The 134,528-nt window shown below is 41.1% G+C and overlaps 2 protein-coding genes and 3 non-coding genes across 9 annotated transcripts; 3 read left to right on the top strand and 2 right to left on the bottom strand.

Annotated features, from left to right (window-relative positions):
• The first annotated feature begins 12,955 nt into the window (after nt 1–12,955).
• On the top strand, nt 12,956–33,347 carry DIMT1 (DIM1 rRNA methyltransferase and ribosome maturation factor). 2 transcript variants are annotated; one of them, XM_049768808.1, is made up of 12 exons: nt 12,956–13,151; nt 14,560–14,633; nt 18,477–18,563; nt 22,879–22,940; nt 23,021–23,114; nt 23,225–23,274; nt 24,591–24,714; nt 25,067–25,159; nt 27,510–27,574; nt 29,651–29,714; nt 30,479–30,585; nt 32,916–33,347. In XM_049768808.1, exons 1-12 carry the CDS (start codon nt 13,067–13,069, stop codon nt 32,956–32,958), a joined length of 948 nt encoding a protein of 315 aa, XP_049624765.1. In that variant the 5' UTR covers nt 12,956–13,066; the 3' UTR covers nt 32,959–33,347. The 2 variants fall into 2 exon arrangements, with proteins under 2 accessions (XP_049624765.1, XP_049624766.1); XM_049768809.1 differs by lacking the exons at nt 12,956–13,151; nt 14,560–14,633 and adding an exon at nt 22,562–22,661 and having other exon boundaries at nt 18,503–18,563.
• On the top strand, nt 21,317–21,478 carry LOC126002808 (U1 spliceosomal RNA). Its single transcript, XR_007493437.1, has one exon. It is a non-coding gene; the product is annotated as a U1 spliceosomal RNA (small nuclear RNA).
• Nucleotides 33,348–35,165: 1,818 nt separating the features above from the next.
• On the bottom strand, nt 35,166–129,133 carry KIF2A (kinesin family member 2A). Of its 4 annotated transcripts, none has more exons than XM_049768757.1 (21): nt 129,039–129,133; nt 85,235–85,329; nt 84,574–84,693; nt 82,158–82,212; nt 79,214–79,336; nt 78,575–78,675; nt 73,215–73,310; nt 71,336–71,390; nt 70,621–70,783; nt 68,994–69,084; nt 68,799–68,862; nt 67,784–67,875; nt 66,011–66,153; nt 65,079–65,283; nt 63,914–64,024; nt 62,898–62,965; nt 58,788–58,901; nt 57,909–58,059; nt 47,568–47,669; nt 39,101–39,236; nt 35,166–37,194 (listed from the first exon to the last, which is right to left on the bottom strand). In XM_049768757.1, exons 1-21 carry the CDS (start codon nt 129,100–129,102, stop codon nt 37,109–37,111), a joined length of 2,235 nt encoding a protein of 744 aa, XP_049624714.1. In that variant the 5' UTR covers nt 129,103–129,133; the 3' UTR covers nt 35,166–37,108. The 4 variants fall into 4 exon arrangements, with proteins under 4 accessions (XP_049624714.1, XP_049624715.1, XP_049624716.1 ...); XM_049768758.1 differs by having other exon boundaries at nt 79,271–79,336; XM_049768759.1 differs by lacking the exon at nt 58,788–58,901.
• LOC126003187 (U6 spliceosomal RNA) lies at nt 91,097–91,203 on the bottom strand. Its single transcript, XR_007493722.1, has one exon. It is a non-coding gene; the product is annotated as a U6 spliceosomal RNA (small nuclear RNA).
• Nucleotides 91,687–91,794, top strand: LOC126003164 (U6 spliceosomal RNA). Its single transcript, XR_007493700.1, has one exon. It is a non-coding gene; the product is annotated as a U6 spliceosomal RNA (small nuclear RNA).
• Nucleotides 129,134–134,528: the final 5,395 nt, after the last annotated feature.

Raw genomic sequence — 134,528 nt, 5'->3', positions numbered from 1 at the left:
AAATAAATAAATAAATAATTTAAAAAGAATTAAAAAAGAGAGAAACTTGAGCTAGAGCTAGTACAGCATTTGCCTTGCATGCAGCCAATCAGGTTTGATTCTTGTCACCTCCTATGGTCTCCTGAGCCTTGCCAGGAGTGATCACTGAGTGCAGATTCAGCAGTAAGCCCTAAGCACCACTAGGTGAGACCTAAAAACAAAACAAAAAGAGAGAAAACTTATACAACATAAAAAAGCTGAAGATTAGATGGCAGAGCTATAGCAAAGTGGGTAGAACATTTGCCTTGCATGCAGCTAACTCAGGTCAGATCCCTGGAATCCCATATTGTTCCCAGTGCACCTCCAGGAATGGCCCCTGAGCACAGAGCTACAAGTAACTCCTGAGCACTGCCGGATTTGGCCCAAAAGAAAAAAGAAGTTGGGCCAGAAAGATAGCATGGAAGTAGGGCATTTGCCTTGCATGCAGAAGGACAGTAGTTCAAATTCCAGTATCCCATATGGTCTCCCAAGCCTGCCAGGAGCGATTTCTGAGTGTAGAGCCAGGAGTAACCCCTGAGCACTGCCAGGAGTGACCCAAAAACCAAAAAAAAAAAAAAAAAAAAGAGTGAAACTATTACTGGTACAGTTGATCAGGGGTCAACACATGCCTGATGAAAACTTACTGGAGAAGAATTAGTACAAAATAGCAGAGTCCAGAAAGCAGAACTGGAGTTTTAGAAAGAAATGATGCATATGCAATATTAAACACATATAAAAGGTTCTTAATTGAAAGTAGCCCCAATTGTTTTCCTTTACAGCTGAAGTTGAATTCCAAATACTCTAAAAGCTGATATCATAGAATACTTCATCTATGTTGTCATTTACATAAATTTTCAGGCTTGACATTCAGGTCACTAGTCTACTTTGAATTTGCTTGCACATGAGATTAGAGTAGTCCAGTTTTCCCCAAATCACTATTGAAGAGATTTTCTTTTCTCCACTGCATGATTAAAAATCTTTTGTCATAAATTAGATGTCAATAAAGGTTTGGATTTTACTGTGTATTCAAGTTGAATCCACTGATCCATGTATATATAGAGATATATATACATACACATATATATGCATATTTCAATTACTATCACAAGGTAATAAAGTTTGATGTTAGATAACATGATATCTCCATTTTCTTTTTTCTGTTTGTGTGTGTGTTTGTACATACACCTGGCAATACTTAGCTGCTGTTTCTGGGGGTGTTCAGGAACCATGCAGTGCCATGACAAATGTAATGTCTCTCAGAGCATGCCCTCAGTCCACTGAGCCATCTCCCCAGACCATGTTCTTTTTTTATTCCTAGAAACTAATTAACTATTTGAGGTATTTTAGGATTCCTTAGTAACATTTTTCTACTTTCTTATAAAATATCATGAGGGTGGGGGGTTGAAGATATAATAGGCATGGTGTTTGCCTGCCTATTACAGTATTCATCCTGGGCACCATATATGATCCCCGAGATATGTTCCAAAATAAACAAAAAAACATTAGAGAGATAAAACAGGAGATAAGTCACCTACTTTGCATGGGGTCAATCTGGGTTTGAACCCCAGCATGGATAATGCATCGGGTAAGGTACTTGCCCCACCTGAGTTCAATCCCCACCATTCCATATGGTCTCCTAAACACTCAAGAGTAATTCCTGAGTTCAGAGCCAGGCAAAGTGGCTCAAACCCTGCCCCCCAAAAATAAACCTCAACACCAATCTCAGTACCACACTTGGTTCCCAAGCAGCACCAGGGGTAATCTGAAGAACAAAGCCAGGAGTAAGGTCTGAGACTTAAGCTGGGTGTGGCCCCAAAACAAACATTTTGTATTTGGCATTCACTGGAAAAGTGTAAAAACATAAATGTCATAGAAAAGACAAGTTTCCCCGTACTGGCCACCAAAAAAAAAAAAAAAAAAAGACAAGTTTAAATTTTGAGTTTTGGAGCCGGAGAGATAGCATGGAGGTAAAGGCGTTCGCCTTACATGCAGAAGGACAGAGGTTCAAAACGCGGCATCCCTATGGTCCCCCAAGCCTGCCAGGAGCGATTTCTGAGCATAGAGCCAGGAGTAACCCCTGAGCGTTGCCGGGTATGACCCAAAACAAATAAACAAACAAAAATTTTGAGTTTTGACGTTGAGAGATTACACAGGTGTCAGGAGCTTGCCTTATTGACCCTGGTTTTTGCCCAGCATCCAGATGGTCTCCCAAGAAAAGCCAGGACCCCTGAGCACAGAATCAAGAGTAAACTCCAAAACTCCCAAAATAAATTCTAGGTTTCTCTAACTGATTAATCTATGCAATCAACACAAAAAGATTGGTATATACAAAGTTCAGAGAAGAAAAGCAACTCAGCAAAGGTAAAATAAATACATTTCTGAATATGAGTTTAAGCTACCTCTAGAGAACCACAACATGTTTGATCTGAAAAAGAAGCTAAGGAGGTAGATTCTGGGGGGAAATCACAAAAACAGAATAGTTGAAGTTATCATATATGAGACCATTCAAGAGAAGGAAAGAAAGAAAAGAAACGCAAAGTGAATCAAATCTTCAAAATGGGCCCGGAGAGATAGCACAGCGGTGTTTTCCTTGCAAGCAGCCGATCCAGGACCTAAGGTGGTTGGTTCGAATCCCGGTGTCCCATATGGTCCCCTGTGCTTGCCAGGAGCTATTTCTGAGCAGACAGCCAGGAGTAACTCCTGAGCACCGCCGGGTGTGGGCCAAAAACAAAAACAAAAACAAAAACAAAATATCTTCAAAATGGTCAAAGAGAGAAAGATAAATCAAGAAAAGACTGTTATCACTGTTGCTATGAAAGAGAATACAGCATCCCAAAAGCATGAGAATTAAAAGGAAGAACAATTAGTAAAAACATGGTACAACTTAAGTGATGTCATTCACGAAGAATATAAAGAAATGTAATAAGGAAATAACAAAAGCCCAAAGACAACAGAACCTAAGAACTGACCTACTGAAGTGAGTTTACTATGGGAGAGAAGGTATGGAGGATACATAGAAGTAACCCTGAGCACTGCTGGGTATGACAGAAAAAGCACAATAACAAGGTAGAGAAAATGAATATAGCATATTCTCATAGGAACAAATAGAAGGGATAGCTCCATGGCCTAAGTGTCTGTACTGGCAAGATCCATATCCCAGAGCCAAGCATGAGTGAAGCATGAGGGCTGTGGCCATTTTATATGGAACCTCTGACATCCCAATAAAGTATGCAATCACTGAACACAACATTCAAATGAGTGTGTGTGCACTACAACTAAAAGTATGCAAGCACTATGGCCAAGTATATGACACCTGGTGAGCACCTAAAGTGTGCAAGCAGCTTCAGCAATCACTATAACCAAGGCACAGCACAGCAAGGACACAGACCAAATTCGGATAAATACCATGACCAGGTACATGTGTGACCCCTGGCCATCACAAAAAAACGGCAAATACAGGAAGGGGAAGGGAAAGGGAAATCAAGGAAATAATAAGAGGGGCCTGAGAGATAATATGGAGGTAGGGCATTTGCCTTGCATGCAGAAGGACAGTGGGTCAAATCCCGGCATCCCATATAGTCCCCTGAGCCTGCCAGCAGCGATTTCTAAGTGTAGAGTCAGGAGTAACCCCTGAGCGCTGCCAGGTGTGACCCAAAACAAAAAAATAATAATAGGGGCCGGAGCTGTGGCGCAGCAGTAGGGCGTTTGCCTTGCATGTGGCTAACCTAGAACAGACCAAAGTTTGATCCCCCGACATCCCAAGCCAGGAGCGATTTCTGAGCACATAGCCAGGAGTAACCTCTGAGTGTCACCGGGTGTGGCCCAAAAAAAAGAATGTGTCTTAAACATGTCTACCTCTAGATATATCTACATCTCTGTGATATGTATGACACAGAGAGAGTGCAGCTGTAGGGCATACACTTTTTGTTTTAGGTTTTTGTTTTCTGGTTTGTTTTGGTTTTTGGTTTTTGGTTTTTGGTTTTCAGTCACACCCAGCAGTGCTCAGTGTTACTCCTGGCTCTGCATTCAGAAATTGCTCCAGGCAGGCTTGAGGGACCATATAGGATGCTGGGATTCGAACCACCACCACTCGTCCTGCGCTGGCTACGTGCAAGGCAAACACCCTACCATTGTGCTATCTCTCAGGCACTGTTTTGTTATATTATGGGGTGCCCACACCCAGTGAAGCTCAGGGGTTACTCCTGCCTATGTGTTCAGAAATCGCTCCTAGCTTGGGGGACCATATGGGACGCCGGGGATCAAACCGTGGTCCGTTTTAGGCTAGCAGTGCAAGGCAAATGCCTTACTGCTTATGCCACTGCTCCAGCTCCCGTTTTGTTATTTTTTAAGGGCTACTGTTTTATGTGTTGCATTTGTGAGGTCTTGAAATTTTTCTTTAGTAAATTCTTTCAAACCTTTATTTTTTAATTAAATTAATATCTTTATTTAAGCACCGTGATAACAAACATGTTTGTTGTAATAGGGTTTCAGTCATAAAAAGAACACCTTCACCAGTGCAACCTTCCCACCACCAATGCCACCCATCTCCTTCCTCCCCACACCCACTGCCTACCTTTGAGACAGGCATTCTATTTCTCTCACTCACTACCTGTTATGAAAGTTGTTAATGTATTTATTTCCCTAACTATACTCACCAATCTGTGGTAAACTTCATATCATGGGCTGGTCCTTCCAGCCCTCATCTCTATTGTTTCTGGGTATTATTGAACACTGATGTTCAATCCCCAGCACCAATATGGTCCCTGAGCACCACAAGGAGTGATTCTTCAGTGCAGAGCCAAGAGAAATCCCTGAGCATCTCTGGGTTTTTTCAAATAAATAAATAAATAAAATGACACTTGGTCTAGAACAGGTACAGCAGTTAAGGCATTTATCCTGTATAAAGCTAACCCATGAAAATCCCTGGTACTTATAAGGTCCAACGAGAACTACCAGGCATAATTCGTGAACACAGAGCCAGGAGTAAGCCCTGATCACAGCAGGGTCTGGCAAATAAATAAATATAAAAATAAAACAAATGATACTATAATTTTCACTCTAACCTCATACTTAAACTTGAACCAACCAAAGTAGAACATCTCGAGCTTTAATTCATTTTATTTGTAGAATTTGGTTCAGTTTATCCTAGTTAAGGCTGAGTCTTTACTTCTAACAAACTCAAATAAAATCATGTACCACATTTGGAAAAGCAAGGTACAGAACGTTAACACAGTTCAAGTGCAACATAACTTGTAATTGTAGGTTCATATGTGATCTGCCTAATACTGGGAAAATCAAGCACTCCAAAATCACATCTGAGAGGAAAAGAAGAAATAATATTGCCATCAAGAACACTGACATAGAAGATAAGAATTGGGGCCGGAGAGATAGCACAGCGGTGTTTGCCTTGCAAGCTGCCGATCCAAGACCTAAGGTGGTTGGTTCAAATCCCGGCATCCCATATGGTCCCCCGTGACTGCCAGGAGCTATTTCTGAGAAGACAGCCAGGAGTGACTCCTGAGCACAGCAGGTGTGGCCCAAAAAAAAAAAAAAAAAAGAATTATGAGCACATAAAGATATAGTCATACACACAAGGATTTAAGTAAAAAATAAAAACAGGGTCAGAAGAGTTAAAATCTATCTAATTAGTGCTAGAATGATATTATAGGGGGTAAGAAATTTGCCTGCACATAGCTGACCAATGTTTGATTCCCAGCAACTCATGTGGAACTTCACAACCTGTCATGAGATACATGAGTACAGAGCTAGGACTAAGTCCTGAGCATCACTGGGTATGGCCCCAAAATAAAGAACAACAAAATCCATCTAATTAAGAACCAGGATGGAGCCGGCGTGGTGGCGCTAGAGGTAAGGTGTCTGCCTTGCCAGTGCTGGCCTAGGACGGACCGCGGTTCAATCCTCCGGCATCCCATATGGTCCCCCAAGCCAGGAGCGACTCCTGAGCGCATAGCCAGGAGTAACCCCTGAGCGTCACCAGGTATGGCCCAAAAACCAAAAGAAAAAAAAAGAACCAGAATGTAGTTAGTGGTAGAGCATTGTGATATTCAGGGTTCAATTCCTGGCATTACATACTACCATAGGGCAATGAGCCAGAAGTACCCATGAAGCACTACCCAGTGTGGTCCAAAAACCAAAGTAAATACATTTAAAATGCCATCTAGAAGCCAGAGATAGTACAGTGGGTAAGGCAAAGCTTGACTTGAGGAAGCTGACTCATTTATCCGAAGACCACAATATGGTGTCCTAAACCCTGCCAGGAAAGATCCATAACTACCTACCGCTGGGTGTGGTTCAAGAAAACAAAACAAAGTTTCATCTAATCAAACATACTACCTTTCCCAAAATACTTTTACTTCTGTACAAACTCATTTATCTCTAGAACTATTTTCAGTATACTTTAATAGTCACACATACACAGGGTTATGCGATTTCTGGTTTACTCTTTCAAACAACTACATTCACAATAATAGAATCTAAAGATTTAGGTTGGGGTGGTGAGGCATAGCCAGTGTTGTTCAGGGCTTATTCCTGGCCCTGTATTATGGACCACTCCTGGCAATGCTAAAGGACCATATGGGGTGCTTGGGATTGAACCCAGGTCAGCTGTGTGCAAGACAAACACCCTACTTTCTGTATGATCTCTCAGCCCCTAGAATTAAAGATTTTTTTATTAACTGCCAAATATCTTAACACGAGCCAGAGAGATAGCACGGTGGTTAAGGCGCTTCCCTTGCACATGCAAAACTGGGTCAATCCCTGGCACCCAGTCTGGTGGGTCCAGACTGGGTCCCCTGAGCAAGGACAAGAAATAATTTCTGAGTACAGAGCCAGGAGCAATCCCCATGTAAGGCTGAGTGTGGCCCCAAAATGAATGAAAAAAAATTATCTGCAGATATTTGCTTTTCTCTCCAATTTCATTATCACCATTACATTCATTTAGTGGTAGAAATGATCTTTTGCTTTAGTAAATGTGACAGACATTTCAGCTGTCCTTGTATTATGACATAAGATATAATACAGCATCAAAAACCATTCCTATAATTAATCTGTTTCTACTATTTGTTCTGCAGGTTCACAAAGCAGGTTATTACACTCCTCTCATTTTTTAATTTCACAAGAATTTCTTTCAGTGATGAAAATGTAAGAAAGGCATGAAAGAATGGAGGTCTTTCTTATATTGCAGTCATTCTATTATTTCTTTGGGGGTTGTTTTTTGTTTTCTTTTGGGGCCACACCCCGTGGTACTGGGGGCTTATTCTTTGCTCTTCAGTCAAGGATCATTCCTGGTGGGTTCAGGGGACCACATAGTGTACAAAGATCGAACCCAGGTATAACTCGTACAAGGCAAGAACCCAATCAGCTGTATTATCATTACGGTCCCTATTGCAGTGATTTTGCCCATAACCAAAAGCCTCTAGTTTTAAATAAAATAAAAATGGAGGTGTAGTCCCTATCCAAGGGGAAACAATAATAAAAGGTGAGGAGCGTGGGGAAATGTATGGCTGTAGATTGCTCCTCCTTACTCCCTTCTTAGGAATAATCAAATCTCCAGAGCTACCATCTCACTACCAACTGAATTCATTTCCACAGAGGTGGGAGGGAGTATGTCAACTGGCATCTCCGCACCGGTGAGAGGCTAGCAATTTAGTGAAGCGGCTTTATGGTAACAGAATGCTTCCCTCATTCACAACCATGTCACACAAACATAAAAATGGCATGCGATGCACTTCGAAACGGTTTTTGCTGAATCACAGATATCCCCCCATATTGCAGAGGACGCTGGGCGGGCATGTGCATTAGGCGGCCATACCTCATTCCAGAAGCTCGTCCCTGAAAATAATATATTAACTTCCCTCACTTTTTTCATTCAAGGCGAGACCAGGGTCTGTTTTAAGATTTTGCAGCACCGCTATTAGAAGGAGAGTTGTGTAGGCAATAGAAGCATAGAATGCTTTCTTTACACAAGATGATCACGTTCTCTTAAAATCTGCACCACCTATCCCCAAGGGCAAATGCACCACGCGGGTCCGCAACGGCAGCCACAATGGGCACCTGAGGCTCTTTCTCTATATGCTCATCTAAATGCACCTTAGTCGGGCTTCCATGCCGAGTCCTCCGCGAGCATGCTTCCCGCTCCGGCGGTGACTCGGCCACGTCCCAAATCCTCAGTTAAGATGAAACCAAAAGCCCAGCCTGCAGGCCTCCCCGGCCACGCTGCTGCTATTCCCCAGCCGCGGCAGCCCCACGTTCCTTTCACGCCTCTCGGGTCTCCGCAGCACTCCCCACTCGCTGCCACCCTTCCACTAGCGCGCGCCTCGAAGCTTTCCGGTCGGGGGGAGCTCACCGCTTGGTTCGTCCGGAACGGCTCCGACTCTCTCGCTTCCACTCCCCAACACGAAACGGCGTCCGTTAGCCCCGCGCCCCACGTTTTTCCAGCACGCCACCGCCTACTGCAGCCGAGCTCAGTTCCTAGGAACGCGCCATGTTCAGCGTCGCGCGAGAAACGACGCGCGCCGACGCGCTCGTATGACGTCAGGGCGAGGGGCGTGGAAAAGGCTCAGGAAGAAGGTGATAGGAGGACGCCGGGAGGGTGGGCGGAGCTTCCTCTTCGAAACTGAAGGCGCTGTTACTGACTGGGCTCTCTGCGCCTGCGCAGGATGAAGAGCCGGGCGGCCCGGTCTTGGCGCGCTCTGTCGCCATGGAAACCGCTGGTCCTCTGGGTTCTAATCCCAGGAAGATCATTGCTTCCTAGGTTGACGTTTAAATGGTTTAACATGAAATATCGTAGTCTAGGAGCGGTGGCTCAAGCGGTACGGCGTTTACTTTGCACGCGTTAGCCTAGGACCGACCGAGGTTCTATCCCCCCGGCGTCCCATATGGTCCCCCAAGCCAAGAGTCATTTCTGACTGCAGAGCCAGAAGTAACCCTTGAGCGTCAAAGGGTGTGGCCAAAAGAAAAACCAAAAATAAATAAATAAATAAACTTAAAAAAATATATATATACACACATCGTATTCTAGGACCCGCAGCCGACCTGGATTCCATCCTCCTCATACCCTAGGGCCCAGGAACTCGATTCCTAAATGCTGAACTTGTAACTCACCACCAGATGTGGCCCAAAACACAAATATATATATATATATATATATATATATATATATATATATTGTTTTCTAGATTTAACTGCTACACTTCACTAATTCATCTTAGCATAGTTATTTAATTCGTGAGCACTGCCTAGTTTGGCCCCATAAAGCAAACTATGTATATATGCATGCATACATACATACATACATATAGCTATATATATAGAAATGCTGTATACAAGACAAAAACATACTACTAACTAATCCTTTTTTATTATTATTTTGGGGGCCACACCCAGTGACGCTCAGGGGTTACTCCTGGCTATGAGCTCAGAAATCACTCCTGCTTGGGGAGCCCATATGGGACACCCAGGAATCGAAACGTGGTTCCGTCCTGGGACAGCCGTGTACAAGGCAAATGCCCTACCCCTGTGCCATCGCTCCAGCCCCAACTACTGGATAATCTTTGATTACTTCATTCTATTGCTAGTGTTTAAGAACTGAAAAGAGAGATCAGAAAGTCAACTAACCAAATGTAAAATTAATAAGCATTGACTTTAAGGCTCAGGGTTAGCTCAGTTACAGAAAGCAACAACAGCAAAAAGGAAAAGAATAGAGAACATGTGGGTTAGAAAAATAGTACAATTGTAAATAGGACACTTGCCTTCCAAGCAACTGATTCAGGTTTGATCCTTAGCATTCCATATATACCCCAAGAACAGCCAAGAGTAACTTCTCAATGTAGAGCCAGAAGAAAACCTTGAGCACTATTGGATGTGACCCCGATGCCAAAAAAACAACCAAATAAATATTTATAGATATCTGATTCATGGGCAAGATATTTGCTACAGACAATCATTTTCTTTAATTTTTTTGCCCAATGCTCCCCCACCTATGGTGGTCAGAACTTACAACCTCCTTTGCACTCAGGAATTACTCCTGCCAATGGAGCACTGCCATATGTCAGAGTGTGAGCACCACCACCTTACATGAGCTTTCAGGTCAGCAGAAGGATTGGCAGAGGAAAGGGAACAGAAGAAACAGATCATTTCTCCAAAGGAAGTCATATTATAGGGCATTGGCAGTAAAATCAAAATAGCACTTTTGAAAGACAAAGATATAGGATATCTGGCTTCCTATTCCTTCTGATGCAAGAGGCGTGAGGTTAATATCTAGACAACACCAGTTTAGTCTTAAGCAAGTTGACTGCACTCAGGTCTCAGGTCTGTTATTTATCTTTATTTTAAGAGCAACTTTCTTGGGGGCCGGGTGGTGGCGCTGGAGGTAAGGTCCCTGCCTTGCCTGCGCTAGCCTAGGACGGACCACGGTTCGATCCCCTGGCGTCCCATATGGTCCCCCAAGAAGCCAGGAGCAACTTCTGAGCGCATAGCCAGGAGTAACCCCTGAGCGTCACAGGGTGTGGCCCAAAAACCAAAAAAAAAAAAAAAAAAAAAAAAAGAGCAACTTTCTTTTTTGGGGGGTGTAGCTTTTAGGGGGCAGAGGTTTTTTTTTTTTTGTTTTGTTTTGTTTTTTTTGTCACATCCAGTGTTTGGATGCAAAACTGTGTCATGCAGGAATTGAACCAGGGGTCCGATGCAAGCAAGGCAATAAATCTTAGCCCTATCGTACCTCTCTGTCCCAAAGATGCGGTGCAGGAAATCAAAGACAGACCTCCTCATGCTGAGCATGTTGTCATTTAAATTTATGTGACTTAAAATATATAGTCTTGGGGTCAGAGAAATAGCACAGCGGTAAGACATTTGCCTTACATGAAGAAGGATGGTGGTTCAAATCCCGGCATCCCATATGGTCCTCCAAGCCTGTCGGGGCCGGGGGGGGGGGGGTGTGTGGACGATTTCTGAGCATGGAGCCAGGAATAACCCCTGAGCGCTGCCAGGTGTGACCCAAAAAAATAATATAGTATTTGGGTAGGAAAGGCATGTCTCTTCCTTGCACATAGCTAACCCACATGTGATTCTGCAAGCACCATCAGAAATGACCCCTGTACACAGAGCCAGGAATAAGACCTAAGCACCTCCAGGTTTGGACAAAAACCTAATTCCTGCTCCTTAATATAAAGGTGAATGAGTGTTTGAGAGAGGGAAATATGTCATACTAAATGCAGAGATTAAGAGCAATCTATGTCTGCATGTCTTTACTTGCACATCTGCATATCATTTGCCTTGCACAAAACACACAGATTTGTGAAGTGTCAGGGTTCCTACCCCTACAAAGTGTAGAGCCAGGAGTAAGCCCTGAACACTGCCGGATGTGGCCCCAAAACAAACAACAATATATTAAAATGTATTTTAGTTATATATATGTGTGTATGTATGTTTTTGGGTCACACCCAGCAGTGCTCAGGGCTTACTCTTGGCTCTGCGCTCAGAAATCGCTACTGACAGGCTCAGGGGACATATGGGATGCTGGAAATCGAACCAGAGTCCACCCGGGGTTGGACACCTGCAAGGCAAACGCCCTACCACTGTATTATCGCACTGGCCCCTTCAGTTATATTTTAAATAGTATATAGAGATTTTTATGACTTAATTCAAAGGTTCCTGCCATCCTGCTCTTAAAGAGGATGTCTATGCAGTTAATGTGAATAACATTTTTGCTATATCCTAAATCAGTGTTTCCCCTGTCCATTTTGGACTGTGCCCTTCCCCTTTCACCTTGTTTCCTTTTAGTACCCTGACTCCAGTCTACCAGAGGGCGTCTCCACTTTCCTGCCATAGGGCTCCGTTGGCCTATTTTCACCTGCGGACCCAAGTAATATCCTGGAGCCCACAAGGGATCCTGTGGCCTTGGACGGGAACAGACACATTTGTCAAAGGTCAACTTGGCTCCAGCTCTCCTTGCTCATCAGGTAGAATCATCCACATCCCTGTCGCAGGCATACAAGCAGACAAGTCACTCTCTAGGTTTCTGAGTCAAAATCTGTTAGAAAAGAGGAGTGAGACACACGACAACGTCTGTGGACTTCAGAAATGCCAGAACCAAAGCCTGATAAAGCATTCACACTTCTGGCGGCATTAGAAGTCTCAGCCTAGGGGCCGGGCGGTGGCGCTAAAGGTAAGGTGCCTGCCTTGCCTGCGCTAGCCTTGGACGGTTCGATCCCCCGGTGTCCCATATGGTCCCCCAAGCCAGGAGCAACTTCTGAGCACATAGCCAGGAGTAACCCCTGAGCCTTACCGGGTGTGGCCCAAAAAAAAAAAAAAAAAAAAAAAAAAAAGAAGTCTCAGCCTCCCCCAGTCTAGAGACTGGAACTGCAAACCCCACTGGACCCGCTCGGGAGGGAGAGACAGTAGCTCTGATGAGTTGGTTGTGTGTGTGTGTGTGTGTGTGTGTGTGTGTGTGTGTGTGTGTGTTTGGGCCACACCCGGTGTATACATACATACATATATAAATTCATATATCTATATATAGTAATGCTATATACAAGACAATAACATACTACTGGATAATCTTTTTTTAATTTTTATTTTTAGGCCACACCCGATGGCACTCAGGGGTTACTCCTGGCCATGCGCTTAGAAATCGCTCCTGGCTTTTTGGGCGACCTTATGGGACGCCGGGGATCGAACCCAGGTCCGTCCTGGGCGGCCGCGTGCAAGGCAAACGCCCTAGCGCTGTTCTATCGCTCTGGCCCGCTGCCGAAGTGTTGATGAGACCTGCGAGCCTTTCATCCCTGCGCGGGACCGGTCGGCGGATGCAGTCCCGGCGGCTCTGCGACTCAAGACTACAATCCCCAGCAGGCCCCGCGGTGAGGCGGGCGCGCGGAACCCGGATGCGCCGACGTCGGCCCCGCCCCTGCCGGACAGAGTTTGGGAGCGCTGGACGGGGACCGCTGTGTGCTGCTCTGCACGTGGTGCGCCTGCCCGGCTCTTTGGCTTCTCCCTGCTCAGTTCGGTCCGATCTGCGGGGCCGCAGCCTGCGGAGATGCCGAAGACCAAGGCAGGGGCGAGCGTCCGACGTCACGAGCGACAGGAACAGCGCCGGGAGCTGCAGAGCAAGAGCGGCGGAGGTGGGTTCGGCGCAGGGCCCGGGACACCCGGAACACCCAGGCCCCAAGTTACTTTTGTTTCGGGGAGGGCCACCCCGGTGATGCTCGGGGCTTGCGGGGGTGCGGGGAATCGAATTCGGGTCGGCCTCAGGTATGCAGGTAAGTTGCTCAGTTGCTCTACCTGCTGTGCTCTTTGCACTCCAGCCTCCAGATCACCGAGTTCTGCTGGGAAAGCGACCCTGGAAGGACGGGGCTCCCTCCCGGCAGGCTGCCAATTGAGCTGCAAAGGAACTCCCGCAGCGCTGACCGACCCAGATGCGCTGTCACCCTCGTGAAGTTCCCGAACTCTGTTCAGAATAATCCAATACAAAAATCCCTTCCTCACACCGATATTCATTGCCGCGCTGTTTACAACAGCCAGGCTCTGAAAACAACCAAGATGCCCTTCAACAGACGAGTGGCTAAAGACACTGTGGTACATAGACACAATGGAATATTATGCAGCTGTCAGGAGAGATAAGTCATGAATGTCCATGGAATCTGTTATGCTCAGTGAAAGAAGTCAGAGGGAGAGAGGAAAGAGAGAAAGATGCAGAATGGTCTCACTCATCTATGGTTGTTGTTGTTGTTGTTGTTGTTGTCCTTGTTTTGGTTTTTGGGCCACACCCGGCGATGCTCAGGGGTTACTCCTGGCTGTCTGCTCAGAAATAGCTCCTGGCAGGCACGGGGGACCATATGGGACACCGGGATTCGAACCAACCACCCTAGGTCCTGGATCAGCTGCTTACAAGGCAAACGCCACTGTGCAGATATATCTCTCCGGGCCCATCATCTATGAGTTTTAAGAAAAGTAGAAGACATTCTTGAAATAATTCCCAGAGGCAAGAGAGAGGGGGACTGGAAGGTCCAGCTCAATTCATGAAGCTCACCACGAAGAGTGATGAGTGCTGTTAGAGAAATAACTACATTGAGAGCTATCATAACAATGCGAATGAACTGGGGAAGTAGAAAGCCTACTAGAGTTCAGGCATGGGTGGGGTGGGGAGGAGGGAGAATTGGGACATTGGTGATGGGAATGTTGCACTGGTGAAGGGAGGTGTTCTTTACATGACTGAAACCCAAACACAATCATGTTTGTAATCAAGGTGTTTAAATAAAGATATTGATTAAAAAAAAAAGAATAATGTTCTCAGGGACAGGAGCAGGTGGCACAGTCCTTGCACGTGCTAACCTAGGACGGACTGCGGTTCTATCCCCGGCATCCTATAGGGTACCCCTAGCCAGGAGTAACCCCTGAGAGTCACTGGTTGTGGCCCAACAACCAAAACAGAAAAAAATAATAATGTTCTCAGCCATTCTGCATTCTACACCCCTCTCCAATTGCCTCTTTTCTTGGGGGAATTAAGATTTGTTTCCTGTTTTCTTCTAGGACTTATGTTCAACACCGGGCTTGGGCAGCACATTTTGAAAAATCCTCTCATTGTTAACAGCATCATCGATAAGGTGGGTGTGGAAGAGGAGAGGGAGATTATTGATTTATTCTTATTTTTGGGGGGAATCACACCCAGAGGCGCTCAGGGGTTACTCCTGACTTTGCGTTCAGAAGTCACTCCTGGCAGGCACGAGGGACGTTATGGGATGCCAGTATTCAAACCACTGTCTGTTCGAATGAGCTGCGTGCAAGGCAAACACCTTACCGCTATACTATCTCTCTGGCCCATTTATTTATTTATGTATTTATGTATTTATTTATTTATTTATTTATTGGTTTTTGGGTCACACCCTGCAGCGCTCAAGGGCTAGTCCTGGCTCTATGCTCAGAAATCGCCACCGGCAGGCTCGGGGGAACATATGGGATGCCGGGATTCGAACCACCATCCTCTGCATGCAAGACAAAAACCTTATCTACATGCTATCTCTCTGGCCCGTGATTTATTTTTTATTTCATTATTTTGTTTTTTTGGGGGGACCACATACAGTGGTGCTCAGATCACTCCTAGAGGACTGGAGGGGGACCATATGGGATGCTGTGGATCAAACCTGGGGTAGCTGGTGCAAATAAGCATCCTACCTGCTGTACTATCTCTCTGGTCACTCCTGGGGCCGGAGAGATAGCATGGAGGTAAGGCGTTTGCCTTGCATTTAGAAGGACGGTGGTTCGAATCCCGGCATCCCATATGGTCCCCCGAGCATGCCAGGAGCGATTTCTGAGTGTAGAGCCAGGAGGAACCCCAGAGCACTGCCCGGTGTGACACAAAAACAAAAACAAACAAAAAAAAGAATTCAGGGATTTCTCATGTTTCTGCTAGGATATGTCCCAATACCCTAGTAAATTCATAAAACCACCAAACAGTATGGAACTATATACTGCTGTACTGCTCTATAAACACTTGTTCGGGGAGGATGGTATACCCACTATACTCAGGCTGATCCCCTGGATCTTACTCAGGGTGCTAGAATCAAACTTGGTTCTCCCGCATGCAAGGCAAGTGCCCTACTTGCTATACTGTCTTTCCAACACTAAATTGATTTTTTTTTCCCCTTCTTTAACTTTTTGGTGGGGTGGGTGCCATACCTGTTGGAGCACAGGGACTGTCCTCTGGAATAGCTCCTGGCAGTATTCAAGGACCATGTGGTACTGGTTCCCTTGGGCCTTTTGTATGTTGTGCACTAGACCTTGGAGCAAAGCTATCTCCCTGGCCCTGGTATAGGTTTGTTTCAAGAATTGGGTGCTGGAAGGAGATGAAATTTTATGCATGCTACTCCCTCAGTAATGATATTGCAAATGACAGTATATAAAAGGGGGGAAAAAGGGAGAGAAAGAGAAGAAATATATCTGCTTCAGAGGCAGGCAGAGGGTGAGGGCAGGCCTGGAGAGGAAGGGCTAGAGGGAGACTAGGGACATTGGTAGAGGAACCTGTGCATGGTGAAGGTTGTTGTGCATTGTGTAACTGAAACTCAGTCATGTACAACAATGTAACTATCTCACAGTGATTCTATTAAAGAATTTACTTATGGGGCCAGAGAGATGGCGCTAGAGGTAAGGTGTCTGCCTTGCAAGCACTAGCCAAGGAAGGACTGCGGTCCGCCGGCGTCCCATATGGTCCCCCCAAGCCAGGGGCAATTTCTGAGCGTTTAATCAGCAGTAACTCCTGAGCATCAAACGGGTGTGGCCCAAAAAAACCAAAAAAAAAAAAAAAAGTTACTTATAAAAAATAATAATATAGGGGCTGGAGAGATAGCATAATGGTAAGGCACTTGCCTTGAACGCTGCCAACCCAGGACGAAACTGGTTTCCATTTTCGGCATCCCATGTGGTCCCTGAGAGCCAGCCAGGAGTGATTTCTTAGCACAGAGCCAGGAGTAATCCCTGAGCACCACCGGGTGTGGTCCCCAAAACAAAAACAAAAAATAAAATAAACAATTGTGATTTATAGACTTTGTTTTTCAAGCATATAATGAAAACTATGGAGAAGAATACTGCAATTACATGTGTACAAATTTATTGTCATTTGATCTTCCCTCAGAATTTAGGCACTGTGATTTCTGGGTAATCTGTCCCTGGATTAGTATATATATGTTGACAAATTAGCAGCTTTACAACACATTCTTTGGTACAACATGTTTTGAAATCCAGACACGTTTATCATAGACAGTTCTTTGCAGTTTTAACTAACAGGCTTGGTAAGAAAGTGCTGTTGGAATCATTTTCACAGTAGGAAACATTTGTAACTCGAGAAATATCTTGTTCTGATTTTTAAAGTTTTCTGTTTTTTTACTATTGGCCTCAATTTATATGAGAAATTGCATTTAATATTAAATAATTTTGTTAAACACATGTGTAAGATAACACCCAGCAATTAATCCAAAACAAAGGTGTTTCCCCATCTTCTTTCTTTAAAACCTCTCCCTGTGATATATACAAGCTCATCTGGATAGGTACCGTATTTGCAGGCGTATAAGACGACTGAGCGTATAAGACGACCCCCTAATTTTGCAGTTAAAACATGGGTTTAGGGGCCGGGCGGTGGCGCTGGAGGTAAGGTGCCTGCCTTACCTGCGCTAGCCTTGGACGGACTGCGGTTCGATCCCCCGGCGCCCCATATGGTCCCCCAAGGCAGGAGCGACTTCAGAGTGCATAGCCAGGAGTAACCTCTGAGCGTCAACCGGTGTGGCCCAAAAACCAAAACAAACAAACAAACAAACAAAAAACATAGGTTTAGGCCTATATTCGCTGTATCAGACAGAATGTTCCTGTGCTGCAACTGTATGTACCACACTGAGCCAATCACAACAAGCAAAGGTTCAAAGGTTATACTGTAATAGACTTCCTCTCTGACTCTGGCCAATCTGAGCAGGCTTTTGACAGTAGATTCAGTTCCAGAACATTGTCTAATTTGCATGCATAAAAAGCCTGCTTGGATTGGCTGAATTAGAGAGGTGGTCCGAGCAGCCTTGCAGTGATTGGTGCAGGATCGAATTGGAAAATTTGTTTTGTGGCAATATTCAGACAATTTTTGTTTAGCAGCATATTGAAACATTTTTCGGGGTATACTCGGCATATAAGACGACCCCCTATTTTCCGTTGACTTTTTTTTGTTTCAAAAGTCGTCTTATAAAAATACAAAAAGTCGTCCTATACGCCGGAAAATACGGTACTTTTGTCTCTCTCAACTTTCCACCACCTGGTGAATTAGCTTTGGTTAAATAAAGAAAGAGTGAATTTTGCTTGGTGCTCCCTCAAAGATACCACCAACCACATACGGACTCCCTGATTCTTTCCTAATGGCTTGGTTTATTAATCCTTCGCCTCTTCCCTGCTTCTTTAGACCCATCTGCATCAGGGTTAGAATTATGGTGTGTGAAGTGATCTGACAATATGTGGGTTTTATTTTACACACATAGATATTAGCAATGTCTTAAAAATTGGGGTCAGAAAGGATTTTTTTTGGTTTTTGGGCCACAAAAACCAGGGGTTACTCCCTGGCTGTCGGCTCAGAAATAGCTCCTGGCATATGGGACACCAGGATTCGAACCAACTACCTCTGGTCCTGGATCGGCTGCTTGCAAGGCAAACGCCGCTGTGCTATCTCTCCGGGCTCCAGAAAAGGATTTTTGGGGGGAAGTTAATTTTATTTAGGAAATAGGAAAATGAGAAGTGAGAGGGAGCTTTAGGAATCCATAAAGTAGAAGAAAGGAATTACATACTACAAGTTGGAATGCAGTTAATTTCACAGTGGAATGCCAGAATAGCTCTTTTAATTGCATTTATGAGCATAGATATTCAGATATAAATGTTATGTTCAGATCTGCTGGAAAAGCTAACATGGTTTTGCTTGTTTGTAGGCTGCCTTAAGACCAACTGATGTGGTCCTAGAAGTTGGACCTGGAACTGGCAATATGACTGTAAAGTTACTCGAAAAGGCAAAAAAGGTAAAAGGGATTGAATTTTTTTTGAGGGGGGGCGTCACACTCGGCAGCGCTCAGGGTTACTCCTGGCTCTATGCTCAGAAATTACTCCTGGCAGGGTCAGGGGACCTTATGGGATGCTGGGATTTGAACCACCATCCTTCTGCATGAAAGGCAAACTCCTTACCTCCATGCTATCTCTCCAACCCGGGATTGAGTTTTTGTACCAGAAATGAGTATAAAAGGTGCTTGAGGTGCTTTTCAAATGTAAAGCTACTTTGGTAAGTGTTATTTAACAATAACTCTTTATGTATATATTTTTAATCTTTGGATGTCCTAAGGATCGCACCCAGGTTGGCTTCATGCAAGGAAAGCACCCTACCCTCTGTATTATCTCCAGTCCAACTCCCATGTTTTGCTAGAAGCTTTATCTTTGAAAACTTGGGATGAATCAGTGAGGAGAACATAAACCAAATTAGATTTTCAGTATAGATTTTTGTTCTTTTTTCTTTGTCTTTGTACCACATTTGACAGTGCTTGGAGACTAGTTCAAGCACTGTGCTAGGGGGCTGCTCTTTTTAAGGGGTTGCTCTTTGTGAGAAGCCACACTTGGCAGTGCTCAGTATAACTGGCTCTGCACCAAGGAATACTCCTGGGTGGCTCAGAGGACTATATGAGATGCATTGGAGTCAGCCTCATGCAAGGCAAATGCCCTACTCCCAGCACTCCAGCCCCTCAAGGATTCCTTCCTTCCTTCCTTCCTTCCTTCCTTCCTTCCTTCCTTCCTTCCTTCCTTCCTTCCTTCCTTCCTTCCTTCCTTCCTTCCTTCCTTCCTTCCTTCCTTCCTTCCTTCCTTCCTTCCTTCCTTCCTTCCTTCCTTCCTTCCTCCCTCCCTCCCTCCCCTCCCCTCCCTCCCTCCCTCCCTCCCTCCCTCCCTCCCTCCCTCCCTCCCTCCCTCCCTCCCTCCCTCCCTTCTTTCTTTCTTTCTTTCTTTCTTTCTTTCTTTCTTTCTTTCTTTCTTTCTTTCTCTTTCTTTCTTTCTTTCTTTCTTTCTTTCTTTCTTTCTTTCTTTCTTTCTTTCTTTCTTTCTTTCTTTCTTTCTTTCTCTCTTTCTTTCTCTCTTTCTTCCTTCCCTCCTCCCTCCCACCCTCCCTCCCCTCCTTCCTCCCTCCCTCCCCTCCTTCCTCCCTCCCTTCCTCACTTCCTTTCTTCCTTCTTCCTTCCTGCCTCATGCAAGGCAAATGCCCTACCCCCAGCACTCCCTCCCTCCTTCCCTTCCTTCCTTCCTTCCTTCCTTCCTTCCTTCCTTCCTTCCTTCCTTCCTTCCTTCCTTCCTTCCTTCCTTCCTTCCTTCCTTCCTTCCTTCCTTCCTTCCTGTCTGCCTGCCTGCCTTCCCTCCCTCCCTCCCTCCCTCCCTCCCTCCTTTCTTTCTTTCTTTCTTTCTTTCTTTCTTTCTTTCTTTCTTTCTTTCTTTCTTTCTTTCTTTCTTTCTTTCTTTCTTTCTTTCTTTCTTTCTTTCTTTCTTTCTTTCTTTCTTTCTCTCTTTCTTTCTCTTTCTCTCTTTCTTCCTTCCCTCCTCCCTCCCACCCTCCCTCCCTCCCCTCCTTCCTACCTCCCTCCCCTCCTTCCTCCCTCCCTTCCTCCCTTCCTTTCTTCCTTCTTCCTTCCTGCCTCATGCAAGGCAAATGCCCTACCCCCAGCACTCCCTCCCTCCTTCCCTTCCTTCCTTCCTTCCTTCCTTCCTTCCTTCCTTCCTTCCTTCCTTCCTTCCTTCCTTCCTTCCTGCCTGCCTGCCTGCCTGCCTTCCTTCCTTCCTTCCTTCCTTCCTTCCTTCCTTCCTTCCTTCCTTCCTTCCTTCCTTCCTTCCTTCCTTCCTTCTTTCCTTCCTGCCTCATGCAAGGCAAATGCCCTACCCCCAGCACACACTCCTTCCTTCCTTCCTTCCTTCCTTCCTTCCTTCCTTCCTTCCTTCCTTCCTTCCTTCCTTCCTTCCTTCCTTCCTTTCTTCTTTCTTTCTCTCTCTTTCTTTCTCTCTTTCTTTTCTTTCCTCCCTCCCTCCCTCCCTCCTCCCTCCCTCCCTCCCTCCCTCCCTCCCTCCCTCCCTCCCCTCCCTCCCTCCCTCCCTCCCTCCCTCCCTTCCTTCCTTCCTTCCTTCCTTCCATTATTTTGGGCCCACACCCATTGCTCAGGGGTTACTCCTAGTTCTGCACTCAGGAATTACTCCTGGTTGTGCTCAGGTTACCATATGGAATGACATGGATCTAACTTGGCTCTGTCACGTGCAATGCAAAATACTTCACCCTCTGTACTATCTTTTTGGTACCTCAAGGGTTGCTCTTACTGGTTTTTGGGAAGCAAAGCAATGTAGAGGGTCCAGCCTGAGCCTTCTGCATGCATAGTTTATGCTCAACTTGTTGAGCTACCCCTATGACTTAGGAAAAAGGTGTTTTCTGTGCTTCTGAGAACTTTTGCTACTGTGTATTTTTTTCATCATCTCAGTTGGAGCCAGCTAAGTATGATGAAAAAGAAAATATATATATATTTTTTTTTGGTTTTTTTTTTTTTGGGCCACACCCTGTGAGGCTCAGGGGTTACTCCTGGCTATGCACTCAGAAGTTGCTCCTGCCTTCTTGGGGGACCATATGGGACGCCGGGGGATCGAACCTCGGTCCGTCCTAGGCTAGTGCAGGCAAGGCAGGCACCTTACCTCCAGCGCCACCACCCGGCCCCAAAAGAAAATATTTAAGCTTATAATCAACCTTAAAAAAACAGAGACTATGCTTATCTGGCAGGGGAGATACCATGATCACAAAGGTGGTTTCCCTAGGGTGAGGCTCACCCATTGCACTCCGGGTGCTGACCCTTGTGATTTCCCCAAAGGTGGGAAACTCGACTGCATAATTTGTGGTAGTGGAGGACTGCGTTCGTGCTCTCCCCTGAAAAAACAAAAACAAAAAACAAAGACTTTGGGGACTGGAGAGATTACAGTAGGTAAGGCGCTTGCTTTATACAAAGCCAACCTGGATTTGATCTCCTGCATCCTAGCAGTTTTCCCAGATGATCCTCTGACTCTAGCAGGAGTGACCCCCTAATGCAGAGCGAGGAATAAGGCCTCAGCACTATTGGGTGTGGCCAAAAAACAAAATAAGTTAATAAATATTAAAAACTTTTGTTTTGGGGCCGGAGAGATAGCATGGAGGTAAGGCATTTACCTTTCATGCAGAAGGTCATCAGATCGAATCCCGGCGTCCCATATGGTCCCTCGTGCCTGCCAGGAGCAATTTCTGAGCATGGAGCCAGGAAAAACCCCTGAGCACTGCCAGGTGTGACCCAAAAACAAGTTTTTGTTTTTGGGTCACATCCAGTGGTATTCAGGGGTTACTTCTGGCTCTCTGCTCAAAAATCACTCCTGGCTGGCTTGGGGGACCACATGGGATGCCGGAAATCTAACCACATTCTGTCCTGGATCAGCTGTGTACAAGGCAAACATCCTATTGCTGTGCTTTCTGGCCCAAGATAGCTTTATTTTCATTTTTGAACTTTGGACCATACTTTGCAGTGTTCAAGGACCATTCCTGACTGTGTGCACGGGAGTGAACCCTAGTGGTCTTTAAGAAGTTTAATAGGTACCTGAAATTCAATCTATTTTTGGCAGGAGGCAGACCAAGTACCGTACATCTGTACTATTTCTAGGCTCCCCAAACTTTTTTTTTTTTTTTTTTTTTTTTTTTGTTTTTTTGGGTCACACCCGGCTGCGCTCAGGGGTTACTCCTGGCTGTCTGCTCAGAAATAGCTCCTGGCAGGCACGGGGGACCATATGGGACACCGGGATTCGAACCAACCACCTTTGGTCCTGGATCGGCTGCTTGCAAGGCAAACACCTCTGTGCTATCTCTCCGGGCCCATCCCCAAACTTTTATTTCTGTATTTTCAAACATTTTGTTGTTTGAATTTGCTTTAGTTGTTTCTTAGGCACTGTATTTACAGTACTGTTTCTGTTTTTATTTTGGGGCCACACCCAGTGATGTTGAAGGATTACTTCTGTCTGCACTCAGGAATTACTCCTGTCAGTTGCTCAGGCGACCATATAGGATGCCAGGGATCAAACCCCATTAGTTGCGGGTAAGGCAAATGCTCTACCTGCTATAATATATTCTCCAGCCCCATTTACAGTACTGCTAATAATGATGCTTCTGGCATACAGTGTTCTGGCACCCAATGTCATCATTCTTCCATCTTTGTTTCTAGATCCCTTCTATCATTTTCTTTCCCATTAGTAAACTTACTTCTGTATACCAGTTTTCAATCGTAATAGTATTTTTTTTTTTAATTTATTTAGGTAATTGCCTGTGAACTTGACCCAAGGCTTGTAGCTGAACTTCACAAAAGAGTTCAGGGCACGTGAGTATATAAAATAGAATTAAAGCTCATTTTAATCTTATGAAGCATCATTTTTTTAATTATCCTTTTTTTTAAATCAGACCTCAGGCCAGCAAACTTCAAGTAATGGTGGGTGATGTATTGAAAGCAGATTTGCCATTCTTTGATGCTTGTGTAGCAAACTTGCCTTATCAGGTATGGTTTCAGATTACTGGGTGTTACATTGAGCCATTATATTTATACACATATATACCTTATACATATTTGGTATGTTTCCCACAAATAACTACTTTATTCTCTTACAGATCTCTTCTCCTTTTATCTTCAAACTCTTACTACACCGACCATTTTTCAGGTATGTGAAAAAAAGATCAAAATTACTGCCCAATTGTAGAAAGAGGATAGATCATGAAAGCATAGCGCCAAAGAAGAAAGTCAATTAAAGTGAAAGACTATTGGGAATTGGCTTAGTAGAAAGTATTGATTGATGTAGAGGTCTTCCTCTTTTTTTATTTTTTTTTATTTTCAGCTGACAGTTCCTTGGTGAAAACATGGACTGAATATTGCCTCTGAGGCTGGCCTTTCACTACTTTTTAATCCTCATCATTAATCTAGATTAGACTTTTTATTCTATTTCCAGATAACACCTGTGACTTCCTAATTGTTCTCTAGTACATCTATATCATTGTTTTTCATTAGGCAAGTCAAAAGCCATGTAGTGATTATACTTTTTTTTTTTTTGGTTTTTGGGTCAAACCCGGCTACGCTCAGGATATTCCTGGCTCTGTGCTCAGAAATCACTCCTGGCTGGCTCAGGGGACCATATGGGATGCTAGGATTCGAACCATTGTCTGCCCTGGATCGGCTGCTTGCAAGGCAAATGACCTATCGCTGGGCTATCTTGCTGGCCCCTATAAAACAAATTATATATATATATTTTTTGTTTGTTTTTGTTTTGTTTTATTTGTGTCCTGTGCTGCACTAGTGGTAACTAGAGCTTACTCCTGGGTCAGAAATCACTCCTAGCAGGGTTAGATGACCATATATGGTGCCAGGGATCAAACTGGAGTCAGTCATGTGCAAGACAAGAAACTTATGTCTGGCGCCGGTGAGGTGGCGCTAGAGGTAAGGTGTCTGTCTTGCAAGTGATAGCCAAGGAAGGACCATGGTTTGATCCCCCAGCATCCCATATGGTCCCCTCAAGCCAGGGGCTATTTCTGAGCATCAAATGGGTATGGCCCGAAAAAACAAAACAAAACAAAAAGAACCTTATGCCCTGTTCTATATCTTCAGCTACAATCATCAATGTTTAAAACAATATAACAGCAGGGGCCAGAGTGATAGCACAGCGGGAAGGGCATTTGCCTTGCAAGCGGCCAACACGGGTCAATCCCCATATGGTCCCTCGAACCTGCCAAGGTGGAAAATGCAGCAGCTCACCGAATCAGATAACCTGTATAACCAGAGTATAAGCTGAGTTCGGGTTTTTCCGGCATAAATTTTGTGCTTATACTCTAGTATGTGTGGTATATTATTCTTAGTGTGTCAAAGTCTAGAGAGCTTAAAAGTCAGGTTTTGAGATATAGTATAGTTACTTCTTTCCCACCAAAGAAAATAAATACACTTATGGTTGGGAGTGAATATTTTCTTTCTTCTCATTGTTTTTTTCAGATGTGCTATACTTATGTTTCAAAGAGAATTTGCTCTCCGACTGGTTGCAAAACCTGGAGACAAGTTATATTGCAGACTCTCAATTAATACACAGCTGTTAGCTCGTGTAGACCATCTAATGAAAGTAAGTGATCATTATTGAAATAATGTAGCTTGCCTCATCTTTGAATATCTAGCTTGCCTTGCAAGAGGATAAAGTAGTAATACAATAATATAACATAATAATAGAGGATAGGGGCCGGAGATATAGCACGGAGGTAAGGCGTTTGCCTCTCATGCAGAAGGTCAGTGGTTCGAATCCTGGCATCCCATATGGTCCCCTGAGCCTGCCAGGAGCGATTTCTGAGTGTAGAGCCAGGAGTAACCCCTGAGCACTGCCGGGTGTGACCCAAAAACCAAAAAAAAAAAAAAAAAAATAGAGGATAATATTTATTAAAGTTGCTTATGACAGTCTGTTTAATCTTTGTGATAAACAGGTTGGAAAGAATAACTTCAGACCTCCCCCGAAGGTGGAATCCAGTGTTATAAGACTAGAACCTAAGAATCCACCACCACCCATCAATTTTCAGGTGAGATAAAAATATGAAGCATTTAGGGCCTGGAGAGATAGCACAGCGGCGTTTGCCTTGCAAGCAGCCGATCCAGGACCAAAGGTGGTTGGTTCGAATCCCGGTGTCCCATATGGCCCCCCCGTGCCTGCCAGGAGCTATTTCTGAGCAGACAGCCAGGAGTAGCCCCTGAGCACCGCCGGGTGTGGCCCAAAAAAACCAACAAAACAAAACAAAACAAAAATATGAAGCATTTAAATAAAGGTAAGGGACCAGTTTGTTAAGCCTACTTCAGGGCTGCTTCCCTGTCTGATAAAGAAAATTTGGGACATTAACACAGTAGAAGTAGAAGGTATTTCTCTATTTATTTTCCCCTTAGCTTACAAAAAATAATAAAAAATAAATATTGGTGGGAGGAAGCATCCTAGAATTTGTATGTCTGAACAACAGTATTGATAACTATATGGCCCAGGCAGCAGAAAATGAACCTGAATGTCCAAACAAAACAGTGTTAATTATGATACATCCCTGTAATGAAATAGAGGGGATAATTGGACACAAGACAGTTGTAAAGACCAAAAAAGCACAAGAAAAATATTCACAAAAGCCTAACAGATTAGATTATCACTGCATTTTGCTTTAACTATAGTTATGAAAAATATGTATCTATTTGGTTAAAACTTGGGAAATGATTCAGTACAGTGTGTACATACTTGCCTTGCATGTGTCCGACCTGAGTTCAATCTCTGGTATTCTACATTTTCCCTGAAACTGCCAAGACTTATTCCTGAATACAGCCACAAGTATGCCCTAAGTATATCAAGTGTGGCCCCAAATCCTAAGTGCACTGTACTGTTTTGTTTTTGGCACACCAGGCTGTGCTTAGGGATTGCTTCGTGTCTGCACTCAGGAATTATTGCTGCCAGTGGTGTTGAGGGAACTTTCTAGGGTGCAGGGATCAAAGCAGGGCTGGCTACGTGCAAGGCAAATGCCCTATGCATTGCCATTTTTTTTTTTTTTGGAGGGGGGTCTTACTCGGCAGCGCTCAGGGGTTACTTCTGGCTCTACTCTCAGAAATCGCTCCTGACAGGCTCGGGAGGGACCATATGGGATGCTGGGATTTGAACCACCGTCCTTCTGCATGCAAGGCAAACACCTTATTTCCATGCGATCTCTCCAGCCCCCCATTGCCATTCTTTGTTCAGCTATGGAACAATCATTTTTTCTGAATTTTAAAAATGAGGCTAAACTAACTATTCAAAAATAACTCATGGAGAGAGCTTAAAGGGACAGATTTCATAACTTGCATTTTAGAGGCCCTGAGTTCCATTCATGGAACTGCAAAGTGCTCTGAGCACCTTATGCTACTCTGGTGGTCCCTGAGCACTGAACTATGAGGCCCACACATCAAGCTGAATATTATTGAGAGCACTCCCTGAGATCCAAGCACTACTTGAGGTAGTTAGTGCTCAAGTGTAGACAGTGAGATGTGCAAAATGTGTGTTATCTGAATCAGGATGTAGGCCATGCATTCACTCTAGAAGGTTCCTTCCAGGTTTATATATTAAAAGACAATAATTCCTGGGCCGGAGAGATAGCATGGAGGTAAGGCGTTTGCCTTTCATGCAGGAGGTCATCAGTTCGAATACCGGCATCCCATATGGTCCCCCGTGCCTTCCAGGAGCAATTTCTGAGCCTGGAGCCAGGAATAACCTGAGCACTGCCGGATGTGACCCAAAAAAAAAAAAAAAAAAGACAATAATTCCTAGTGGACCTGGGCAAGAAGTTTTTTTATTTATTTGTTGTTGTTGTTGTTTTTTTGGGGGGAGGGTCCATACCCAGCAGTTACTCCTGGCTCTACACTCAGGACTTACTTCTGGTGGTTTACATGGGATCATATGGATGTCAAGGATCAAACACATGTTCACCACTTGCAAGGCAAGAACCCTACCCTCAATTTTTTTTTTGTTTGTTTGTTTTTGTTTTTGGGACACATCCGGTAGTGCTCAGGGGTTACTCCTGACTCTGTGATTAGAAATCCGTCCTGGCAGGCTCTCAGGGGACCATATGGGATTTGAATCACTGACCTTCTGCATGGAAGGCAAATACCTTACCGCCATGGTATCTCTGGCCCCATCCTACCCACTATTATTATACTATTGATTTGACTCCTGAAGTTGGTATATTTTCGTTTTGGGGCCACACCCGGTGGTGCTCGGGGGTTACAACTGGCTCTGTGCTGAGGAATACTGGTAAGCTCAGGGGACCGTAAGGGATACCAAGGCTCAAGTACAACGCAAACACCCTGCCCACTGTGCTGTTGCTCTAGCTCCAGAAGTTGGTCTTTTGTAAGAAAAGATTTCTCTTTTAGGAATGGGATGGCCTTGTTAGGATCACCTTTGTTCGGAAGAACAAGACCCTGTCTGCAGCGTTTAAGTAAGTGTCTTGCTGATTTATAATGTGTAAAGGAATTTGTGATATAGTATATTGAGGACTGTGCTAATTGTGAGTTTTCTTTTTCTGAATTCAGAATCTAAAGCCTCGGATTATTTGCATCTAGATACATTTTAAAAGCTTTTAAACTAATTTTGGCCTTCAAGGTGACAGAAGAAGAAAGTTCCCATTTTTGCAGGGTGGGGGTTCAATTTTTGAGCAAAATAGAGGATCAGCTCTTTCTTTGGAGAAATGGTATAATGATGAATCTCACACTCACAAAAGATTTATGTCATAATCATTTTCATTTGGGACCTAAGAATTATGTCTCAATCAAGTGCAGGAAGATTTAAAAGCAAAAATTAAAAGAAATTTTGGAGGTGATTTTTGAGGGGAGTTTAAAATTTTAAGAATATAAGAATGTGGGCCCGGAGAGATAGCACAGCGGCATTTGCCTCGCAAGCAGCCGATCCAGGACCAAAGGTGGTTGGTTCAAATCCCGGTGTCCCATATGGTCCCCTGTGCCTGCCAGGAGCTATTTCTGAGCGGATAGCCAGGAGTACCCCTGAGCAAAGCCAGGTGTGGCCCAAAAACAAAAATAAAAACAAAACAAGAATATAAGAATGTTTTGGGCCAGAGTGTTGGCACAGCGGTAGGGCATTTGCCTTGCATGAGGCTGACATGGGACGGACTGCAGTTTGATCCCTTGGTGTCCCATATGGTCCCCCAAGCCAGGAGCAATTTCTGAGTGCAGAGCCAGGAGTAACCCACCTTTGTGCCCCCCCCCCCCCCAAAATCTAAGAATGTTTCATTAGACCTTTTTTTTTTTTTTTTTTTTGGTTTTTGGGCCACACCCGGCGGTGCTCAGGGGTTACTCCTGGCTGTCTGCTCAGAAATAGCTCCTGGCAGGTACGAGGGACCATGTGGGACACCGGGATTCGAACCAACCACCTTTGGTCCTGGATCGGCTGCTTGCAAGGCAAACGCCACTGTGCTATCTCTCCGGGCCCTCATTAGACCTTTTTTGTTGTTTTGGGGGGTCACTCCCAGCAAGTGCTCTGGGGTTACTCCTGGTTCTGCACTTTTTTTTTTGGCTCTGCACTCTTAATTGCTCCTGTAAGGTTTGGGGATCAAACCTGAGTTGGCCACATGCAAGGCTAATACCCTACCCTACTCTGCTATCGCTAGGCCCTTATTAGATCTTTTTTATTTTGGCTTTTGGTTCATACCCATCAGTGCTCAGGGGTTACTCCAAGTTCTGCACTCAGAAATCGCTCTGGCAGACTCAGGGCTGAGAAGCGAACCCAGGTCTGTCCTGCATTGGCCACATGCAAGGCAACGGCCTACTGCTGGGCTATTTCTCCGGTCCCCCTTATTAGACATTTTACAATTTTTCATTTTGTTTTTGTTTGGGGGCCACACCCAGCAATGCTCAGGATTCACTCCCCAGCAATGCACAGGGGAACAGGTAGTACTGAGGAACAAACCCACATACAAAATATGGGCTCTGGCCCTTTGAACTATCTTTTGGGCTCTACCCCCCTTTTTTGGGGGGGGTATAGGACATGTATTGATGCTCAGGGTTACTTTTGGGAAGCCAGGCATGCTGGAAATTGAACCTGGCCTATACACAGAGCATACACTCAGCCCATTGCGCTCTCTCTCTCTCTCTCTCTCTCTCTCTCTCTTCAGCCCAAGACCTTTACTTTGAAAACATCTGATTTTTCATTATTTCATACATTTAGAATTGGACACTTATTCCTTAATTTTGCAACAAGGAAGATGGATTTAATCCTTTGTATGGTGGGTTCCTCTGTGGTGCTGACCTTTTAGGGCCAGTTTTGGCAATACTTAGCCCCAGGGTTGGAGCTGTTTGTTTCTATGCTGATGGCCAGCAAGCATCATTGGTGGTGCTAGTGGGAGGGGCTAACACATTAGCTCAGGAACTATTCTTAGGGTCTATGCATGCTAGTGTACACTCAAGTACACCTTATCTATCTCCCCAGTCCTCAATTTTTTGAGTAGATCATTTATATTCTGATACTGGAATACTATTGATAGCACTTATTTATCCTATAGGTCAAATGCAGTACAACAGCTATTGGAAAAAAACTACAGAATTCACTGTTCGATCCAGAATACTGTAAGTAGAAATTTTTTTCCTGTAATTTCAGTGCTTTTGTTTTAAAACAGCATTTTGTTCTCTTTTGTCTAATATTTGATCTTTATTGCATACATAAGTCCTTTCAAGACTGCAATTATAGCTAACATAAATAGCAGTCAGATCAATGCTGTTGTATATTCTGTGGACCAGCTCTGAGCAACTGACTTCTTTACTCTGTCCTCTTTACTGATAGTTTTCAGCAGAGAAATGATTTTATTAGAAGCATTTGGAGGGAGGAGGGCAAAGCAGGTAGGGCGCTTACCTTGCACATATTTGACCTGGGTTTAATCTTAGGTACTGCATATGATCCACTAGGAATGCAGTATCAGGCATCAAACTGCGTCAGGTTGGCAGCATGCAAAGAAAGTTTTCTTTGTTTTTTTTTTGGTTTTTGGGCCACACCCTGTGACGCTCAGGGGTTACTCCTGGCTATGCGCTCAGAAGTGCTCCTGGCTTCTTGGGGGACCATATGGGACGCCGGGGGATCGAACCGCGGTCCGTCCTAGGCTAGCGCAGGCAAGGCAGGCACCTTACCTCCAGCGCCACCGCCCGGCCCCAAAGAAAGTTTTCTTAACCACTCTGTATCTTTAGCCCCTATTGATTCTGGGTCTTTAGGCATAAATGGGCTTTTAAGTGGTCATAAACAGATTAAAGGTGACTGTTAAGGCTTACTGAACAAAAAAGAAGAGTCAAGGTGACTTCATTATAGATGTTTTCATTTATTCTGAATCTTATATTGATAGATAATACCAGAAGATTTCAGCATAGCAGATAAAATACAGCAAATCCTAACCAGCACAGGTTTCAGTGACAAGCGGGCCCGGTCCATGGACATAGATGACTTCATTAGGTAATTACATTTTCCTTTCCTAAGTGTTTACATTTCTTAACTGTGACACCTTCGGATCAGAAACTTAAAGGCTTTTAAGCGGTTTAAGGTGCTACCAGGAGTTATTGCATAGCACTTCCATGGCGTGGAATAGTATTTGGCGTAGAAGATGGAGGCTAGTTAGCTGCATTGGAATGAACATTTTAGGGACAACGGAGAACAGTCTTGAGCCAAGAAATAGCCTTCATGTTTATGTATGTTGTGAGTGTATATTCTTCCATCAGCCCCTTCCTCTTGTCCCCATTCTTTTGAGCTTTGGGGCACACCTGGCAATACTAAAGTCTACTCTTGGCTCAGTGTTCAGAGTACCATGTGAGGTGCTAGGGATTGAACCTCAGCTTTTGCATGTCAAGCATGCACTCCAATTCTCTGAGCCATTTCCTGGCTCTTGTTAGTTTTAACAGTGTAGTGTCCTTTCAAAGATCTGATACCTATTAGGGTGAGAGGCAATATGAGTTGTAATTCTTTTAAAAAAATTATGATTAGCATAATTAAGCATGAAAAATAATTTCACATCTTTTCTGATTATAATAGATACTTGCTTTTTAGATTGAGCTAAGTATTATATATTAAAAGAATCCTAATTTTCTGGGTAATGTAGACCAAAACTTATTTTCATTAAGCAAGTCTTTCGAAAGCAGAGCTAGACTGTTAACACTAGTAATTATTTCTCTTCCTTAATCACACACTTTCATTTTCTGACTAAAACAGATCATTCGTTTTTAAAATTTGTTTTAAAATGTTAAAATTTGTTTTAAAATGTTAAAGTCCTAGAGCTGAGTAAAACCTGAGGATAATTCAAAGTCACTGTGATTTGACTTAGAACAGGAAACATATTTATATAACTAAGATAGTTTATACTTTTTATATAGGCTGGACAATAGCACTGTTGAATTTTTTAGATGTCGATCCTAGGAATTGGCCAGGGGTGCAGGGTCCAGAAGCCCCCCAGGGGGGCCCGGCCAGCAGGAATTAGCTGGGAAGGCTTCTCAGACGACCGCACTTCTATTTTGCTGAGTAGAAGCACAACCACACTGTAAGAAATTTAAGAGAGGTTAATAATAAATGGCCTAAGACAATATTTCACTGTTCAAAGGCCCTTTATTGAGGTACAATTCCTTCTTTTATAGTGAAGGAGAAGGGGGCAGTACAAAGGTGCTGTCAATCATACTTTTGGCGCGAAGGCCCATAAGGAAGTGGGCAGTGGGCTAGGGGCTGGATGACCTTCAAGCTATGCTGAACGTGCTGTTTCAATGGAAACTTCTAGTGTCCTTCTAGCTGCATTCCTAATTGCTTGACTATCAGGAAATGGTGCAATATGTGCTTGCCTAAGTGATCTTGAACAGACAATATAGCATATACTTATTGATAACAGCCTAAATTACTCCGGAATGTGGTCTTAAGGAATGGGGCCTAGTTTCTGATAACTGTACCAGGCAGTTTTTACTCTCCTCCGGGCTAAGAGCTAAATTATGTCCTGCAGCTGTACATTCTTTTCTCTTAGCTCAAAAATTTACAGCAAGACTGCATATTGCTTTTAGGTGAAAAGCTGGGCTATGGCAGAAAGAACAGCAAAATGTCCTCAAACAAGTCAGTTCCCAACACAGGGGTATATGCGGCTCAACAATAAATGAACACCTTACATACATGAGACCTCGGTTCGATCCCAGGCATTGCAAAAAAAAAAAAAAAAAAAAAAAGGGTACCTAGTTTCTTGTCACTTTCACTCACCTTTGCCTGTCTTCCTTTGAACCTTCCTGAAACTGATTTCAGATTTAAATGGAAGTATTTTGCATTTCTTTACTTCATTCTTATCAAATGTTAAGGTTTCTAGGCATATGCAGTTTGCTAAGGAGGATTTGGTGGTAAACACGTTATCTAGAGTAAAGAAGCAATGTCAGTTTTTAACAAAGAACAGTAGTTCTGAGAGTTAAGATACTCCATTTATCTCTCTTCTTTAATTCCAAGTTGTTTGTAGGTGTGTAGTTCATCTACCTTTGAAATGGAAATGTCAGTAAGCTTAGGACTGGGAAATGAAGTTCTAAAGTTATACATACTGTAACAAAAAGAGGTGCCAAAATGAAGCCCATTTATATGTCCATCAAGAATACAAAATTGTGTGGTTTTTAAGAAATCTCTAACTTACCTTTAAAATAAAGCTTCAATGGCTAATATTAAGAGCAGGTATGCTTTATGAGCTTGCTATTGTTTGTTTCAAAATTCAGTTTATGAACTATGCCATTAGTGGGCTAAAAAAATCAGCTTAAGAGTTATCCCATTTCTCATTTCAGACTGCTACACGGATTTAATGCAGAAGGTATCCATTTTTCTTAAGTATCTGGAAACAATCAAGTTCAAGAAACTGGAATTATCTATGTTGGGGACCACACCTAGGGTGCTCAACGAACATAATGGTTCAAGGGATCAAACCCAAACCTGGATACAAAGCATGAGTTCTAACTCTTGAGTCTGGAATTCTGTATTTTTAGTAATGTGAGTAAAATAGCCTGTTGCTTCTCTAAGAAACTATGTGCTTAACTATTCTTGATTAAATACTATTGATCTGAAATTGTAAGGAAGTAATTCTAAATGCCCAATTCTTTTTCATTTAATTTTTGTAACACAGTACAGGGTCATCTATACACAACAATCTTCAATGTTCAAGAGCCACAGACATGCACAAGTTATGTATTTTATCAATATAAATCTAATTATATAAAGATGTTCCTTTCTATTTTCTGTATCATATATATAATATATATTATTGAAATGACCTCTTTGGGCTTTCAGCTTAGGCCTTGCCCCTTCAAATAGTAAGGTTAAAATATACTTAGTGAAATATTCCCCAGACTATTTGTTACTTGTCTGTACAGTAAATATTTCTTAAATCATTTATTGTTTACCCTTTACAATTTCTCTTAGTACGTGTTCCTTTAGCGATCCTGTAGGATCATTGTGATTTTGAGCTTACTATTGCCACCTATGTATTATATGAGGCCTACTCTTTATGGCTGTACTCTGTACATACTCTGTATGTATGATTGGTAATGTATAAAATAAAGATGCCCAACTACAATGATATGATTATGAGTGTACTTTTTCTTTGGGAGATAATCATTGGTTTAACAAAACTTCAGCGTTTGGAAATAAGTTAGACTCTTCTCTCTTCAACATTAAAACAATAAACCCAACCAGACATTTCCCTTTCTTTCGACTCCTAATACTCATGACTTCTGAATAAAATTGTCACTATCCTTTGATAGTACTAATGCTTATATTCATGTTTTTAAATATGAGGCCAGAAAATTAAGTTGATATTCGATAGATGTCATAAATTAGTTGTTGCTTTTAAATTATTAATGTTAAATTGTTTTTTGGTACATACATCTAGTAGTGCTCAGGGGCCATTTATTCCCAGCTGTCTCAGCAGAGACCCCTATTAGTCAGTGCTTAGGAGATTGTGTGATGCTGAAGAGTTGAAGTTGGGAGAGTGCCTCACTTCCAGTATTATACTATCCAGCCCCAATTCTAAGTGTTAATGTCCTCTTATTACTAAAGAAGTTAATATTGTCAATAACTGGCTTTCTTATACTGAATTCTAGTTTTTGGGCCATGCCTATTCCTGGCTGTGGGAATGGGAGGAGGTAGTCATGTAGCCTGGGGATTGAGCCCACTGAGATTATCTCTCTGGCCCCACTGTATCTTATTAATGAATGTTTCTGAGTTATTTTAATATAGTATACTGAAATTGAAATCTTTCAAGCAATATATTAAAATATCCCTATATAATTAAAATAATGCATTCTTACTAAATCTTGAACGTCAACTCCAGATCCAAAAAATAGCTGAACTGAATGATTTTAATCACTTATTTGTGTATGCAACACCTGGTAAAACAAGATTTGGGGTGTGTGTGTGATTTTTTAATTTTTTTCTTTTTTTGGTTTTTGGGCCACACCTGGCAGTGCTAAGGGGTTACTCCTGGCTCTCTGCTCAGAAATAGCTCCTGGCAGGCACAGGGGACCATATGGGACACCGGGATTTGAACCAACCACCTTTGGTCCTGGATTGGCTACTTGCAAGGCAAACGCCGCTGTGCTATCTCTGCGGGCCCGATTTTTTTAATTTCTTAAGAGTTGTTTTGTGACTTAATTTCTGGTGTGTGTCTGTGTGTGAGTGTGATTCTTAATTTCTTTTTTTTTTTTTTTTGGTTTTTGGGCCACACCCTGTGACGCTCAGGGGTTACTCCTGGCTATGCGCTCAGAAGTTGCTCCTGGCTTCTTGGGGGACCATATGGGACGCCGGGGGATCGAACCGCGGTCCGTCCTAGGCTAGCGCAGGCAAGGCAGGCACCTTACCTCCAGCGCCACTGCCCGGCCCCTGATTCTTAATTTCTTAAGAGTTTTGTGACTTTTTTCCTCTTAGGAAAGATTTATTAATACTCGTTCCCCTCTAAGCCAATGAACTGTTGATTTTAATCCTTCTGTCCCTTCCATTTTCTCTATCTTTGGAAAATGAAGAACTAGAATGTAATACCAAGATCTTTCCTGGTACGTATCTTTAATGTGTCTTAATTATCACAAATGAAGCCATTGTGGTATAAGGCAGCATATTTGGATAGGAGACATTTTAGAAATATGCTCAAATTTAAACAATAAATTAAAAGTAACCTTTTGTGCTTTAAAATTAGCAAGTTTACACATCTCTTTATTGCCGTTTTGCAGGGTCAATCTCAAGACCACCTTTTTAAAATAGCCTTTGTAAGATCAGTAACAGTCCTCCAGTCCTCCTCTTTTTGAAATAAAATGTAAATAGAACCAATCTTTATAGTTGTAAGAAAACCTGAGTCCCTTCCAAAACAAAGGTGATTGTAGTGAAGTAATTTATCTCTTAAAACATTCCATAGATTTTATTTATTAATAAGCACACTGTGAAAATCTACATTTCTAGTTTTCAAGTTTACAGAAGCTTTTCACCACAGTGCTAGGACTTCCCACAAATACCCTCTGAGTTCTATGAACAGTGAGTGAAGTAGGGAATCTGGCTCATGTGACTATTCATAGCTTCCTTCTGGCTCAGATGATGAGCTAAAATTTCCCCGCAATTAAAACAAGATATATCCTTGAGAGACTTCTGTTGTTAATCTACTCCTGGATTCTATCCTGGGAATTGCAGGAAAAACTCCTAGAGAGATACATAAATCTTTTAGCAAAATATTTACATTAAAACTGGCCAGTTTTCTTTCTTGGAATAGCAACGTGTAAAATAAGTGCCACTATTTATAAAATAGCATACCCATACCAATTTATGCGAAAAATCGCTCATTTTCACCAAATAATGGTGAAATATACAATTGGTAATGAATGGAGCTTGGGTTAGATCTACCTCATGGCAAATTAGTCAACTCACAGCTTATTTCCTTTTTAAGGGTGTTACATATTGCCTACAACTGGCTTAAACTAACAGTTCTATTATGGACTACTTTCATTATACATTGTTCATGCATCAGAAGCCAATTTCCTTTCACAGTAGATTTAAAAGGTACATTTTTGGGTGCTAATGAACACTTCCAACTTAAATAATGGTATTGGTAAGGATCAAATTGCACTATTAGTCTTGTTAATACCACACTGGAACACACACTGCATTATATATGTATTATCCTAAGATAAAACTCTTCTCAGAATTTCATTACTTTTTATTATACACCAACTAGTTCATATTTTAGTTCTTTACAAATAAAATGCTAAGAAAATTAAAAACCCACATTGTATGGTTTTTAAATCATAATTCCAGGTTTCTTTACATATAAGATGGAATGGTCCAGCAGCTATGTCCACTGTCACAGACTTTAGTTCCATTCAATGATATGGCACATCCTGCAAAATTAACTATAACACACAAAAAATGTTTCAAACACAGTATAAATGTACACACAATAAAGGTAATTTACAGAAACAATTAAGGAATGTAATTTATCCTGACTGTGCTTCAGAAAGGGTCAACATCCTTAGTCAAGGCATAAAGCACAGCTGTCTAGAAATGGGCAAGGTATGTACAATCACTGATGAGGTATGCATGCACGCAAAGGATTTAAAACTGCTCAGTCTCACTACGAAAATCGAACCATGTTAAAAGGAAATGCCTTTTTATTTTGTTTGCCCTTACTATTCACCTCTGGATCAGTTCCACACTCTTACTTCAATATATAGAAAATAAAATTGGCAACGATTTCCAAAAGTAAATCACTTATTTGGGTAAATGAAATAAAATACATCAGTATCCCCAAATCTTGGTGTGCCTCCTGCACTAGATGTATTTTGTAGACAAAGGAGTGTTTCACAACATTGAAATGTCATTCAGGTGAAGGGACAAGACTTTTCCATGACACTTAAAATTTCAAACTTTCAAATGGCCCTTAGAGCTGACCCATGGTACATGAACAACTGTGGGGTCTGGGGATCTTTTGACAGCAAATGCCAACTTAAAGGGCACGGGGTCTCTTCGGGTTGATCTGCTTGCTAGCTTGCTCTTCTTCTTGTAGAGCTGCGCGGAAAGACTTCACTTTATCTTGAGGGAACAAAAACGGAGAAAGTATTGCAAGACAAGCAACTTTATGAGTGCCATTAGCTCTTTTCATAAAATTATTCTGTTCTCTTTGACAAATTTCAATTCTAACCTGTTCGTAATCATTTGGAGTGTACAGACTAAATTAAACACATATACATACATAGTACAGTGACATAAGAACCACTGAATCTTACTAAATTGTAAATGAGACATTTCTCAGTATTCAGAAAGTAATCTGCTTCCAGTTCCAATTTTACTTTTTTAAGCTCTTAAAATTTGAAACATATTTAAATTACCAACAAAATGTGGAGTCAGAGAAATGAAGCCAGTAGACACTTTCCCTGCATATGCCCAACTAGGTTAGATCCATGATTCCCAAGCCCTGCCAGAACTGATTCCTGAGCCAAGAGCAGCAACATACACTGAGCATTGTTAGATGTAAAGAGGATTAGTCTGCCTTTAAGATGGGATGCCAGGATTTGAACCAATGACCTTTTGCATGAAAGGTAAACACCTTACTTCCATGCCATCTCTCCGGCAAAAGGAGCATATTCTTAACATGGGTTGAGTTTTGTCATGTAGGAAATATTTGGTGTTTACAAAATTTTGTTTGGTTTTTGTGTCACACTAGCACACTATGTTCAGAATACTCCTGCTTTTGCATTCAGGGATCACTTGTGCTATGGATTGAAGACAGTATGTTGTGCCAGGGAACAAATCAGAGTTGGATTCATGCAAGGCAAGCAACTAACACTGTACTATCATTTTTTGTTTTGTTTTTATTTTTTATTTTTATTTATTTTTTTTGGTTTTTGGGCCACACCCGGCTTTGCTCAGAGGTTAATCCTAGCTGTCTGCTCAGAAATAGCTCCTGGCAAGCACGGGGGACCATATGGGACACCGGGATTCGAACCAACCACCTTTGGTCCTGGATCGGCTGCTTGCAAGGCAAACGCCACAGTGCTATCTCTCCGGGCCCTTGTTTTTATTTTTGTTTTTGGGCCACACCTGGAGGTGCTCAGGGGTTACTCCTGGCTATCTGCTCAGAAGTAGCTCTTGGCAGGCATGGGGGACCATATGGGATGCTGGGATTCGAACCAACCACCTTAGGTCTTGGATCGGTTGCTTGCAAGGCAAACACCGCTGTGCTATCTCTCCAGCCCCAACACTGCACTATCTTTCCGGCCCCTACAGAATTCCTCTTTCACAACTGAGATGTCAGCTAGCTAAAAGAGACCAAGATGTTTTGGGGGGGTTGGTGGTTTACAGCTGGCAGCACTCGGGTTACTCCTGGCTCTACACTAAGAAATTGCTTGTGGCAGGCTCAGGGGACCAGATGGGATGCCGGGATTCGAACCATTGTCCTTCTGCATGCTAGGCAAACGCCCTACTTCCATGCGATCTCTCTGGCCCCGAGACCAAGACATTTTTCCCCTGCCACACCTGATGGTGCTCAAAGCTTAATTCTGCCTCTGCACTCAAGGATACTCCTGAATGACTGGTGGTGGGGTTGGTGCCTATATGTGGTGCCAGAGATCAAATCTGGGTCTGCTGCACACAAGGCAAGTACCCTACTACTATACCATCTCTTTGGCCTTGCATGTGGCTGACCCAGATTCTATCCCAGCATCTCATATAGTACTCAACCCAACCCTGCAAGGAATGATCTGAGCATCATGAGTCAGGAGTAATCTGAGCATCCCTAGTCTCAAAAGCCAAAAAGGAAAGAAATCCTTTAATTAATTACAATAGCCACTGGAGCTCAGGGTTTATACAGCTGATTCTACGTACTGGGATCAAACCCGGGTCAGCTACTATCAAGGCAAGCAACATACCCTCTATTAACTCTTTATCCCACATACAATATTAAGCTGATTTTAAGCACTAAAATGTATAAAATAGTTACCCCGTAGCTCAGTTAAAATATCTATTTTTTGTTCAAGAATAGCTTCAAGTTGTGTAGCATATGAATCGACATCATAGTCTACTTCTTCAGTCATCTCTAGGAGTGCTTTTTCATCTTCTAACCATCGAATGGATTCCTAAAGGACATAAAAAAAATCCAACAATCAGGTACTCTTAGTAAAACAATAATTATCAAGTTTTATATACTATATTAACTATAATAAAATATTTCTAAAATGAATTAAATATCTTATGGCTAAAAAATTTGCAAAGTAAAAAAATATTTTTTTGTATTCTAGGGACACCTGGCTATGCATAACATGGCTGGTAATACTTGGGGAATATTTGATTCCGTACATGTTCTAAGGATAAAACAAGAATTGGCTGTATGCTAGGAAAGAACTTTAATCACCTTCTGGTACCAAAATACAAAAGAAATGTTTCCTTAGAGCCAAGGAAAGAACTGAATGATCAGAGGTATATACTCTGCATAGACCAAGACCTGAATTTGAACCAGATTCTCACACTGGCCAGCCTGGGATGCTCCCACACCAAAAACAAGCTAACTTCATTTTTTTTATTTTACTCTATGATTGGTAAGAATTTTAAGAAGAAAACAAGTCAAACACACAAATAAAAAGTACATTCAGTTTGAACCTCAATCTCCTGCCCTGTCACAGAAGAAACCAACCTATCAGGTAGGCTCCAACTCAAAGATAGAGAAGACTCCTGACCTGCCCACAAAAGTAACACCTGTGCAAGCAAGCTTAGGACTTCCATCTCCTGCCCTGCCACAGTAGTCAGAATCATCTGGCTCCACTTACCAGCTTCAACAGAGAAAAAAGAAAGCTCCAATGAAATGGCCATCTAAAGAGCTCCCTGGTAGTGTAGGGATACAAAATGGGAAATGGGAGTCTCACATTAGTATACAAGTTTCAAAGGGGAAAACAATGCAGAAGCTCTCCACACTTAATGAACGAAATCAATAATCCTAAAGACTACCGATACAAACCACCTCCTATATAATCTTTCAGATTTTACAGTAAAAATTGAGAATGTTTAATGAGCTCAAAGAAACTATGGAATGAACAGCCAATAAAATCCAAGAGGATATGAGAGCAGAAATGACAGAACTAAATAATTTTGCAGGTGAAATGAAAAACTCACTAAAGAATAACAGTAACTGAGGACAGAATCTCTGAGCTCCAAGATGAAATGCAGATAATCTCCAGACAACAGCAGATAGAAAAATGCCTCAAAATAAATGAACAGACAAGAATGAATAAATGAATGAACAGACAAGAGAACTTTGGTATCAACTGAAGAGGGACAAGGCAAGACTCATTGGGACCTGGGGCTGGAATGATTACACACTGGGTAGGGTATTTGCCTTGAATACGGACAACTGGTATTCAATCCCCAGAATCCCCATATGGTCCCTGAAAAGAATCATCAAGGGCCCAGAGTCCCAGGAATGGAATTTCCATGAAGAAGCATGAATTAAAGAAATCATAACTGGGGCCAGAGAGATAGCATGGAAGTAAGGCATTTGCCTTGCATGGAGAAGGACGGTGGTTTGAATCCCGGCATCCCATATGGTCCCCGAGCCAGCCAGGAGTGATTTCTGAGTGTAGAGCTAGGAGTAACCCCTGAAATTTCTCATAAGTGAGAACTTTCCTGAGGTAACGAGTGCATCACTCAGATTAAAGAGGCCCAAAGGATACTAGCTAAGTGAGACCAAAGAAGAGCTAGAGTATAGTATAGTGGGTAAAATGCTTGCCTTGATTCCCTGGAAATACAAATGGTCTCCAAGCACTGCTTAAAGTGTTCACTGGGTAATCCCTGAACTTCATCAGGTGTGGCCCCAAAACAAAAAAGACCCAAATAAAAAGACTCTAAGACATCCTAATCAGAATGAGGAAGTCCATAGATCTAGACTACTGAAAGCAGTAAGATCAACAAAGATAATTACATAAAAAACAGCAGCCTTAAGATTTATAGCAGATTGACACATCTCTGGCATTCTCAGAAGAGGGGTGGGGTCCAGATCTCCATCTGCATGGACTACAGCAGCCCAATGCAACTCCTTAACTAAAAAAGGTGGGGCTGGAGAGATAGCATGGAGGTAGGGCGTTTGCCTTTCATGCAGAAGGTTGGTGGTTCGAATCCTGCCATCCCATATGGTCCTCCATGTCTGCCAGGGCAATTTCTGAGCATAGAGCCAGGAGTAACCCCTGAGAGTTGCTGGGTGTGACCCAAAAACAAACAATCAAACAAAACAAAAAGAAAAAGGGGGAGTCTAGCAGGAGGAGGTTTGGCAGGCCCCCGCCATGCCGGAGGCCTGCTTGGCCAGGCCTAGGGGGGGTGCGGGACTTGGGTAACCCCAGCACCCCTCTGCCGCCTTGCTCCAGATCTCCAGGGCTTCCCCGGGCCACACGCCTGGGCAAGCCGGTGAGTTGGGTCCCTTGGTGGAGATTGAAGGTACCCTAGGCCTTCCCCCACCATCCATGCGGCTCCTTAGGGAGGGTCCGGGTGGGGCTCTGAGCTTCTGGTCTCCCAGCTTCTTGAAGGATCTCTCCTTCCTGGGAGCCGGGAGTCTAGCAGGAGGAGGTTTGGCAGGCCCCCGCCATGCCGGAGGCCTGCTTGGCCCGGCCTAGGGGGGGTGCGGGACTTGGGTAACCCCAGCACCCCTCTGCCGCCTTGCTCCAGATCTCCAGGGCTTCCCCGGGCCACACGCCTGGGCAAGCCGGTGAGTTGGGTCCCTTGGTGGAGATTGAAGGTACCCTAGGCCTTCCCCCACCATCCATGCGGCTCCTTAGGGAGGGTCCGGGTGGGGCTCTGAGCTTCTGGTCTCCCAGCTTCTTGAAGGATCTCTCCTTCCTGGGAGCCGGGAGTCTAGCAGGAGGAGGTTTGGCTGGCACTGGTAATCTCTGTCCAGTCTACATTTTCAAAATCGCGCGGGGGCAATAGCCCCCGCGCGCACAAGAAACATTAATAGTACTCTCACAAGAAACATTAATAGTACTCTCACAAGAAACATTAATAGTACTCTCACAAGAAACATTAATAGTACTCTCACAAGAAACTGTAATAGTACTCTCACAAGAAACATTAATAGTACTCTCACAACAAACTGTAATAGTACTCTCACAAGAAATTTTAATAGTACTCTCACAAGAAACTTTAATAGTACTCACTATCATTGAATTATGTTTTTATGTATGCAGAATGTCTATTTTTTACTCTGCCCTTTTGCATACCCCTACATAAGTTCATATTTCTCTTTAACTTCTTTAACTCCTATCATCATTACTCCTTTTATACCCTTTCTAACTTAAGTACTGTTGAGTCCTAAGTCACAGACCAAAGTGGTGCCCTAGAGTTAACACCCACCCAACTATTTTAAAAGGCATAAAAAGGACACATATCTTTTCAACATTTTATGGGTGTTTTCTTTGACGGCTATAACTTTTGCTAAATACTTTCTTATACAGTGATGATCCCCCCCCCATGTTTTTTATCTTCTCTTTGTGAACTGCTCAATATGGAATTTGGTGTGAAAGAATCCCTCAGTTTAATACTTATGTTTGAACCAAGTCATGGGTCTTGTTGGAAATGTTCTTATGCCCCCATATATCTGATAGCACCACGTGGCTTTATATCTTGTTTGCATAGGCACACTAACATGGAAAAATACTATACATACCAATAAGTTCTTATCTAATAAAAATCTTGTAGTGCAATGAGACCTTACACCCTGAACATTGACATAAAGACCTGGCACAGGCCTCAGAAGAATGGGCATTCTCCATTCACCCCTTGATCTACAGAAGACATTTACAAAACATCCAAGGTTGTATATAACATCACCTGGTGGCATTCCTGTACCAGGAAAGACCCTACAGCTGCTCTGACATCTACTCAAAAGAAACACCCCTTAACACTGAGAAGACAACAAGAACAAAGACCTGCTTACTGGACAGGGCTTGCTGTATTGCCCCTTAATTGTGAGGTTTGTCTATAACATCACCTGGAAGCAATCCTCTACCACGGAAGACCCTACCACTTCTCAGACATCGTCCTGCTCAAAAGAGACTTCCCTTAACACTGAGAAGACTTAACAACAACAACCTGCTTACAGGAAAGGGCTTCCTGCATTGCCCTTTCATGGTGAGGTGAAACGAGAAGGCACTCCACATCATGAATTCAATGTAGGACATGCAGATTCCAGAATCTTTAATACAGAAACATGAGACCAACAACAGAGACTGTGTGAAAAGTGTGTTGGCACTACAGACAAAGTCTTGGATCGAACGATAACTTTCCTGAGGCCTAGAGCTGGTCTTAAGCCAGGAAACTTCAGGGGTAGGATCTCTTTGTATTTAGGCCAAGGTTATTCCTTTCCATGCCTCTCATATTTTGGTGGGCCTATGCAAACAACAATTGCCACTCTAACACCGTTTTTACTGTGCTCCTTTGACTCTAATCCTTAAAACGCACCCACTTAAAATTTGAGGTTAACTTAAGCTAATATGCATGTACATGGAAATGTAAAAAATACTATGCCTCTAATGTTTAAGGAGTTACGTAAGTTTGATGGCTTTAGATTGCCTTGTGTGCTGTTAAGAAATATTATAATGTGCTACAATCTGGAGACTTGAGGGACAAAGTAATTGCACATGGATTCTGTTTTATTTATCTTAACTTTCTTTGGTGAAAGTTCAAAGTTAAGATATCAGCAAGGGGACTTCTTCTGATAATTATGTTATGGGTGATTGTCCTTCCACTGTAACTTTACCTTATCCTCTTTCTTTGCATCCTTTGTTCTCATAATTCAAAATTAAAAAATTATAAAAAAAAAAAAAGAAAAAGGCACAGGTGTGCAACTTAACCTTATCTAACTTCCAAGCCAACAAATTAGTTTCAGATCTATAAATCCTGGACTGTGCAGCCAGACACCTCAGTATCTTCAGTAGTGTCAGTCCAGTAATATTTATGAAAATGATAGGAAAATTATTTAGTAAGCCACAAACCTCAGTGAGCTAATACTGCAGAAGTCTCAACTAGCCATAGCTCAGTAAATCCTTATATACTTTAATAACACCATGGAGATAGCAATCTTTCAAAGTTGACTTGTATTGACTTAAGTTTTGACAATTACATTTGCCTTTCTGTTGTAACAAGTCAATATGAGATAAATTTGTTTGTGCCTGCATGGAGATGGGCTATGGGATGGATGAGAGATTTGGAACACTGATGAAAGGAAGGAAGGTCACACTACTGGTAGGATTGATTTTTGAATTTTTTGTTTGTTTGTTTCTGAGCCAGACCAGCAGAGCCCAGGAGTTACTCCTGGCTCTGTGGTCAGAAGTGTAGTTAGTTACACCTGGCTCTGCACTCAGAAGTTACTCCTGGCAGGCTTGGGGGGGAGGAGGGGGGGTAAGACGACACACATATGGGATGCCCTACCCACTGTGCTATCTCTCTAGCCCTATGCTGTTTGATTACTTAATGCTTAAAATTATATTACGGACAACTTGGTAAATCAATACTGTAATAAAAGTTAGGAGGACAAGTAGGTTTTAGAGCAGAATGAGGGCCAGAGCAATAGTATGGCAGGTGGGATGCTTGCCTGTGCTCTGCTAATCCAGGTGAGATTCCCCAGAAACCTATATGGTTCCCTGGGCACTACAATGAATAACCCCTAAGCATCACTAAGTATGGGCCCAATCCCAGAAATAAACTTATACCAGATCAATCAAATGGTGGGAAAGTTAAAAAAAAAACTCAATTAGGGGCTGGCGAGGTGGGGCTAGAGGTAAGGTGTCTGCCTTGCAAGTGCTAGCCAAGGAAAGACCACGGTTCGATCCCCCGGCATCCCATATGGTCCCCCCAAGCCAGGGGCAATTTCTGAGCGCTTAGCCAGGAGTAACCCCTGAGCATCAAACGGGTGTGACCGGAAAAACCAAAAAAATAAATTAAAAAAAAAAAAAAAAAAACCTCAATTACACGAAAGCCTCACAAGAATACTTTAAAACTCCTTCAGGTCTTAAGGAATAATATAGAATTTCATAGATAAGCAACAGCTCAGGAACTTCACAAACTCAAAGCCTTATCTATGAGAATTAAAAGGGCTACATTAGACTTTTCTCACAAACATGCCAAACTTCTACAGAAATAAACTCACTCAAGGTCAACCGTCTAAAACGCATGTAGTTGACCCAGGTTTGAATCCTGGCTCCCCCTACGATCCCAAGGCTTACTAGAAGTGACTGCTGAGCACAGTGCTAGGAGTATCTACTGGATGAGGCCTCCAAACTAAATCAGAAAACTAAGCCCCACAAAAAAGATAGCATGGAGGTTAGGCATTTGCCTTGCATGCAGAAGTTGGAATCCCAGCATCCCATTTGGTTCCCCAAGCCTGCCAGGAGCGATTTCTGAATAACTCCTGAGCACTTCCGGGTATAACCCCCAAACAAACAAACAAAATGAGTGAGTGTTGGGGATGCACGGAGTGAAAGCAGAGAGAGACATCTCACTGGAGGCCTAGACTTGATTCTTGACACTGCATGGAGGCAGGAGTAACTGTTGAGCTCCACCAGCACCCGAATATCAAAACCCTCCAAGTAACCAAAAAAGAAACAAGGAAATGAGAACAATTTTCTAAATAAAATTACAAGTTAATTAGATTAACTACAATGGGATAAATTAATTACAAGTTAATGAACTACAATGCCCCTGGCCTAAAGAGACTGTGTATAGGGTTTGACTAAACAGCTGTGTGTTCTTGTTATTTTCTTCTGGGCCACAAGAGGGCTCTGGCGACTATTCCTGGCTCAGAAGTCGTCACAGAGAGTGGTGCTCAGGAATTGAAATTGGGCCTCCTGCATAAAAAGCTACTTTAAGCTACTTCTCTGGACCTAACTGATTAAAACAATTTTTTTGTTTGTTTGTTTTTGGGTCACAACCTGCAGCACTCAGGGGTTACTCCTGGCTCTATGCTCAGAAATCGCCCCTAGCAGGCATGGGGGACCATATGGGATGCCGGGATTTGAACCACCATCCTTCTGCATGAAAGGCAAACTTTACCTCCATGCTATCTCTCTGGCCCCGATTAAAACAATTTTAATAATGTACTATATTGTCTGAAAGTTTTCTCATGTAATCCTCAGCCTTTAAACCAAATGTCTGAAAAGACTAACATTTCTTTAGAGATTAAGATTTCAAGATTAGTCTGAGATATTCTTCCCACGAAGTGCTTTTTACAGTCAAGTGGCAGGAGGAAGAGTTGACTGGAAGATCTCTGCATGTCTCATATCCTTATAGATAGTAGCCTCCAGAGTGTTAAACAGAATGGTATAGAATAGGAAATCAAAGTAAACATACTTTAAATAGGCTGAACACAATGGGATGGATACTAGTAGACCCCCTTATGCATCTGCAATGGACAGTTTGGCCTGAGCAGCAAACCTCAGGCCCTCTCCTCTGAAGCAGCATACTTATTCTATAGAAACTGATACTGCCTCAACTGCTCTGTGAGCAGTAAGAAAGAATTCTGGAGCTGGAGACATAATATAGTAGCAAAGTACTTGCCTTCCAAGTAGCTGAACCAGGTTCCATCCCTGGCACCACATATGCATAGTTCCTGAGCCCTGCTAGGGATCCAAGTATAGAGCCAAGAATAAGCCCTGTGAACCACTGGATGTGATCCCTCCTCCCTCCACAAAACAAAAAACTCTTCTGAAGTCTACCTAAGTTGAGGACAGAGGTTCAAGCTTTTTCTAAAAACAGACTAAATACAAAAAGCAAAAGGGATAATCTTTTCAATATAGTGCATAGGAAGGTTGTTTGTAGTTATCATTCATTCTATTTAATTTTTGCTATGTTACATGGCCATGTACAAAACAAGCACCCTGTCCACTGTATTATTGTTAATGCCTCCACAAGTATTTTTACATTAGTGTGAACTTAAAGAATCATCAAAACTTTCAGCTATTAATTCTGTTGCTGTTTGGGGTTACACCTGGCAATGCTCTGGGGGAACAAATATAGTGCCATGTCAATTGTATAGAAAATGCATCACCCACTGAACTACTATAATTGTGTGTGTGTGTGTATGTTGGGTGGAAATGGGGGAGTTTGAGCCAGGGGCTACTACTGGCTCTGTCCTGAGTATTCCTTGTGGTGGATCGAGAGTAATCTGAAGTGCCAGGGATTCAAATTGAGGATGGACTTAAGGCAAACACTTATGTCCGTAACTATCTGTCTAGTTCCAAAGTTTTAAAGAGACTATTATTCCCTTTGTTCTTTAGGATAATAATGTAGTGGTGTTTGGGGACTACTCCCTGCAATGCAAGGAATTGAGCCCAAGGTCTTACACATAAAAGGCCAGTCCTATACCAATAAGTCATGCCCTTGGCAATTTTTATAAAGGAACATTCTGATTAAAAGGGACTGTCTTACTTTACCTGGAACACGGCCCTGTGATCTTCTACAACTTGTTCTTCCATTTCTACCATTTGTGACACAGCTTCATGGAAAGTAAACAATTGTGGAGAAACTTCTTCTTCCTTAAAATAACACAGTATGAATGGGAAAGTTCATTTCCTTTTATGGATAAAAAATATTTTATACTCAGTAAGAAAATTAGAATGTATATACATGTATAAAAATATTTCTATATATAAGAAATTTCTATGTATAAGAAATAATCTTCACTTAGTTCATTTTACTGTAGAACCCTCTTTAAAAAAATCCCAAAAATTAAAAAATTAAAAAATCCACTTCCTGGATGTACCTACACATCAAACTAAGATGTTCTAAATTTCTCCCCTCATTGACATCTCAACCTGAAAATTTTCTTTTTTTTTTTTTTTTTGGTTTTCTTGGGTCACACCCAGCATTGCTCAGGGGTTGCTCCTGGCTGGCACAGGGGACCATATGGGACACCGGGATTCGAACCAACCACCTTTGGTCCTGGATTGGCTGCTTGCAAGGCAAACGCCGCTGTGCTATCTCTCCGGGCCTCAACCTGAAAATTTTCAATTCTTCATCCATTGTACTTTCCCTCCATCCCTTGCCCTCACTACATATTTCTCCAATTCTTTTACTCTTGCCACCCCAAATTTTTGTTAGTGCAGCTTTTCAAAAATACATTTCTTGCAGATGGTTTGAAAGATAGTACAGAATAGGGTGATTGTCTTACATGAGGCTGCCCCAGACTCATCCCTGGCATCCCATTTAGTCTCCTGTAAAACTGCCAAGAGTCAGGAGTAAGTCCTGAGCATCACTGAATATGGCCCCAAAACAAAAACAACCTTTTTATTAAAAAATAAACCTTGTTATTGAAGACTGTAAATCAGCTATTTTCTCAGAACTGCTTCCTTTACACAACTTAAATTATATCTATGTAACTCTTAGTTGTTTTTTTGAGGGGTGGGGGCACAACTGGCTGAGCTTAGGGATTACACCTGGCTCTGTACTCAGAAATCACTCCTGGCAGGCTTGGGGACCATATGGGATATCAGGGATCAAACCCAGTTGGCCACGTTGTGCAAGGCAACCAACCACCTTCCCTGCTCTGCTATCACACCAATTCAGGCATCTGCTTTTTATCGAGACACTCAAGTGTTTCTTGTATTATTTCTAAAACACTCACTATTCACTATACCACTACTCACTATACCACTACTCACTATATCTTCTTTCTTCCCAAGCAAGCTCAGTGTGTCTCATTCATTTCTTTTGCCTCAAGATATAATATTGCATATTCTTACCAATTCCATGCAGCGTACTCACAATTTTTTTTAATGTGTAACTCAAGAATTCTGAAGCACTTCATTGACTACCTGTATTAGATTTCTCTCTTGGACATGTCTTATATCCTATGGCACACATTTTTCTTCTCTGGCGCTTTCTCTTCCTTTTCTCCTGTGGTTTGTAATAGTGTTACTGAAAGGGTATCATGCATATCACTTTACCTCCTTTCAGCACCCCTTTTTGTCCAGAGAAATAATTTCTAACTATCTTTGTCATAGTGGTCATTTCTCTGTCCTAACTGCATTCTCCTATTTGTGGGGCAAGCTTCCTACCATAAACTGGCCCTCATCCCTATTGTGTTGGGAATTATTGCCATACTATCTTGCTTTTTATATCCCACAAATTAATGGATCCATCATATGTCTATCCCTTGCTTTCATTTCTCTCATTAAATATTCTCCATATCCATCCATAAATAAGCCAACTTCATGATTTCACTTTTTCTAACAGCTATGTAATAATACTCCATTGTGTAAACTCATGGTTTCGTTATCCACTCATCTGTTCTCAGACATTTGGTTTGTTTCCAGATTCTGGCTATTGTAAAAAGTGCTGCAATGCACTGTGTTTTTGGGCCTTTAGGGTATATTCCCAGGAGCAGTATTGCTAGATCATATGAAAACTCAATTTTGAGTTTTGAGACATGTCCATATTGTTTTCCAAAAAGGCAGGATCAGTAGACATTCCCACCAGGAATTATTGAGAGTCCCTTTCTCTTTGTATCTGTGTCAACTCCAGTTGTATTTACTCTTCTTAATGTTTGTCAGTCTCTGTGGTGTGAGGTATTTCATGTTATTTTGATTTGCATCTCCCTGATTCATTATGTAGAGCATTTCCCCCCAGTTTTTGGGTCACACCTGGCAGTGCTCAGGGGTACTCCTGGCTTTGTGCTCAGAAGTCGCTCCTGGCAAACTCGCAGGATCATATGGGATGCTAGGATTCTGTCCTGTGTTGGCCGAGTGAAAGGAACACCCTTACTGCTGGCTATTGCTCCATCCCCAGCATTTATCTTTTGGACTTACTTTCTTTTTTTTCATTTAAGGAAGTTCCCCCCTATTTTGTGATGAGATTAGATGCTTGGTTTTTTTTCCCCCTGTAATGTGTTAAGCTCTACCAGTGCCTTACATATTTTAGATATTAAACCCTTATCAGATGTGAATAGTTTCTCCCATTCTGTAGGCAATCTTTGTATGTTGGTCACTGTTTCGACTGAGGTGCAGAAATTCTGAGTTAAATGTAGTCCCATTTGTTTATCTTTGTTTTCCACTTGCTCAGTCAGTGGTGTTTGATCCTTAAAGATGACTTGCATGTGTTAAACCATTCTTGCATCCCTAGGATATATCGTAATTGGTCATCCTGAAAAGAGTATGAAAAGGATTGACAGTAGGTTCTCTTTAAAGATTTGAAAGAATTCACTCGTGAATCCACCTGGGTTCGGTCGTTTGTTTTGGGGAAGCCTTTTTTATCACCATTTCAATTTCTTCGATACTGATAGATCTGGTCAGGTATTCCAAGCAAATCATCTTATTGCAATAATGGGAAGGAGTACAAAATATATCCATTTCTAGGTTCCAGTGTTTTGTGGTATGAATATTCTCAAAGTAATCCCTGCTTTGAATTTCTGTACTGTCTGTTGTGACATACCCTCTTTCATTTCTGATTTGGTTTATTAAGAGTTTCTCTCTCTTTCTTTGCTAGTCTTGCTAATGGTTTCCCAATTTTATTTTTTTAAAGAACTAACTCTTGCTTTCTACATCCCCCCTCCCCCCAGGTTTCCAATTCTTTATTTTTTTGGTTTTTGGGCCACACATGGTGACGCTCAGGGGTTATTCCTAGCTATGCGCTCAGAAATTGCTCCTGGCTTGGGAGACCATAAGGGATGCTTGGGGATCGAACAGCATTCTGTCCTAGGCTAGCGCTTGCGAGGCACCTTACCTCTAGCGCCACCACTCTGGACCATTGTTTTTTTTGGTGAGCTTTTGCCTAAAGATATGTCCTTCTTGTTTTAAATGAAGTAGGGGCTCTCAGGTCAGTGCGTGCAAGGCAAATGCCCTACTGCTTGTGCCACTACTCTGCCCCCAATTCTTTAATTTTTGCTGTTTTATTATTTCCTTCCTCCAGCTTGATTTCAGCTCATATTGTTGGTCATTTTCCAGTTTATTTTTCTGTGCAGTTATTTATGTAGGCCCTTTCTTCCTTCCTAGCAAAAGCTTGCAAAACTGAATTTTTCACTTGGGGCCTGAGTGATAGCTCAGCAGAGGGGTGTTTGTCTTGCATGCTGCCGACCCAGGACAACCTGGGTTCAATCCCTGACCACCCATTAAGATCCCTGAGCCTACTAGGAGCGATTTTTGAGCAGAGCCAGGAGTAATTTCTGAGCGCGGCCAGGTGTGAACCCCCACCCCATTATTTTCTCTCTTAATATTGCTTTTGCTGTATATCTCACAAATTCGATAGTTTGAGTCCTCATTCTCATTTGTTTCCCAAAATCTTTTGATTTCCTCTTAGGCTCACTGGTTATTAGTGAGCTGTTTAATTTCCAATTGTTAAAGGTATTTCAACATTTTTGTCTGTAATTCACTTAGTTCATCATTGTTTGAGAAGATAGTTGATAGGATTTCTTTCTTTCTTTTTTTTTTTTGGTTTTTGGGTCACAGTGCTCTGGGGTCACTACTGGCTCTATGCTCAGAAATCGCTCCTACCAGGCTCGGGAGACAAGGGATGCCGGGATTCGAATCACCATCCTTCTGCATGCAAGGCAAATGCCCTACTTCCATGCTATTCCATGCTATCTCTCCGGCTCCTAGTTGAGACCATTTCTAACTTTCAATTTTATGGCCCAGAATATGGTCTCTCTTGGAAAATGTCCCATGTACATTGGAGAATAATATGTATTCTGATTTGCTGGGATGAATAGCCTTATATACATATATATATATATTAATGTCACCCTCTCTTGCATTTTTTTGCTTTTTGGGCCACACCCGGTTAAGCCCAGGGGTTCCTCCTAGCTATGCACTCAGAAATCGCTCTTGGCTCAGGGGACCATATGGGACATTGAAGGATAGAACCAAGGTCCTTCCTAGATTGGCTGTGTGCAAGGCAAATGTCCTACCTGCTTTGCTATCACTCTGGCCCCCAAAATTTTTATTTTATTTTATTTTGGTTTTTGGACCACACCTGGCGGTGTTCAGGGGTTATTCCTGGCTGTCTGCTCAGAAATAGCTCCTGGCAGGCACGGGAGACCATATGGGACACCGGGATTCGAACCAACCACCTTAGGTCCTGGATCGGCTGCTTGCAAGGCAAACACCGCTGTGCTATCTCTACGGGACCCCCCTTTTGTTCTTTTAAGGTTAGTTTTGCGTCCTTAAGTTTCCGAGCAGTGATCTGTGAAGCTGTTTATTATTACTTTAAACCTGAAAGAGTGTGGCTGGGTGAAGTGTTTTTGGTGAAGCATTCTTTTCTTTGATTTTTTTCCATCATATCCCACCATTGAATTTGGTCCTGTAGTGTTGGTTGAAAAAATCTGCTGTAAATCTTTTTTTTTGGGGGGTGGGGTGGGGTTGGGCCACACCCAGCAGCGCTTAGGGGTTACTACTGGCTCTATGCACAGAAATCGCTCCTGGCAGGCTCAGGGGACCGACCATATGGGATGCCAGGATTCGAACCATCGTCCTTTTGCTCGTAAGGCAAATGCCCTTCTTTCACGCTATCTCTCCGGCCCTGCTGTAAATTTTAAAGGATGTTTCTTTGTAGTATAATTTCCTTTTTTGATCCTGCTTTTTGTATTCTATATCTATTTTGGCTTTCATCATTGTGTCTAGTGTTTTTATTTGGGTTTCTTTTAGCTGGCTCTCTTCAGGTGCCATGTGGGTGCATGCACTCTTCAGGTCTCGGAATTTCTCAGCAATAATGTCTTTTGATTATTGCTTCTTCAATTTCTGGCTATCTGGGACCCCAATAATTTATACCAAAGTTCTATTTGTCTTCTGTTTGAGGATTTTTTCCATCTTTGGTTTGTTTTTTGTTTTGTTTTTGGTTTTTGTTTTTGGGCCACACCGGCTGTCTGCTCAGAAATAGCTACTGGCAGGCACAGGGGACCATATGGGACACCGGGATTTGAACCAACCACCTTTGGTCTTGGATCAGCTGCTTGCAAGGCAAACACCACTGTGCTATCTCTCCGGGCCCTGGTTTGTTTATTTTAAGACTCTTTTCCAGGGGTTGAGAGATAGCACAACAGTAGGGGGTTTGCCTGGCATGCAGCTGATCCAGAACCTACAGTGTTTCTAATCCCAGCATCCCATATGGTCCCCCATGCCTGGCAGAAGCAATTTCTGAGCATTGAGCCAGGAGTAACCTGAGCGTCACTGGGTGTGACTCCTTCCCCCTCCCAAAAGGACTCTTTTCTATCTTCTGCTGCTTTCTGGAGGTGTTGTGCAGCTCATTTTCAAGCTCAGTGATTCTGTCCTCACCAGCTTTTACTCTGCTGGGCCTTAGAGTGAGTTTTTCATTCACTTACCAAGTTTTCAGTTCTATCATTTCTGTTTGAAGTATTATCATTTCTACTCTCATATCCTCTTGAATCTTATTGGCTGCCCTTGCCATAGTTTCTTGAATATCCTCAAGATTTCCTTTCTAAAGTCCTTATCAGAAAGTCTATTATATAGGTAGTTGGTTCTATTTGGTTCTTCAGAATTACCACTTTTATTCACTAAGTGTGCTAGAATTGTGTTGCTTTCCCACTGTGACAGTTGAGGTGTGTTGGTGTTTTTAATGTATTATGGTGTGGGTAACACCTGGAAGAACCTGGAAGAAATGGCTACATTGCCTTGGGTTTGAAAGCATCTTTTCTGAATAACAAAGAGGACCCCACTGCTGGCTTGTCAGTGTGTCTTAAGTTTCTTGGGTGCAGCCATAAATCTTTTTTATAAGGAGAAATTCTGGAAAACCATTTTAGAAATGAAGGGGGGGATGGTAACTGAAGAAAAAGAAAACACTCTTTTCCTGATATCCCTTACCTCCCGGTATCAAGACACCAGAACAACATCCCCAATTATGATTTGGAGGGAGAGAGTAGAGCTATACACTGAGGCACTGGTTCTATGCTTAGAAAACTCTCCTGGTAAGCTCGGGGGACCACCTATGATGCTGGGGATGAAACCCAGGTCGGCCACATGCAAGGCAAATACCCTACCTGCTGTGCTATCACTCCACCCCCAACTTAAGATTTTTTTTTTTTTTTTGGTTTTTCGGCCACACCTGTTTGATGCTCAGGGGTTACTCCTGGCTAAGCACTCAGAAATTGCCCCTGGCTTGAGGGGACCATATAGGACGCTGGGGATCGAACCACGGTCACGATCTTCCCTTGGCTAGCGCTTGCAAGGCAGACACCTTACCTCTAGTGCCACCTCGCCGGCCCCCCACTTAAGATTCTTAACCTGCTGGTGAGTCTACTGTATTAGTACTTGGACTGTCAATGCAATGATGGCTGGATGATACTATCCTATTCTAATCTACTTTGTTAAAGACTAAAAGCAGTATTATGAATGTGTACAAATACACCAATATTTAACAGCAACTAATCACAAACCATTTCAAAATAATTTCCTGGGGTTGATAAGTTGAAAAGAATCCACATCCACATCTGTCATACATGGATGCTGTAAGAACTCATGATAAGTCACTAAATTACTTCTGATCATCTACAATTTATATCAATGAACTGAAACACATGCACTGCATGTTGAGGACTTGGGTTCAAACACTGGCACCACAGAATACAACTATAAATAATCCCTGAGCATTGTTAAGTGTGGCAGCTACAAAACCAAAAATTGAAAACTGAAAAAGAAAAGAGGCACATGGGTTGGGGAAAATTTTTGTTCACAACTCATCTGACAAATGGTTAATGTTCAAGATATAAAAAGCACTTGTAAAATTTAACAAGAAAAAAAAATTTACCCCATTAAAAAAAAAGATGACTAAAACTTACTCATAACATACAGATGATCATCAACAAGTATTTGAAAAAAATTCTTTGCATCACTGATGATCAAGGGCATGCAAATCAAAACAATAAGATACTATCTGACTCCAGTGAGAGTGGCATATACTACATAGTAATACAATCAGTGTTGGTGTTGATGTGAGTTTAGGGATGAGAGTGGGGCAAGGAATCCATATTCACTGCTGGTGGGATGTCAATTGGTCCAGCCTTCTGGTGAATAACTTTGATACTTCAAGAACTATGATTGGGAGCCAGAGCAAAGACACAAGCGGTAAGGTGTCTGCCTTGCCCACTCTAGCATAGAATGGACCGCGGCTCGATCCCCGGGTGTCCCATATGGTCCCCCAAACCAGAAGCAATTTCTGAGCGCATAGCCAAGGAGTAACCCCTGAGTGTCAACCAGGCAGGGCCCAAAACCCGCTCCCCCCCAAAAAAAAAGAACTATGATCAGAAGTTTAAAATGTCCTAGCAATTCCACTTCTGGACACCAACTCCAAAAACTCTAATCAGAAAAGGCATTTGCACTTCCTTTTTTTTTTTTTTGGGTCATACCCGGCGTTGCTCAGGGGTTACTCTTGGCTGTCTGCTCAGAAATAGCTCCTGGCAGGCACGGGGGACCATATGGGACACCGGGATTCGAACCAACCACCTTTGGTCCTGGATCGGCTGCTTGCAAGGCAAATGCCGCTGTGCTATCTCTCCGGGCCCAGCATTTGCACTTCTATGTTTACTGCAGCACTATTTATAATATTCATCATTCACACTGGAGACAATCCAAGTGTCTTAAGAACAGAGACAGGTAAAGAACTAATACACACATACCACACACACACCACCAACCCAAGTATCTAAGAACAGAAAATAGGTAAAGAAACACACACACAGAACAACAACAACAACAACAACAACAACAACAACAACAACCACCACCCAAGTATCTATGAACAGAAGACAAGAAAGAAACTAACACACACACACACAAAAACACACAGATAAATACTAGTCAATAGGCAAGTTGACCAGTAAGATGAAATTAGTCATTTTCTTTTCTTTTTTTTTGGTTTTTGGGCCACACCTGGTGACGCTCAGGGGTTACTCCTGGCTATGCGCTCAGAAGTCGCTCCTGGCTTGGGGGACCATATGGGACGCCAGGGGATCGAATCGCGGTCCATCCTAGGCTAGTGCTGGCAAGGCAGACACCTTACCTCTAGCGCCATAAGCCGGCCCTGAAATTAGCAATTTACTAATAACTGGATGGGGAGTTGTAACTTTTTTTTTTTTTTTGCCACACCCGGCAGTGCTCAGGAGTTACTCCTGGCTGTCTACTCAGAAACAGCTCCTGGCAGGCCTGGGGGACCATATGGGACACCGGGATTCGAACCAACCACCTTAGGTCCTGGATCGGCTGCTTGCAAGGCAAATGCCGCTGTGCTATCTCTCCGGGCCCGGGAGTTGTAACTTAAGAGGCACAGTTACAAAAATAATCTCTTTCATATGTAGAATATAAAGAAACATATTAAGGGAGCCACAAAAGGATAAAAGTTAACGAATCCGAGAGCTTACTATTTTGAGGGTAGTAGAAAGACATAGAAGGGATCGATGAAATGGGTGGTAGGGTAACACTGGTGAAGGGTGCAGTGTTGGAATGTTGCAGTATGAAACCCTATCATTAACAACAGTATAGCAAACCATGATGCCTCAAATGCATTAAATAAATAAATAAATAAATAAATAAATAAATAAAAACAATAAGAAATGTAAAGCCTGCTATAGGGAGTGACTATCTTATTTGAATTTAACATGAATGCAGGGCTACTTCAAGCATTGAGAGCAACTAAATCCACCTTTAAAACTTTTGGAAAGGACCACAGAGATGGCTCAAGGAGCTGAAGGACATGGTTTACATATGAGAGGACCAGGTTCAATTCCTCATACTCTATGGCCTTTCAGCATCCCTCGGAGGGATCAAAAAATTAATAACATAACAAATAATAATTTTCAGAGTCAGGGATAAAACTCAGTTTAGGTTTTCATCTTTAAAGTCTTTGTATTTCAAAGTCAAGTGTTCTCTTGGTCAAGCAGATAGTTAAAAGGGCAGAGCACATGGCCCAGGTTCAGGGGCTGGAGTGAGATTGCAATGAATAGAGCTTTTGCCTTACATGCATCTGACCTAGGCTCAATCTCCAGAACTATGATCCTCTACTCACTACAGTATTACTGAGTACAAAGCCAGGACTAACCCCTAAATAGTACCAGGTGTAGCCCAAAAAGTAAAAAAGAAGGTCCAAGTTCAATCTTCATGGTCCCTCAAACACAAGTGGAGTTACTATAAGACAAAGTACTAAGAATAACCACTGGGTGAGACCCAAAAACCAAAACTAAAGCAAAGGAAAGAATATTTCAAGTGTTTTCCACTTTGGCTTTACAGTTATTTTGGATTTTGGCAGAGGCTGTTCCTGCATTTTGATTAATTTTTTTTCTTACTTTTTCTTTCTTTTTTGTTTCTGGGCCATAGACAGCTCTGTGTTCAAGGTTTACTCTTGGTTCTTCACTTAGGGATACTCATGGCAGGTGGCTTAGGGGACCATATGGGGTTCTGGGATAAAACAGAACCCAGACCAGCTATAAGCATCCTACCCACTATACTGGTTCCATGTTTGCATTGTTATGGTATTTAGTAGTATTTTAGGCCTCAAAATGTCCCATTTTTACAGTAGGAAAATTCATTTCAGGTTGAGAATTGATCATATAAATTAGTTTAAAGAAAAAAAAAGCCATACACAGAAGTGCTCGGGGTCAATCCTAGCTCTGCACTGAGGGATTACTCCTGACAGTGCTCAGGGGATCAAATGGGTGCTGGGAATCAGACCTGGGTCCATAGTATGTAAGGCAAACGAGTTACCTGTTGTACTATCTTGCCAGCCCTAAAGTTAATCTTAGTATGTAATCTGAATTACAATTATATGAAGTCACTCACATTTTGTTCACAAAGAAGTTTTAGATCATCTCTCTGAGGGGAACTGCCAACACCCCATTGTGCCTCTAAGTCATCAATTTGACTTGGTGGATGGTGCATTATTGGACGAACATCGCCAGCAGCTGATGGATCCACAGTCAATTCTTTCACCCTATAAAAACATAAGAGATATCTATAAGTAACAAATATTCCTGATATAAAACAAAAATATATACCAACTTATTCATAAAAGTAATTCAAAGAAAACACTAAAATTGATGGTGTCAGCTTTCCAGATCAAATTTATCTAAAATCTAAAAATAGTAAAGTTTAATTTTAGGGATCAACTTAGTAACTTTACAATTAAATATTTAAGTATATAGGGTATGTCAAAGAAAATGAAAAATAACAATAACAATCAATACATGGATTTTGCCAATTCTAAGAAAAAATTTGCAGATTTTAAGTCACAATCTTCAGTTAAAATAGCTACATGCTATTAGTTTATGTATAAAAATCATGATTTGAAGTTTTGCTAATTAAAAAATTGTTTTCTCATTTAGAAGATACTTTCTAAACAGATTCTAGCTACTTCCTTGAAGACAAGGAGACATTGCATAAAAGGTAAACATGCAAAGATGACATCATCATAAAAAATGTAAGAGGAAATAGCCCAATTTTCTAAAATCAACATGTTAAAGCAAGTAAATAAAAATGTACAAAAAATAAAGCTCAAGCTCATGCAGCAAACCACCACCTGCAAACAAAATGAAAATGAAAAATGAAATGGCTCAGGATGATATAAGCATAAATTAAATATTTGTATGTGGAACAATTCACGAAAACTATTCAAATAAACATTTTATATATATATATATAGAGAGAGAGAATGAAGTAGACCTGGTAATTGAAGGAGAAAAGTCATCATACTCATAAGAAGGAGAGAGATCAGGGCGACTGCCACTACCCTGTGAGAAGGGTATGTCTGATGGACTAATTCCAAACTCCTTTACTCTGCAGCAGCACCAAAGAGCAACAAATTAAAAGAAAAACGCTCTTATAAAGACAGTAATATACACTTCAAATTTTCATTTAGTACCAGTTTTGTTGGTATTAACTAGAATACTAACCAATCTGGAGAATTTTTTTTTTTTAATTTCCCTATAATGATTGCTCTGACTCAACATGACTAGTCTAAATACTTCTTGCATCTTTTTGATGATCCTTCTAACTAATCTGAAAAAATCTCTTACCTATGACTACTCAATCTAATTATCTTTTGTGATAATACAAAGAATATTTTATTAGCATTATTAATGTATCCTCAATAATAGTTTTTTCCTCCCAACAGATCACAAGAGAATTAAGTCCTAATTGTTTCCCAAGCTTCATAATAAATTAATTTCTTTCCTCAGCATGTAGAAATAGCATTAGCTTTATTGGTACAAATTCAGTAACTAGCTAATAAATTTTCCATTTTGAGGTTCAGGTGAGAAACACAGGTTAAGAAAACAAAATTCTTTTTTTTTTTTGTTTGTTTGTTTTTGGGTCACACACAATCAGCACTCAGGGGTTAGTCCTGGCTCCACACTCGGAAATCGCTCTTGACAGACTCGGGGGACCATATATCCCGACCATATCGGGATTTGAACCACCATCCTTCTGCATGCAGGGCATATATGTCTTACCTCCATGATATCTCTCCGGCACCAAGAAAACAGAATTTAAATTGCCTTTGCTAACCATTCTTGAGGGTCAGAAAGCATAGTTGGAGTTAACTGGTAATCCCCTGGGACAAAAGGCCTATGATTGCAGTACTTGTGCCTGGTTGTCTGAAAAATACTAGTAGGGACCTGAGAGCTTCCTGAGAACCATTGGGGAGGCCTCCCCCATTAAAACAGAAAACTTAGCTTTGGGTACCAATTTTGTATTTTTAAAATAGCTAATAAACCAAGCATTATTTTTTTCTTGGTACTTTCCTTTGGGTAAACTAAAGAAAATACTTTTAGAGTGAAGGGAAGGGAGGGGAGAGGAGAGGGGAAGAGCAGAGAAGAGAGGGGAGGGGAGGAGAGGGAAGTAAAATGCCTGCCCCAGAAGCAAGCACTGGAAGGTGGGAGGGAGGGAGGGAGGGAGGGAGGGAGGGAGGGAGGGAGGGAGGGAGAGAGGAAGGGAGGGAGGGACGAAGGAAGGGGGAATAATGGAACATTGATAGCAGGAAATGCACACTAGTGAAATCATACACTATATGACTGTAACTCAATCATGAACAACTTTATGGGGAAAAACTTATTATGAACAGCCTTGTAGCCATGGTTTTTAATAAAAAATTTAATTCATAAAGTTAAAAAATTCATATATATGAAATGAATATATTTCTTCTACTTACAATTTTTTGTCTATTACCAATAACTGTCAAATGTTCAATCTAAGTTCATTTATACTTCGAACTTTATTATCTCCTTGGAAAGGTAGTAATTAGCAAACATATCAAAATAAGGTAGTAATTAGCAAACATATCAAAATAATCTAGGTTTCTAAATACTGTTAACTGTTATAAAACCTAATCATTTTCTTATCTGTTTCAAAATCTAATTTTAATACCATCTCTCAATTTAGATGCCCTAGCTGCACATCCCCTATTAAAACCCTCTTGCTCGAGGGTTAGGTTCATCAGGTTAGAGCACATTTCCATACAGGTCTAGGTTCAGATCCTGCTTCTTATCCCCAGAGACCACCAAAAATCCTAAAGCAGTGAGCTGGAAGTAAACCCTGAAAACTGCTTGGTGTGGACCCAAAACATCACTAAGCAAACAAACAAACAAACAAAAAAACTCTCATGCCAAACCCAACTATATTATAAACAGAAATTACATTCTTCAAATAATTATTATATTCCTATCAAAAGATGCCAAAAGGTCTTACTTGCAGTGATATGGAAATATGTAAGAATCAATTGCACCAGATGATATAATATATTATGCTGCAAGTAATATATTTACGTTTCACATAGACCTACCTAAATGAAGTACAGGAAAAATAAGAGCATTTTTTACATTTTATTTCAGAAGTCTGAAGACAGCATTTTTATCTTTCATAATCCTACAACACAGCAATCAATATTCTATAACACTAAGGTGACCCCTTTATCTCTAGTGAAAAATTTAAGTTAAAACTTGAAACCAACAACAACAACAAAATGTTTTTCTTTCTTTTTTGTTTTTTGGGCTATACCCGATGACACTCAGGCTATGTGCTCAGAAATTGCTCCTGGCTTGGGGGACCATATGGGATGCTGGGGATTGAACTGAGGTCCATCCTGGATCAGCCATATGCAAGGCAAACGCCCTACCGCTGCGCTATTGCTCCAACAAAAATATTTTTTAATAAATCAGTGAGGTTACAAAGTTGTTCATGATTGAGATTGTTATAAATCAACATTTTAAAATCACACCAAAACTACTTATTACAGAGATATTTTTAAAATACTTAAGAGTTTGCAGCTAGAGGTTTTTAAAGGAGGCCAGCTATCTCTCTCTCTCTCTTTTTTTTTTATTAAAGTTTTTATTAAAGTGCTCAGGAGCTACTCTAGTTTGGTGTTCAGCAAACCATGTGCTGCTGCTATGCATCTTGAAGCCAAGTAATCTCTTTGATTCCATAAAATAAAGTCTCATATTTTAAAAAACTCACGGTATTTGAGAAGCAAGGAAGAGGGGTTCTGGGCCACATCTTGTTCCACCTTGTGGAACTCAGAGGATATTCCTGGTTCTATATTAAGATGCACGATGTGGCTATGCTTGAGGGACCAAATGCAGTACTGGGGTTTGGAAGGAGGACAGGGGCAGGCAGAAGAGCTACATTCAAGACAATGATCTTAATTAACCCTGGTATCTCTCTGGCTGAAAAATCAGTATATTTTTAATTCTTCTTACAAAAGGTCAGTAGATCTGTATTTTCCAACAGTTTTCAGCATTAAAAAAAACTGTTGGAGCTGGAGCAAAAGTGATAGGGCCTTTGTCTTGCACATGGCTGACCCATGATGGACTTGGGTTCAATCTCTGGCGTCCCATCTGGTCCCCTCACCAGGAGCGATTTCTGAGTGCATAGCCAGGAGTAACCCCTGAGCGTCACCAGGTGTAGCCCCAAAACCATACACACACACACACACACCTATTTAGTTGAAACCAAAGACATAGAGTAATGATCCTACACACACACACACACACACACACACACACACACACACACACGTTTAGTTGAAACCAAAAACATAATAGAGTATGATCCTATTTATATAAAGTTCACATATAGCTACTTATAGTTTTCAGAAATATATTAGTAATACAATTTAAAAAAAAAAAGAAAGGGAAACAAGATTATTCTGGAAAATCAGGACAATGGCTCTTTTTGGGTAAAGACTGAGTCTACATATGTTATCCAGGATTTGTAATCTAGAAGAAACACTGAGAACTTTTGAGAACAAAGGAAGAGAGGGTTGGCAAAGTTCACTTATATGATCTAAGGAAAGGAATGTTCATTTTGTAAGCATTCAATTATTCACTTAATGTTTTTTTTTAAAAAACTTGCTTTGATAATCTATGTTTTATCAGTATACGTATAATAAATAACCCAGTCATGCACTGAAGTCTGTAGTTCTATTGATATTAACAATAAAAAATTAATATATACAAAGAAAAGCGTAACATACTATTAGAAAAACTTTAGCATACAAACAATTTGTATGTTTAAATTTAAAATGTTATGATATATACCTTAGTAAAATGGAAAAAAATAATCATGTTCTCGGACAGACCAATTCTACTAGAGATAGATATAATTCTCTACCAAAATTAAAATTACTATTTATTTCTTAGAGCCTAATGGTATCTTAATGAATAACATGCAAAATTATTTAATTGAAAGAACAATGTAATATAATTTAACCTATCAGGTATTAAGTCATAAACTGCTCTACTTTCCTCAAATTTCAAAATGAATAACCATTTTTCATACCTATTTGCATATCTTAATGTATTAAGAGTATTTTCACAGGATGCCATTCCTGGAGAGATTGTGGCAATCTATTGGGAGGGGAAAATGCAAAGGCAAAGAAAATGTCATGAATAATGAAGATAGTTACACTAACATATAGCTCATTAATGTCTAATTGTAATATGGTTATATAAAAAATCAATGATAATTGAACTCCAAGATTAGATGTCCATAATTAGACATAAACTCCAGTTAAAATATAAACTCTTGAAGGCACCACAAAATGGCCAACAGTAGGTAGAAATGAAGGCTGAAAAACCTGAAGAAAGATCAGCTTTGAGAACTTCCCCCCTTTTCTAAAAGGTTTGTTTGGTTTTACTTATTTATTCTGGATTAAGGGCAATCAATAGTTTACTGTTATTACCTATATAAACACTAAACTCCTTTAGAAAACTGGAGTTTCTCTAATAACATTTGGAGTTAGTGAACCATAACAGCTGGAAAGTAGATGACCCAGGAAAGAGAAAGAGTGAGAAAACCAAATTATACAAAAAAACTGCCCACATCTCCAGCTGATCCCTGAATGAGGCATGTATTTTTTTACTCCAGGCAATGAAATTAGGTAGCTAAAACTGAGAGAACAAAACTGAAATTTTAATTTTATTCACTATGCCAACAAGGAAGGAAAAAGAGGGTAAATTCAATTAAATTAATTTCTACTAAAACAAGAAAAACTTAGTAATGGTAGAAAAATAGAACTAGCTAATTATATAATGCAAAACTGTTAGATACATAAAAGAAAAGTGTGACCATATTAAGAGGAGGGGGAAAATCAATGGAAGTTAAATATGATACATATGCTGGAAATGTTAGTATACTAATTTAAATATAATTGGTATACTGTCAGGGATCAAATCTTAAGTATTGTTATAATTTCTCATAACTGGATTGAAATAACTGTTATTCATGTATGATTTTCTTTTACAGTATAGCTATTCACTGAATACCAAAACTAAACAAAGGAAAATTAAACTTACCATGCAGGTACGAGAGTTTTCACCTATGAATGAATCTCTTAACACCTGAGTGAGTTTACTCGCTCGAAAAGGAGTATGAGGTTTGTTTCTACCTAAGGCTCTGATGCACTCCTGAAAATTAATAAAACAAGCATCATATTAGATTTCTTACAATGAGTAATGAATATACTTGAAAAGATCTTACTATAACTCTAACATTGAACTTTGATCAGTTCTAAAAGATGTACTAATAATTTTATACTGAAGATACTCCCTTAAATTCTCATTCAAGACATGAAAAAATAGAAACAAAAATCCAACACCTACTTTATTATTCCAAAAGATTTTCTGACCAATGACTATAAAAAACTAAACTTTTAAAATGGTATTCAAAAGGAAAACCAAAGGCCTTCAAGTAATCCTGCAACCTGTGCCTTTTTAGTCAGGGAGAAGATATAATATGAAATAACTTTTATGAAACCATTTCACTTTTTTTTTTTTTGGGCCACACCTGGTGGTGCTCAGGGGTTACACTCCTGGCTGTCTGCTCAGAAATAGCTCCTGGCAGGCACGGGGGACCATATGGGACACCGGGATTCGAACCAACCACCCTAGGTCCTGGATCGGCTGCTTGCAAGGCAAACGCCGCTGTGCTATCTCTCCGGGCCCCCATTTCACATTTAAAAAAAAAATTTTTTTTTTTTTTTTTTGGTTTTTGGGTCACACCCGGTGATGCTCAGAGGTTACTCCTGGCTATGCGCTCAGAAGTCGCTCCTGGCTTGGGGGACCATATGGGACGCCGGGGGATCGAACCGCGGTCCGTCCGAGGCTAGCGCAGTCAAGGCAGGCACCTTACCTTTAGCGCCACCGCCCGGCCCCCAAAAAAAAAAAAAAAAATTTTTTTTTGTTGGGTCATTTTTGTGGTTCCTTGTTCTAAATAACAATTAATTCCATGAGAATCTGCTGTAAGTTCTAGAACATTTTGCCAATTAACAAATCTTTGATACATACTACAAAGGATAACATAAAAAATGATTTCTGAATACAAATCTCCAAATAGATATATTTATAGTACAAATATGAATTATGATAACTTTTTACTTTACAAGAAAAGTGCTAGAATTTTCTGAGTAAACAATGTCAAACACACAGAAAGATTCTTTATGATAGCCTATGACTTATTTACCTTGAGTGCTAAAAGGCTTTTATTAATTTCAGCACCTTCAAGTCTAGTTTGCCTGTCTGCACTGGAAGTATCAGCTCCTCTTTCATTTCCAGCCAAGTCAATGAGAGAAAATTTGCCATGTAGTTTTCCTTTCCTCCTGAGAATAATTTGAAAAACTGCATGGCTCCGAGATGAATGTGCATTTGCAGATGTTTGACCAGATGTTCTACAATGTGATAATGCAAAAACCTCAATTTAGGTATTCAAATCATACTATTTCATAAGAAACAAGAGCCACTTAGCCAGTTTTAATCATTTCTCTTTCTCCCTATACAAACACAAACAGACACCCCTTTCTTTTTTTGGTTCTTGGGCAACATTCAGATATACTACCAGATCTGTGCTCTAGCAGTGCTATCAAACTGGAGTTGGTGTCTAAAATCCCTGTAATACCTCTCTGGTCCCGAGTTAACAAATTTTTACATATTTATGTTATTAATATGACATTTCACTTAAGTAACAAAAGCTTTTATAACAAGTCTTTTAATACCAAGATGTACTAAAATAATATATTTGCTTGAAATTTTATTATACTATATCCAAAATAATTATGAAATCAATTTTCCCCATTCGTTTTGGGCAGTGCTCAGGATTTCTTCCTGGTTCTCTGACTGGGGTACCATGTAGTGCCAGGAATTGAAACTGGGTCTTGTACTTGCAAAGCAAGACCGTTGCACTATTTCTGTGGCCCAAATTTGGTACTTTTATTGAAAACAATATTTTGGGGGGAGGTTAAGGGGAAGGACTGGATCTCTCCTAACAATGCTCAAGGGACCAACCACAGGCAGTGCAGAGCCTCTGATTGGAGACAGCTACATGTAAGGCAAGTGACTTAAAATCTCTACTATCTCTTCATTCCCACGTTTTCCTTCCTTAATCAAGAAGAGATTTACCTGCAACTGTTGCCTATGTCAATGAGTTTGAGGACATCTTCAACACATTTAACTTCCCGTTCCTGCAATCCCACCACTTGAACCTGCTGTTTTCCATCTTCAAGGACTCTTAATTTTGTTTTTCTGTTTAGTAAGTCAAACACCTGTAAAATGAAAATTCAAATTATAATAGTTTAAGAGAAAAAAGTTCTATTAAAATAATTACTTTGCGATTCCTTCTCCTCTCCCTTCTTTCCTTCCTTTTTTCCTTTGTTCCTTCCATCATTCCTCTCTCTTCCTTTCACCCTTCTTTCCATTTTTTTTTTTTTTTGTGTGTGGTTTTTGGGTCACACCTGGCAGTGCTCAGGGTTTATTCCTGGCTCCAGGCTCAGAAATTACTCCTGGCAGGCACGGGGGACCATATGGGGCACCGGGATCCGAACCAATAACCTCCTGCATGAAAGGCAAACGCCTTACCTCCATGCTATCTCTCCGGCCCCAAAATTAAGTAATTTGCTTTATGTGTATTTTTTTTTAATTTGGGGGGATTTTAGGTTAGTTTGTTTTTGGGCCATACCCAAAAGTGCTCAGAAATCGCTCCTGGCAGGCTTTGGAGACATACTGGAATTTTGGGATTGAACCCCAGGTCCATCCCGGGTTGGCCTGGTGCAAGGTAAATGCCCTACTGCTGTGCTATCGCTCCAGTCCCAAAAACGAGTAATATGAACAGTAGATTATTTCAGAGAAAAGCAATTACTAGTAAAATAATGAAGCTGAGAGTTCAAAAGACATTGTACAAATGATACTTTATAAATTATAATGCAACTACCCAGATATAGATAAAATTTATTCAATTATAAGGGCTGGAGAGATAGCCTAGCGATAGGGCATTTGCCTTACATGCAGCAGATCCAATGGTTTGAATCCCAGTGTCTCACATGATCCCCCGTGCCTGTCAGGAACAATTTCTGAGCACAGAGCCAGGAGTAACCCCTGAGCGCTGCTGGGTATAACCCCAAAACAAAACAAAATAAAAAAATTCAATTATACTCACTGTACAAAATGTAACAAAACTGGAATATATTTAAACAGAACTTCTATACTTTAAAAGATTAAATGGTAATTTTTAAAACACATTTTAGCAACAAATTATTTTATTTCTTAAAATTTTATTAATATTCAAATACCATGATTACAAAAATATTTTCTTTCTTTATTCATTTTTTTTTGGTTTTTGGGTCATATCCGGCAGCGCTCAGGGGTTACTCCTGGCTCCATGCTCAGAAATCGCTCCTGGCAGACTTGGGGGACCATATAGGATGCTGGGATTCGAACCAATGACCTTCTGCATGAAAGGCAAACACCTGGGGCCAGAGAGATAGCACAGCAGTGTTTGCAAGCAACCAACCCAGGACCTAAGGTGGTTGGTTTGTCCCATATGGTCCCCCGTGCCTTCCAGGAGATATTCCTGAGCAGATAGCCAAGAGTAACCCCTGAGCACCACTGGGTGTGGCCCCCACAACCCCCCCCCAAAAAAAAGAAAGGCAAATGCCTTACCTCCATGCTATCTCTCCGGCCCCCACAAAAAACTAATTTTTTGGGGGGGGGTCACACCTGGCAGCGCTCAGGGGTTACTTCTGGCTCTATGCTCAGTAATGGCCCTTGACAGACACGGGGGACCATATGGGATGCTGAACCACTGTCTTTCTGCATGAAAGGCAAATGCCTTACCTCCATGTTATCTCTCCAGCCCCATACACAAAAAATATTTTAAATTTAAAAAGTTTCACTTACCTTTCCACTATAAATTTCAAAAAAGGTTGCATATACTTGAAGTTCTAACTTCTTATAGTTTGGCTTCTTTAGCATTAAAAAAACATCTCGAGCTGTTAAGAATTTCACACAGAAGAAATGTATTAGATGCAACAGATATTCTTAAAAAGTAAAAGGGACCAGAGCAGTAATAGTAGTTATTCATCTAGTATGTAATGCCTTGCACAGGTCCAACCAGGTTTAATCTCCAGCATCCCTTATGGTCTCCTGAGCCCCCCCACCACCGTTGTGCTCCCCTACCCCCAAAGCAATTCAAATTCACACTCCTTTTCCCTTTGTTGTAGAGCTTTACAAATGGAGGGTTATAAGTAAATTCCTCTGGGATAACTCCTAAATTCTCTATTCTTTGCCTATATTCTATTATCAGTAATAAAACTGAAAACTAAAGCAAACTTTTAAAAGTAGTATGTACTTTGTACATTTAAGGTTTAAATGTCATTCTCCTTCATATTCGCTGAGGTTACTTAATTTTTCTGCACCTATATCTGAAACCAGGGCTCAACACATATGAGGTATGCTATTATTGCTAAGCAACACAGCAAAACAAAAACTTTTCACATACCAGTGTTCACAACTATGAACCCCAACAACATGCCAGTTTATAATAATATAATTACAATATAAATTCATGTGTCTGACAACAAAGTATAAGCAGCATTGTAAATACCCTTAAAATACTACATAGTTTTTCCAATTCTTATTTCAATCACCTCTTTATTATTATTATTTTTCTTTTTGGTTTTTCAGGCCACACCCATTTGATGCTCAGAGGTTATTCCTGGCTAAGCGCTCAGAAATTGCCCCTGGCTGGGGGGACCATATGGGACGCCGGGGGAATCGAACCGTGGTTGCGATCTTTCCTTGGTTAGTGCTTGCAAGGCAAACACCTTACCTTTAGTGCCACCTCGCCGGACCCTCAATCACCTCTTTAATAGAGCATATTGCACAAAGTAAGCAAAAAAAGACGGACAGTTACCTGCTAATGCATAAATTCCTTTAGAGCAATCTTGGTTCTTTCCTGAAAAGTCGCCTCCCATAGTCTACATGTTAAAAAGAAAATAATGAACAGACATTTCCAGGAAGTGTTTCAAATTCATTTATCAGAATTAAGCTAATTTAAGAAAATGAACTGTAGTTTCATAGTATAATGCATCTGTAATGAAATACTTACATGAGTTTTTCCACTTCCAGTCTGCCCATAAGCAAAGCAAGTAGCCATTCCCCTTTCAAATATAGTTTCCACTAGAGGTCTAGCTGTAAACCTTAAAAATAAAATTTATAATTGTTATGTACAATCAATACTTAAAAACAGTAACAGTAATATCAAATCATATATCACTTTTTTTTTTTTTTTTTTGGTTTTTGGGCCACACCCTGTGACGCTTAGGGGTTACTCCTGGCTATGCGCTCAGAAGTTGCTCCTGGCTTGGGGGACCATATGGGACGCCGGGGGATCAAACCGGGTCCGTCCTAGGCTAGCGCAGGTAAGGCAGGCACCTTACCTTTAGCGCCACCGCCCGGCCCCAATATATCACTTTTTCTAATTTTATTTATATAACATCATAAATCAATGAACTCTGACAGTAATAGTCAAATAAAACAAATTTAATATGCCCTTTCTCTAAAGCACCAAGCTTTTCAACAGGTTAAGAAATTATTTTGGGGGCCAGAGCGGTGCTGCAAGCAGTAGGGCATTTTGCCTGGCATGTGCTAACATAGGACAGACCACAGTTTGATCCCCAGCATCCCATTTGGTCCCCCAAGCCAGGAGCGATTTCTGAGAGCATAGCCAGGACTAACCCCTGAGCGTCACTGGGTTTGTGCCCAAAAACCACACCAAAAAAAATTTTTTTTTGAACACTGCTGAAAGAATGGGTGTTAAAACACTGTATGATTGAAACTCAACTATCACCAACTTATTTTAAACTCTATTTTATGGTGATTTAATTAAAATAATTTTTTAAAATCGTAGCCTAGGGGATGGAGATAACTAAAAGTATCAGTTTTGATCTCCTGGGTCCTCCAATTGTTCCATCCTCCTGACTGTCCCCCAAACCTCAAGTACCTTTGAGCACTACTGGGTATGGCCTAACACAAAGAGATAATCTCAAGAGAGAAAAGATATGAGATTTGAGCATGGAGAGAGATGAACATATTATAGAAAAAATTAAAGACCTTCTAAAAATAACAAAAAATGCCAACATTTTTTTATGATTTATAAATACAAAAAAATATGCTTTTAAGATACTACTGTGCTGGGGCCAGAGTGATAGTAAAGCTGAAAAGGTGTTGTCTTGCACGTGGTCAACATGGGCTCAATTTCCCAGCAACCCAAATGATTGGTCTCCCAAGCACCGGCAAGAGTAACCTAATGCAGTCAGGAGTAATCCCTGTGCATCGCTGGATGTGGGCCACCCTGTCCAGCCGAGGGTTCTGAGGTGAAACGGCGGGTAAACAGCTCACAGACAGTCAGGCTTGTGGAAATATTAGCTTTATTTGGTGGACAAGACTGAAGTCCAAAGACTCAGCATAAGTGCCAGCCAAAATGCCTCTCGCCTTCCACAGACCCTTGTTTTTATCCCCCAGAATCAGGTACCACCCTAGGGTGGGGACAGAATGCCAGGTCACACCCTAGGGTAGGGCACAATCACCATCAGGGTAGGGTCAGTAACATAATAATCCCATAAAATATTTACATACACAACACACCTCAGAACAGATGATCATTTAAATTTTTAGACTGGAGAATGAATACATGATATTAGAACAAATTTCTGATTAAAAATGAATTTACCTACCTGTAAACCATTTCATTAGGAGCCGAGTCATCGAAGGCATAATCAAAACGAAATGTTTGGTTTTCTAGGTACCTTGTTAAATCTACTTTTTGTTTAGGTTCGTGTACCATCACAACATCTTTACTAGGAATTGTGATTACGTCAAGATCTTTCATTTGAGTTTCTAAAAGAATAAATGAAAATCAATTCCCAGTAATTCCCACAATATTTGAATGCACAAAAATATTTTAATATAAATTTAGATAAAGTAGTAAGTTCAGTAAATAAAAGTATCCTAAAAGTATACCATTCAGTAAAATAATTCTTTGATAGTAATGTGAAAAAAAAAAAACAAGATTTCTATGATGGGGACCAGAGAGATAGTATGGAGACAATGCGTTTGCCTTGCATGCAGAAGATCAGTAGTTCGAATCATGGCATCCCATCTGGTCCCCTGAGCCTGTCAGTAGTAACCCCTAAGCGCTGCCGGTGTGACCCAAAAAACAAAAAACAAACAAACAAAAAAAGATTTCTATAATGAACAAGAAATAGCAATCATTATAGAACATATTTAGCAGTGATCCTGGAACAACAGATTTAACTAAAATATCTACAAATTATATGTGTCAATATATGCATAGAGATGAAATTTATATATATAGATAAAAAAGAACTTGTATATGCTCTTCTGACTTGTTATCAAAATAAATTACAAGCAGAACAAAATCAATCATACCTTTTTTATTGAGTGGCCGTTTTCTTACACAAACACATATCCTATGTTCATCAATCTAGAAATAGAATTTTATTACAATTATTATCAATACTAAAGTATTCAACAGTCTATTATGCAGTATTTCTTCCAAAAGTTTTAGACATTTATGCAAGGCATAAAACTAAGTTTAAAGAGCAATTGCCTTGCACAAATTCTATTAGCTCTCAGATATAAATAATTAGAAATTCTGAGTAACAAAAACAGTGATTTTCTAAGTTGGCAAGTCATTATAAAATAAAATTTTCGGAGTACTACTCTTCTTAGTAGCATCAGAATTATTTTAAGAAAGTGCCTTACTCTAAGATATGCTGTTACAACTAAAGTAAATTTTCCTACCAAATGTTGTATTTTTAAGTTGATTGAATGCAAATGTTTTGGGGTTTGGGCGACACCCAAAAATGCTTAGGGGTGAATCTTGGCTCTATACTCAGAAATTACTTCTAGTAGTACTCAGGTAACCTTGTGGGATGCCAGGGATAGAACCCAGGTCAGCCACATGTAAGGTGCACTCTACTAGTGCTCTAGCTCCCTAATTAAAAATGTAAAATTTTTTTCATTTAAAAATTTTGTTGTCTGTTTGTTTTTGGGTCACACCCAGCAGTGCTTAGGGGTTACTTCTGGCTCTATGCTCAGAAATCGCTCCTGGCAGGATCGGGGGACCATGTGGGATATGGGATTCTAACCACCGTCCTTCTACATGCAAAGCAAACGCCCTACCCCAATGCTATCTCTTCGGCCCAAATGCAAAATTTTTTACAAACATTTTTAGAAAGCTCAAAATCTGACATGAAATCTCATACTATTTACATATAGGTTAATCACACATTCTCTAGTATGTGCTGTCTCTCCAGCCCCTCTCTAATATATTTTAAAAACATCTATAGGTTACTTAAATCTAACACAAAATAAATGCTATGTAAATACTGGTTATAATGTATTGTGTAGAGAATAAAGACAAGGAAAAACTTGTAGAGTTGACTCTTCAACAGTACAGGTTTGAACTACAGTTTTGGTCTACTCCTATACTAATAGCAACATTTAAACTATTTAAAGTCAAATAACATTCATTTAAAAAATAATATTGTACATTGAAATAATGATGGGTATTTTTTATTCAAATCAAAGAAGAAATAAGCTTGTAACTGAGATCAAGCAAAAGAGAAACTAAGTTTGTAACAGAATCGAAAAGGAAACTGGGTCTTCTGACATCATCACTCCTTTATAACTGCTGTTCTGCCCTACATCAAAGACGGATTTACTTTAAAAAAAGGACATTGAGTGAAAGTTCAAAGTTAAGGTATCAGTAAGGGGACTTCTTCTGAGAATTATGTTATGGGTGATTGTCCTTCCACTGTAACTTTACCTTGTCCTCTTTCTTTGCATCTTTGTTCTCATAATTAAAAATAAAAAAATTAAAAAAAAAAAAGACATTGAGATAGCAAGGAGGTAGGGCATTTGCCTCTCAGGCAGAAGGACGGTGGTTCGAATCCCGGCATCCCATATGGTCCCCTGGGCCTGCCAGGAGTGATTTCCGAGCGTAGAGCCAGTAGTAACCCCTGAGTGATGGTGGGTATGACCCAGAAACAAAAACAAACAAACAAAAAAACAAAAAACAAAAAAAGGACATTGAGAGAAAGCATATCCTGATATACTAAATTATAGAAAATAAGCAAAATTACAAATGACTTACTAAATTTCTTAAAATAAGCACCAAACGTAGTCATTCAAGTGGAAAAAACTACATAAATCATTAAGATATTAATTCAGTGTAATAAAAGCTATTTCTATTTAAAGCATAATAATAATACTTTTCTAGAGCACTGGTTTACAAAAATCTTACCGGATCTGCTGTTGTTAATGGCCTATAATCCAAACTTCCTCTAAAGTCTCTGATCATACACATAATTTCATAATTTGGGTTTGTAGCATCAACATCCTAAGAAGACAAAGAGAACTCATCATTTATTATAATAATGTGGCATTTGTTGATCTTAAGTCTTATCTACTTTCGGGCCAGAGAGATACCACAGTAGTAAGGCATCCTTGCTTGTGGCTGACCCAGGACTGACCGTGTTTGATTCCTAGCATCCCATATGGTCCCCCGAACTTGCCAGGAGTAATTTCTGAGCACAGAGCCAAGAGGGAATCCCTGAGCATCGCTGGGTGTGGCCCAAAAACCAATCAATCAATACATAAACTGCTTTTTGTTTGTTTGTTTTGGGTTTTGGGTCACACCCGGCAGCACTCAGGGATTTCTCCTGGCTCTATGCTCAGAAATCATTCATGGCAGGCTCCGGGGACTATATGGGATGCCAGGATTCAAACCACCGTCCTTGTGCATGCAAGGCAAATGCCTTACCTCCATGCTATCTCTCCAGCCCCTATTACATAAACTGCTTTAAAAAAAAGCCTTATTTACTTTGATAATTAATCCAGTAAACTATTACATTTGTTTTTGCCTAATTCAAACCCAGACTAGATAATTCAGTTTTACAATTCAGAATAATATGCCTTTAATAATTTTTTATTAAAAATAAAAATTCTAGGGGCCAGAGTGATAGCACAACGGTTTGGTGTTTGCCTTGCACAAACTCGATCTTCGGCATCCCATATGGTCACCGAGCCAGGAGTGATTTCTGAGTGTATAGCCAGGAGTAACCCCTGAATGTCACCAGGTGTGGTTCAAAACAAAAAAGCAAAAACAAAAACAAAAAACCCTAATACTCTACAAGCATTCTGTGAATTTCAAACCAATATACTTCATTAAAACTAATGTTGACCTGCTTCAAAAATTCATCTGTCACACCTACTCTTTAATTACCCCAGAAAAATATAGCAATAAAAATATCACTTATCTAAACAAAAAACTATCAGATTTCTTTTCCTAATTTTAATTATTCTTTCATTAAAGTAAAAATGAATTCATTTGTTCATTTACTTTTATTTAATATCTAAAAAAGACTAGAACATGCAGGCATATAACTAAAGAAATCAAAGACATTACCGTATTTTCCGGCATATAAGACGACCCCCTAGTTTTACAGTTAAAACATAAGTTTAGGCCTATATTCACTGTATCAGACAGAACGTTCCTGTGTTGCAACTGTATGTACCACAGTGAGCCAATCACAACAAGCAAAGGTTCAGAGGTTATACTGTAATAAACTTCCTCTCTGACGCTGGCCAATCTGAGCAGGCTTTTGACAGTATAGATTCAGTACAGAACATTGTCTAATTTGCATGCACAAAAAGCCTGATTGGCTGAGTTCGAGAAGCGATCCGAGCATACTTGCAGTGATTGGTGCAGGATCGAGTTGGAAAATTTGTTTTGTGGCAATATTCAGACAATTTTCGTTTAGCAGCATATTGAAACATTTTTCGGGACATACTCGGCGTATAAGATGACCCCCGATTTTCGGTTGACTTCTTTTGTTTCAAAAGTCGTCTTATATGCCAGAAAATACGGTACATTGAAAGGCTATTTTCTTTTCTATGTTCATTATATATAACAGTGCACATGGATATAAATATAAATATAAATATGGAACTGAACTAAAGAAAAGCCTGTCAATAAGATGATTAAAGAAGGGTGGTATATAAAGTAAGTAGAATATTACTCTATTAAGTTAAAAGATAAAATCGTGCTCTGGGGGTCGGAGAGATAGCATGGAGGTAGGGCATTTGCCTTGCATGTAGAAGGACCGTGGTTCGAGTCCCAGCATCCCATATGGTCTTCCGAGCATGCTAGGGGTGATTTCTGAGCGCTGCTGGGTGTGACCCAAAAAACAAAAACCAAAAACAAAATCGTGCTCTGGAACAAAATGGATAAACATAGAGGTAATTTGTGAAATGAAATAAGAAAGTGATAGGAAATTACCAGACTGCTTCACTCATACATAGAAAATGAGTACCTAAGAAAACATACTGGCAAAATCCAACAAAACTAACTCGTCACCACGATTAAAAAAAAAAAAAACCAAAAAAAAAAAAAAAAAAAAAAAACCAAAAACCGAAGAAAACAAAACAAAACAAAATAGCAGTAACTAAAGGGAAAGAGAAGGAGTCAGGGAAGAAACAAACAGAAAAACATGGAATCACACACATAATAATGAGTGATACTGAACAATAATATGCTATGACACTACAAACAAAACAAATCAATTTCAAAAAACAATGACACAGGGAAAAAATAAAGCCCAAGCCCAAATCAGAGAATGCTGAAATATATTGCTGTTGTTCTATGGTCATCTCCAGTAATGATCAGGGCCTATTTCTCAATCTGTGTTCAGGCGTCACTTATCTGTGCTCAAGAGACCAAATAATTGGCTACATGCAAGGCAATTGCTGCCTTAATCCTTGTACTCTCCAAATAGAGAAATAAATTTAAAGGACTCTAAAGTTATTTCAAAATATCTTTTAAATTCAGCAACTGTTGATTCCACAAATGGACATCTACACCAAGACTACAAAACTTTAATCCAAAGAAGGATAAATGCTCACCTATGATGACATTCATCAGAGTGATTTACAATAGTCAAGACAAGGAAACAATCCAAGTACCCAACAAGAATGCTCTCTCTCTCTCTCTCTCTCTCTCTCTCTCTCTCTCTCTCTCTCTCTCTCTCTCTCTCCTCTCTCTCTCTCTCTCTCTCTCTCACACACACACACACACACACACACACACACACACACACACACTACATGACTATGAAGAAACATGAAATCTTGCAGTTTGTTACAATACAGATGGAATGAGTAGCCAAAATTAGTGAGAAATTAAAGATATACTGGAGAATCTTACTCAGGTGAGCTATAGTAATAAAAATGTGATGTAGGTTCTAGGGAGTAAAATGGGTAGTGTTTGCCTTGCAATCAGGTGATCTTCATACCATATATGGTCCCCTGAGCACCACCAGGAGTGATCCTGAGCACAGAGCCAAGAGTAAACTTTGAGCACCAATGTGCCATCTCCCCCCCAAAAAGTGATTTGAAGGTGCTAGGGGGAGAGGAGAAGAGACCTAGGATATGATGGAGCATAACCTGGCACTTGGGCAGTGGGCATGGTGTAGAAGCACAGCATTTTTTTTTTAAATGGTGGAGGGTATTGGGTATAGCAACTGTGGTAATGAAGGCACTAAATTCAAAGCCACAAATGTTAAGATATTATAAGAACAGCTAACACTTTCTTGAGGGGGGAGAAGGTTTGGGCCATACCCTGTGGCATTTAGGAATTACTCCTTGAGGTGCTTGGGGATCAAATGGAATGCCAGAGATAGAACCCAGGTTATCTGTATGCAAAGCAACACCCTACCTGTTGTACTATAGCTCCAGTCCCTAACACTTTTATTGAGTGCTGACTTAATATACCTTTTTGAAGCAAAAAATAAATAAATAAATAAAATTCCTATTAAAATACAAAAGGCAATCGTTAAATGACACTCATAGTCATATGTTTTATTTGTTGTTGTTGTTTTGGGGTCACTTCTGGCTCTCTGCTCAGAAATAGCTCCTGGCAGGCACTGGGAGAATCATATGGGATACCGGGATTTGAACCACCGTTGGTTGGCCACTTGCAAGGCAAACGCCCTACCGCTGTGCTATCTCTCCCTCATAGTCATGTTTTTGCCTAAAACCTTGGACATAAATTAAATTTCAAAAGTATTAATAATACAAAAAAGGGGGGGGGGCAGAGAGATAGCATGGAGGTAAGGCCTTGCATGCAGAAGGATGGTGGTTCGAATCCTGGTAGGTATCCCATAGGTCCCCTGAGCACTGTCGGGTGTGACCCCCCCAAAAAAAACCAAACAAACAAGAAAAGTATTAATAACACTATCAATGGACTCTTCTAAAACTATTTACTTCAATTGAGAAGTAAACTGTTAAAAACTGAGATCAGAGATAAAAATATTTGAGTACCCAAAGAAAACAGCAGAGGGCGTTTGTGCTAAATAGCTGTAATCTGTTATGTGTATTATTTCAAAACCCATGAACTGATTTATTCATACTGAATACTATTTTAGTTCTATAATTCTACTGAAATTTTATTAATAATATTTGGCCATACTCCTAAATAAACATCACTGCAAAGAAAAAATTCTAAAAATATAATACGATATAAAGGTAACAGAGAAATTAAATGTGTAAAGATTTGTAGAAAGATTAAAGGCCTTCTATGCAATTTTTCCCTGCTTTACTAAACAGGTCTGCAACCATCTCAAGCAAACATACAGGGCCTCAGTAGTAGAGATTTGTTCTTAATATATAGTATAAATCAAAACACTTGACATTTCACCTTTCATTATGATACTTTGTATTCACTGATCATGGAAAATAAGAAAAAATTTACAAAATATGTTATTCTTCAAACTGTATTTTTAGATGTATATAAAAACCCAATGCCCTATTATTCTTCGATGTAAATCAGAACTGTAGTTGTTATGTAACAGTTTATTCATTATTCAAACTTTAGAATTAATGGCAACCACTAAACCTGACAAGTTCTTGTAATAGAAAATAGTTACAAAAACTTACTGTACTATCTCTCCAACCCCTGAAAACCTTTTCTTTCCTGTTGGTTGGTTATTGGGGTGGAGGGAACACTGTGATGCTCAGGGACTACTAATGGCTCTGTATTCAAAGATCACTCCTAGCTGGGCGTGGTGAACCATATGGGATGCTGACTATTGCAGCCAGATTGGCTGCATACTTAGCAAAACAAAACAAAACAAAACAGGGGGGGGGATTATTCCTGGGACCATACAGTATTGTGGATTGAAATTTAATTTTACAGATGTGGAAGGAAGTTTGGGCCATACGTAGGTAGGCCTGGGGGCCATAGTTAGTGCCAGGGATCAAATCAGAGTTGGCTATGTGCTAAGGCAAGCACAATCCCTGCACTATCTCTCTAGCCCTAAAAAAAATTTGTTTTGTTTTGGAGCCATACCTAGCTGTGCTCAGGGTTTACTCTTGGCTCTGTGCTCAAGTACCAATCCTGGCAGGCTCAAGTGACCATAAGAGATTCTGAGAATCGAACTCAGATCATAAGGATGCAAAGCAAATGCCCTACCCGCTGTACTAGTGCTCTAGTACCCCTGAAAATTTTTTAAAAATGAGTATCCCCCCCTACTTTTTAAGCCAATCAATTTTACTGACAATCTAGTTTTCTTGTTAGTATATAAATAAAAAACATTTATTACAAACCTGTGCTCTTTTTTCTCTAAGTTCTTGCTGTTGCAGTCTCCTTTTTTCTCGCTTTTCTTGCAATTTTTCTACTTCTTTTACACAATTAGATTTCCTACGTGCTAACAAAACCAAAAAAGGATGAGTTGTTGAAGTATCATTTTATTTTTAGAGTACTGAACTTAGACAAAAATTTTTAATGTGTAATTTCACCACACACTCAAAACAAAAAATACACAATGATGAAGCATGCCTACAACAACTATGAGCTGCTTTGACAAAACTAGGAACAGGACAATATACAAAAAAGAGTCAAAAAAAAATGACTCTAACACATTGATACATGTCATCTCTTGGTCTATAATCACAATTTTTTGAAGGATGAAATCAAGTATAAAAAATGCCTTTATAATAACTGTCAAACTTATCATTTGGCCAAAAAATTTAATTTAAAGCAACAGAAACCTTTATATAATGTAGAATTTATAAATTCTTTACTTTCATATATTAAAAAAAAACCCAAGTAACAAAAAGTTTTCAAGTGGTAAGAATATGAAACTGGCAATTATATTGTTTATCGTTTGTAAATTTATATGGATGACCAAGAGAAAATACATGTATGCCTAAAGTGACTGAATCCTTGATACATGATTTACATACAAGGAGGTCCAAATTCCTTTTTTGCAGCTTGAACTGGAGATATATCTGAAACACTACCATTCTGTTGTGCAGAGGAAGACTGTTCAGGAAGCTGACTAGGCCGTGCACGCGCAGAACCAATGACTGCAAAGAAAAAAAGAATTTTAAACTCAGAGCAAAAAATAGTAAAGGAAACCTTGGGAAAAGAAAGTGAGATATAACAAAAGAACTAAAATTAACAGGCTGCATCAAGTGTTGAGGAGGAATGTGACTCAGTGCTAAAGCACAAGCCTTGCATGTGTGAGGCCAGGGATTCATTTCCTAAGACTAAAAAGGCAAAATGCCAAGTCTCTGTCATGTATAAGTGGAATATAATAATTTTGCTCAATTAACTGACAGGTTAAAAGAGGTGATCAAAATGATATACAGTCTTAGGTCTCAACGTAAACTTCTGCTATAAAACACGATCTGAATAAATTATACAATAGCTAGAAACAAACTTTACTTATAATAATCACTAAAGATTAAGTAAGCAGGTCAGAGTACAGTGTACAAGTGATAGTGTGTGCTTGTCTTGCAAATAGCCAACTCAGGTTCCATCCCTGGCACCCCATATGGTCTCCCAAGCCCACCAGAAATGATCCCTGAACACAGATCAGGAGTAAGTACTAAGCAGAGCCAGATGTGGTGAGAAAAAAAAAATATGTCTGTGTGTGGGTTTTCTCACGTACTACTGCTACAGCTGAAACATGTACCTGAAGAGGGTCCCTGGTGCCCCTCCTAGATGTCCTTTCTGGTGACCTGACAATCCTGTCTTCCCCTGTCCGCATCAGAGAGCACCACAGGGTCTCCACCCATGATCCATTGGTTTCAATAAACCTCAACTCTGATCACTCACCAACAAAATGTGCACAAAGATGAATTTTAGGGGTCAGAGTGATAGTTTAAGTGGGAAGGGTGCTTGATAGATAGAACAACTGAGTCAGCATGTCTAAGACCCAGGTTTGATCCTTGGCATTTCATGTCTTCCAAGCCTGCCAGAAGTGATCTCCAAACAAAGCCAGGAGAGCATAACCACTGTGGCCAAAAACCAAACAAAAAGAGATTTAATTCCATTTTAATTTTGAAAAAAAATTACACAATTTAGGCACTAGAGAGTTAGTACAGGGATTGTGGTGGTGCTTTGCTTCCATGTGACTGACCCTAGTTCAATGCTCAGTACCAAATGGACCCTCAAACACCACCAGAAAGTTGAACTGGAAAATCCTGGAACTGTAGAAATAGCAGTAGTGCTTTCTCTAAGTCCTAGCTAACATTGAAGTGCTGTCACGATTGAGTGAGAAAGAACTGTTAGGCCTGCTGAGTATTAGTAGGAGCACCTACTCACAAAAAAAAAAAAAAAAAAAGTATACAATTCAAAAAGAAATAATGAAAGCAAAAATTTTAAAGCTGTTCACTTCTCTACATTCCAAATTCCTCTCTGTTTCTCAAACATGGAACTTAAAGCAAAGAATTTTCCTCTGTGGATATTATAAAAGTGGAAAACAATAGTTAAATTTAGACATTTTACAAAAAAAAAATTAAGTTTTTACAAACTAAAAGGATCGTGTTTAGCAGACTTACCACCCCAAATTCTTTTTTTCTTTTTTTTTGGGGGGGGGCACACCCGGTGGTGCTCAGGGGTTATTCCTGGCTGTCTGCTCAGAAATAGCTCCTGGCAGGCACGAGGGACCATACGAGACACCGGGATTCGAACCGACCACCTTTGGTCCTGGATCGGCTGCTTGCAAGGCAAACACCACTGTGCTATCGCTGTGCTATCTCTCCGGGCCCACCACCCCAACTTCTAATCTAATGTCTATAAACATCTTACTTCACTGTCACTACTAAAGGAAATCATTGTGAGAAAAGGAGAACCAAACTGAATGGTGGGGAAAAAAATGAATAGTGAATAAAAGGGTGAAGATAGTACAAGAGTAGGTCAATTGCCTTGTACATGGCAAATCCATCATGGTCCCGAGTCTGTTGAAGTAGGATCCCTAAATATCACCTAAACACCACCAGGTGTGACCCCCCCCCCAAAAGGGGGAGGATTAGCCACGCTTAACATTTAACATTTTCTTCGTGGTTTTTTAGGCCACATCAAGCAGTGCTCGGGGTTACTCCTGGCTCTGCGCTCAGAAATCACTACTGGCAGGAATGGGGGACCATATGGAATGCCAGTTATAGAACCTGGGTCCTTCCTGGGTCGGCCACGTATAAGGCACACACCCTACTGCCATGCTATCTCTCCGGCCCAAGAAACATAATTACTAATGATACTTTTGAGTTGAAATCATCTAAAATGTTTCAATTAAACTTAAATTTGTGAAATCAATCATGTAACTTCATTTCTTTCGTTTTCACAAAATTGCCATCAGATACTAAAAATCACAGGCAAATCAGATACATAAAAAAAATTCAATATAGTGTGGTGGCTTATTTTCACCATGTACTTAAAAATTAACTACTAACACTGTTTTATTTTGGGGTCACACCTGTTGGTGCTAAAGAGACCTAAGTTATGCCAGGGATCAAAATTACTGGAATTATTTTATCAAAAAATAATAACATAATTTTATTTTATATTATATATTATAAAATTTTCTTATATATTGAGGTCAGATAGTACAGTAGGCAGGGCACTTGCCTTGTATGCAGCTGATTTGAGTTCAATCCCTAGCATTTCACATGGTCCCCAGAGCACCACCAGGACTAACTCCTGAGTGCAGAGCTAGAAATAACCCTGAACATCAATGGGTATGGTTTAAAAAAAAAAAAAACTAAAAAACCCTCAAAACCAAACAAACCACTTCCCAAATTACAAGCCAATATAAACCTTAAATAAATGTCAGCCAAACAGTTACATTCCCTATAAGGCCATATCAAGAAATCAATAGGCAAAATTCATAATCTTTTATCTTACCTCGATTATCTCTTGGAGGAGGGTCATTTTTAACAGTAGCCACAGTCCGTCGATTCTATAAAATGAACATTTTTTCTCTTTATAACATAACTCGTCAATTTCAGTTTACTTTAAAGTAGGGAAGACAAATCATAACTAAACTAGAGAAAACTTCATTTTTTTTTCTTTTTTTGGTTTTTGGGCCACACTCGGCAGTGCTCAGAAATTACTCCTGGCAGGCTTGGGGGACCATATTGGGATGCAGGGAATCGAACCTGGACCCATACCAGATTGGCAGTGTGTAAGGCAAATGATGTGCTATCACTTAGACCCTGAGAAAATTTCATTTTCTAATGAGCTACTAATACTGCCAAATATTAAGTTCTTAAATACTACCCACCCTTGACCAAAAATAATTTATTTTTATTTTATTGTTGTTGTTTTTGGGGCCACACCCAGTGGCGCGCAGGGGTTATTCCTGGCTGAGTTCTGAAATCATTCCTGGCAGGCTTAGGGGACCATATGGGATGCTGGGAATTGAACCCGGGTTCATTCGGGTTGGCCGCATGCAAGGCAAATGCCCTACTGCTGTGCTATCTCTTTGGCCTAAATAATTTATTTTGAATAAATGAACCAGGCACTCTGTTCAGGACTTTGCATACTGTAATCACCACAACCCTATGAGGTCATTATTATTACCATTCCAGTAAGTGATAACACAGGAAAAGGAAAGTAATTCCACTAAAGTCTATGTTGGTGTTTTTTTTATCACTGTTATATCATCAAAATCATGTAAGAAATTTTATCTTTGTACATTGGGATTATTTGGGTGGTTTAGGGAGGGTGGGGGGTGCACAGGAGGTCCAGAAATGCTACTGAGGCCTTGGTTCAGTTTAAAGGAATGAAGATAAAATGTGTTGGAGCTTTGCTATGCCAGGGAAACCCATATACAAAGCACATTAGTGGCATCTCAGGTATACCCAGTGGTGCTTGGGAGATCATGGTCTGGTGGGAATTGATCATGTGCCCTAATATTATCTCCAAGTTCCAATAACAATAGGTTAAGGCCAGAGTTTTAGTAGTATGTTTGTTGGGGCAATGTTTTGGACCACACCTTACAGTGCTGAGCAGAAATTCCTGACTCCACACTCAGGAGAAAATCCTGGAAATGCTGGGTAGAAAACATACATTGACCAGGACTGAACTAGAGTCAGCTGCATGAAAGCTCTGAGCACTTCGTATGAACCAAAACAAAAAACACAGCAACAAAAACCAACATAATACTTTAAATGTGCCAGTTTCATATTGCTGATGAATACTACAAAGGCTTAATCTTTACAGATAATGTAGCATTAAACACACACCATAAATTTTCTGTATTTTAGAATATAAATTTATTGTAATAAAGTAATTCATTTTTTTTTTACCATTTCATAGTCTGTCAACAGACACTGAGCAGCTAGATAGTTATGACCCATATTGTCTAAGAAGCAATCAGTCTTAGGAAAATATTAACCAGACAAGAAATAAGAAATTAATAAGAAATAAATTATTTTAGTCTTTCATAACCAATAGATAACCACTATATTTAAAACTATAGGGCTACGCTAAGTGTGTGCTTTGGATGTGCGTCTCCTGAGTTAAACACTGCATGATCCCTGGAGCAATCAAACACAAGCTGTAAGTAGCCACTGAGCATCTATATACAGAAATAAGAATGAATAAAGAACTGTGGTTGCTCTGTTTGCTTTGGGGTCATACTCAACAGAAGAGGGCAACTTCTGGCTCAGTGCTGCTCAGGGTGCCAATGGTACCAGGGATTGAACCTGGGCTGCCTCCACCAAACAAAGCATGTGCTCCCACCTCTGTTATTTCTCCAGTTTCAAATTAATGTTTTGAAAAAATGTCATTTAACTATGGAGTTGGGAATAAAGAGCTCAGCAGTAGGGTGCTTTGTAGGTAAAGAAGTAATGAATTTGTCTCAACACTGACAAAGATGCTGAATGAAAACCCAAGAGCACTGCTGTTCAATTACATAACGAAGTGTAAGATCTCTGGCACTATGCAATTTAGCCTGCAATCCCTAATGAGATCCACAATCAAATGTGTGAACCGTGCAAGTGCAACCAAGTGTGTAACCTGTTAAAAGCATAAACAACTTAAAACACAATCTTCAAATTCCCCAATTTTTTTTCTATTATTATTTTTGGTTTTTGGGTCACACCTAGTAATGCTCAGGCATCAATCCTGGCTCTGTACTCAGAAATCACTCCTGGCAGGTTTGGAGGACCATACGGGATGGCAGGAATCGAACCGGAGTCCATCCTGGGTTGGCTGCATGCCAGGCAAATGCCCTACCACTGTGTTATCACTCCAGCCCCAATTCCCCAATTTTTAAACCAGAAAACATACACTCTTATTCATTTTTAATACTAACCTTAACGATTTTGTTTACTTTGGCTGAGGATGCTGGAGGTGGAGGTGTTTCTGGACTGGGTTCAATTTCTTCTTCTGGTACAAGGTCAGGGTTAAGTGAAAAGATACTCTCCAAGTCAATCTGTTTTTAAAAATTTGCATATATTTTTAGAAAATTACATGAAATTGATATATTTAACAGTTGGAAAATACACATTAAAGAATAAACATGAAACTAAAAAATTCCAGCTTAATAGGACCATCTTAAAAATCTAAAACATATAGAATTAAAATTGACATTTATTTATTTATTTATTTATTTATTGGGGGGGTGTCCACACCTGGAGGCACTCAAGGGTTATTCTTGGCTCTGCACTCAGAAGTCGCCCCTGACAGGCTCAGGGGACCATATAGGATACCGGCCTGGGTTGGCTGCATGCAGGCAAACGCCCTACTGCTGTGCTATCTCTCTGGCCCCAACATGTATTTAAAGAATCTTATAAAAGGAAGATAGCCAATTTCACTGGAAAGTTTTTCACAAAGTGATAAAGAACATGTGTACTATATTAAAAAGTATATACCCTTCTGATGCTTTATCATTAAAAATTTTCCCCAGCCCTCACCCCCACCCAATGTAGAATCTTGATTGGAAGACTAGAAACAGTTTAACCCAGTGTTCATACCTCTTTGCCTTTCGTATCTCCATTTTCTATCCACTCAACAGTTACACTTTCATTATCTTCATTCAAAGATGTTACCATAGCTTGATGTATTCGGCCTAAGCGGAAACAAAACACACATTTTTTTAAATGCCACTGGTATTCATTCCTTAATACTGTCAAACACAACTTTTGGACTGGAGAGACAATACTGTGAGTGGGTAAGGCGATTGACATGCATGCAGTCAAACTGGATTCAATCCTGTGAACCCCATCAGGTCCCCTGAGTTCCATCAAGAGTGATTCCTAAGTGCAGAGTTAGGAGTTGCACACCTGATTCTATGGATCAACAACAACAACCGTAGAACACAAAGCAAAATACCTTTGACTTAAAAAAAAAGAATCACTGTATAAGCTTACATTTTAAAAACAATAAAAAGAAAAACAAACAAAAAACCCTATAAAAACCTGAGTCCAAAACTTTGGGTAATTCCTATCTAAACCATCTCTTTCTGCATTTTACCTATCCAAACATATTTTCTTTTTTTTTTGTTTTTGTTTTTGTTTTTGGGTCACACCTGGCAGCACTCAGGGGTTACTCCTGGCTCTACGCTCAGAAATCTCTCCTGGCAGGCTAGGGGGACCATATGGGCCGGGATTTGAACAGCCATCCTTCTGCATGCAAGGCAAACGCCTTACTTACCTCCACGTTATCTCTCCGGCCTCTAAACAAACATTTTTTCTTTATGTTAACTATAAAGTATTTTTATCTTTAGAAAGAGAACGTGTGTATATAAATATAAGATTGATTGTTAATAGATTGCCATCACTCTTTTTTCCCCTTTTGTTTTTTGGCTCCTCTGGCAGAGCCCAGTGGTTTTTCACGGTGGTACTTGGGGGACTACATAGTGTCTGGGACCAAAACCAAACCTCAAGTATTCAAAACGTATGCTGTTATTTCTAGGCATGCATGTGTGCGTGCATGCCTTTGTAGTATTCAACACTTAGGCGCTCTAGAGCCCTCACATTCTTTCTAGGCATGTGGACGGGGGGGGGGGGGGGCGGGCTCCCAAGACCTTCCTCATACATCCAATATAGGAACTCTACCACCAACTTGCATCCCCTGCCCCATTATTTTTATTATTGCATAAATCCACTATTTTTGTCTCTACTTATTTAATACCTATTAGGGGTCTCTTAGATTACTGTCCCATTTTCTACTATAAACACTGCAACAAATACTACTGCACATTTGCCACTATGTATTTGTCAGATTATTTCTTTGGGCAAATTCCTAGGAGAAATAGATTATAAATATAACTAGGCGTGAGAGGTAGGGAGAGAGAGCAGCTCTCATGAAGTGCTCAGTGAGGTCCAGGCCCCAGTAATATATGACTTAGCCCCTGATTCTCTGTGAGAGTCTGAGGTTGGTGAGTTTAGGCCTGCCCTACAGTGCTTGGGGATCAACAGCACAACACTAGCAATTTCAAGGACATAACCATAAGGTGCTGAACCAAGTGCTCATGCTTGGTTCACCATACAACTCTGAACAGTGAGAGGCAGGTCTCTACAGACTGCTGGTTTTGGGGGTTAGGCTTTGGGGCTATAACTTAAGGCAGTGCTCAGAGGCAATTCTTGATTCTATATACAGTGTTAGGGATTTAATTTGGTAGACCACATGTAAGGCAAGGTCTTACCCTGGATTTCCCTGGACCCCTCCTTTGTTTGAGGGAAGCCACATCCGGCAGTGTTCAGGGTTATTCCTGACTCTGCATTCAGAAATTACTCCTGGCAGACTTGGGGAACCACATGGCATGCTGTACTATCACTCCAGCCCACCTCCTATTTTTTTTCACCTCCAAAGTGTAAGTCAAGAGGCCCTGGGTTACTCCCAGCAATACTCAGCAAATTAAGCATGGTCCTGTAGTGTAGGGGAATCATTTAGGCTGCTCATATGGTGCTGCTAAGGGGCTTCTAGAGTCACATGATACTTGCAAGACCATGTGGTCGCAGATGGAAGCCATGCCTAGCATGTGCCCTAACCACTGTATTATCCCCTGAATTTCCACACTGTCTAATATAGTCCATGTTTTTATCATTTTCATGAAAATGTTTTCATTTTAATGTATTCCATGTTTTCAATTCAAGAATCTCAGATGCTCACAGAGAACCAGTAGCTAAGTATCACTGGGGCCTGGTCCTCACTGAGTACTTCTTGAGAGCTGTCTCTATTCCTAGCCTTCACATACCTATAATTTACTTTAGGATTATTGAAATATCATTTTAAATTCTCACATATAAGATGATGCAACTGTAACAACACAGCACATAATTTCCTGAGAGAAAACATGGCATTAGTAATTTTATATTACTATGTATGAAATTACTGTACATCACTGTCTTTTCTATCTGGACTTACATAAAGACTTGAAGATAGGGAAGCAAGAGATAGTTCAGTGACTAAAGCATCTGCCTTGCAAGTACAAGGTCATGATATTGAGCCCCAGTGCTACTCTACATGTTGAAGATGATCCCGACAGCCCTGCTAGCTGAGATGACCAGAAAGGCAATACTTTCTGGCCACACCAGAGAAGTATGTTAAAAGTGAACATGTATATAAACAATATGACTAAAGGAATGTGATGTCTGTCCAATAACACCATCCTCCATCTCCCTCCACCCCTGTATTCACATCAAAAGAGGGAAGGGGAAATAATCAAAAGGTGCAAATACTTTTTTTTTTTTTGGCAGGGGTTGGGGGGAATGCCCAGCGGTGCTCATGAGTTACTCCTGGCTCTGTGTTCGAAATAACTCCTGCTAGGCTCGGGGGGGACCAAAAGGATGTCAGAGATCAAACCCAGGTCAGCTATGTGAAAGGCAAATGTCCTACCTGCTGTACTTTCACTCGGCTCCCAAAAGGTTAAATACCGTGTATAAGACAACCCCCTACTTTTCCTGTTAAAATATAGGGGTTGGGCTATATTCGCCGTTTAAGACTACCTTTTTTTTTGGGCCACACCCGGCGGTGCTCAAGGGTTACTCATGGCTGTCTGCTCAGAAATAGCTCCTGGCAGGCACGGGGGACCATATGGGACACCGGGATTCGAACCAACCACCTTTGGTCCTGGATCGGCTGCTTGCAAGGCAAACGCCGCTGTGCTATCTCTCTCCGGGCCCAAGACTACCTCTTTTTTAACGCACACCAAATGGAAATTAAAAAATGTAAGAGAAAAAAAGGAGTAGACCCCTCAAAGGTTAACAGTATATGTTTAATCAAGCTAGACTTTGGAGTGCCAACAATCACTTACATTTGTAGTGAGTGACCGTGATTTAATTGTGATCTACATTGAAAGCAGGGAGGGGGTTCCTCAAAGAGCAGCTGGCTGGAGTGCAGTGCAGATTAATAGAGCAAATAGAGACAGCGTGCCTCAGTGTCCCATAAAAGCCAAACAAAGGACTGAGTACCGAAAAGCCGCATACCCAGTGCCTAGATGAGATGCAGTTCTTGGTAACTCAGCTCCTCTGTGTGCCCTGAATCAGGACAAGCAGAGGACTGAGCACCGGAAAGCCGCATACCAGTGATGACACCCGGTAGCTGGATAGGATGCAGCGCATGGTAACTCAGCTCCTTTGTGTGTCCTGAATGATGAATCAGGACAAGCAGAGGACTGAGTGATGATGCCTGACAGCTGGATGAGATGTGATGGTAAAGGGGGTGGTGGGATCACTTGTCCCTGAAGCTGGAGTAAGTTTCAGCATGCCGACTTTTAAGCTCCCTAGTTTTAAGCAGGTTTTCATGGGTTAAAAAGTTGGTGGGGTTTTTTCTGTTTGTTTGGTTTTGGTTTTTGGGTCATACCTGGTGCTTAGGGGTTACTCCTGGCTCTAAACTCAGAAATCGCCTCTGGCAGGTTTGGGGGACCATATGGGATGCTGGGGTTTAAACCACCATCCTTCTGCATGCAAGGCAAACACTCTACCTCCACTGCCATCTCTCCGACTCTAAAAAGTCATTTTATACGCTGGAAAATATGGTACTCTTAAGCAATATGCAGGTGTTCCCTAGCCCAGCTTCATCACTGTGGATCCCAGATTATGCAACTGAAATGTGAGGCTTCCATTGATGCATGCTTTAGCACCAAAAGTTTGACTCTTGGACTTGTGTTTGGTGGACAGATGCTTAAACCAGTGTTCTTTGATCTCTGTACTTCCATAGACTGGGACCTGTCCAGCATTTAAAAGTATGAAGGTAGGGGCCGGAGAAATAGGTAGGGGATATGCCTTGCATGCAGGACAGCAGTTTGAATCCCGGCATCCTATATGGTCCCTGGAGCCTGCCAGGAGTGATTTCTGAGCGTTGAGCCAGGAGTAACCCCTGGGCGTTGCTGGGTGTGACCCAAAAACAAAACAAAAACAAAACAAACAAACAAAAAAAAACTATGATGGTAGTAAGATCAGTGGTTGACGATTAATGCTTAAGTCACTGAAAGATCACTGTCCTTTACATCCAGGATTACAAACAAGGGAACTATAATAACAATGATTGCTTTAGAGAATGGATCACCAAGAATGTATGTAGCCTTCAGGGTAATATTTTAAAACAAGGAGCCATTTACCAAGCCCACACAGGTCCTGACTTTTTTAATCCTTTATTCATTTAACTATAAGAGGTGTGTGTGTGTGTGTGTGTGTGTGTGTGTGTGTGTGTGTGTGTGTGTGTGTTAGAGACACACACTCTAGAGACAGTATAGCAAATAAAGCACTTGCCCTACATATGGATGACCTGGCCCACGTATGGTCCACAAGGTACTGCCAAAATGATTCCGGAGCAAAAAGCCAGGAATAGCCATAAACATCACCTCTAAACCCCAAATTAAACCCCCATGCAAAAAATGGGGAGTAAAAAAAGAAAAAAAGAGTGAGGTGTAAGAGAAAGAACCCAGGATTTCATATTTGTCATATTCTATGATAAATATCATATACATGATGCCCAAGTGCAATAATTGAGCTACATCTCTCGCCTTTGTATTAAAAAACAAAACTAAACAAACAAACAAAAACCAAAATACACTGACAACCATTCGTAACAAACACTGCAGACCTACATCTTAAATTTTCTTTTTCTTTTTTAGAGGGAATGGACCAGTACCCCAGGTAGTTATGTGGGGTGTTATGGCTGTGTGCTAGGCAACTTAATTATTATGCACATGCTCTCTGAACCCCTATTTTTATAGCTACATAGAATTCTATACACACACAAAAAAGTACTGGTTAGAGTTTTAGCTCAAGAAGTGATGCACATATTTAGCATGTGACCTGATCTAAGCTTGATAGCCACACATATGGTCCTCTGAGTACCAACAGCTCTGGTGGTCAAGATTTAAGCTACTGGGTTGAGACTTGCTGAGATGGCCTTAAAATTAGACAGATCACAATTTTATTAGTCCTTTACTAGAATAATTTAAAGTTTCCATATAGATGTTACATGGAGTCTCTGAAATAACTATGAAGCATTTTTTAAAAAGATACTTCCTGTGGAAATAAAAATGATCAAATCTGAACACCAAACCCAAAGTTATCAATAACAGAATCAAGATACCCAATCTATAACAAGTTCTATACAAAAGGGACCAGCTACAATAGCAATACAGGGTGCAAAGGGGGGAGGTATGGGATGCATGCTGGGAACAGGGATGGAGGGAGGACAACATGGGTGGTGGAAATGGCCCTAATTCACTGTTATTATGTACCTTAAATATAACTGTGAAAAACTTGTAATTCACATTGGTCACAATCAAAAATATAAAAAAAAGATACTTTAAATGGAAATCTCTTTCCATTCTCTTTATTGGTTTTGCAGTAAGTAGGGGGGTACTACATTTATTTTTAAAAAATATGGAACGCTTCAAGAATTTGTGTGTCATCCTTGCGCAGGAGCCATGCAAATCTTCTCTGTATCGTTCCAATTTTAATATATGTGCTGCTGAAGTGAGCATGGTACTACATATTTTAAGTATTTACACATACCTATAAGCATGTATACTTTAATTAAGTGATAGGGACTGCATTTAGTATATGGAGCAATACTAGGGATCAAGCACATGGTCTCGGGGTGGGGGTGGGGGTGGCAAAGTGATAGCACAATGAATTAAGGTGCTTGCCTTGCATGGAGCAAACCTAGGTTCAATCCCTGGTATTCCAATCCCACAGTTACCACCAGGGGTAACTCTTGAGAAAAGTCATATGTGGCCTGAAAAGCCAAAAACAAACAACACAGTGCTCACAGTACAATTATAGACGAAGACAACACAGAAACATCACATTAAAAACACTCTTCTGGGGTTGAGATTGAGTAAAGAGGGGTAGGGTTACTTGCTTTATATGTGGCAGGACTCAGGTTTGATCCTGAGCACAGAGTTGGGAGTAAGCCCTGAGTATTATTATTTTGTGACCCCAAAATAATAAAAAAAAAGAAAACTGCGCTCGCTTCGGCAGCACATATACTAAAATTGGAACGATACAGAGAAGATTAGCGTGGCCCCTGCGCAAGGATGACACGGCAAATTCGTGAAGTGTTCCATATTTTAAAAAAATAAAGAAAGAAACTCTTCTGTTACAATAGAAGGATTGAAGTTTAGCAGGTAAACTAGATAATTTAACTGGATATTGAAAAATCCTCACCCTGGAGCCAGAGAGAGAGCATGGAGGTAAGGCATTTGCCTTGCCATGCAGAAGGATGGTGGTTCGAATCCTGGCATCCCCATATGGTCCCCCTGAGCAAGCAAGGAGCGATATCTGAGCGTAGAGCCAGGAGTAACCCTGAGCACTGCCAGGGTGTGGCGAAGAGAGGAAGGAAGGAAGGAAGGAAGGAAGGAAGGAAGGAAGGAAGGGAAGGAAGGAATGGAAGGAAGGAAGGAAGGAGGGGAGGGAGGGAGGGAGGGAGGGGAGGGAGGGAGGGGAGGAGGGAGGGGAGGGAGGGAGGAGGGGAGAGAGACAGGGGATTGAGACGGGGTGGGGGAGGGAAAGAAAGAAAGAAGGAAGGAAGGAAGGGAGGAAGGAGGAAGGAAGGAAGAAGAAAGGAAGAAAGAAAGAAGAAAGAGAGAAAGAAAGAAAAAGAAAGAAAGAAAGAAAGAAAGAAAAGAAAAAAAAGAAAGAAAGAAAGAACAGAAAGAAAAGAAAGATAGATAAGAAAGAAAGAAAAAGAAAGAAAAGAAAGAGAAGAAAGAAAGAAAGAGACAGGGAGGGAGACAGCAGGGAGGAGACAGGGGAGGGGGGAGGAAGGAAGGAAGGAAGGAGAAGGAAGGAAGGAAGGAAGGAAGGAAGGAAGGAAGGAAGGAAGGAAGGAGGGAGGGAGGAGAGGGAGGGAGGGATGGGAGGAGGAAGGAAGGAAGGAAGGAAGGAAGGAAGGAAGGAAGGAAGGAGGAAGGAAGGAAGGAAGAAGATCTCACCCTGACAAAAACATCCTAGTCAAAATATTTAATAGAATGACAAGGAGTGGGAAAGCAGTAGTAGATAAAGCCTAGTTAGGTAGTTTCCCTGTCTTTGCCCTCTCCTTCAACCAGATGACAGGACAGCAGAGTTCTCACCCACATGCACCTGACTGTGGACAGAGACAAAGGGAAGACCTACGAGACAGTCACAGGGAAGTCCTATGTGAGCCCTAACGAAATTACAGTGCTACAATATTTTGTTTTTTGGGTCACACCCAGTGGCGCTCAGGAATTACTCCTAGCTCTATGCTCAGAAAATCGCTCCTGACAGCCTCGGGGGGACCATATGGGATGCTGAGATTCGGACCCACTGCTCTGCATGCAAGGCAAATGCTATACCTCAATGCCTATCTCTCTGGCCCATTTACAGTTGCTATAATTTACCAGTGTGGTTACATAATTCCAGTTTTAGATTTCAGACTAGAACGAACATATACACTGGAAAGAGGACAGTGTAGGGACAAAATCAGCCCATCCATAAAACTGGAGGCAGAGAGACAGCAAATGACAGGCCAGAAGATTGTGATCTGGACTGTATGAGTGACATTGGCACAAAAGGAAAAGAGACCTGGCTTGGACATTGGGGAAGAACCTGGATCCACCTACTTAAAAGGTAAACAATAAACTTGACCTTCTTAGCATCTGCGTTTTGTGTGCACAGTCATATAATTCTCAGAACCCAAGAGCGAGAAATAAGTCCAAAAGCTCAGAAATAAATCCACTTCCCACAGTAACACTTCCATCGTGGCCCTCTATACCATCTCATTTCTTTGGCTTTAAGAAATGTCTATACTCTATCCTCAATAACTAACACACTGCTTTGACTATTTTTCTTATAGGTAAGATTCTATCACATATACTTCCACATTTAAAAATAGACCACATACTACAGCCAATTTAAAAATAAAATCTTTGGGGATGGGAAGGTGGTGCTAGAGGTAAAGGTGTCTATCTTGCAAGCGCTAGCGTAGGACGGAGACCGTGGTTCGATCTCTCCGGCGTCCACATAATGGTCCCCCAAGCCAGGGGCGATTTATGAGCGCATAGCCAGGAGTAACCCCTGAGTGTCAAAAGCGGTGTGGCCCCAAAAAACCAAAAAAAAATAAATAAAACCTTGAGGGCCACAGAGATGCACAATATACTGAGTATATATGCCTGTGCATGTGGGAATCCACTTTTTATCCCAAGCACTGCCAGAAATAACTTCTGAGTAAAGAGCCTGGCATAGCCCAAGGGAATCACCTGAATCCAGTCCCAAAAACAACAACAAACTTTCTTTTTTTGTTTTTGGGCCACACCTGGGGACACTCAGGGTCACTCCTGGCTATGCACTCAGAAATCTCTCTCCTGGCTTGAAGGACCATATGGGATGCCGAGGGATCGAACCAAGGTCCTGTCCTAGGTCTCCCCGCGTTCAAGGCAAACCCTACACTGAGCCACAGCTCCTGGGCCCAACAACAAAAACTTTTAAAGACAATACCTATATGTACTCTTCCTTTAGTACTCTTCTTCATTTTGGGGATGGGGGCGTTGGGACCACACCCGATGATGCTCAGGGGTTACTCCTGGCTATGTGATCAGCAATAGCTCCTGGCTTGGGGACCATATGGGATGCCAGGATCGAACCCAGCGTGCGTCCAGGGTCAGTGGACATGCAAGGCAAAAGCCCTACTGCTGCTTGCTATTGCTCTGGTTCCATTAGCATTCTTAGTATTCTCCCACTCCTTCCTTTTTATTTTCACCAGAGATAACCACTACTCACTCTCTCTCTCACTAACACACATATGTACATAATATATTTATTGTGATTATAAACGATATATAGTTGAGGCTCTATACTTCAGAAATCACTCCGGCAGGCATCAGAGGACCAGGGATTCCAGGGATTGAACCATGAATTTTGTGTGCATATAACCTATAAGGCAAAGATCCACGTACTGTCCTATCTTTCCAGGCCTGCCCAGACTCATGAATATTCTATACAATAAAACTAAAGTTTGCCTACTTTTAAATAGTGCATAAATGGGCTGACTTTCCTCTAAGATTAGTTTCTTGGGTCAGAGCGATAGCACAGTGGTAAGGTGTTTGCCTTGCGCACAGACAACACAGGACAAACTGGTTCGAATCCTGGCATCCCATATGGTTGTGTTCCCCCCCCCCCGCCCCCCATGTCTGTGAGGAGTGACTTCTGAGCGCAGATCCAGGCAGTAACTCCTGAATCAGCCGGGTAATGACCGCAAATGAAAAACAACAAAACAACAAAAAAGATTTGTTTCTTATTTTTTTGTCTTATTCTTTTGAATAACAATGTTATTAGGAGATTCACTTGTGCTACTACATAATCACTATAACAGACTTTGTTTGCATATACCAAAACTTTATTCTTACTGTGCTTGACATTTGAATCATGTCTTTTTAAATCTTATACTGTCACTATTTAAAAAAAAAAACTTTTGGATTAATTCTAATCGTTCTGTACTTCCAAGTTTTCTTCTTAAGTCACTGAAATCACACCTTCATTTGCAAGGCAAAGAGAATCTAATTTCTGAGCTGAATCTGGGTCCTTGGCCTGTAAGATAAGCCTTTAGCTATTCAGCGTTTTTTGAGAACAAGGTGTCAAACTCAGTTCTTGAGATAAAAAAAAACCATAATACAATCTCATGATTTTCCTTTCATGAGGATCACAAAAGACAGATCTCAGGTAGAGGCCAGCAAGAAGGTAGATTGAGATCTCTTATTTTATTTTCTACAGTTCCTAAATCCTAATCATCCTGTTCCCTTTTTTCCCCCTGTAAGTGTGGTTTTAAATTTAGCTTGGTTTTGCAACTATTTAGTTTTCAAGATCTTTTGTTATACTTCTTTTCTTTGCCACATCATGTGGTAATACTAATGGGTCTTGGGGGGACCACTTGGGATGCCAAGAATCAAACTCAGTTGGTCCTCGTTGCAAGGGAAGAGCCTTATCTGCTGTACTATCTTTCCAGTCCAAAATGTCTTTCTTATAACCAGAATACGAGCAAGCCCTAGAATCATGCAACACAAACTCCCAAAATCACTGCACAAACTAAACTCATAACAAAACAAGTGAATCACCCTACTATCTTCTAAAGGCATGCAGTGATTCACTTTTCTTTCTAGCTGTGGAACACCTCAACTTCTAAAACTTAGCTACACAATACTCTATCTTTTTGCAAGCATTCAGCTTCTGAACATGATAGTTAACTCTTCAGACTCTATTTTGGATTCAACCTTCCAGAGTCCTCACAAGGCGGTCAAGTAGCTTCTAAATCAGAATTTCTGTTCTTAAACTTTCCCTTGTGAAAAATAAGACGTGAAAGTGGTCATAAAACAATCAACTCAAAGATCCAAGCTGGGGCCGGGCGGTGGCGCTAAAGGTAAGGTGCCTGCCTTGCCTGCGCTAACCTTGGACGGACCGCGGTTCGATCCCCCGGTGTCCCATATGGTCCCCCAAGCCAGGAGCAACTTCTGAGCACATAGCCAGGAGTAACCCCTGAGCGTTACTGGGTGTGGCCCAAAAACCAAAAAAAAAAAAAAAAAAAAAAAAACAAAGATCCAAGCTAGGGGCCAGAGAGATAGCAGGGGTAGGACGTTTGCCTTGCAGGCATAAGGATGGTGATTCGAATCCTGGCATCCCATATGGTCCCCTGAACCTGCCAGGAGTGATTTCTGAGCATAGAGCCTGAGCGCTGCTGGGTGTGGACCCCCCCTCCCCCAAAAAGAGCCAAGCTAAAGACACAACTATTTCTACTCCTAGGGCATAATTTATCAAATAAGAGTCCTATGGATATTCCAAGGGGAATGTAGATAAAAACTGCAGAAATGGGAAGCCATAGCATGGAGATGAAAGATTCAACTGATAGGAGAGGGGAAAAACACAGGAAGAAAACAAGGATCAAAGAGGCCAGAAAAGGCTTGAGAAATATTGTCCTAGCAAGTGCCTGAATTCATAGAAAAATGGGGTACAAACAGTGAGGAAGGAAATAATATTGGCTATAAGTCCTTCCTCACACCAATTTATTCTGGAATAACAAGAATAAATTGAGCATTTGGTTGTCAATAGCAGTAGTACCAATAGTTCCACCTTGATTTAGAATGTTAAGATTTGAGTTCTTTAATAATTATAGTTTTCTATTCCTGATTGTTACGATAATTTCTCTTAGACTTATGATATTCTGGAATTAAAATTGTTCATAAGCATATTAAATGCTTTTGGTGTCTATAATGACAATTGCATTTTCTTTTCTTTTCTTTTCTTTTTTGGTAGTTTTTGGGTCTCACCCGGCAGTGCTCAGGGATTACTCCTGGCTCTGTACTCAGGAATCACTTCTGGTGGTGCATGGCAGAATTATCTGGGGTGCTAGGGATCAAATGGGCTGGACACATGGAAGACAAATGTTCTACCTAACAACTATACTACTTTTCCAGTCCCTTTCTTCAACGATTTCACCCAAGGCTGTTCATTTTTTCTTTTTTTTCTTTTTTGATTTTTGGGCCACACCTGGTGACGCTCAGAGGTTAGTCCTGGCTCTGCACTCAGAAATCTCTTCTGGCTTAAAGGACTACTGGGGATGCCAGGGGATGAAACCTCAGTTCGTCCTGGGTCAGCTGTGTGCAAGGCAAATGTGCTACTGCTGCGCCATGGCTCTGGCACCTCATAATTTCTTTTCTAAGAATAATATTTAGGGTACCTGGAAAAGTGGTTGAAGAGTAAAGTTCTTGCCTTCCAAGCCTGAAGCTGCAAGTTTGAATCTAATAATATCTTGCATGCTAAGATGACTACGAACACCAAGCACATGTGAGTACTGCATCCAAGAATGTGTCCCTCAGGCATCCCAAGAACAGAAAATTTCGAAGAAGATGGGAGCAAAAAGAATAATGGTACTTGGATCTGTTGAGTCTTTAAATACTTAATGCTTTTATTACAATTTCATTTGTTAAACTTAATTTGTTTATTCCTTCCCAAAATACTGTTTTTGGTGGGGTCAGAGCAATAGTGCAGCATTAGGGTACTTTCTTTGTACTCAATCTACCAGGGTTCAATCCCAAGCATCCCATATGATCCCCCAAACACCAGTAGGAGTGATTCCTGGGTAGAGAGCCAGGAGTAATCTCTAAACATCACTGGGTATGGCTTTAAAAAATAAAATAAAATAAATGTTGGTGATGTCAGGAATAAATTCAGAGTTTGATGCACACTTAGGTAATAAAATAAGCACTTTATCACTGAGTATAGCCTCAGATTCCCCCATGCTTTTATGTAAGAAATCATGTATTTTAATCCTTGACAATCCACACATTCCTCCCAATTCTTAAGATGCTTACCTTATTCGTCTTGATTTTCTTTGTCCTAATTAAACTACACAGTTCTCTCCAGAAAATGCTTCAACAGTATTTCACAATTTTTGTTATATTCTAATTATTGTTCAAAAATTTTAATTTGAAAAATAATCACTTAATTTTTTTACAGAGGTCACACCATTACTACTGGTAGTCAAAATAATTCTCAGTACTACGCTGGGTATGGTAGTCTGGGGGCTATCTGATACCAGAGATGAACCCAGCCAGAGTCCTAAACATGCTACACAGTGTACCATTACTTCAGCTATCTCCTCTATTATAATTTTCTTTCTAAATCTTTGATTCATGAGTTACCTATAAGTGTTTTCACATTCTAAACATTTGGAAGAACTCTAGATGTCCAAATAATTTTTTCAAGATAATCCATACCTGACTATTTTGAACAAACCAAAGTCAAAAAACACTGCTGCTGCTTTCACAGTACACATAGTGTACTGTGGCTAAATACTCTTATCTGGTTTGAGTTGACTGCAGTCCCCTAGAGGACTATTCCCGTACAAATCTAATTGTTAGTTGGAGGCAAATCAGCAAATTACCAGCATCTTTAAAAAAGCAGGATTTACGGCCCGGAGAGATAGCACAGTGGCGTTTTGCTTGCAAGCAGCCGGCTCAGGACCAATGGTGGTTGTTCGAATCCCGGTGTCCCAAATGTGGTCCCCCATGCCGTTCCCCCAGGAGCCTATTCGACAGACAGAACAGGCCAGGAGTAACCCCTGAGCACAGGCGGGCTGTGACCCAAAAAAACAAAACAAAAAACAAAACAAAAAAAAAAGCAGATATACAGGTTGCTGTCTTCAAAGTCATAAATGACTCACTTTTTAGTTCCCAACCAGCCCTTTTGAAGTCAAATTTTTGTCCTCCTTGTCTACTCACTTATTCCTTAATATTTCTACTTCATGGTGATGTCTTTCTTCCAATTATCTGTCTCTTCTTTGGTATGTGTGGGGGAGGAGGGGTTGCTCTGTGGCTACTCATTGATCTGGGCTCAGGCATGACTCCTTGCAGTGGCCTGGGGATCATGTGCCATCCAAGGATTGATTGGCAAAGGCCACATGTAAGGGAAGTACTTACTTCTATGTTATTTCTGCTCAGTATTTGCTATTTTAGTTTTCATTTTTTGTCTCTAGGGCAGGATGCTAACACATAAACTACACTGTACTATTCTTTTTTTTTTGGGGGGGGGTGGATCACACCCAGCGGTGCTCAGGGGTAACTCTTGGCTGTTTTGCTCAGAAATAGCTCCTGGCAGGCACGGGGGACCATATGGGACACCGGGATTCGAACCAACCACCTTTGGTCCTGGATTGGCTGCTTGCAAGGCAAACACCACTGTGCTATCTCTCCGGGCCCTACATTGTACTATTCTGACCAAAAGTCCTGCTCCAATTTTTAAGTCATACATTATTTTCAATAAAAATGGAAGTCTTATTTTAAAACTGTAATTTCACGTAAGTAGATGAAATCAACAATGAAGCTGGAGAGATAAATGATGGGACTAAGCCCAGGCTTGATCACCATGAATGTATGATGTCTAGAGTATTGCTGGGAGCCAACCCCAAAAATACAAAGCCTGGAGTAGTGTCCAAGCATTACCAAGTATGCTCCAAAACCAAACAATGAGAACACTATTTATATGCATTATCCTGGTCTTCAATACTATCATTTAAAAATAAATATTTTTAGTTTAGAATTTTTGGCAGTGGCAGAAATAGAACCTTGGGCACACACACTAATGCTGTACAGCTGAGCTACATTTCTGACTTTCTGTGTTTATTCTGGTTTTGTTCCTTTGTTTGTTTTGCTTATTCCTGTTTGTTCTCAGGAATCACTCCAGGCAGACCCAGGGGATAATGTGCTGTGCTAGAGATCAAATCCAGGGCAATCACATACATGCAAGTCAAGTTTATTTATTGATTTATTTATCCTCTATTTAACCACTATACTATCTCTCCCACCCTCTTACATTTTCTAATGAAAATACAATGATTTACTAGAGTATAAACATTTGTATATTTTATAACATTTTAGGAGAGAATATCACCACACCATATCCCTATAACAAAATGACAATAGCCTTTCATTTTCTTCCCTGGACTCTTTACACAACCATTCTCAGACCCAGGGTTTTGTTTTTGTTTACATTTAACCTGCCCTCCTCTTGCTTTATTTCTTTATATGCCAAATATGAAAACTCGATTTTTAAAGGTCCAATAGTACTATATCAATCAAAGAAAAGGCTGGAAAATCCAAAGGACAGAAGCAGAAATCTGGCAGAGGGGAGATACCAGACCAGGTTATGTGTGACTGCAAAGAGGCTATCCTACACATGTAGGGTCTGAGCTTGCACCTCCAGCCACACAACAGAGTTCACAAGTATTATAATCAAGGGCATTAACTCCTGACAAGTCAAGTGCTTGAGTCCTAGATATTACAATAATCAAAGGAAGGGGAAAGGAGCCAAGGAGATAAGTCCAATGAAGGCACACATGCTTAATGTTTGCAACCCTGCTTTCCATCCCTGGTACTGCAATACCCTTGTCCTCCAGCAGCAGCACTGGGTGGACCTGCTCTGCCAAGCCAGAACAATTTGCTACCAGATTCAAACACTGCATTGTCAAGCCAGCCACACACCCTAATAGGCGGCCCCTATTCAAAAACTGGTGATGAGAATAAGTCTTTGCAACCAGTTATATTTGTTATGATGAAATCACAGAAAAAAAAAATCTCAATTTTTACAACCCCTCACAAAAAAAAAAAAAAAAAACTAAAAAAAAAAAAGCTACAAATGACTAAACATAGCAAGCATCTTAGCTCTATTAAACATAACAAATATATGGATGAAGTCTATATTACTGGATATTCTATATTTTAAAAAAATTGAAGGGGAGACCAAAACCTCAGGTATTACTCAGGGATTACTTCTGGCTCTGCGCTCAGAGCTTCTGGTGAGCACATTATACATGATGGAAGAAATGGGACACAGTTTGGCTGATTCTGAAAATTTTAAGCATTAAAATTAGGATAGCCTCCTTAAGCATCTATGCTTGTATATAAATACAAAAGCCTATATTTATTGAACTATCAAAACCAAGCTTCAGATGTTGACAATTGCCTTTTGGTCTCTGAAAACAGAATTCTATTATGTTTCCTAGTTCACAGCTGAATTCACAGCAGCTGTGAAGTTAAGAAATGCCAGCTAACTAATTAGTTTGGCATGAACCTTGTCTAGCATATAAAGTGCAATTTGGTTGCAAAAGCACAAGACAGAAGTCAAAATAAACAGCCAAGGACATTAGTAAATATCATCCTATGTATTTACAAGTCTGAATATTTAAAATGGTAATATATGTAGTTAATTAAATAGACTTGATGCTACAACACTAGGAAAATATCAAAAGAACAAATTTACGGAGAACACACACTTTGTTCTGGGGCCTTAAACAGTTGTGCTCAGGGCTAATTTCCAGCTGCACCTGGGGATCACTTCTTGCGGACTTGGGGGACTATCTGGGAAAGGAAGAACTGAAATCAGGTCAGCTACATGCAAGGCAATGGTGCTACCCACTGTTATCACTCTTGACCCCGAGAACAACTTTTTAAAAACTGCCGCTGTTTCTGACATAGATTACACTGAAATATTTCTATAATTTTTATTTTTATTAATTGTTTTTAGCCACACCAGCAGAGCTCAGGGGTTACATCTGGCTTTGAGTTCAGAATATCACTCCTGGCAGAGTAGTCAGGGACCATATGGGATGCCAAGGAACAAACCCAATCTGCTGAGTGCAAGGCAAGAACCCTACTTTTTTTTTTGTACTATTTTTGTTCTGGCCCCTTCTTATTCTTAAAACATTGTTCAAAACAGAAGCATAACTCAAATAAGTAGTTCATAAAACTCTAGGCATATGCCTAAAGTTTGGTCAATTTATGACAAAAACATGCTTTATAAAATCCCTAAAGGATAGAAAGATAATATAACGGGTAAGGAGTTCGCCTTGGGCCCGGAGAGATAGCACAGAGGTGTTTGCCTTGCAAGCAGCCGAACCAGGACCAAAGGTGGATCCAGGACCAAAGGTGGTTGGTTCGAATCCCGGTGTCCCATATGGTCCCCCGTGCCTGCCAGGAGCTATTTCTGAGCAGACAGCCCTGAGCACTGCCGGGTGTGGCCCAAAAACAAAAAAAAAAACAAAAAAAGAAAAGAAAAAAAGGAGTTCGCCTTATATTCAGCCAATATATATATATCCTGCATCCCACCAGGAGCAGCCAGAGAGATAGCATGATGGAGGTAAGGCGTTTGCCTTTCATGCAGAAGGACGGTGGTTCAAATCCCGGCATCCCATATGGTCCCCTGAGCCTGCAAGGAGCAATTTCTGAGCATAGAGCCAGGAGTAGCCCGAGTGCTGCCGGGTGTGAAACCCCCCCCCCCCCCAAAAAAAAGCAAACCAAATACCACCAGGAGAGGTCCCTGAACACTGAGCTGGAAAAAATCCCTGAGCACCGTGGATGTGCCTCCTCCCCCAATTCATTAGATAAAAATATTTTTTCATCAGGGCTGGAAGGTAAGGCATTTGGTCTTGCTTGTGGCTAACTTGGGTTTAAACCCAGCAAGCCTGGATATGGTCCCCCAAGCCTGCCAACAGTGATTCTTCAGTGCACATCCAGGAGTTACCCATGTGCACAATTAACAACAACAAAAATTTTTTCCACTAGAAGTCACAATCATTTACATAGATGGACACGTCATGTCTTAAAAATTTAACAGAAAAAAGTTATATTTTAAATCAATCTCTGATCTATTCTTTCGTTTTGACACAGGTATCATGGTTACAACAGTGTTATGTTTATGGTGTACCTCTTTACCACCTCTCTGCCACCAAAGTGAACAAGACCCTTCAAACACTGTCCTAGTATCACTTCTAGTCCACCTCCTCTTTTCTCTGTGTGTGTGTATATGTTTAGGATAGCTTCTAATAATCTCCAAATTTCTCACCATAGTACCACTGCATAATTTGAAAAGCTGCTCTTTACTGTTGGGATTTTTTGTTTTCTTTTGCCATGAGCCAGAAATCAAACCCAGAAAACCACGTAAGCAAAGCGGGCCAGTCTCTAACTGAGCCACATCCATAGTTTTACCAATTCTTTTAAAAATAGAAACAAAATATTTTTAATGTAAAATCTTTATTTAAACACCATAATTACAAACATGATTGTAGTTGGGTTTCAGTCATAAAGAGAACAACCCCCTTCACTAGTGCAACATTCCCACCACCAATGTCCCCCCCCATCTCCTTCCCAAACCCTGCCTGTATTCAAAACAGCCATTTTACTTCTTTCAGTTACTAAGAGAGTCGTGATACTTGTTAGTGTAGTTATTTCCCTAACTGCACATACTACTCTTTGTAGTGAGCTTCATACTGTGAGCAGGTCCTTCCGGCCCTCATCTCTATTATCTCTGGGGGTATTACAATAGTGTCCTTAATTTTTCTTAAAACACATAGATGAGAGGCCGGAGAGATAGCATGGAGGTAAGGCATTGAATCCCGGCATCCCATATGGTCCCCCGAGTCTGTCAGGAGCAATTTCTGAGCGTAGAGCCAGGAGCAATCCCTGAGCGCTGCCAGGTGTGACCCAAAAATAAAACAAAAACAAAAACAAAAAACAAAAACATAGATGAGGGCCCGGAGAGATAGCACAGCGGCATTTGTTTGCAAGCAGCCGATTCAGAACCAAAGGTGGTTGGTTCGAATCCCGGTGTCCCATATGGTCCCCCGTGCCTGCCAGGAGCTATTTCTGAGCAGACAGCCAGGAGTAACTTCTGAGCACCGCCGGGTGTGGCCCAAAAACCAAAAAAAAAAAAAAATAGATGAGACTATTCTTTATCTATCTCCTGACTTATTTCACTTAGCATAATAGATTCCAGGTACATCAACATATAGGAAAATTTCATGACTTCATCTCTCCTGATGGCAGCATAATATTCCACTGTGTATATATGTAACCATAATCTTATTTCCGTTTCCATCTTCTCAAGCCAGGTCTAAGTAGAAAAGCAAGAATAAATATAGATTCTTTTAAAAAGCAAAGACACACTGAATACAGAATTATATATTCTGAAAATGGGCTTGGAGAACATTTTCAGAGGATGTGTAAAATACAGATATTTATTCAAAGAATTTGATAGATATCTGACAGAACTATTTTCATTAGGCCAACCAGGTTTCAATCTGACACACCATAACGGCACCCCAAGCACTGCTAGGAGTAAATCTGAACATTGCTTTTGAAATCTTAAATCCACTGATCTCAAACTTTTGCCACTTTACATCAGTGATTGATTATAATGACTTAAATAATTAAAATATTCATTACAAATTGACTGCAACAAAACAAAGTGTTTATATATAAACAAACTGTATATATATACCAATTTATCAATATAGAATGTAAATGCAGTAATTTTTATATTTTCACCAAATGATCCTGACAAAATTAATAATATAATCATTAAAATTATTAAAATTAATAATGATCCTGACAAAATTAATTTATTTATCTGCACCTCTTTATTTACTAGATTTACAATATCACTTTCTTTCTTTCTTTTTTTTTTTTTTGATTTTTGGGCCACACCCAGTAATGCTCAGGGGTTACTCCTGGCTATGTGCTCAGAAGTTGCTCCTGGCTTGGGGGACCATATGGGACACCGGGGGATCGAACCGCGGTCCGTCCAAGGCTAGCGCAGGCAAGGCAGGCACCTTACCTTTAGCGCCACCGCCCGGCCCACAATATCACTTTCTAACATTGAGAAAATGAAGACATTGAGGGAAAAGCTAACATGATACCTTCTTTGGGGGGCACACTCAATGGTACTGAAGGGACAAGGTGGTGTGTTAGGGAGTATACCTGGGTTAGCAGCATGCAAGGAGAGCAAGTTATCTGCTGTCCTATTTTTTCTGATTCCCCAAATGTTTGTATTTTAAAGCATCAGTTTAAGTGCTGAAGAGATAATACAACAGAAAGGTTGCTTACCTTGCCTGCAGCTGACCCAGTTTAAATCCCTGGCACCCTACATGGTTCCCTGAACATCGCCAGGAGTGATCCTTAAAGTGCAGAGCCAGGAGTAAGCTTTGAACACCACAGGGTGTGGTGCAGAAGTAAAACAAAGACTTAATATAACAAAGTTACTAAAAGTATCATTTAGAAAATGAAAAATGCTAGCTAGCTGCACAGTAACTTTCCTATACAATTCTTGTACAAATGGCAGTATCATTTTTTCTTTGTTTTTTGGGCCACAGCCGGAGGGTGCTCAGGGGTTTCTCCTGGCTCTGGGCTCAGAAATCACTCCTAGCAGGCTGGGGGACCATATGCAATGCTGGAGATCGAATCCAGTTTCATCCAGGTTGACTGCATGCAAGGAAAATGCCTTACCGCTGTGCTATCACTCCGGCCCTAATTTCTATTCTCTCCATTAGTAAATGTAAGTATATCTCTATATATCACTGACTATATTTTTTCTGACCTGATTGACTATATTTTTATGACACAAGTCACAACATCAAATTGTGATAGCCAGGTTTTGTTTTGGGTTTTTTTTTTTTTTTTTTTGGCGGGGGTGGAGGGGGACACAGCAGTGCTCAGGGCATACTCCTGGCTCTGTGCTCGGGGACCATGGGGAGTGAGGGACTCAACCCAGGTCTGCTGTGAACAAGGTTTTACCCTATCTCCAGCTCCAGGTTTTGAAATTTCCTCTTAAGCACTGATGGAAGGAATACTTAATAAGGACAATGTAGGCATCACACCTCCTTCAAGAGCCCCGGTAGAACAGGAAGCCATAAGCAGGGCACAGCCAGCGTCTCAGCAGTCAACAATGCCACTGCTGTTCAGGCATCCCAGGGGAACATGACTTAGTCAAACAAAGACACCTTTCAGTTTGTGCGTATCACATTTAAGATGTTACTTCTATAATAAAAGTTCTAGCATTTCTCTCCTTAGATTCTGAACAGAAAGTTGGATTTTGATTACTAGTAGAAAAATAGAAATACTACAGCCAACAGTTTTCATGAAGAAAATACCACTTTAAAATAAAACAAACTATTGAATATAAACACGAATTTTCAACTTATCTGATCCTTGTCTTAAAAAGGGATGTTAAAACTTAATAGTGCTCAGTTTCTCTGGGGTAAGAGAGAAACTTAGATCTCTTAAAAGTTGTTTTGTGATGAATGGACCACAGGACATACAATTTGGGTAAAAGTATTCATAAAAGTATTATGAAGCTTTTTGGAAAAGTTCCAACCTGAATTTGCACAAGAACAATAAAATAATTTCATAAGGGGGCTATGAAATTTTGAAATATCAAATAACTGTAAAATTCTGATTATTGGCCTATATTTAGAATGAGAAAGAAAAGGATTAAAAAGGGGCCGAAGAGATAGCATGGAGGTAAGGCATTTACCTTTCATGCAGAAGGACAGTGGTTCGAATCCCGGCATCCATATGGTCCCCCGTGCATGCCAGGAATAACCCCTGAGCACTGCCGGGTGTAACCCAAAAACAAAACAAACAAAAACAAACAAACAAACAAACAAACGGATTAAAAAGCAAAACAAACCCATTAGTGGCTACGGAGAAAGAGCACTTTCATTGTGAAAGGCTCAGGGTTCGATGCTCAGCACACCATCACTACCACAACAAAACTAAAAGCGAAGAGAATATAAAATAAGTTTCTAAAAATTTAAGTTATGGGGCCAGAACAATAGCACAGGAGGTCGGGCATTTACTTGTACATGCCAGACTCGGTTCAATCCCCAGTATTTATAATGGTTCCAGTAACTTGAGCCTGCCAGGAATAACCCAAGTGCCACCAGGTGTGGACCCCAGAACCTAAACAAACAAACAAATAAATAGATTAAATTAAAAATTGGGCCGGAAAGATAGCAGTGGCGTTTGCCTTGCAAGCAGCAGATCCAGGACCTAAGGTGGTTGGTTCAAATCCCGGCATCCCATATGGTCCCCGGAGCCTGCCAAGAGCACCCTGAGCACCACTGGGTGTGGCCCAAAAACAAAACAAAATTAAAGTTATATCATCATGTGTCCGCTAAAATAGCCAACAGTATAAACTTCATAAAGCTAACTCATTTTTTTGTTTGTTTGTTTTGTTTTTGTCACATCTGGGGATGTGACGGGGACTATATCAGGGATCAAACCCAGTTAGTTGACCATATTGTTTCATTATTTTATCTAAATAACTATATCAAGACATTTTAATTAAAAGATCATTATTAACATCTATATTTCATAGCATAACAGAATAACCTAAATATTTGTTAAAGAATTAAAGATGGCTACCTATAAAATAAAAAATTTCACAAATATTGTTAAAATAACAGGTTAATATTCCAAAATTTTAAAGAACTGCCTTTAACTGATGTTCTGCTGAACATGAACAATAATATCTAATTGTTCCTTGGCATAAATTCTTAGTTACTCAAAAAGGAACTCCATACCAGGCCCGAGTGATAAAACGGGTAGGGAACTTGCCTTGTATACAGTGCAGCAATGCATTTAAGGACTAACCTCAGATGACTTGAGTAACTAAAAATTGAAAGTAAGTCAATGAGGATGTCAAAAAGAAAATATCAAATCTTTCCAAAGGCCTCTTACTGGTAACGAAACTAAACATAAAGCAATCTGAATACTCCGTTGAGATGAATTTTGCCATGTAGTACTGAGAGAGGAAACTTGTCAGTGTCTACAGAAATAGCAGAATAGGACACTATTACGAAAAGTATTTAAAAACTAGTGTCTTGGTAGGGCATTTGCCTTGCACACAGCTGACCCAAGACAGATCTCGGTTCGATCCCTGGTATCCCATATGAACCGCTCCCCAAGCAGGAGCGATTTCCAAGTGCATAGCCAGGAGTAACCCGAGCATCACCAGGTGTGGCCCAAAAACGAACAAAAAACTAATGTGTCTTCCTGTATAGAAGCTAGAAGACACACACACACAGACACACAGACAGACACAGACACACACACAGACACACACACAGACACACACACACACACACACACACTGCTCTGGGGTTACTTAAGTGCTTAGGAAACCATGTGCTGCCTGGGACTGAACCTTAACCTCCTTTATGCAAAGCAGGTGGTTAGTCCTGTCTGGACCTCCTTTAAAGAATATCATAAACACATCACAGGTTAATTTCAAAAACACTTATTCTAAATTCTAATACTCATTAGAAAAAAAAGAATGTAAAAAATACCTATACAAGCCAAATAATACAAATAGCCACACTTAAACATTCAAAATAAACTACGCAGAGTTGCAGATAGTTGAACATAAGAGATCAAAAGGGCCTCCTAAGCATCACTACAGTGAAGCTGCATATGCTCTTTATAAATAGAAATTATAAATGCTTAAATAAGAAACACAGTAAATAAATATAAATTAAAAATTCACATAATGTTTTTGGGTATACTAGCACCACAGTAAACCAGTCATCACTGAAAATAAATTAGTTCAATTTTAAAATATAGCAATACCCATTTAGATTCCAAAACCCCAAGTAGATGCCTGAAACTACATACATATATGTAATACCTCGGATATACGCATTTTGTCCTATATATACATACTACATAGAATGGGGTTCTCATGATGGAATTTGCAAGTAATTTTACAAGACGAAGGACTTCGATGCTCTCATTCCACCATGTTTAAAAGCAGTCAAAAAGTCATATAGAAGGGCCGGAGTGATAGAACAGCAGTAGGGATGGATCTGGGTTGGATTCCAGCATCCCATTATGGTCTCCCAAGCCAGGAGTGATTTGAGCGCAAAGCCAGGAGTGACCCCTGAGCACCATTGGGTGTGCCCAAAAAACAAAAAAAAAAAAAAAAAAAAAAAAAAAAAAAAAAAAAAAAAAGCACCCTAAATGTTCCTTTTAATCTCTATATCCAAATATAAGTAGAAAATGGAAATTATCCATCAAGGACTTTCATATTTGAAATCTAACAGAATCAAGAATACTTTTCTACTCAAAATCTTATTGTAACATTGTTTATTCAGATAAGAGACACCCAAACTTTATTTTCCCCTAGAATTTCATAGCAGTGTAAAATAACTTTTTTTGGCCACACCCATTTGTGCTGGGGGGGGGTACTCCTGACTAAGTGCTCAGAAATTGCCCCTGGCTTGGGGGGGACCATATGGGATGCGGGGGATAGAACCGAGGTCCTTCCTTGGCTAGCGCTTGCAAGGCAGACACCTTACCTCTAGCGCTACCTCACCGGGCCTGTAAAATAACTTTTTAATGCTCTGGCATATCATTCAGTGCTGTCGCTGACCTGGGTTGAATCCCTGGTATCCCATATGGTCCCTTCAGCCCACCAGGTGAAGCACTGACAGGTATGGTGGAGGGAAGGAGGGAAACATTCTTTACTAACAAAAGTGCAAATTTAAGTAGCTCACTATCTTGTCTGTACAATTACTTTGTTGAGATATAGTTCATATAGCATATAGTTCAATGATTTTAAAACAAAAAAATTTAAATTTTTGTAACCGTGTGTTGAATATGAAGGCATCCAAGAAATAAATAAGTTTAGCTAGAGAGTTGATAGTTCATGGAGAGCAGCAGTAAGGATGATTTAATACTGTACTCTTAATTTGAATTACCCTGAATGCAGGCAGCAGCAAAGAATGCTTTGCTATGTAATGAGGGTCTGGAATGCACTATTCTTTTAGTCAGCCTTCTCTCCCAAAGGAAGTCAATCCACAGGAACTTAACTCTAGCTTCCTCTTTCCTCCACACACTCCTTTTGAAATGAAAAAACCTTAAGTTAGCATTAGATAGGTACTTTTGTCTGCCCCACCTCCACAGTTGATTGACAGGGAACTATAAGTATGGTACTTGGAGGACAGTCTGAGCTCTCAGAGCTCTTAGTACATGAATCTGGGAAAACCCCTAACCTCATGCTTTTCTCTGTCTTTTTTTTTTTTTTTTTTTTTTCCTTAATCATGGTGCCCCTGCTTCAGGCCCATTCACCTGTGGCAGTACTTTGGCAAGTTGCAATTGAACAGGAGGGTTCTGAAGCAGTAGGAAATGTCTGCCAACAACAGAAATCAGTGAAGCTGGAAAAACTGCAAGGACCCAGAACCCCGAGGACCCAGAACCCAAGGAGTAGATCCCTCAACCATTGAGCAAAACTCAAAGGGTTTTCCAGATGCTTGTTAATCGGGTAATAATGGGGGCAGGGTACTTCCAAAGAGGAATACATTCATACCGTGTGGTCAACTTAATTGATTTAGGTTTAGATTCATCTAGCAGGGATCTCAAACTCGTGGCCCAAACAGCCCTCCAGTGGCCCTGCTCTAGAGGAATCTTTTTTTGTTTTGTTTTGTTTTAGTTGTTTGGGTCACACCCCCCAATGTTCAAGCTTACTACTGACTTTACACTCAAGGATCACCCCGACTATGCCTCCTGCGGCCCCCAGGTAAATTGAGTTTGAGACCCCTGAAAAGGGACCTCAAAAGGGGAAGAAACAGGCCAGAACAGTGGCGGCAGAGCGTCTGCTTTGCATGTGCTAACCTAGGAAGGACTGCGGTTTGACACCCCCCCCCAACCGTGTCCTATATGGTCCACCAGCCAGGAGTGACCAGATGTGGCCTCACAAAAAAAAAAAATTTTTTTTTCAAGAAAGGGAAGAAACAGTTAAGATGGGGAGAGTAAGTCTCTCACCTTGATGCCTCTAACCATCAGTATTCTCACAGAAGTCAGAGATATTAATAAATCAAGAATACTTGTCCTGGGTGTGTAATTAAGGGAAAAACACTCACGGATCTGACAGATGCCAGGACCAGTGTGTCTGTAACATCAAAACACTGGCCCAGACTTGGTCAACTCAAACCATCTCAGTAATTCTATCTAGCCTAAGAGCAATATACAAGATGAGGCCCAGCCTGCAAATATTTAAATGTGAAAAGTTAAGAGTTAAAGATTGGCACCTTCCAATTCTATATGGGTATAAAACTTACTCATTTATGGATGCAAGATCTTACAATAATGCAGTGTCCTAAACATCCTAGGGGCATCTCATCCCAGTCAAAGCCTGCTTAAGAAAATACCCCTAGGGCCCGGAGAGATAGCACAGTGGTGTTTGCCTTGCAAGCAGCCGATCCTGGACCAAAAAGGTGGTTAGTTCGAATCCCGGTGTCCCATATGGTCCCTCGTGCCTGCCAGGAGCTATTTCTTTCTTTCTTTTTTTTTTAAATATAATTTTTATTTTGATCATCATGGCTTACATATTGTTGACAATATTATTTTAGGTACATATTTACATAAAATCAAGGGGGATTCCCATCACCATTTTTGTCCTCCCTCCCATTTCCTCTTCCCTCACCCCCAGGGTGGCTAGAATATGTGGTCCCCTCTGTATCTGACCTACTACTTAGTAGTCTTGCACCTGTTTGGTCTTGATGTCTCCTTTATTTCCCCCTCTAGCTGGAGGCAGGACTAGCTAGTTCAAGATGCATGGTTTTGTTTGAAAAAGAGAAAAGTAATAAGCTGGGGTAAGAGTCTAATACTCCGAAAATGGGCGGAATACTTATTTTTTTCTCTTCCTTTCTTTTCTTCCTTTATGTGCCAGGAGCTATTTCTGAGCAGACAGCCAGGAGTAACCCTTGAGCACTGCCGGGTGTGACCCAAAGACCAAAAAAAAAAAAAGAAAAGAAAATACCCCTCAAGCAAAAACCTAATGAAAATCTTTAACCAGAGCTACTCTTGCTATGAGCGCTAAACCCATACACTTGGTATGTAATTCCAGTCTGGTCATCTGGGTGGTGGAATGACCCTTGAATTAGAAAAAATTGGGTGAGTTAAAAAAGCTTATAAATAATTTGTTTATGTAAGAAACCTTTCCACAGTCTGGAATGCCTTAGTTTTTGTGATGTGTAAAGTAAAATGGGACCAAGAGAGCCTAAGGCCTGCGGAAAGACAGATACAGAAAAAGCTGACTAATTTGAGAACAGAATATGCAGCAATTTAACCTATGAAAGTTTTATGGCCACGCCTAACTGGCAGTGATTCTTAGAAATTGGAAATTACAGTAACTGATTTAAAGTTTCCTTACTGTTCTCTTGGCAGAGACCACTAGAGCAGCTTCTCCCTGTACCTAAGAACATTCCCTCCCTCTGAGTAACAGAATGGATAATCTTACTGTCTTAGAATAACATACTAGACTGAATTGCTTATTTTCTACCAATGAAGTCTTCTGATCCATTTCCATGTAAAGCATTGTGATCTGGCACAGTGGGTACGGCATTTGCCTTATACGCAGCTATACCAGGCGGTTTGATCCCCCAGCATCCCATATGGTCCCCCAAGCCAGGAATAAGCCCTGAGTGTCACTGGGTGTGGCCCAAAAATCAAATCAGGTGGCTAAGGGGTATGGTAAGGGTAGGATAAATACTTTTTGTAGCTTAATTATTAATCATGGGACTTTGTTGCTAATCAAAACAGGCCTTTAATTAAATAAATTTAAAGAGTCTATCAAAAGCAGTGGCACTCGTTTTGTCATTCCATACTCTTGTGATCTTCCAAAGAAAATTTTGAATGGACAGAATATTGAATGAACAGTATTGCTAGATATTCACTTCATCATTTCAATAAATAATGCATTAAGCATGTAGAAGCCTTGTTCTAGGAAATGGTGATACAGTGGAAGTGACTGAGACCAGAAGCAATTAAAGAGAACACAATCCCATGAGTGACAGGACAGAGTAAATAGGAAATTTAGAGAAAATAAAGCAGAGATCCAGGCTACACCATAGTCTATGCATCAAAGGAATAAAGGAGGAATTTGAGACAAAAGTACAGTGGATAAGGAGTTTGCATTCTGCCTGATCAAACAAGGTTTGATCCTGAGCATCCTTATGGTATCTCAACCTCTGCCAAGAACCACTTCCTGAGCACAGAGCCAGCAGTAAGTCCTGAGCACTGCTGTTATGATACAAATTACACAACAAAGAATGAAATGTTTGGTTTGGTTTCCGTGCCACATTTAGTGGTGTTCAGGGTATACTCCTAGCTCTGGCACTCAGGGATCGCTCTTGGTGGAGTTTGGGGAACCCTAGTCAGCCACAGGCAAGAAAAGCAAGCACCTATGGTTGTACTATTTCTCCTGCTATTGTACAATCTCTCCAGCCCCAACAAAGTAGTATGTAATAGAGGCAAAAAAGGAACAGCAGTAATTACTTAAGATAAAGAATAATTCTGTGTTATCTGCCTTATCTCAAGTAACAAGAAATAAAATGGGAGAGATTGGGGAAGTGGTTCAGTGATAGTGTTACCTTGTATGAATGAGGTCACAAACCTAACCCCCTATAACATGCTGCATTGTTGAATATGACCTCTCATTCTACCACTAAATATGTGAGCACCCAAACACGGGTGTGATGCCAGTTAACAGGAATGTCAACAAAGGAAAAGAACAGTGGATCACAAAATGAGACTGAGACCAAACTGTTCAGCTGTTCAGGTTCTAGACATTATTCACAGAAGCTGAAAGTGGCCAAAATAGTTAAGCACATTGGGTGGGGAGATAAGTATGTTTCTAAAAAATTTATTCTAAAAAGGCTTAACCTGGGGGCTGGAGAGATAGTACACCTGCATTTGCCTTGCAAGCAGCTGACCCAGGACCTAAAGTGGTAGGTTTGAATCCGGTCGTCCCATATGGTCCCCTGTGCCTGCCAGGAGCTACTATTTCTGAGTAGATAGCCAGAAGTAACCTGAGTGCTGCCTGGTGTGACCCAAAACCCAAAATAATAAAATAAAATAAAATAAAATAAAATAAAATAAAATAAAATAAAAGGCTTAATCTACCAAAGGTGGAAAAATCTGATGCAACAGTGTAAGACAACCCATGATGCTACAAAAATTATGATGGAAGGCTGAAAAAAAGGGTATGAGTTTTAAGAGATACTTAAGCAGTTAATTAAGACAAAATAAAGAGGGGCAAGAAAGATAATACAGAAGGTGGTTGCACACAAACACCAGGGATTGATCCCCAATACCACATATGGTTGCCTGAGCCCATCCAGGACTAATCCCCGTAGAGTAAGCCTTGAGCAGAGTAAAGTGTGACCCAAAAAATAAACCTTATTTAAATTAAAAAAAAAAAAATCTCTTCAAAAAAAAAAAAGAAGTTAAAGTCACCAACATTATTTTCTGTTTGCTTTCATTGGGTAAGGGAACTCAAAAGATGTATACATAGGCTACTATCAACTTGGTGCTCAGGGGTCACTCCTTGTGGTAGGTACTAAGGGGACCATGTGGTGCCTGGACTGAACCTGGGCTTCCTGATACAAAGCACACATTCAACCACTGGCTATCTCTCTGGTCTTGACATCTACATTTCTGATTTGGGCATAGGATGAATCAGAAATTAAGATACTTAAAGGGATTGGATGATGGGCTCAATTTTGGCAATCTAAATTTAAATTATTTATGATACACTCTACTGAAGTGATCATCCATAGATAATCCAATGACTATACCAACAGTATGTATCTGCAGTCAACCTGGCTTGTGGAGAAGCATTTGGTTTGCCTAGAGAACAATGTGAAAAGTAGTGCAGGACTAAGTTAAAGCCCTCTCCCCCCACACACACACTATTTAATAGCTGAACAGAGATGGACCTGAACACCACCAGGAATGATACCTGAGTTCAGAACACAAATCCACAAGTAAGCACTGAGCTCTACCAAGTGTAGTTCAAAATCAACCAATAAAACAAACAAAAACAAAAAGATTAAGGCCCTAGAAATACACGTTATATTGTTAAATTCAAAATGTTATACCTTTTCACTTATCTATGGCTTTAAGAAAAATCAAGGACATTATTGTAATAACCCCCAGAGACAATAGAGACGAGGGCCTAAAGGACTGGCTCAGTCTGAAGCTCACTACAAAGAGTAGTGGTGCATTCTGCTTATGACTGAAACCCAACTACAAACATGCTTGTAATCGTGGTGCTTAAATAAAAAATTTATATTTAAAAAAAAAAAACACAACAAAATGTTTATACCTAAAGTAATGAGACTAAGGTCACCAAGAATCCTCATATTGAAAACTCAGCAAACCTTAAACCTGTCATACTAAACCAAAGCAAGCAAAACTAAAATAAGCAGAAAGTTACTTGACTACAACCACATGTCGTTGATCCTTTATCTTAAATACTGTAAGTTCTGGTCATCAGACTGGCCCCTATTTCAAGGGGTGACACTGACTTTTTTTTGTTTTTGTTTTTGTTTTTTGGCCACACCTGTTTGATGCTCTGGCTTGGGGGGACCATATGGGACGCTGGGGGATCGAACCTCAGTCCTTCCTAGGCTAGCGCTTGCAAGGCAGACACCTTACCTCTAGCGCCACCTCACCAGCCCTGATAATGACTTTTAAGACGAAGTCTGCATGTTTCTTTTTGCTATGATAAACACAATGTCAGGTTCATAGCAAAATGAAATGGTAGAGTACCCATACCACTGTCTCTACATAACCAGTCTCCCACACTCCTCACTAAACACCCTTGTTAGGAAATATGAGCCTAAGTTGATGGACTCATCATTAACATTCAGTCTGTAATTTACTTTAGGGTTCACTCTTCATGTCGTCTATGGACTCTGACAAGGGTATAATATGCATCCACTATCACAAGTATCATAAAAAATAATTTCACTGCTCTAAAAAAAATCTCCTTGTTCTATTATTACTTCCTCCCCTTTTTATTTTTTTATTTTTTAAATTATTTTTATTTAAAACACTGTGATTACAAATATGATTGTAGTTGTACAATTACAGTCATGTAAAGAACACCCCCCCTTCACCAGTGCAAGATTCCCACCACCAGTCCTCCCCTTTTTAAATCTATGTTGCAAATAAAGTAAAGAGATTCTAAACACTAAAATGACATTCATAATATCAAGGATAAAAAGGGAAGGCAAAAAAAAAAAAAAAAAAGAACAACAGCAAAGGATTAGTAAATGAGAGCAGCTATATTTAAAAAATAACAACTAGGGGGAACAGTGAGAAAAAAAATGAATCAAAACACTTCATCCTTTAGAAGCCAGAGTTAGTACAGCGGATAAAGCCCTTGCCTTGCATGTGGCCTACATGGGTTCAATCTTCAGCATACAAGCACCACCAGGAGTGACCCAAGTATTGCCAGGTATAGCCAAAACAAAACAACAACAAAAAATCAAAAAAACAAACAAACAAAAAAAAAACAACAATACCTCATCCCTTAAAGGAATATAGAAGACAAAAGAATTCTGCAAGGGTCTTGGTTAGGTTTAAGTTTAGGATTAGGGTTAAGGTTATACTATATAGCTGAGTCTTCTTAGGATGACAAAGCAGTTAGTTCTACAGCTTAAATAAATTCTGATCATTTAAGTATCTACTGGCAGCAACTCAGACCTTAGGCTCACTTTTAAGATATTACTGGCAGGGGCCAAAGAGATAACATGGAGGTAAGGCGTTTGCCTTTCATGCAGAAGGACGGTGGTTTGAATCTAGGCATCCCATATAGTCCCCCGAGCCTGCCAGGAGTGGTTTCTGAGCGTAGAGCCACAAGTAACCCGAGAGGTGCTGGGTGTGGAATCCCCCCCAAAAAGAGATTAGTGGCAAAAAAAAAAAAAAAAGCCCAAGTTAAATATTTGATATTGTCATACCCAGTCTCTATTCTATATTTAATAAGATTAGTTTAATTAAACAGAACTGAAGATTTTATAAACCATACAATTTTTTCAAGTTTAAGTCTAATCCTTTCAACTTCTGTTTTTTAATCAGCATACATGACATCATCATATAATGTCAATTCTTTTGAAGCATTATCAATCTATGTATGTTGTTCCTTAATCATTACTTACCCTCCTAGACTGATGCAATCTTATCCTTGCTAGCTCTCATTTTCAGTACTACCCTCCATCTAATCTACTAATCACGAGCAACTCTTATTACTGCTTTTTAAGAGATTAAGTCCTAAAGTAGTTTCCAAGTGTCCTAGAAATTAATTCCAAGATGTCTTACCTTACCAAGATGTCTAACCTTACCTTTGTTCCAAATTCTTAATCTGCAATTACTGAGCCTTCCCTACTTTCCTCAACTATCACTCTCCTGTCTGTAGATTTAAATGCTTTTTATACTCAATAGCCCTTCAGTCTTCGTTCCATGAACCTCTCTCATGTGTACAGAAATGTATAAATTTCTTTCCATACAAGGAAACCTACAGGTCATCTCACTTACCCCATTAAAATTTTACTCTCACAGAGTCTTGTTTATTCCTGTTAGAAGTTACTTTATCTTGGGGCCGAAAATAACAGTTCAGTGATCAGGGTATTTGCCTTGCAGCAGTCAACTGGGGTTCAATCACTGACACCTCACACAGTCCCCCAAGTCTTCTGAGTTGACCCAGCACAAAGCCAGGAAAGTCTGAGCACCAGTGGGTGTGGCACAAACACCGAGGTAGGAAGTTACTTTTTCTAAAATATCACAATGCTGGGACTGGTGAGGTGGCGCTAGAGGTAAGGTGTCTGCCTAGCAAGCACTAGCCAAGGAAAGACCTCGGTTCGATCCCCCGGCATCCCATATGGTCCCCCCAAGCCAGGGGCAATTTCTGAGCACTTAGCCAGGAGTAACCCGAGCATCAAACGGGTGTGGCCGAAAAAAAAATCACAATGCTGGGCTACCTGGTAAAATGACCAGTATTTGGGGTAATTTACTTACTTACTTATTAGCTTCTGGGTCACACCAGGTAATGCTCAGGGGACCATATGGGATGTCAAAGATCAAACCCAGATTGGCTGTGTGCAAGGCAAGCTCTCTTCCACTGTACTATCATTCTGGCCAGTAAGGGGAAATTTTTAAATAAATTTCCATTAAAACAAAATCTCAAAAAAGGATGTAGCTTGAGGCCGGAGAGATAGCATGGAGGTAGTGTGTTTGCCTTGCATGCTGAAGGACAGTGGTTCAAATCCCGGCATCCCATATGGTCCCGAGCCTGCCAGGTGTGATTTCTGAGTGTAGAGCCAGCGTGAGCGCTGCAGGGTGTGACCCAGAAACCAAAAAACAAACAAACAAAAAAAGGATGTAGCTCAACATCATACCACATGCTTAGCATGTATGAGGCTCTAGGTTTGAAGCTATTACCTGTCCTCCTCCTTACCCTAAAGAGGTCAAACATGAAAGTCAGAATCTCTTGAGGCTGGACAGATAGAGCAGCAGTTAGGACATTTGCCTTGTATGTGGCAAACCTAGGTTTAATCTCTGGCATCCTATATGGTTCCCAAGTTCAACAGGAGTAATTCCTGAGTGCAGAGCCAGAAGCCTTGATGGGTGTGTCCCCTCAAAAAACAAGAAAAATAGAAAATCAAAATCTCTAAGCAAAGTATCTAGGTATTAAAGTAGTAGGTGGGTGGTTGTTTTGCTGATTTACTTAAGTTTTTCCCCAAAGCTCCACAGATAATTCTAATGAGCAGACAGGATTTGGAAACACTACACACAGCCCTCCTCATTCTAGAAACAAATCACCCTTTGACAGAAAGTACAGCCCTGGGTAGAGAGAAAGTACAAGGGTTAATGTTCTTTCCTTTCCCTTTTTTTGGGGGGAGGGGAGAAGGGGGGATTGGTTTTGTTTGTTTTGGGGCCATCCCTGCAGTGTTCAGGGGTTATTCTGCTCTGAGCTCAGAAATTATTCCTGGCAGGCTCAGAAGACCATATGGGATGCTGGGAATGGAACCCAAGCCATACCTACATAAGGCAAACACCCTATCATCAAATGTTCTTTCCTTTTATGAGGTCCACCCCAGTTCCATCCCTGCAACCACATGGTCCCTAAGCACTGCTGGATGTGCTCCCCACTGAAATAAAGAAAAAGACTTCCCATAACTACATTTATCTAGTATGCTTTCTAAATATATCCATAACCAATATCCCTAAATAAATAATTACCTCAAACTTTGAGCAATGAATATAATGTAAATACTTAAAATGGTTCCTCAGGGGCCCGGAGAGATAGCTCAGCGGCGTTTGCCTTGCAAGCAGCCGATCCAGGACCAAAGGTGGTTGGTTCGAATCCCGGTGTCCCATATGGTCCCCTGTGCCTGCCAGGAGCTATTTCTGAGCAGACAGCCAGGAGTAACCCCTGAGCACTGCCGGGTGTGGCCCAAAAACCAAAAGAAAAAAAAAAAATGGTTCCTCAGGGTAAATTCTTTGCAATACAGTTAATATACAAAACATGGGATTCTGGTATAAAATGAGAATAACAAGATCTATCACAGTTATTATGAAAAGAAAAAAAGAAATTGCATATTATACATTTAGCCTATCATTTGGCTTACAAAAAGCACAAATGCTAAATCTCAGGGATCAAAAATACCTGAATTAACTCTTCTTATTCCCTCCCTCTTTTTTTTAAACCTTTGGATCACACCTGGAGGTGCTCAAGGCTCACACCTGGCTTGGCTCTGCACTCAGGGAACATTCATGAGGGACTTAGAAGGCAAATTGGATGCCAAGATTGAACTGAGGTTGCTTTAGCTATTCTACTACCATTTCAACTCCTGAATTCTATTTTTTTTTTTTTTAACTTTTGGGCCACACCCACCGGTGCTCAGGGATTGATTATTCCTGGCTCTGTGCTCAGAAATCCTCCTGGCGGTTTCAGGGGATCATATGGGATGCTGGGAATCGAACCTGGGTGGGTCCATCCGAATTGGCCACATACAAAGCAAATGCCTTACCTTACCGCTGTGCTATCTCTCTGGCCCCTCCTGAATTCATTTTTAAGAAACAAATTTCAAGTGACAGCAGCTTTTATGATACCACCTATCTGATGAGGCTAAGAGCATACTGGTTCAGCATTGTAATTTAAAAGGGTCATTATTGGCATTTGTGGCATAGCAATGAATTTTACGTAAAGTCTCCTCCTGATCTTGTCTTCCCTCTACTACATTTTATATAGGTGAAAACCTGTTAGAGTACAGGGGGTAGGGCACTTCCCTTGCAACTTTGGTCCCTTGAGCCAACCAAGAGTGAATCCTGAGCGCAGAGCAAGGAGTAAGACCTGAGCACCAATGCATGTGGTTCTCAAACAAACCAAAAAATAGTAAATAAATTACAATCTGGAGAAAAAATACTTAAAGTATGGCTTAGGGTAGGTATCTTATTCTTATAGTCCCTTGGCACACTGTGCAAAAGATATTGCTCCCAAATTGCACAGAACCAACAGATGTTCTATTTTACACTCCTTGGACCCCAGATTTATTACAGGCATATCAAACCAGTATATTCAGAGTAAACTGTTGCTTGGGTCAGTCTATCAAAACTTTCTAAGTGAGTAGACCTTATTTCTTTAGATCTCAGAACAAAAGTTTAAAATTAGAAAGTTGAAATCAGGGGCCGGAGAGATAGCATGGAGGTAAGGCAGGAGGTCATCGGTTCGAATCCTGGCATCCCGTATGGTCCCCCGTGCCTGCCAGGAGCAATTTCTGAGCCTGGAGCCAGGAATAACCCCTGAGCACTGCCGGGTGTGACCCAAAAAACACACACACACAAAAAAAAAAAAAAAGAAAAAAAAGAAAGTTGAAATCAAATAGGTATTCAAAAATATGACTGATGATGCTGTTGCATTAATAAAGGCTTCTTAGGCTAGACATAATAAAGTACATTAGGAAAGTACACTATAAAGAATAACTGATAATAGGGACCAGAGAGATAGCATGGAGGTAAGGCATTTGCCTTGCATGCAGAAGGACGGTAGTTCGAATCCCGGCATCCCATATGGTCCCCCAAGCCTGGCAGGGATCGTGTTCTCTGAGGGTAGAGCCAGGAGTAACCCCTGAGCGGTGCCGGGTGTGACCCAAAATCCAAAAAAAAAAGAAAAAAAAAAGAATAACTGATAATGGATCAGCTAAGACCTGAGGCAGCATGTAAGACAAATATTTTCCATATGAAAAACATAGTTCAGCAAGTAGGGAGCTTCCCTTGCATGGGATTGTCCTAGGTTCCATCCCCGGCATCCCTGAGGCCTGCTAGTAGTAATTCCTGAGTGTATAACCAAGAGTAACCTCTGAGCTCTGAGCACCGCTGTACGTGACCCAAAAACAAACCAAAAAAAGTGAGATCTGAAACACATAAACTCAAGTCAATTAAAGAAATGATAATGTAGATACGAAATAACATAGCCCTATCAGTACTACCACAGGATTTTTTAAGGACAAAGACTATATACCTTATTTCTTTCTAAAATCTTCAACACCCACCAGAGCTCTATATAGGTTATAGAGTGCTATACAACCTATACTAAGCTATCATCAAAATATATTCAATTAAATTAGCAACAGGAAAACAAACTATGAGAACACATTATTTCCTAACATAATCATTCAAAGCTCTACACACCAAAACACCCTCATGTCCTTATTGAATTGCAATGATAGTACAGCAGTGATAGTAAAGATAAAAGCAGTACTAAAAATAAGCCCAAGACTAGAGTTAGAGGTTTGACTTTTTGCTTGTTTTTGTTTTTGGGTCACACCTGGCAGTGTTCAGGGGTTACTCCTGGCTCCATGCTCAGAAATCGCTCCTGGCAGGCTAGGGGGACCATATGGGACATCAGGATTCGAACCAATGACCTTCTGCATGAAAGGCAAATGCCTTACCTCCATGCTATCTCTCCAGTCCCTAGAGGTTAGACTTTTAAACAGGACACACTTCCCCATTTCGGAAATACACTCTTCCCTATTTGGGAAATAATAACAAAAGTTAATTTGGGATTAACTAACAATGAAACAATAACTCAGTAATCATAAAATTGAATTTACTTAGCTATCTACATTAAGTACAGCACACAGTTAAGACACGTGCCTTGTATGTGGTTGATCCAAGCCTCATCACCAATAGGCTAGATCAAACATTTCTAGAAGTGATCTTTTGGAGTAAACCCTGAGCAACCTCTCAACCTCAGAGTAAATACACTGCACAGCAGTCAGTCAAGCCCTTAAATATTTAATATAGTGAGATTCCTTGTCTATTTTCACTTAGATTCTATGATACCATTAGTATTACTTGAACCAAAACAGCAGGTATGTGATGAAAGGGCAACTAACATATTTTTAAGTTCTACAAATCAAACTAGAAGAAAATTAGTTTAATATAGGACTTTAGAAATTAAATCTGCACAAATCTTGGGGCTCAAAATAAGACAGATCGACTACCATAAATGATTATTTTAGGTTATACAATTTATGTGTTTAAAGTGGACAATGAATCTAATAATTAAGCTTTGCAAAAGATTAACATAATAGTGATGTAAAATATACTTGTGACCAGATCAGAAACAAGATACAGATGCTATCTCTTAAGAACTTGGTTAGAGATTTTCTTTCATTTTTGTTGTTGTTGGGCCACACCCAGCAGCACTCAGAAATCTCCCTGGGCAGGCCCAGGGGACCATATGGGATGCCAGGGATTGAACCCAGGTCGACCCATGCAAGGCAAATACCCTACCCGCTGTGCTATCGTAGGTTAGAGATTTTCTACACTAACATCTTCTCTACCTGAACAGATAATGGTTTAACTAACTTTGCTACTTTCTCTAGATTATTTAATTTTTAATTGAAATACACGGAATTTGCCCAGAGTTCCCACATTTTTGCGTTAAGAATCAAGTGGCTGAGTAGTGGCTACGTATTTCTGGTTTTATATCTGAAAGCACCAAGTGAGTATTAAAACAGGTCTAAAAACTGCTAAGTTCCTGTGAATAAACTTTCAGTATTAAATTTGTTCTCATCAGGGGCCGGGCGGTGGCGCAAGAGGTAAGGTGCCTGCCTTGCCTGCGCTAGCCTTGGATGGACCACAGTTCGATCCCCCGGCGTCCCATATGGTCCCCCAAGCCAGGAGCAATTTCTGAGCTCATAGCCAGGAGTAACCCCTGAGCGTTACCGGGTGTGACCCAAAAACCAAAAAAAAAGAAAAATTGTTCTCATCAAACTCAACAAACAAAATGCATAAACAAGGTTATCAATGGTAAATTTTCTGAGCCTCTTTGTTAAATCCAGGCATTCTAGGGCCAGAACAATGGTACAGCGAGCGGGTAGAGTACCTGCCTTGAAAATAGCCAGTGAATAGCCAATTACCCCTGGCAACCCATATGATTCCCAATCTCTGCTGGATGTGTCCCCCAAATGAGGGGTGGAGAATTCAAATACACAAAGTTTATAACTTCACACTATCATTTGCATACATTTGGCAGCACTTAGAGATATAGTAATTTTGATCCATACTATGGCTCTTACTAATTAAGTGACCTTGGCAACTAATTCAAACTCAAATTCCTCACTTTTAAAATGATGCATCTGCCGTCTTCCTACTGTTTATTTCATTAGATTTCTGTAACTAAGCCACAAGGTAACATATCTAGAAAACAGTGTAAGCCTAATAAATACATATACAGAACCATTTTTATCATTGTACTTACCATGTAAAAGTAAATTATTAACCCACATATTCATTCGATCTACTTCATAGAGTAATTTAAATTTTGGGTTTTATGATCCTTTAGTTGCTACATCACTTTATACAGTATCTTGCAAATCTGGATTTGTAACACTGGTTTTTTTCTTTTCATGAGAAATCATGGTCTTCTCATGACTGAGAATCAATTTCCTACATCTTAAGTGTTGGAGAAATTTGTATCCAGTTCCCAATTAATGGGCTTCTTTCTTTATTGTTATTGTTATTTTGGGTTTGAGGACAGATCCAGCTGTGCTCAGAACATATGAGATTACTAGGGATCATATCCAGAAATTGGCCATGAGCAAACAAGTGCCATACCCACTGTTATTATCTCTTTAGCCCCATCATTGCTCTCTATAGACAGTAAGGTTTTTATACTACGCAAGACAGTTTCCTGGATGCTAACAAACTGATAATCACAATGACTTGGTGTCTCCTCATTTACAAAATCAAAAATAGAACTAAAATAACTCCAAGAAGTTTTCTGATTGAAATAATACATAATTCTCTTTGAACCATTAATATTAAAATTGTGAGATTGATCCCATCTTAGCAGAGCTTCTAAGTATTTGAAACATTCTTCATCCCTCCCCCAGTCCTCAAAGAGTAGTAAATGCTACTGCAGAATAGGTAAGCAATATTTTAACAGGGCTGGAACGATAGTACAGCAGTAAAGTATTTGCCTTGCACGCAGCCAACCCTGGATGGACTCCAGTTTGATTCCTGGCATCCCATATGGTCCCCTGAGCCTGCCAGAAGAAATTTCTTAGTGCAAAGCCAGGAGTTACCCCTGAGTGCCGGCTGGATGTGATCCAAAAACCCAAAAAGCAAAAAACAAAAAAACAGCAATAAGCAGTGCTGGTGGGGATGTAGAGAGAAAGGAACTCTTATTCACTGCTGGTGGAATGCCGTCTAGTCCAACCTTTATGAAAAGTGATATAGAGATTCCTCCAAAAACTGGAAATTGAGCTCCCATACAATCCAGCTATACCACTCCTAGGGATATACCCTAGGAACATAAAAATACAATACAAAAATCCCTTCCTCACACCTATATTCGTTGCAGCACTATTTATAATAGCCAGACTCTGGAAACAGCCAAGATGCCCTTCAACAGATGAATGGCAAAAGAAACTATGGTACATATACACAATGGAATATTATGCAGCCGTCAGGGAAGATGAAGTCATGAAATTTTCCTATACATGGATGTACATGGAATCTATTATGCTGAGTGAAATAAGTCAGAGGGAGAAAGAAAAACGCACAATAGTCTCACTCATCTATGGGTTTTAAGAAAAATAAAAGACATTTTTGCAGTAATTCTCAGAGACAAAGGAGAGGAGGGCTGGAAGGTCCAGCTCACTGCATGAAGCTCACCACAAAGAGTGATAAGTGTTGTTAGAGAAATAACTACATTGAGAACTATCATAACAATGTGAATGAACGAGGGAAGTCGAAGCCTGTCTAGAGTACAGGCGAGGGTGGGATGGGGAGGAGGGAAATCTGTGACATTGGTGATGCGAATGTTGCACTGGTGAAGGGTGGTGTTCTTTGCATGACTGAAACCCAACTACAATCATATTTGTAATCAAGCTGTTTAAATAAAGATATATATTAAAATATGTTTTAACAAGGAGCAAATTTTCAAATTTTCACCTTCACTGGTGAAGAGGGGTGTTCTTTACATGACTGTAATCATACAACTATAATCGTATTTGTAATCATGGTGTTTAAATAAAGATAATATTAAAAAAAAAAAGAAAAGACCATATTGCTATACAAAAGTAAGGGTAGTCTTTAGTAACTATTCTATGAAATATATGCATCAGAAAGATAAAAGGAAGATGCATGCAATAAATTATACACGAATGCCCATACCAATAACTTGGCTAGGAGCATCTTCCAAAGTTCAAAATTAAGCTGTCAATTCTAACCATTGAATTAGCATTAGATCATTTGTTCTCAACCAGCTTTGGAGATCTTAAATTAAAATTGGATTGGACTGAACTGTCTTGTTTATAGGAGGCAAGAATAAGGAGGTGGCAGCACAGTCCAAGCAGATGGAAAGGTTTCCTGGTTAGATTTCATGTTTACTTAAAATAACACTTGAGAACCAAAACTTTAATCATGAATGAGACCTCAAACTCTAAATTCAAGGGACTGGAGCAATATCACAGTGGGGAGAGCATTGCCTTGCATGCAGCTGACCCAGGTTTGATCCACTAGCATTCCAAAAGGATATGGTCCAGAGCCTGCCAGGGATAATTTCCAAGCACAGAGCCAAGAGTTATCCAACCCTCATCCTCCCACCCAAAATAAACTAAATGCAAGGAACTTCACTGGGCTCATGGAGGGGATACACAGATATGCAGGGAATTTAGGAATGTTAGTATTTATTTTAATTCTTTAACACTGGGGCTTCCAGTGGATATGGGTGGGCCGCCTGCCATTTCTTAATTGTATACTTCATACAACCTTCTCCAGCAAAATCTGAAAATATTTAGAGAAAAGTACTCAGATATCAACACAAAAAATATACTGCCTTGGGGCTAGCTCAAAAGCTAGCCTAGTGTCACCACGAGTATCCAGGGACTCCAAAGCACTGCAGGGATATTCACCCCTCTATCCCCAAACTGTTTTATAAGTTATAAAGAAGGACGCAGGAATTCAGAGGGAGGCTGAAGAATTGCTCCTTAGTGATCTACCTGGTTTTCATAGTGATGTTTTCTTGGGATTAGACTTGAGTGGCCGCTTGAAAGAAATGTTTTATTTATGTATTAAATGAGTGATGTAAAAAGCATGCTTCAAACAAGGACAAGGGTCACGATCAGAAGCATACAGAAAAGCATGATGACATCAGCTGACAGCAGACACTTCCTAAGTCATGTAATTTCCATTGTCTCTGGCATTACTGTAGTACTTATTCGACTACAAAGTTTATTTGACATTAATCCACGGTGTCTTACCTGCTGAAGATCTAATATAGAAGTGGGAGGAAACAAGACAGCTTCATTTTTTTTTTCTTTTTGGGCCACATCTGACAGCACTTGGGGTTACTCCTGGCTCTGCACTCAGAAATCACTCCTGGCAGGCTCAGGGGACCATATGGGATGCCAAGGAATGGGTTGGCCGTTCACAAGGTAAATGTCCTACCCGCTGTGCTTTATTGCTTCAGCCCCTAGACAGCTTATTTAAGTGAAAAAGGGAAATCTAGAGAGATGCCCTATTGGATATGACTTCTTATATTATGATTATGATCTGTCTTCGTCCAATAAGAGTGAGTATTCCCTTCAAGTCCTCCACACCTCTCTTTACCTGCCACAACTCCATCACTTGCCTAAGGCTCATTACCACATGAGGATGTTACCACAGGTTAGGAAGAAAAGCGTTGTAATAATATCAACGATTTCACACAGGCCAACTGCTTTGAAATGAGATTTTAAAATACGAGCAGTCATACAAGTACACAAAGCTCTTAAATTTAAGTAAGAGTTTCTGGAAAACGCAAAAAGCCAACGTGGAAAGATCTTAGAATTTCCAAAGGACTAAACCCGTTTCGAGTAAGTTAAGTCTGAATGAAATACATTAGCCACGAATGTCATGAGCATTTTCCCCAAACATGACCTTACTTTTACACATAAAAGTTTGGAATGTGGGGTGGGAGAGGTGGCGCTAGAGGTAAGGTGTCTGCCTAGCAAGCGCTAGCCAAGGAAGGACCGCGGTTTGATCCCCTGGCGTCCCATATGGTCCCCCCAAGCCAGGGGCGATTTCTGAGCACGTAGCCAGGAGTAACCCCTGAGCATCAAATGGGTGTGACCAAAAAAAAAAAAGTTTGGAATGTAAAAGAAAAACTTACACTTCATTGCACGAATAGGTCCGTTTTGGGAGATAGTCTAGTAACCCTCTCCCAAATTAACAGCACAGTTTGAAGGTAATCTGACTCACTTTTCCCTCTTTTTTATGTTATTGTTATCTTCAGAAAGCTCTCAGTAGTGGTCATCTGTGTTGTATCTGTATGTATATATCTATACCTCATAATTTCACACACAAGTTAAAGATGCTCCCGGTGTATCCACGAATTCTTTCAAACACCGGGATAGAGGTATAGTATAGCAGGTGGGACATTTTATTTTGCCTTGCATGAAGCTGACCTGAGGGTTGAGTCCTTGCACTCCATGTGATGTTCCCCCAAATCCTCCAAGAGTAATTCCTATGTGCAGAACCAGGAGTAAGTAAGTAACTAACCCATGAGTACTGCCGAGCGTGGACTAAAAGCCAAAAAAAAATAAAAATAAAAAAAATAAAACAGATGAATAAATGAGTAAAATTATGTCACGCATAAGGAAGGGAAGAAAATCACTAGCTATTGATTTATTGCAGTCAACCAGAGATGATAACATGGAAGCCTCCTTGGTGGGGGGGGAGAGAGAGAGAGAGAGAGAGAGAGAGCGAGAGAGAAAGAGAGAGAGAGAGAGAGAGAGAGAGAAAGAGAGAGAGAGAGAGAGAGAGAGAGAGAGAGAGAGAGAGAGAGAGAGAGAGAGGTCAGGGTGGGTAGAAACGCAGTGAGGTAGAGATGGGAGAGTGAGTTCCTGCGAAACTGAGCAGGCTCTGATAAATCTGACATACATAAATAAATGAAATCCAAGGTCTGATGAGCTTAAGGGAGATGATGTCAAAGCCAGACCATTCGGGGACACAGAACGCAGGTTGTTTCAATGGGCTGGCAGAGTGAGTTCCTGCGAAACGGAGCGAGAGGCTGATAAACCAGACATAAAGAAATAAGAAGAAGAAGAAGAATAAAAAGGTCTGGGCTTTAAGCTGGTGTCAAGCAGGACCACCTTGGACCCAGAAGGCAGGTTCCTTCCAAGGGCTGGCCAAGGAAATCCCTCCACTTCCGCCCTCCAGCCCAGCCCAGCCCAGCCCAGCCGCGGCCCCGGCTCGTTTACAATGGGAACGAGGCGCGTGCGGCTCGTCCAGTCCGCGCCAGTGCGGCACGGCACGGCACGGCACGGCACAGCGCGACACACGCTCCGGGCCTACGAGCCCACGAGCCCGCGCGAGGCCTCCATCCATCCATCCATCCATCCATCCATGCACCGGTGCCTTCCAGCATCCCGCGCCGGGGCAGCCCATCCGGCCGCCCCCGCCCCAACATCCGGCCTCCCTCTAGACCCGAGCGGCCGCACGGCGGGCCGAGGCGCCTCCGGGGCCTCGTCTCGCTCCCGCTCGGCCCCACCTCCGGCAGGGCCGCGCCCGCCCGGCGCGACGGGCTCTTCTTCCCACCTCGGGGAGCGGCGCGGGCCCTGCCCTCCCCCTCCCCGCCGCGGGGACCCCCCCAGCGGCCGCGCACAAAAGCGCCGCGCCGCGCCGCGCCGAGGCCCGCTCACCATCGCTGCGCTTGATCTCCACGTAGATGCCGATCTGGATCTTGCCGAAGCTGGCCGCGGCCATGCCGTCCTGCGCGGCGTGGGGCCGCGGGCCGGGGCCGGGCGGGCGGCCCGGGCGCGCGGCGGGCAGGGGCAGGGGCAGGGGCGGGGGCGGGGAAGGTGCGGGGGCCCGCGGCCGCGCCGGCCCGGGCGACAGCGTGAAGGCTGAGCCGCAGCCGCGGCGAGCAGCGGCTTCTAGGCGGGAGGAGAAATCCAGCGCAGGCTCTCGCAAGGCCTGCGATGCGGGCGGGCGCGGATGCGGACGCGCTCCCGGGCGGCGGGGCGAAGCGAGCGAGCGAGCGAGCGACGGAGGGAGGGCCGGGGCTCTGAGCTGAGGCGGCGCGGGGGACAGGGGGAGGGAGACAGGCGAGGGAGAGAGGGAGGGCCCGCGCCGCCCGCCCTCTCGCCGGCCTCCGACCGAGGCGGGGCGCCCCTCCCTCGCGCGCCTGCGCACTGCGCGCCGGCCGCGTCTCTAGCTCTAGCTCTACCTCTAGCTCTTCCTCGGCAGCCCTGAGGAGGCTCCGCCCCTCCCGCCCCGCCCCGTCGAGCCAGAGGGCGGGTGGATGGGTGTGTGTGTGTCTGTGTGTCTGTGTCAGCTGCGGCGCTGCTCCACCCCGGCAGCGGAGCGCGCGCCTCGGCTCTCCCAACTGCCGCAGTCGCGTTTGATTTCGGCGCGCGGCCTCTGGAAGAGGCGGGACCCCGCGCGCACGCGCAGGGGCTTTCCCGTGTCTCTGGCTTCCAGCATTCGCCGCCCGCCTCTAGGGCACGGATGGATGGATGGATGGATGGATGAATGGATGAGTGGAGGGAGGGAGGGATGAAGGCCTGTGACTTTAGGGACTCGGTCTTCTCCGCTGCTTCTCACTTTTTAAGGAGCTGATGAAGTGGCTTGCCCTCTGACGGGCCTGGCCCCGGGTTCTCATCCAATTCTGGAAAAAAAATAAAGGGAAGAAGAAAGGCCTTGGAAATGTATCCCCCGCTCTAAGTCGGGGTGATCCACTTCTTTCTGGAGCTGCTTCCGGGCAACGCTATTGAAGCAGAAATTCTACGCTATGCCCAGCCTATTTCGTTCATGGTGCACTCACTCCTGGGTGTTGGCTGTGCAGATCAAGACAATTGGTCCTCGCCCCTTAAGTAGCCAGTAACTGGCTCCAGGATTGAAAGCAGACACAAGCTAAATAAGCCCTGTGCCCTCTTTTGCACAGTCACTTGACTAGTCTGACCACCTCTGCAATATGAAGAGCAAGACTTCTTGCCGAGCAGGAAGGCAATGTGGACAGAGACCATGGAAACTATGCTTATAACACTGCGCAAAAAAAAAAAGAACCTCCAAGCATGTGACTTTTGCTTCTAGGTTAGGTGCATCATACGAAAGAACACTTAATATCCTGCTTTTCTTCATCATTTTTAATGCCCTGTAAAAGTCACACACTGTGTATGTAAATATATAATGTGATATTATATATAATCTTTGAAGTTGTTGTAAGGTAATTTTGTGAAAAACGGTTTTGCCACACTCAGATCCAATGAGTGGATTAGCGTCCCAAAGAACTCACAGACTGCAGACAGTCAGGGACAAGATTATAAAGGCAAAAACTACATCTGAAACAGTGGAGACAATGGATAAGGAGTTATGGTCAGCAAAGCAACCTACAGAAACAATGTAAGCAAGTTACTTGGTTAAACTGGCTTACAATTGCAGAAGAACAATTGGGGTTGAGGGTGATTCTGGAAACCTCAACAATTTGTTAATGGGCTGCTGCACCTGAGTCTTGGGGAAATGGAGAGTTGATAGGCTGGGAAGAAAAGTAAAATGGATTCCCTATGTCAGGAGCCCTTAACTTAAAATAAAAGTCTTGGAAGCCATATATAAGCATATATAGCATGTGTTAAATGTGTCTCTGCATTCATATCCCTGGGAACTAGAGTTTTCTAACCTAATTTAGATAATGTCAAGTAGATTTTAAAGATGTTTAAAAACTCTGGTTCCACTTGTAACTTAAACTTACTTGGAAGTATATTGCAAAAGAACAAATTTTCTTGTCTGATTTTCTTTGTATTTTGGGTCACCCTAAGGTGCTTAGGGGTTGCTTCAGGTCCTGGGGGTCCATTGGATGCTAGGAAATCAAATCTAGGCTCCAATATTCAAACTTGCACAGCTGGTAGAGTGGTAGGATGTTTGCCTTGCACGTGGCTGACCCGGGTTTGATTCCTGGCATCCCATATGGTCCCCCAAACCTGCCAGGAGTAACCCCTGAGCATTGCCAAGTGTGGCCAAAAACAGAGAAATAGTTCCAACCTTGAGACATCTCACCCTAGGACCCCAGGACCATAGTTTTTTAAATATATTCTAAAGTAGGAAGAATTTCTGTGAGCAAAACACTTGAGTATATAACTTAAAAATAACTTCAGCTTTTACATTCCAGAAATGACAGTATAAGCATTACTTCAGGACCTTTATTCTTTGTTTGGGAGGGCTGGAGAGATAGAACAAAGCTTAAGGCACTTTGCTTGCACAGCTACAGCTTCTGAGCACCATGGGTGTGGCCCCAAAACAAACAACAACAAAAAAGTAGTTTGAGGCCTAATGAGATTTGATTCCTGGCACCACATGGTCCCCTGAACTTCACCTCCCCACAAAAATTTTTTAATTTTGACCTTATAAAAGTTTGGGGTATTTTGTTTGTAGTGAGGGTCATACTTGACTCGGTATTCTGGGTTGCTGCAGGTACTCTGAGGGACCAGATTGTGCTATGATTAGAATGTGGGTCTCCAGCTTGCAAAGCAAGGGTTCCAACTTTTTGTTTTGTTTTGTTTTTGTTTTGTTTTGTTTTGGGGTCACACCCGGTGGCGCTCAGGGGTTACTCCTGGCTCTGCACTCAGAAATTACACCTGGCAGGCACAGGGGACCATTCTAGATGCTGGGATTTGAACCACAGTCTGCTGCATTGACTGCTTGCAAGGCAAACGCCCTATCGCTGTGCTATATCTCTCTCGCCCCGCGTGTTCCAGCTTTCTTAGCCATTTTCCTGGATCTAAGATTTACTACCTCCCCACAAGATTTTTGTTTTGTTTTTGTTTTTGGGCCACACCTGTGGCACTCACGGATTACTCCTGGCTCTGCACTCAGAAATCGCTCCTGGCAGGCAGGGGGACCATATGGGATGCCGGAAATTGAACCCGGGGCCATCCTGTGTTGGTTGCGTGCAAGACAAATTATTGCTCTGGTCCCATAAGATTTATTTTTCTTTTTGTTATAATATTAAGTGTTTTATCCAAATACTTGGTGCTCTTGTCCGCTAGAACACATTCTCTGATGTTTCTGACATAGGTATAAAACATCTATTTGCTTGCAAATTCCTTTTAAGGAAATCAAGTTATACAAGTACTAAATTTTAAATTGCTTCATTAATTATTTTAACATGGTTGTTGACACATACTTTGCATCCAGTGTGTTGTATAATTGGGAAGTCTAAGTCTTTAATCCATATACAAAGTTAGGTTTTGTTTGTTTTTATAAAGGTATAAAAGTGCACACCTCCTTACCCATAAAAAATTTATGAGACATGCTAACATGTCAAATGTAAAACCCCTTCATATTCAAATGTATTTTTGGTCCATCCTAGTATATGTGTTTACCCAAATTTATATTTTAGACTGCATTTGTGCATTAAGGGGCCAGAGTAATAGCTCAACAGGCTGAATGCATGCTTTGTTTTATTACTCGCACCACATGATCCCTTGAGCACTTCCTGGAGTGATTCCCTGATCATAGAGCCAGGAATAAGGAAAAAGAATTTTAACTCTGGCCAAAGCGTTAGGAAAACACATTATCTTAATTAGAACAGTGACTGGCACATAGTAGGCAATCAGACATTTATTCAATGAGTTATCTCGTTAAACTGCTCTGAATGCCTTACCCTTTTAAATAGCCTGGAACTATGGTTTCTATTTTATCAACTGTGAAAAAAAACTTTTAAGTCTCAAATGAAACAAAAAACAAAAATATGCACAAAAAAAGTAAAAACATCCTATAAAAGCAAATATAAGATGTTGTTAAATAATTCATTAAAATTGAACTGATATAAAATTAAATGCTTTATAAATTGTCTCTGACCTTTCTCATCTTACTTTTATTTTTTTATTTTTTTTTTTGGTTTTTTGGGCCACACCCAGCGGTGCTCAGGGGTTACTCCTGGCTGTCTGCTCAGAAATAGCTCCTGGCAGGCACGGGGGACCATATGGGACACCAGGATTCGAACCAACCACCTTTGGTCCTGAATCGGCTGCTTGCAAGGCAAACGCCGCTGTGCTATCTCTCTGGGGTCTCTCATCTTACATTTAAAAGAATAATAAGAATGACATAGATTGGGGCCTGAGAGGTGGCACAGTGGCAGGGCGTTTGCCTTGCATGCAGCTGACCTAGGATAGACCTCGGTTTTCTGAGTGCATAGCCAGGAGTAACCCCTGAGCAACAACGGTGTGACCCAAAAACAAACAAACAAAAAAAAGAATGTTAAAGATAGGTGCATGATTTTTACCCACTATATAGCTTATATACATTATATTAAAGTATACTCTTCTAATATCCTCGTAAGAGTGACTACTGTTGGGCGAATCAATTCTGAGTTAATAAAAATATTTAAATCATAGTTATTTTGATCCAACCAATTAAATTTATTTCATTTTTGTCACACCAGCGAGTAAATTTAGAGCCTCACACATACAAAGCAAGTACTCTACTACTAAAGTCATCTCAATTCCTTTATTTGGTCTAGTTTTTTTATTTATTATTTTAAGGTTATTAGTATTTAAAAGTTAAGAAATTATTCCACCATGGCACCTAAAATAAAATTTAAAAAAAGAAAATAATTCCGGGCCGGGTAGGTGGCGCTGGAGGTAAGGTGTCTGCCTTGCAAGCGCTAGCCAAGGAAGGACCTCGGTTTGATCCCCTGGCGTCCCATATGGTCCCCCCAAGCCAGGGGCGATTTCTGAGCACATAGCCAGGAGTAACCCCTGAGCGTCAAATGGGTGTGGCCCAAAAACCAAAAAAAAAAAAAAAAAAAGAAAATAATTCCAAGGAAGAGACTTTTAAACTAGTGAGGAGGCATGTTATTGAAAGTGATGCTGACCTTACCTGGCAGTGTACCTTGGCTAAATTCTAACTCAGATTATTCTCACGTATCTACATCTTGTTTGTTTGTTTGTTTGTTTGTTTGTGACACACTTATGGATTACTGCTGGCTCTGCAAACAGGAATTACTCCTGACAGTACTCGGGGGACCATATGGGATGCTGGGGTTTGAACCCAGGTTGGCCATGTATAGCCTTACCTGCTGTACTATTTCTTCAGCCTGACTACAACTTCTTAGCTTAAGCATTTCTATTCACTGTTGCAGCTATTCTCAATTATTTTCACAAATTTTGCAAGCCTCAGATCAAGTGGAGAAA

Source organism: Suncus etruscus, chromosome 2 (genome assembly GCF_024139225.1).
Source record: "Suncus etruscus isolate mSunEtr1 chromosome 2, mSunEtr1.pri.cur, whole genome shotgun sequence".
In the NCBI taxonomy this organism is placed as follows: domain Eukaryota; kingdom Metazoa; phylum Chordata; class Mammalia; order Eulipotyphla; family Soricidae; genus Suncus; species Suncus etruscus.
Note: the sequence above shows the minus strand (reverse complement) of the source record. Positions and strands in the feature narration are given on the sequence as shown.

Excerpts from the sequence above, each read along its gene's own strand:
- KIF2A (XM_049768757.1), bottom strand. The coding sequence starts at position 129,102 with ATGGCCGCGGCCAGCTTCGGCAAGATCCAGATCGGCATCTACGTGGAG. Across the intron at positions 70,784-71,335 it reads ACGGCCACTCAATAAAAAAG|AAACTCAAATGAAAGATCTT; the intron begins GTATGATTGATT and ends TTATTCTTTTAG. Across the intron at positions 47,670-57,908 it reads AACTTCTTTGTGAACAAAAT|GAAGAAGAAGTTTCTCCACA; the intron begins GTGAGTGACTTC and ends TGTTATTTTAAG.
- DIMT1 (XM_049768808.1), top strand. The coding sequence starts at position 13,067 with ATGCCGAAGACCAAGGCAGGGGCGAGCGTCCGACGTCACGAGCGACAG. Across the intron at positions 23,275-24,590 it reads CTACACCGACCATTTTTCAG|ATGTGCTATACTTATGTTTC; the intron begins GTATGTGAAAAA and ends TGTTTTTTTCAG. Across the intron at positions 25,160-27,509 it reads CACCACCCATCAATTTTCAG|GAATGGGATGGCCTTGTTAG; the intron begins GTGAGATAAAAA and ends TTTCTCTTTTAG.